This window comes from Lontra canadensis, unplaced genomic scaffold (genome assembly GCF_010015895.1).
Source record: "Lontra canadensis isolate GAN:19392208 unplaced genomic scaffold, GSC_riverotter_1.0 scaffold12, whole genome shotgun sequence".
Classification (NCBI taxonomy): Eukaryota; Metazoa; Chordata; class Mammalia; order Carnivora; family Mustelidae; genus Lontra; species Lontra canadensis.
In genome coordinates this window covers 29,442,513-29,579,968 of record NW_022631006.1, presented here as the reverse complement: position 1 = coordinate 29,579,968, position 137,456 = coordinate 29,442,513, and the positions used below count along the sequence as shown (strand labels likewise).

Below are 137,456 nucleotides of genomic sequence, written 5' to 3'. Positions count from 1 at the left end.
TTTTGAGATTAGTGCTATTTTCCCTATTGTACAGATGAGAAAACTGAAACTCAGAGAGGTTAAATAACATTCCCACACTAACACAGCTAGTTAGTGGTGAGGTCCCAACTTGGAACCTTGGCAGTCTGATGCCAGAACCTGTGTGCTTTAACACAAAATACACTGTCCCTAGAATGTAATCTTCCTTTTTTTTTTTTTTAAAGATTTTATTTATTTATTTATTTGACAGACAGAGATCACAAGCAGGCAGAGAGGAAGGCAGAGAGAGGAAGGGAAGCAGGCTCCCCGATGAGCCAAGAGCCCGATGTGGGGCTCGATCCCAGGACCCTGGGATCATGACCTGAGCTGAAGGCAGAGGCTTTAACCCACTGAGCCACCCAGGCACCCCTAGAATGTAAGCTTCCTAAAGACACACTTTTGAATTTTCGAAGCTTAGCATATGGAAGGCCAGTCAACAAATATTTCCCAAGTAACTGTTTCATTATTTAGAGCATCTTAAGGTTGCAGAGAGACCAAATTGTATATATTTCTTTTCTGTTTTTACTACTGCTCTAGTAATGCTTCCAAACCAACCACATGACCAAGTAGAGAAGACCTTCTTTGTGAAAGAGTCCTACCTACAAAGGACTTCTACAGTGAGACCAATCTTCAGATTGCTGCCCTTGGCTAAAGCAGAACCAAATCCAGTGAGAGCCCCTGGGTGTTCCCCCTCATTTCGGGTGGTCCCCTTGCTCCTCATGCCAGGGCACTGGAGAAATATGGAAGGGGCAAACCTGAGCCAAGAGATTGCGTTCGAACTCTTGGGCCTCACCAGAGACCCCCAGCTCCAGAAGCTGCTCTTCACTGTGTTCCTGGGCACGCACACCATCACTGTGCTGGGGATCCTGATCATGTTCCTCCTGATCCACGTTGAGTGCTCTGCACACACCCATGTACTCCCTCCTGAAGAGCCTCTCCTTCTTGGACTTCTACTACTCCTCCACGGTTGTCCCGTAGACCCTGGTGAACTTCTCAGCCAAGAGGAAGATGATCTCTTATTTTGGCTGCATGGCCCAGATGTTCTTCTATGAGAGTTTTGCCACCAGTGAGTGCTCTCTCATTGCCACCTTGGCCTATGACCGCTATGCTGCCATTTGTAACCCCTGCTCTTCCCACTCGCCATGCCTCCTGAGATCTGTGTCTCTTTGATTGTGGGCTTCTATGGTGCAGGGTTTCTCATTTCTCTTATCCATACAAGCTGTATCTTTAGTCTGAAATTCTGTGGTGCTCACATGGTCACTCACTTCTGTGCCGGACCACCTGTCTTGTCTCGTCTTATGAGGACACCACACTGTGTGAGATCCTGCTCTTCCTTTTTGCTGGTTTCAATCTTTTGAGCTGCACTCTCACCATCTTGGTCTCCTACCTCTTAATCCTCATTTCCATCCTGAGAATGAACTCAGTCCATGGCAGGTTAAAGGCCTTTTCCACCCACGCTTCCCACCTCACTGCTGTTTGCCTCTTCTATGGTACAACACTTGTTATGTACCTGCACCCCAGGTCCAGCTACTCATTGACCCAAGACCACACAGTTGCTGTGATCTACACAGTGATAATCCCAATGCTGAACCCCCTTATTTATTCCTTGAGAAACAAGAATGTGAAGGAAGCTCTAAGAAAGGTTTGGGGCAGGAAAATAATGGAATAATGGAATACCACATATCTTTAGAAAGCCAAAGGAGGGGCACCCAGGTGGCTCAGTCAGTTAAGCATCTGTCTTTGGCTCAGGTCATGATCACAGGGCCCCGGGATTGAGCCCCACATCGGGGGTCCCTCCCTGCTCAGTGGGGAGTCTGCTTGAGTTTCAGTTTTCCCTTTTGTAAAATAGGAAAACTAATAATTGTAGCAATACAGTTGTTGCTAGGAGAATTGAGTTGATGCAGGCAAAGCACTTAGAAGGGTGCCTGGTTCAGAGCAAGCACTTAATAAACATGAGCTCCAATTTTGGAAATGGCTGCTGACTTTTATTAAATGCCTTTCAGTTACTCTTGATATAATCATGTGATCTTCCTCCTTTATTTGTTCCTGTGCTGAATTGGAGACACATATTTCCTAATGTTAAGCCATTCATATTTCCTGGAATTCTACCTGGTTGTGAAATGATTTTCTTTTAATAGATGGTTGGATTTGATTTGCAAAGATTTTATTTAGACTCTTGGCATCTATATTCAAAGATAAAGTTAGACTCTTGTCTTTTTGTATTATCTTTATTATGTTTTAGTATTAAGAGTAAACTAGTCTTGAGTACCTGGGTGGCTCAGTCAGTTAAGTGTCTGTCTTTGGCTCAGGTCATGGTGTCCGGGTCCTGAGATCGAGTCCCGCACTGGGCTCCCTGCTCAGTATAGAGTCTGCTTCTTCCTTCCCCAGTTCCCCTGTTTGTATTTTCTCTCTTGCTGTGTCTCTGCCAAATAAACAAGTCTTAAAAAAAAAAAAAAAGAGTTAACCGGGCTTGTAAAATGTATCGAAGATCTTTCTTCTTTGCCTGTGGTGTGAAATAATTTAAGTAAGATAGAAATATCTGTTCTTTAAAAAATGCTGTATACTGGGGCACCTGGGTGGCTCAGTGGGTTAAAGCCTCTGCCTTCAGCTCAGGTCATGATCTCAGGGTCCTGGGATTGAGCCCCACATCAGGCCCTCTGCTCAGCAGGGAGCCTGCTTCCTCCTCTCTCTGCCTGCCTCTCTGCCTACTTGTGATCTCTCTCTCTCTGCGTCAAATAAATAAATAAATCTTTAAAAAAATAAAAAAAAATTAAAATGCTGTATATTTTGTGGTGCCGGGATGGCTCAGTCAGTTAAGGTCTTGGTTTCAGCTCAGGTCTCTATCTCAGGGTCATGAGTTCAAACCCCACACTGGGCTTCACGCTGGACATGGAGCCTATTTTAAAAAAAGTAAAATAAATAAAAATTCTCTATACTTAGCTATAAAACCAACTGAGACTGATGCTTTCTTAAAAGGTAGATCATTAATTAGCTTTCTTATTTCTTATATGATTATTGGTTTCATTTTAGTCTTTTCCCCTGTTTATTAATTCAACATGGTCATTTGTATTTTATTTTTTTTAAGATTTTATTTATTTGTTTGTCAGAGAGAGAGAGAGAGAGAGAGAGAGCACAAGCAGGCAAAGTGGCAAGCAGAGTCAGAGAGAGAAACAGGCTCGCCCCAGGGAAAGGAGCCTGATGTGGGACTCGATCCCAGGACCCTGGGATTATGACCTGAGCCGAAGGCAGCGGCTGAACTGACTGAGCCACCCAGGCGTCCCGATCATTTGTATTTTATTCAAAAATTATTTCCTTCCGGGACGCCTGGGTGGCTCAGTCAGTTGAGCATCTGCCTTGGGCTCAGGTCATGATCCTCCCTCTCCCTCTGCCTGCTGCTCCCCCTGCTTGTGCTCATGCTCTCTCTGTCAAATAAATAAAATCTTCAAAAAAATTATTTCCTTCTAGTTTTTCAAGATTATTGCCATGAGTTGCTCATAATATTCTCTTATAATTTTTGTACTTGTTCTCTAGATCAGTACCATCGACACTGACTCCTCTAGGTCTCTCCAGATAGTTTCTTCCATATTTAGGACAATGTAAAAAAGAAATCCTCTTCCATAAAATGAGAGATATGCAGTAAGTGGTCTGGAGGGTATTAGGTTTTCTTTAGTGTCTTTTATTAAGACTTTATGACTTTGTTCATAATTTCTGCATATCTAGAGACCTCGTATTTTTGCATATCTATGTAACATAGAGTATTTTTAAAAATAACATTATCTGGATATTTTTTGCTTATGTACAGAAGTAAAATTGCCTTTTATATATTTCCTTTTCTTGTCCAAACACACTGCTACACTTTCTCTATCAATGTCAAATTTTATCTGTAGACTGGGAGGGGTTTTCATGTAAGGAATAATATCTTTTTCCCTTCCAATCCTCATACTTAAAATAATTTTTTTCTTGCTTGACTGCACTGATTTGGAACTTCAGCCTAATACTGAATAGAAATAGTAAAGAAAGACTTTTCTGTGTGTCAGGAATCTGGGCATGGCTCCTCTGGGTTCTCAGCTTCAGGATCTCATAAGGCTGCAGTCAAGGTGTCAGCCAGGACTGGGTCTCATCTGAGGCTCAGCTGGGGAAGGACACACTTCCAAGCCAACATCCTTGTTGTCAGGAGTCAGTTCCTTGTGCTTGGGGCTGCCAGCCAGAGGCCATACCCAGTTCCTTGGCATATGGGCCTCTCTGTAGGGCAGTTGACTTCATGAAATCTAACAAGAGTGAGGGTCGGTAGAGTCTGTAGCAAGATGGAAGTCACAGTTGTATTTAACATAGTCATAGAAATGATATCCATCACTTTTGTTGTATTCTGTTTTCTAGAAAGTCTCAGGCTCCGTTCATACTCCAAGGGCAATGGACTGCACATCGGTGTGAATATCAGGAAGCAAGGGATGATTGGAAAGTGTTTTAGAATCTGTCACTGCCTCCTACTCCAGATCTCCAGTTCCTATTTTCAGGGGGGCAGCTCCTCTTACCTGTTCCGTGCAAACCCATCCAGAAATATTTTATGCATCTATGGGAAGTCACACCTCCAACACACACTAAAAAATGATAATATTGTATATACAGTGCTCAGCATCCAGATTTTCACATTGAACTATATGTATGTTTTAAAAACTAGTCCAGGTTAGTAGTTATAGATCCTGTGTTCTTTTTTATGATTGTATGTGCTTGCGTTGTTTGGACAGTCCATCATTTATTTTACCAGCTCCTCCTTTTGTGGATACTTAGGTTGTTACAAACCTTTTACAAACAATGCTGGAATTTATGTGGCAATTCCTGACCAGAAAGTACATACATTTTAAGTTTTGATAGTTATTGAAAAATAGCCTTCCTAAAAAGCTGAAGAACCAGTTCATAGCGCTGAATTAGAGTGTCTGTTTACATTCACAATTTATGCTCTAGAAATACTGATCTATTTGTATATCCCAGAGTATACCACACTTCCTTAAGCTTTTTCTCTTGGTCTCATGCTTGTACTCTGCCTGTAACATTTTTCTCCCATTTACTTTCTTAGAAAAATCCTACACATTCTTCAAGTTCTTTGCTCAAATGTCATCTTTCTGTGAAGCCTCCTTTTGCCAAGGATCTTGTGTTCCCAATAACCTTGTGTGTATCTTTATTAAGGATGTGATTATTTTGATTTGCAATATTATAATTATAATAGAATCAATTTCTCTTCTTCTCCACTAGAAGGTAGGAATAATTTCTTTTCATTTTTATTTCCAGCACATAAAACCATGCTTGGCTTATAACCACACAAGTATTTGTTGAGTTAATTAAGATGAATCTTAATTGGCAATGTATTCCAGATCCCTTTCCAAGGTGCTAATTATTGCATTGATGACAGGAAATCAGCCTTCTGTAAGTTGTACAATTTGGGGGTTAAAAATATCTCCAGGCCAACCCCTCCTCTCAATAACAATGCAGTAATCTCCACCAGTAACTGCAAGAACTTGTAAAGAACCAGAATACACCAGAAACCTCTCAGATGGCAAATTAGCTCAGGTTGTGGCTCCTTCCTCAAAAATCATTCCTGGGGAAAATATAAAGTAAGAGGAAAGCAGAGAATCCAGGATTGAACCATCATACCCACTCTCTCTGTGAGAAACTACTGGGGAAACCAGTCTGTCTTGAACTGGAATATGTGGGAAGAGATGGGAGAAGATGGGGTTTGGGTGTGGAGAATACAGAGTCAGCAGGCTATACTCTGGGAAGAGGGTAGCAGTGAGAGAGTAGGTGGAGAAAAGCTTCCTAAATTTCTGCTCTGGAGTACAAACATCCAGATTATAAAATAAAGTACAGAGAGGAAAAGTACAGCGTAGGAAACATAGTCAATAATGTGGTAATAGTGTTGTATGGTGACTACACTTATCGTGGTGAGTACTGAGTAATGTATAGGCTTGTTGACTCATTCTGTCATACACCTGAAACTAATATAATATCGTATGTCAGCTATACTTAATAATAAATTTGAAAATATTCACTTGTGGTGATGCCTGGGGGGCTCAGTCAGTTAAGTGTCTGCCTTCGGCTCAGATCAGGATCCCAGAGTCCTGGGATCAAGCCCTGAATCAGGCTCTCTGCTCGGCAGGGAGCATGCTTCTCCCTCTCCTCCCCATTCACGCTCTCTCTTGCTCTCTTTTGCTCTCAAATAAATAAAATATTTCTTAAAAAAGTTCTGCTCTTACCTTTCTGCAGAGTTGCTTTGGGACAGTCATTCCTGCCCCTTCACTGTAAAACAAGTGACCGCTTCCTAGACCCTTGGGGATGGTACTCATAGGAGTTGTATCTAACAGATGCACAGTACTCCATGATTTTATTGGTTATTCCATGGATCCTGTCTACCAGAGCTGTGCACCAGTTTGCCTCCAAATTCGCTGCCACGGTTCTATTTCCTCAAATTGTTTCTGTTTCTTTCTATTTATTTATTTTGTTTGCTTGTTTCTTTGTTTACTTGTAAAGTAGGCTCCACACTCAATGTGGAGCCCAACATGGGACTTGAATTCATGACCCTTAGACCAAGACCTGAGCTGAGATCAAGAATTGGACCCTTCATCAACTGAGCCACCAAGGCATCCCTCTTTTTCTGTTTAAATAAGCCAGTTACTTTCTGCTGTTTTTAACTATTAACCTTGACCTTTAGTGGAAACAAGACTGGAAGAAAAGAAAGGGTCAGGATGTTATTATAATAAACCTGATGAGAGGTGATGTCGGTATAGGCAAGAATGTTGGAGGAGTAAGAGGTTATTGGGAGGCACCTGGGTGGCTCAGTGGGTTAAAACCTCTGCCTTTGGCTCGGGTTGTGATCTTAGGGTCCTGGTACCGAGCCCCGCAACGGGCTTTCTGCTCAGCGGGGAGCCTGCTTCCCCCCTCTCTCTCTGCCTGCCTCTCTGCCTACTTGTGATTTCTGTCTGTCAAATAAATAAATAATATCTTAAAAAAAAGAGGTTATTGGATTGGAGATATATTTTGGATATAAAGGAGACAGAACTTTTGAAAGGAAAGGATAAGGAAGAGGAAGAATAAGGAAGAGGAGGATAAGGAAGAGGAGGAAAATAAAGTAGTCGAGGATGACTCCTAGGTTTTTGGCCAGCACACTTGTATGACTGGCTGGTAGTGCCATTAATTGAAACAGGAAAAACTGAGGGAGAAGGTTATTTTTAAGGGTGGATATTAGAAGTTCTGCTTTGGTCATGCTCCACTCCAGATTCCTGTTAGACATCCAAGTGGAGATGATATATGAGTTTGGGCCTTCACACAGGGACATGTCTGGAACTACAAACTTATAGGATCAGCAGCAAACAGAGTATTTAAAGTCGTAGGACTGGTGCTCCTAGGTGGCTCAGTCAGTTAAGCATCTTACTCTTGGTTTCAGCTCAGGACATGATCTCAGGGTCATGGGATTAAGCCCTGTGTTGGGCTCCACATTCAGCCTAGAATCTGCTTGTGATTCTTTCTCCCTCTGCTCCTCCCCCCAACTCATGCTCTCTCTCTCTCTCTCCAAATAAATTTAAAAAAATCTTAAAAAAAATAAGGTCATAGAGGGCATCTGGATGGCTCAGTTGGTTAAGAAACAGCCTTCAGCTCAGGTCATGATCCTGGAGTCCCAGGATCGAGTCCCACATCAGGCTCCCTGCTCGGCGGGGAGTCTGCTTCTCCTTCTGACCCTCCCCCTTCTCATGCTCTCTCTCGTTCTCTCTCTCTATCAAATAAATAAATAAAATTTATAAAAAAGAATCTTGTTAAAAAGAAAATTATCTTCTAAAAAAAATAAGGTCATAGGACCGGATGAGACCGTTAGGAATATTATATATATGTAATTGACCACAAAATGCAGCCTGAGGCAACTGATATTTAGATGTTGGGAAGAAAAGGTGGATTCAGCAAAGGAAATGAGAAAGAAGCAGCCCATGAAATACAAAGAAACTGGGAGAATGGGGAGTCTCTGATGCCAGAAGAAAGCACTGTTCCAAAAGGAGGGAGAGATTTATATGTCAACATGCTGCTAAGAGTTCAGTAAGCTGAACAGAAAATTTATTGTGAGATATGAACAGATAAAAGTAATCAGTGAACTTGGCAAGGGCATTTTCATACAGCAGTGTGGAGAAAAGCCTGGGATTTGCTTCCCTTTTCCCTTCCTCCAACGTTCTCTTTCTTCTTGCCTGGAACCTAGATAAAATGGCTGAAACTATCGTAGCCATACCGTGTCATGAGGTGAACTCGAAGATTTTATTTATTTATTTGACAGACAGAGATCACAAGTAGGCAAAGAGACAGGCAGAGAGAGAGGGAAGAAGCAGGCTCCCTGCGGAGCAGAGAGCCTGATGTGGGGCTCAATCCCAGGACCCTGAGTTCATGACCTGAGCTGAAGGCAGAGGCTTTAACCCACTGAGCCACCCAGGTGCCCCGTGAGGTGAATTTGAGAATGGAAGCTTTGTGCTAAAGATGGCAGAGCAGGAAGCCAAAGGGTGCCTGGGTCCCTAATGACAACAAGGAACCATAATATCTTCCTCTGAGCTTCCTTCACGTAAAAGAAAACAAACCCTTATATACATGACTCTAATTTGGATATTTCTTTTTTTTTAAGATTTTATTTATTTATTTGAGAGAGAAAGGAAGAGGGAGCATAAGCAGGGGATGGGGCAGAGGGGGAAACAGGCTTCCCACTGAGCAGGAAGACCCGTTTGGAGCTTGATCACAGGACACCTAACCGACTGAGTCATCCAAATGTCCCCTAATTTGAGTTTTCTGTTATGTGTGACTAAAACTAAATCATACTGACATAGGAGAGCATAGAAAGCATAGAGGCAGTGTGCTGACAGAAACAAAAGTTTTCTTTTCAGGGTGTGTGTGTGTGTGTGTGTGTGTGTGTGTGTTTAAAGATGGGAGGTACTATAATATATTGGTGAGAATAATTATTTAGAGGAAGAAATCGATGATGCGGAAGAGAGACGGTATAATACAGGAGTAAAGCATGTGAGGAAGGAAAAGGGACTGGAGTCCTGTATACCAATGAGGGGATTGGCTTTCGATGATAGTGAGAATAGTTCATCCATCATAAGGAGTGAAGGCAGACAGGTACAGGCCCAGGTAGCTTGGTAGCTTTGGTGAGGAAGAAGAAGTAGTTTTCAACCAGGCTCTTCTATTTTCTCAATGCAGTATGAAGTGAGTCATGAAATTAATTACAGTTTATGTGTAAGCTGGGGATAATAATAGTGTAGCTTCCAAGGGTTAATCTGCATGGATGTAGATCACGCACAGTACATAGGCCATGGCTAGGTTTGCTGCACTGAAATCTCTGGGAGACCTAATTGCACAACAAGAAACTTGCAAGTAGCTAAGTTATAGGAAATGCTGCCTGTGGATTTCATGACTGGGTTATATTTTTACGGCACAGGATGAATACATGAATCTAGAACTCAGGTGTTAGTTGAGACAAAGACATTCTCTCCCAAAGTTCAAAATGGAAGAAAGGTCTACTGTTCTTGGCTGAGGTCACTGAACTCTGGATGCAGCGCCATGAGAAACAAGGGAAGGATTGGGAAGCTGCTTCAACTTTGTCCTCATTCTCGAAGTCTTCATTCTCTCATCCTCCAAGTCCTTGAACTTTGGCCAACCCTTGTAGTCTGTCCTAGCCTAAGTGGTCACTTTGGAATTTGTATTATCATCTGAGTTGACGTAGTTTGCTGGAGAAAATAAGTGGCTAAAAGAGTGCACTAAATCAGTTATGCCTTTTATCAACCCTCCCTTTTGGTTCTTGTACAATTCTCTCATGCTTAGAGGTCGAACAGAAAAATGTCATGCTGGGGGCGCCTGGGTGACTCAGTCAGTTACAAGACTGACTCTTGATTTTGGCTCAGGTCATGATCTCAGGGTCGTGGGATCGAACTCTGTGTTGGGCTGCATACTCAGTGGGGAGCCTGCTTGGGAGTCTCCCTCTTCTTCTGCCCCTACCTCCCCACCTCGTGCATGCTCTTTGGCTCTGTCAAAAAAAAAAAAAAATGTCACGCCGAATGTGAGAATCCTTATGACAATGTCAGTAGTATGGCACTCTAGCCAACTCAGACTTGCAGTTGACTGGGAAGTCCATCTCACCTGACTGACCTTTTCTACCTAATATTAGATGGAAACCTGCCACCAGGTTAGCTCTGACTTACTGGTATCTTTTGTACTTTCTGGAGTCCCACAGGTGTTTGTATATGGTCATCAGTTTCATTTCTGCAAGTTTTCTTTTCAAGCTAAACAACCAGTAAACCAGTGTTTTTTAACGTGTGGTTAGCTAAAGCTTCAGAGTCAACTTTTCAGCTAAAAAAAAAAAAAAAAGAGAGAAAAAAGAAAAAGAAAATTTCTGATTCCTATTGTCTAAAAACTGAATCATATCTCTTGGGGGAAAGCCCCAGAATTTGCACTTTTAATTAATTGATTGAAGGGTTCCCATGCACCCTCATGTTTTAGGACCATTGTCCCAAATTCCATGAGTCAAGGGACTGTGCTACTCTTGTTCACCTCCATAGTCCCCACACCCGGCACAATACCTGCAATGTAGTGCTCAACAATGATTGAATGAATGAAGGAAGGAAGGAAGGAATTATGGCAAGCAGCCTTGAGAATTCCTTCAGACACCATATTCCCTTTACCTTAGGCCAGGCAATGGATCTCAAACATTTTGATTTCAGGATCCCAAAGAGCTTGCCTTTAGAAAATCCTAGAAAATGCAAGACTGTACAAACACATTTTTTATTAGGTACTAAAGTTGATGTCCTTGGGGTGCCTGGGTGGCTCAGTTGGTTAAGCATCTACCTTTGGCTCAGTTCACCATCTCAGGGTCTTGGGATAGTGCCCCACACCGGGATCCCTGCTCAGCGAGGAGTCTGCACCCTCTGCCTCTGCTCCTTCCCCCGCACCCCCCAGCTCTGCTCTCAGTTTCTCTCTCTCAGATAAATTAAATAAAACCTCTCTCAAAAAAATAAATAAAATAAATAAATAAAAAATAAAAATTAAAAGAAAGTTGACATCATTGCACTTCCTACAGCCTCTAGAAAACTCTGTATACTCTTAAGAGAGTGAGAAAAAAATCTTAGCGTTATCACAGAAATAGTTTTACCCTCCTGGACTTCCTGAAAAGCCTACCCTTAGTGAACCACTGCTGGACGGGATGTTTTGGCCGTGGGACTGGTAAAACATCACTGTTAAGTACATGAACTCTAGAATAAGGACGACTGGGTATGAATTGGCTCTTTCACTCACTAGCTGCATGACATTACTGTGTGACACTATGTGACCTTCCTGTGCTTCCTTCTCCTCTATAAAACAGGGATAACAGTTCCTGCTTCTTAGGGATGTTGTGAGAATTCAGTGAGCTGAAACACTGTAAAGTGCTTAGGACAGCCTCAAGCACACAGTAAGCAGGGCAAAGGTACACTTAAACGTTGTTATTAGATGAAGGTATCCTTAGCAGTAGGAGTTGTCCTAGTATAAATGCTACATGATTGCTCATAACTGCTATGTTCTCAGGCCACTTCCAAACGCTTTCTCAGGGACACAAACCACACTTACAGCACATCTGACCTGCAACCCAGTGGCCAGCTGTTGTCAGAGGTCACGGGTTTGGACTACAGTTTTCTAACTCCTTCTCTGACTTCTTTTTAAATCCCCGGGTGCTGTTTGTCACATACTGTTGCAAAAGCAATTTCTAGTCTCTACCGCTGAGTGTGATTTGGTTGCATCCTCATTTTCTTTGCTTGCCTCTCTCTTTTAGAAAAAGGTACTTCTCCCTTACAATAATAACATTTTTGAGTCTGTTAGTTAGCTCTACAAAAGTTTTTTTTTTTTTCTTTCTAAGCTCATGCTCATCTCTGAATATTCTCTTCCTTTTTCCTTTTAATAGTTTCCAGGTTTTTTGGTGTTATTTCCCTTTAAAACTTTATCTCTCGGAGCTCCTGTGTGGCTCAGTGGGTTAAGCTTCTGCCTTCAGCTTCAGGCCCTGATCTCAGGGTCCTGGGATAGAGCCCCAAGAGCCCCCACATCTGGGCTCTCTGCTCAGTGGGGAGCCTGCTTCCCCTTCTCTCTCTCTGCCTGCCTTTCTGCCTGCTTATGATCTCTGTCTGTCAAATAAATAAAATCTCTTTTTAAAAAATATTTTATTTATTTATTTGATAGAGTGTGAGAGAGAGAATGACAGGGGAGAAGGTCAGAGGGAGAAGCAGACTCCTCATGGAGCTGGAGCCTGATGAGGGATTCGATTCCGGGATTCTGGGATCATGACCTGAGCCGAAGGCAGTCACTTAACCAACTGAGCCACCCAGGCGTCCCTCAAATAAATAAAATCTTTAAAAAACAAAGAAACAAACAAAAAAACTTTATCTTTCAATTTTTCCTCAACTAAAGTTTCATTTAACAAGCAAGGAGAGTTTTTGGCTCAGTATAAGGAAAACTTTGAAAAATGTATTTAAAACCCAGATTATGAAGGTAACGTGTATTCACTGGAGGAATTCTGAAAATGTATGTATATGTATGTATTTTTTGTGTTCAATTAGCCAACATACAGTACACCATTAGTTTCTGACACAGTGTTCAATGATTCATTATTTCTGTATAATACCCAGTGCTGAAAATGTACTTCTAAAAAAGTAAATAAAGTTCACCTATAAGCACTCCACTGAAATAATGCTGTTAATATGTTGGCATATGTACTTCCAAAAAGTTTTTTTTTTTGGCAATAGGTGTATTTTTATAATAAGTGGGACCATTTCAATATACTATTTTGGTTTGATAGTATATAAATACGTGAGGAACACTCCTCTATTTCATTACATATTAATTCTACAGTATTTTAAAAAAAGATTTTTATTTATTCATTTATTTGTCAGAGAGAGAGAGGGAGAGAGTGCCCACAAGCAGGGGGAGTGGGGCAGGCAGAGGGAGGAGCAAAAAGCCCGACTTGGAACTCCATCCTAGGACCCTGGGATCATGACTGATTCTGAAGGCAGATGCTTAACAGACTGAGCCATCCAGGCTGTAGCCAACAGCCTACAATATGTTTTTAAAAAGACTCAAGTAATCCAAGATAACTTGGATAGCAAAATTAGAACATTAGTTCTAAATGGCCATCAATGGACAACCAGAGTAATTTGATATTTATCCTTCCACACTTTTTTTTCTATGCATGCACTTCTAGAAAAACAAAACCAACTATACGTTCTATTTTGTAATGTACTTGTTTTTATTGTGGTAAAATTCACATAACATACAATTTACCATTTTAACTATTTTAAAGTGTTCAATTCAGTGGCATTTAGTACTTTTACAATGTTGTGCAACCATCCCCACTATCTAGTTCCAGAACATTATTTTCACCGTTAACAAAAGGAAGCCCCATAGCCATTAAGCGGTCACTCCCATTCTCTCCTTTCCCCAGCTCCTGGCAACCATTAATAAGCTGTTTCTATGGATTTGCCTATCACTGCACATTTCAAATAAATGGAATCATACAATATGTGACCTTTTGTGTTGGCTTCTTTCATTTAGCATAAAATTTTCCGGGTTCATCCATGTTGTAGAATAAGAAATATTCCATTACACAGATATATACCACATTTTGTCCATTTATCAGTTGATGGACACTTTTTGGCTACTGCAAATAGTATTGCTAATTGTTTGGTTGAACATCTGTTTTCTGTGTACCAATGAGTGGAATTGCTGGATTATATGGTATTTTATATGTTTAACATATTGAGAAACCACCGAGCTATTTTCCAAAGAGGCATTTTCTGTTTGTACCAGTAGTACATAAGAGTTCCAATTTCTTCACATCCTTGCAAACACTTGCTGCTTTCCATTTATTGTTGTTTTATAGCTATTCCAGTATGTGGGAAGCGATAAAGTGACATCCTACTGTGGTTTTGAATTGGATTTCCCTAATGACTAATGATACTCAACCTCATTTTCATGCACTTATTACTTGGAAATCCTCTTTGGAGAAATGTTTATCCAAGTCTTTTACCTATTGTTTAATCAGAAGCAATGCACTTTTTTTCTTTTTCTTTTTCTTTCTTTTAGTTAGAAATACATCATGGGTGGGGTGCTGGGGTGCTGGGGTGGCTCAGTTGGTTAAGCGGTTGCCTTCGGCTCAGGTCATGATCCCAGGGTCCAGGGATGGAGCCCCACACTGGGCTCCCTGCTTGGCAAGTAGTCTGCTTCTCCCTCTCGCTCTGCTGCTCCCCCTACTTGTGCTCTCTCTGTCAAATAAATAATAAAATCTTAAAAAAAAAAAAAAAGAAAGGAAATACAACAGGGGCATTTTTACTCTTTATCATTTTTGTACCAGTGTAATGTAATATATTTCATTCTCTAGGTTTATTACATGTTAGAAATCAATTAACTTACCATTAGATATTTATTTATTTATTTATTAAAGATTTTATTTATTTATTTGACAGAGGGAGATCACAAGTAGGCAGAGAGGCAGGCAGAGAGAGATAGAGGGGGAAGCAGACTCCCCGCTGAGCAGAGAGTCCATGCAGAGTTCAATCCCAGGACCCCAGGATCATGACCCAAGCTGAAGGCAGAGGCTTCAACCCACTGAGCCACCCAGGTGCCCCACCATTAGATATTTAGACTGTTTGCACTTTTAAACTTTTTAATTAATGCTGTAGTGAACATTTCTTTCTTTCTTTCTTTTTTTTTAAAGATTTTATTTATTTACTTGACAGAGAGATCACAAGTAGGCAGAGAGGCAGGCAGAGAGAGAGAGAGGAGGAAGCAGGCTTCCTGCTGAACAGAGAGCCCGATGAGGGGCTTGATCCCAGGACCCTGGGATCATGACCTGAGCTGAAGGCAGAGGCTTTAACCCACTGAGCCACCCAGGTGCCCCTGTAGTGAACATTTCAATAGGTGACTCCTTACACATGTCCAAGAGTATTTCTGAGAAAAACTCCTTGAAACAGAATTGCTCAGCCAAGGGTAGGCAATTCTTAATCTGTAGATAAAACGTGTTAACTTGCTTTCCATTCTAGTTGTACAAACCTACAGCCCTACCAGAGGCATTAGAAGGTGTCTATTTCCTTGTGTATTTATCAACAATGGGTTATATGGATGTAATAATGTTAATAACGTGATTGGCGCAAAATGGCATCTTACTGTTTTAAATCTCATTGATTTAACTACTGTACATATAAATAATCTTTCATAGATTTATTGGCCATTTTACCAAATGAAACAATGTATTTGTTATTTACCAAAAGAAACAATTTATTTGTTTCTTTTTGGTAAATTGGTTGTTTTGTCTTTATCAATTTTTAAGTTCTTTTCAATATTAATACTATGAATCTTTTAGCTATAAGTCACTTTTTGTCATCCTCCTTTCATTTTTTTTCTTTTTTTAAAGATTTATCTATTTATTTGAGAGGCAGAGAAACAGAGAGAGAGCAGGGGGAAGGGGCAGAGGGGGAGGGAGAGAAAATCTCCAGCAGACTGCCTGCTGAGCACAGAGCTTGATGCAGGGCTTAATCCCAAGACCCCAAGATCATGACCTGAGCCAAAGGCAGATGCTTAACCAGATGGGCCACCCAGGTGCCCCATCTTTTTCACATTTTTAAAAAGTAAGTTCTATGCCCAATATGGGGCTTGAACTCAAGACTCTAAGATCAAGAGTCTTATGTTCAGCCAACTAAGCCAGCCAGGCATGACTACTTGAGCTCTATTTTTCACTCTATTCTGTTCCATTCATCTGTCTGTTCTGATGCCAATATCATACTATTTTAATTTCTTATCTTTCTAATATACATTAATAGCTGATAGACCAAGTCTCACTTAGTACTCTTGTTAGAGGCTCTTTCTCTTTCTTTTTCTTCTTTACTTCACTCCTCTCCTCCCTCCCTCTTTTCCTTCCTTCCTTCCTTTCCTTATCATTTGTTTATTCTTCCAGACGCACTTTACAGTAACTATTGAGAACAAGGTGAAAAACTCGAAGTAGCAGCTGTGAAAACTGAGAGCTGTCAGTAAGAGTATTATGGTCTAGCCTTCAAGATCTTGTTGCAGATTGCGACCATGAATTTGTTATGGCAGAAGCTGCCGTATTTGAATGATTTTCTCCAGTGGCACCATTATTGTTAATGTTTTAGCAGACTGAATGAGGCAGAATACTGCATGGGACTTTGTATGTCGAGTAGAATGTCTTCTAAGGTTCCTTCTGGGGTACCTGGGTGGCTCGCTGGGTTGAGCCGCTGCCCTGGGTGGTTCAGTGGGTTGAGCATCTGCCTTCGGATCAGGTCATGATTCCAGTTTCCTGAGAGTGAGCCCTGTTATGGGTTCCTTGCCCAGTGACGAGTATGCTTCTCCCTCTCCCTCTGCATCTCTGCTTGTGCTCACGCGCCCTCTCTCTCTCTCTCTCTGTGTCAAATAAATAAAATCTTTAAAAAATTAACAGGAGGAGAAGAGGCATACAAATTTTGATATTAATATTTTAAATTTTATGGGGTGCCTGGGTAGCTCAGTCAGTTAAGCATCTGCCTTTGACTCAGGTCATGAAGTCAAGGTACTGGGATTGATCCCTGCATTGGGTTCCCTACTCAGTCTGCTTCTCCCTCTCTCTCTCCCTGCTCATGCCCTCTCTCTTTCTCTCTTAAATAAATAAATAAATAAATAAATAAGGGGTGCCTGGGTGGCTCAGTTGGTTATGCACCTATCTGCCTTTGGCTCCAGTCATGATCTCAGCGTCCTGGGATCAAATCTGATCAAGGTCAGTAAGGAGCCTTCTTCTCCCTCTCTCTCTGCCTTTCGCTCCCCCTGTGTGTGCTCTCTCTCTCTGACAAATAAATAAATAAAATATTAAATTAAAAAAAATAAAATATTTTAAAAACACAATAAAAAATAAATAACATGGACCTGATCTTATAGGTGATGGGAACCACTGAAGGGGTTTTAAGCAGGGAAGACATGTGGTCACATTTTCATGGCTACGTGCAAGACGTATCACAGAAGTACAAGTCTGGAGACATAGAAACTCTTTCGGAAGCTTTTCCTGTGGTCTAGGTGAAGGACAGTGAGGGCCTGATATGGGGTAGTGGTGGTGGAGAAAATTGATTCAAGCAGGAAGAGAATCTATAGAACATGGTGATCATTTGGCTACAGGAAATGAGGGAGAAGAGCTTAGCATCCAGCTTGTGTGACCAAGTAGAAATACCAGTTAAGAAAGAAAATTCAGGGGAAAAAGAAGAGAAAATTCAGAAGGGGAAAAAAAAAATCAGAAGGGGGAGTAAGAGGCAGACAATGAGGGTAGGATTTCAGGCTTGGGATGTGCTCTATGGTTCATGTAGGTCTTTATAGGTCTCCTTCAATATAAGAATCTTGGAGAAGTTAGATATTAAGTTCATGAAATCTTTATTACCCTCTGAGGGATTGGTTTTCAAGGAGAAGGCTATTTTGCTTCCCAGGGGACATTTTGCAATATCTGAAACATTTTTGATTGTCACGACTCGGGGGAGGGGTGCTATTGGTATCTAGTGGTTAGAGGTCAGGGCTGCTGTAAACCATTCCACATTTCCCAAGATAGCCTTTCACAACAAAGAGTTATCTGGCCCAAAAGTCAGTAGCACCACGGTTGATAAACTCTGTTCTAGGGACTAGAGGAGTACTTGACACCTTACTTGACAACTGTGCCTAGGGCCAGTCATTCTGATGAGAGAGTATGGATGGGTCAATTAAAAAACATCATCCCTGCTGAAAAGCCAAATCCTACTGTTGGAAAATAAATTAAAAGTCTTCTAATCTGATTATTCAGCTGATATTTGAATAGTTACTTCAATAATCTATCAGTGCAGAGGTACGTAGAACACTTCTAACATATCCAGAGGTTGAGAGCCAAGTTCAAAGGAGCTCATTTAAAAAAAAAAAAAGATTTTTATTTATTTATTTGTCTGGGTGTGGGGGAGCGGGGAGAAGACAGCATGAGCAGGCAGAGGGAGAAGCAGGCTCCCGGCTGAGCAAGGAGCCTGATGAGGGACTTGATCCCAGGACCCTGGGATCATGACCTGAGCCAAACACAGATGCCCAACCAACCGAGCCACCCAGTCATCCCAAAGCAGCTCATTTTTTTTAAAGTGTTCAGTTTTTTCTCTTTTTTTGATCTAAAATTGGACTCTCTGTAAAAAGTAACCACTGGACCCAGCTTTGCTTCTTAGGTTCACAAAGAACAGTTTCTCTTCATCATAATTAACTTTTGAGATTTATAAAGACATCAATCCTGTTTCTCCTAGGCCATGACTTCAAGTCCTCTAGTTTTATCTAAACTGTAAATGTGTGTGTATAGCATTTTCTTTATACATAAAGGAAACAAATAATTATAAAGAAGCAAAACAAATTAAATTATATCTTGGGGACTTAGGGGAAAACTTCAAACAAGAAAACTTTATTAAAAAAAAGAAAGAAAGAAAACTTTATAAAGGCAAGGAAGAACAGCCAAGTTGTCAACAAAGACAGCTCATTAACTTTGGGCAGAACATAGGAAAAGTTTCTGAAAAAAAATATGGGGCGCCTGGGTGGCTCAGCTGGTTAGGCGGCTGCCTTCACAAAGCTCAGGTCTTGATCCTAGGTGTCCTGGGATCAAGCCCCGCCTCGGGCTCCCTGCTCAGTAGAGAGCCTGCTTCTCCTTCTCCCTCTGCCTGCTGCTCTGCCCACTTGTGCTCTCTCTCCATTTCTCTGTCAAATAAATAAATAAATCCTTATAAAAAAAGTTTCTGAAAAAAATAAACCAAAGATTCAGATGATAAGTAGACTCAAGAATAACATGCAATATAAAATATAAATGATGGGCCCTTGGGTGGGTCAGTTGGTTAAGTGTCTGCTTTGGGCTCAGGTCATGATCCCAGGGTCCTGGGATGGAGCCCCACATACCTGCTTTTACCTCTCTTTCTGCCTGTTGCACCCCATTTTACATTTTTTAAAAAAGATTTTTATTTATTTATTTATTTGACAGGCAAAGATCACAAGTGGGCAGAGAGGCAGACAGAGAGAGAGGTGGAAGCAGGCTCCCTGCTGAGCAGAGAGTCTGATGCGGGGCTCAATCCCAGGACCCTGGGATCATGACCTGAGCCGAAGGCAGAGGCTTTAACCCACTGAGCCATCCAGGCGCCTTCCATTTTAAAATCTTAAAAAAAATGTATACAAATGAAATAAGGCAGAAAAATATATACAAAGGAGGAAAAATAGAAGAACCAGAAGACAACTCTCATTAAGTAAATAGCATCTGAATTTTATTTATTTATTTAAAAAAAGATTTTATTTACTTATTTGAAAGAGAGAGACACAGCAAGAGAGGGAACACAAGCAGGGGGAGTGAGAGAGGGAGAGGCAGACTTTCTGCTGAGCAGGGAGCTGGATATGGGGCTCCATCTCAGGACCCTGGGATCATGACCTGAGCTGAAGGCAGATGCTTAAGCACTGACCCACCCAGGTGCCCAACATCTGAATTTTAAAGAGAAGTAATACACACAGGTTTAGTAGCAAGTTATTCCCAGCTTGAGGCCCTAGGAAATTATACAAGGAGGCCCTCCCTCCCGAATTAAAAAAAAAATATTTTATTTATTTATTTGTTTATTTGTTTATTTATTTATTTGGGAGAGAGGGAGAGCATGCGTATGCATGCAGGAGGAGTGGGGCAGGCAGCGGTAGAGGGAGAAATAGACCCCTTGCTGAGCAGGGAGCTCCTGGGATCATGACCTTAGCTGAAGACAGATGCTTAACTGAACCACCCAGGTGCCCCCCCACCTACCCAATTTTTATGCAGGGAAAAGCTAGTTAAAATAAGCATCAAGGATGGTGGTTTCTCCTCCTCTTCCTCTTCCCTCCTCCTCATCCTCCTCCTCTTCTGGGGTTAGGGGTAAGGGGTAATGTCCATAAAAAGGTGAATGTATGGAAAGTATATGGGAGGGGCTAACAACTTAGGGACAGTTCTATAAATTTGTTTTGGCAACTAGGTTTTTAATACAGTATTGTAATGAAAAAAAAAAACAAAAACAAAAACAAAAAAACAAACGCCAATTAAAATGTTTTCTGCCTTCCCCTTTTGCGGAGTCCCTGATCAGTCACCAGTAACCCAGATTCCCAGTACCCTGGAGACCGACCTCCCAGCAGTACAGTCCACAGATCTTGCCGTGTTTATAGGATACACTGCCTCACTGGGAGCACACTGCCACTGTCCTGCTCAACCCATCAATCAAATATTGAACTTGAGGGCACCTGGGTGGCTCATTCAGTTAATCATATAACTTTGGCTCAGGTCATGATCCCAGGGTCCTGGGATCCAGACCGGTATGGGACTTCCTGCTCAGCAGGGAGCCTGCTTCTCCCTCTGTGCAGCCCCACCCCCCATTCATGTTCTCTCTCTCTCTCTCTCAAATAAATGAATAAAATCTTTAAAAAAACAAAACCAAAACCAAATATCAAACTTGAAGAAGCTGTGGACTGGGCCAGCCAAGATGAAGGCCGTGAACACAAAGCAACCCAAAATGGGCCTACACAAGAAAAAGGAATCCAGAAGTCCACCAAGGTAATCTCTTCTCGCTGAGCTGAAGAACATCCCAGGCCTGGGTAGCACTGGCAGGGCGCTGGAGAGCATTTGTCAGGCCAAGCAGGCTCCGGTTACTCCTGGGTGGTTGGGTTTACCGACCGTGAGTCAAGCCAGGGCCTGCACAATAGACTGAGGCCTATGAGGGGGACGCGGAGGGGCCGACGCCTCCCGCCTGCCCACCGCGGCCAGCTTCCGCGCCACGCAGTGTGTGCCTCGGTCCTGGTGCACCCACCGCAGGGGAGGCATTTGGGGCGCCGCCCGCAGCGTGCAGAGGTCCTCCCACTGAACCACAGCCACACGCCATTACCTTGCAGGAAGGCCCTTTGTGAGACCTCGACCCTGGCAGCCGAGAGGCCACGAGATGGCAGCAGAGGACACAGCCCAGGACAGAAACCCTGAGCCATTTGCAAAAGCAGATCTTTCCTTAGAGAGAGATGGTCAGTTGCCTATAATCTTGTATTCAAGGCCAGAATAAATGACCGAATTTCAAAGAAACGAGGACAAAATTCGTCAACATGGAGAATTCCCCAGCCGCCACAGAATTCAGCTGCACATGAAGCCACGCATGAATCGGATATTTCCCCAGTGCTTAAAGCAAGGGATATGGGTCAAGGACTGGAAACACTGACGTCAGCAGGAAACTTGTCACAGTCACTTCTTTCTGTGAAGTTCCAACCGGCTATAATTCAAGAAAAATATGAGTGACTTCCACAGAGGCTGCCAAACTGATGAAGGGACAGATAAGGGTGGTTTCTGGGAAGCGTTGCGGCAGAGCGAGCTGCTTTCACGGAGCGGTCAGGAACGCTGGCGATAGGCAGGGGTGGGGGCAGATAATGAAGACCACAGGACGTATCAGACAACCTTTGCTTCGCAACTGGGAGAGGATAATGCATAGGGAAGGGGCATTAGTGGCACTGGAACTTAATCTCTGATCTTATGACTTGTCATCTAATCATCTAATGGTCCTTCCATTATACGTCCCACCCCACCCCAACACCCAGTTGTTACAACCTAAAATATCTCAAGACATCACCAAATAACCCCTAGTGGGCAAAATGCCCCCTCTCAAAGAATCAATGCCATAGAACGATATTGATTAAAAAAAAAAAAAAGGGTTAAGAACGTAATGTTAAATCTCTCCAAAACTCTTAAATTTCAAGAGAGGCCTCAAAGGCCTACAAGAAGTCTTGCACACCCAAAACCTGAATTCCCATCATATGTTTGAATAAGGAAGAGACTATAATTGAAGGACAACAGGCTGGATCTAGTCCATAGTTTAAGAAAAATTTGTTCTCAACATTTTAAAATCAGAAGAGTTCTCATGTAAAACGTCAGAATTTCTGAGGCCCCTGAGTGGCTCAGTCAGTTAGGTGTCTGCCTTCAGCTCAGATTATGGTCTTGGGATCCTGGGATTGAGCCACATGGGACTCCCTGCTCAGTGGGGAAGTCTCTTCTCCCTCTCTCTCTCTCCATTCCCTGCTGATCTCATGCTCTTTCTCTCTCTTTCAAACGAATAAAATCTTTTAAAAATAAACACATTTTTAAAAAGTCATAACTTCTGACTTGTCTAGGAAAATTGGAACTATGTCAATACCAGGCCCACAGTTCCACATGGCAATAACTGGGTGGAGTTGAGTGGGGGTAAAGTCTTGAAGTCGAATGTGCGTGTTCTAGTTTCCTACGGTTCCCACCAATCTCTGTTACATCATACCCAATCTGTTTCACTCGTTTACACTACTCCTCATCTCTGCAGGCAATTTATTTTCAACCTCTGAAGTGCCTGATAGTTTCAAGGTATTTTCCCATGTGTGATTTTATTTTAGCCTTGGTACTCCAGTAAGGTAGAGAGAATAAATACTATGATTATAATCTCCATGTAAGCAAAAGATACTTCAGAGAGTTTGACTTCCTCAAACCTACAAAACAAAACCAGAGCCTAAATTTCCCAACTCCTAGTCCTATTATTTTTTAGAGAAAAGTTTCTTTCTTTTTTTAATTTTATTTTATTTATTTATTTGAGAGAGAGAGAGAGAGAGCGAGCACACACACACATATGAGCAGGGTGAGGGGCAGAGGAAGAGGGAGAAGCGGACTCCCCACTGAGCAGGGAGCCTGATGCAAGGGTCAATCCTAGGACCTTGGGATCATGACTTGAACCAAGAGCATACCCCCAACCGACTGAGCCACCCAGGTGCCCCTGGAAAAGTTTCTATTAACAACTTCATTTAGTGGTTCAGGAAAAACTAAAGAGGTATATATGGGCATAAGTGCTGGAAAAGATGAGTTTCAACTGCCAAAATTTTCAAGAATCACCACAAATGGTTAACATTTTTTTCTTTTAATATTTCTGCTTCCCTTCCTCTAGGCGTTTGAGAAGAATGCCCTTGTAGCTGTCTTGCAGTTGGGTGTGGCTGTATGACTTGCTTTGGCTAATGAAAGTGCTATGTGTCCTGTTGAGGCAAAAGCATGTAAGAGCTCATGAACAATTCATGCTTACTTCACACATGGGGTGGGGACTCTAAGCCTCTTGGTGACTTGGGTAGGATCTCAAAATGGTGGCACTCCACCAGCTTGGGTTCCTGAATAACTTATAATGAACAGAGTCCACTGCCGGACTCCTCTAGACATGTACTGTGAGACCAGTCTTTGTGGTGTAAAGCCATTAAGATTTGGGCATTGTTAAGGGGCGTGGATGGCTCAGTAGGTACAGCATGTGACTCAATCTCGAGAGTTGTGGGTTCAATCCCCATGTGGGTTACAGAGCTAACTTAAGGGGGAAAAAAAAGATTTGGGCATTGTTACCAAAGCATAGCCTAACCTAACCCGACTGATAAGGTTCATTTGTAGGGTCACTGAACTTCTCCAAGAACTAGAATACAATTCCTAGATTTCTGATCATATCACTATAAGCTGTTGATCCTATCTAGAAGACGGAGTGAACTGTTTATTTATTTTTACCCCCGTTTCCTCATCCACCACCAACTTCCCACTTTGAAGAAAATTATTTTCTGAGTCTTGCACACAGAAGCTCTGCATTATTCGGGCAGTTAGACTGGGAGGAGAAGGGGGAGGCCCAGATCTTGTTTTCTCCATTCAAGAGCCTAATTCCAGAACTGTCTCCACCCACTAGTACTCACACAACCTTGTCATAGGGCGACTATTACCACTCCCAAGGTGTCACAAACAGGAGCTCTGCCGCTGGCACCACTGCAATGTCAGGGAAAGGCAGCCAGGCCGCGCTCTTTCCTCACTGATGCCTGGGCTTGGCTAAGTCCGGAGAAGCAGCATTCTCTAGGGAAAGAAGCCTTCTCAAGTGGGAACAAAAATGAGTGTGAGGCGCACACCCATCCTGGGCCCTGTGTGAATTTGGGGTGAGTTCTCTTAGTACTCCAGCTGTGGTCCATTTCTAGTTTCTCTAGCGGCTAGTAAGCTGCTCGGCTGGTGCTACTGGGTCTCCCAGTTTCCCTGGGCTTTTCTAAAGTCCACTCGAGCTTGTCATCTTTGCACACGTGCAAAGGTCAGAAACAGTGGGGGATGAGCCCAACCAGAGCTTCAGGACCAGACCGCAGCCGGGATCAAAGGTCCGTGGGGCAGCCGAGAGGCTGAGTCTGCGCAGTCCCGCTCCCGCCTTGGGAGAGAAAGGGTGGCGGTAACGCGGTCTCGTTAACACCGGCGTGCTCGCAAGAGGCGGGAAAGTGTTAGCTCGGGTCGCCGCGTCCCTTCCTCTTCCTGCCTCAGCCACCCGTCTGCCCAGCGAGCCTGTCCTCGTCCGGCACCTGGGCCCCGAGGGAGGGGGACGAGAATGGCCCCGGGCTTCTGACTCATCATCTCCAACCCCTTTCTCGCGCGCGCTCCAAGTCTCAGGACTTTGGATTTGGGCTCTGTGGGAGGGGGCGCAGCGACACCATTTGTGAAACCCAGCTCTGCCGAGGGCCAGCCCCAGCCCCTGCCGGTCCCCGAAGCTGCCAGAGGGAGGCCTGTGGACCCACAGTCAGCGATCAGTTGCCGTGGGTGGGGCGGCGGCGCCCCAGCGCAGGATAACCCGCCTGGTGCCTCCCCGCACGCGGGGCCAGTGGTCGCGTCCGAGGAAACTCTCGGCTAGGCCCAGACTTCCAGCGCCTCGCGTCACTCAGCAGATGCACACCGCCCCCATCCCGGAGGGAAGGCTCTTTATTTCCCATCAGGCCACGGAGGCAGCGGGGCATCCCGGGACTTGTAGTCTTCGCTAGAGTAGAAAGGAACAGGCTCGGAGGGAGAAAACTAAAGCACCCATGAACTGATTTCTGAGAATGGGCTTGTGCGGGACCCCGGGCTTGGAGTTGGATGGGATTGTGAGAGGTGGAAAGAAGAGAAAGTAGTGAGACGAGGCAGATGTGAAGCTATATGGGGAGGCGATGGGTATGGAGGGGAAAGATGGAAGGAAGTGGGTACAGCTGAAAATTGGTTTAAGGATGTTCCGCAGGAGGGCAGCTTTTCAGGGCAGTGAGGTGAGGGAAGGCTCCGGTTTAGGTATAGCTTCCTCTTGTGGGGAAGGGAAGAGCAAGGGGCCTACTCTGGATGAAAACTGAAGGTACTCCACCGGACTTCATGTAGGTCTCAGAGGACTCCATCTAGCTTCTGAGTTTTGTGGGGTGGGGGGCAGGAGGGCCTGGACAACGCCCTTTGCCAGGTTAGTGGAGCAGGACTTGCTTGCCTGCCCTTGTAGCTCACTCATTTGTTGCATTTGCTGTGCTGGCCACAGTGGTACCATTCTCCAAAGCAGCAACTTCCTCCAACTCAGACAGACCCTAAAAGCCAGACAGTTGTGAGGGGAGCAAACTGTAAGGGTGAGAAAGGAGGAATCCCACACAGAAACAACTTACTCCTTTTCTTCCATTTACTCTTGTTCCCATAGTTCTTCCAATATTTAGGCAGCTTCCTAATGCTCTCCCACATTTCTAATCTCAGTCATTTAGATACCCAGTTCCCTCTTACTCAACACTGGGGAATAAATATCTAAAACCAGAAAACCAATCAGTTTCTGGCTACGACCCCTTCTCCCCCTCAGCCCCCACCAACCCTGTTTTCTCTTAAGTGCCACTGACCAGTATAGCCAGTAAAAAAATCAGCTGCTAGTGAACTGCTTCATACTTTCCTCCCTGCCCTGAATACCTCCTGCAGCTCTTGGTAGAGCAGACTCCGGTTCCTGCAGCATCCCGGCTTCCTCTGGCTCAGCAGGAATAGTGAGTATGCCGAGACCAGCACTCCCCCTAGGGTGAAGGCCTCAGTGCCTAGCTCCACCGCCAGCAAGCCAGCCTGCTACAGGTAGACAGGAATGAGGATGCTACAGGGAACCCAGCACCTGTTTACCCCTGCCCCTTTCCCTCTTAATCTCTTAATTCTCCTACTTTCTCCTTTATTCACCCATACCTGGGAGGGGGCAGCTGAGGCAGCCCCCAAGGCTGTCTTCATTATGTCGACCACCACCACGATGAAGCCCAAGATCAGACTGAAGATGTTGAGTATCATCATGGCCTGCACCTGCCAATGAACCAGCTCAGTCCTGCCCAGCCTAGGGGACTGATTGCCGCTCCAAGCCCCACCTGCAGCCAAGCCCCAAAACAAAACTCAGCTCCTATTCCTCCACCTCCAAGCAGGACCATGAGCCCTCTAATTTCTTGCTTTCCCTCCTCAGTTTTTTAGGCCAGTCAGGGGCAGGGAGCTGACAGGATTGGTTAACATTTAGTCACTTCCTGGGCTGAGTGGGGTGTGTGTGTGTGTGTGTGTGTGTGTGTGTGTGTTGGGGTGTGTGTGGGAGAACAGTGCTGCATTCTCTTCCCCTCTCACCTTCCAGAGGCGGGGTGCTCTGCGCAGCTCAAGAGTGACAATCGCAGTGAGGAGACCCTGAATGGTGAGAAAGGCAAGTGTTGTACTCTGGCCCATTAAGGAGGGCCTCCAGGACCTTCCTTCCACCCTTTCTTGTGGTGTGTCTTACCAATGCTCCAGGCCCAAGTGGCAGTGCTGTGGCCATGTGACAGGCAGAGTTCATGCAGGCAACGGAGATAGCAAAGGGCACCACAGCCACTGCCAGCCATAGCTGGCTCACCTGGAGGCCAGACACAGGGTAGTTGAAAGGGATCTAGAGATTAGCAATTGGGAGGAATGCCCATTGGTGGGAAGTAGTCAACCAAGGCCAAGTGAAGGACCTTCTGCTTCATGTCCAAGTCTGGTTACTTACCTATGTGTTTTCCCCAAATAATGGAAGCTAATTGGGGATTAAGGTTCTTGCTTCATTATCTTATGCTTTTTCTACCCTCCTCCCACTCAGAAGCTAGCAGTTTCAGGCACAGGGTGGGTGCTCCCTAATTCAATAGAACTGAACCGGGTTACAACTGGACATGCTGAAGCTTGGGGTGGGACAGCCTGGCCTCACCGCCAGCACCAAGAGGTGCCCGCTCTGCCTGTGCTTTGCCCAGTGCTGTAGCTTTTCCAGACGAAGACTGGGTCTTTCCTGCTCCCGCTGAGCAGCTCTCTCCTCCATGGCTCCGCTGACCACTGGAGTTCGGTGCTTTCTAGGCTGGGAGAAATGCATTATGGCACCTATCAGGAGATAGGACATGGAGCAACATCTCTTTCATCTCTTTTCACCTTTATCTGCTTCCAAAATCCGGGGAGTTGAGGCTCAGGGCCTCAGACCTACCTAGTCTGAAGGTGCTACTCCAAAATGATGGGACCCAGCCGGGCCTGGAGCTCCTGGCAGGGTCCAGTAGCTCAGAGCAGACGACGAGGACGACAAACTTGTCTTGGCAAAGATGGGCTGTCAGGGCCGGGAGTGGTGGGGCAAAGGTCCCCAGAGTGCCTAAGGATCCAGGGAGTGGCTATGGGCAGACCAGCCTCAGTACATTCTACAAGATGCCCCACCCTACCTTACTCTGTCCCTCTTTCCCATTGCTGCCTTTTGTTCATTGCTGTTCCCATTTCCCATTGCTGCCCTCTCTGCCCATCCAGGGTCCTCTTCTGATTGCTCACCTCATCCCAGTGGACACTACCACTCTGGGTCCAAGTTTCCCCCCATTTCCATCTAATCTTTCTCCTTTTTTTGCTTCCTCCTCAAATTACCTGTAATATAGGGATATCCCATATTACTGTCTGAATTTGTCCCCTGTCATTACTACTTGGAGTGTTGTCTCAAGACCAGGCAAGGTTTAATTCCCCTGGTTTCCTGTCTCACTTTCTGGACAGTTTCTCCTCTCTTCTTCCTTTCTTAAAGGATTTACTCTGGATTGGACACTAAAGTAGATGGGGATCCCTACTTATAGCAGGGATTGTTTTAGTGTTACAGTGTTAATTTGCTGCTAGATATGTATAGAAAATAGTCCCCAAATGGCCAGTCTTGGGAAGGACACTACCATACCAAAGAACATTTTTGAGAGATACAGGTTGCCTTGCAGTCAGGCTGACCTGGACTAGGATCTCAGCTCTGTCACTTTCTCAGCTGTGTGACCTTGAATATTCTACCTATTTAAACCTTAGTTTGCCCAAACTGAGTGATAAAAAGGGGGCTAATAATATGACTGTGAGTGGTTGTTGGCTCATGGTGGGCACTTAATAGCCATCGCTGGTGGGATACAGTCACACTGATGTGCATGAGGCCCATATACTAAAGGCTTACTTAAAAGCTAAGCTGGGACATTTGTTTCTACAGTAAGGAGCAGAACCAGCTGGGCCCGAACATATACCTTATGAATCAAAAATAGGAAAGGTGCAGAGCCTGAGATCTGGAGAAAACCAGACTTATGTTCAAATCCCAGATCTACTGGAATGACCTTGGGCAAGTTAATCTGTTTCCTTATCTATAAAGGGAAGTTAATAATACTGATCTCAATACAATACTCAAGGGGTTACCTTGAGTATTAAAAGAGAAAATGCAAAGAACTAGCTCAGCCCAGTACCTAACACCTACTTGCTCAATAATTGTTAGTAACTCTTATCATATTTATTACTGATGGTAGAAGAAGACTGAGCCAGAAGACTCCTGGGAGTTAGTACTGACAGGCAGGGGTCTAGTGGTCCTTTGAAAGACACTTACGTTCTGCTCACGGCTGGGCCAACACTCATCTGATCACTGTGTCCACTCTTCTTTCCTGGGGAGTGCAAATCACATTTAAAGGGATCTGGAAAAGTTGTGGGTCTATTCCTGCCTCAGTCCCCATGTGCATTAATTTTATTTGGTAAGCAGTGACCTGACAGAATGTGAAATGTTAGGCTTGCTTTGAGGATCCCTGAGCTGGTAGGACAGTGGAAAGAGACTCTTTAGCTTCATTTTCCTTACCTGTAAATGCAGACTGATTATATTTCAGAGTGTTATTGTAAGGATTCTATACTATTAAATATGTGAACAGGCATTCCGTCAATATTGATTAAACCTGAGTATACTACTTACAAATTTGTAGCCCCTGTCTAGATTACAAGCTGCTCATGGGAAGGATCTACAAGCCCCTCATCTGCTCATCCCCCACAGTGCTAAGCATAGTGCCTGGTACTCGGTAAGCAATCAGTAAATATTTGTTGTATTGAAGAGCCATTAAAGTGACTTAAGGAATGGGAAAGAGAATTCGAGAGGAAGGAGTGGGATTTGTTTATCAAGAACAGAAAGGACCGAAGAGTAACTTTAATAATGTTTCTTATACGGCAGACATTAACTATCTCTATAATCGCCCCTCCTCCTCCTCCCCAAAAAGAGAGACAGAAATTGTAAGGGAGAGGCTTTGAGATAAAACCCCAGGAAGAACTTCCCGAGTCTGTGCATGTTGGGGCAGAAAGAGCGGCAGAGCCAACTCCTTCCCTGGTATGTCCGGGTTTAGGGTGGGAGGGGCAGTCCGGCTTGGAGGCTGGGGGAAGGACGAGATGACCTTTCAAAATCTCTTCCAGTCTCCTGTAGGAACCGTCTGTGCGTCCCACCCCCGCTCCCTCCCTCCCTCCCTCCGACAGCGCCCCCCGTCTCCAAACTGCCCGTACCCCGCCCCTGGCGGCCGCCTCTCGCGGCTCCCGGGGTCCCCAGCTCCCTGTCCCCGGAGCCAGAGCCCCGCTCCCGCTCCCGCGCGGCTCCCAGCCCCGCCGCGCCGCCCCCCGCATGCTAATGGCCGGGCCGCCTCCCGCCGCACACAATGCGGGCCAGGGCCGGGGGCGGGGGACCGGGGAGGGGGCGGGGGCCGGGCCGGGGGCGGGGGGGCCGGGGCCCGGCGCATCTCCCCCGGCCCCACGTAACGCTGACGCCCGCGCCGCCGGCCCGCCGCCCGCCGCCGCCGCCGCCGCCCGCTCCGCCGCCGCCCGCCCGGGGCTCGTGAGTAGCCGCTCCCCCCACTCCCGGCCCCCCCCTCCGCCACCCGGCTCCCGCCCCCGGCCCCCTCCCCCCCACCCGGAGGGGGGGGGCCCGCTCCGCGCGCCCGGCTCGGAGCAGGTGCAGGGGGCGGGGGCGGGGGAGGGGCGCCGGCTCGGCCCCAAGCAAACTTCGCCCAGAGCTCCTGGGGGGGCGGGGTGGGGGCGGCGGCCTCGGAAGCCGGGAGAGCTGGGGGGCCTCGAGGGAGGGCGGGGGCCAGGTGGGGAACCCGGGAAAGCGTACACCAAAGGGGAAAGGCCAGTGGGGGGGGTGCGGACGTCTTTGTAGGGGCCCGAAGGCAGGGCGCGAGGGGCCTGGGGGTGCAAGGCGGCCGAGCCGGGAGCCAGAGTGGATGAGCGCCCCCCGGCTCAGGTAGGGCTGATGGAAGAGGGGGAAGGGACCTAAACTCTCCCGGAGCGGGGATGGGGGAGGGGAGAGGATGGGGGGTGCTTCCCTCTCTGCGTCCCAAACAAAGTGTCACAAAGAGCTCGGCCGGCGGCAGCAGCGGCGGAGGCGGCTGCAACTCAGCTTTTGTTCTCCCGGCCGGGGTAGCTGAGCCTTGGCCTCCCAATCTCCCAACCCTGCCCCCCATCATCCTTCTAGCTTATCTTCCCCGGGAGGGGACTGGGGTGCTGCTGGAAGAATCTCTTCTGCAGGATCACAGGTCCTGCCCTACTTGCCAACCTACTTCTGGGAGGGAGATTTTCCCAGAGGCTCTCCTGCCTACCCCCACCCCCTAATCTGAGGACTGAGACTCATATGGGTGCTAAGACTCTGACCTTTCTAGGGTCAGCTCCAGTTAAGGGGACTTAGGGCTGGCGCCATGCCCCCTCCCCCAAATCAAGGTCCTCTAGAACTTTCAGAAGAGGGGTCAAGTTGGGACATGCCTGGGAAATAAGATTCGCCATGGTGGGGTGGCAGGTGTACCTACCTCTTGTCTCCTGCTGCACATTTGGAGTCAATGATTGAGGTGCCATGCCCCCAAATCAGGACAGTGAGGATGGAGGAAGGAGGCTTTACCAAGAACTCAGTGTAAAAGATGGGCGTGCTGTGATGTGGGGTCAGTTTAGAGGAACTCCCAGAGCAGTGAGGTTCAGAGGGCCATGGATAGGAGACCATGAAAGTGAGCTACTGGCATGTACTTGCGATAAAAGTGGTCTTGATTCTAGACCACCTAAGAAGCCCCTTTTCTTTCTTACCTCATCTTTTGCGGCGTTAATCATAATTGGTAGCAGACTTCAGAGGTGTGGGATTCTCTACAGGGGGAAGAGCATCAAATATTAGAAAAGACCAGTGACAGAGGCTTCATCACAACTATACCTCAGAAGTCCTGAATCCTTGCCCCTTACACTTTGACCCTAAAAACTTTTGAACCACGGGTTTGAGGTCCTTCAGACAGCAAATGCTTCTGTGTACCTGTCCTTGTTTCTAAGTCTTCTCACCAGCCCTTCCAGCCCTCCCTAAAGCAATAAGGTTGATGGTCCACACGCCCTTCCCCACCAGCTTTCCTAGCACACAAAAATAATTGGCCTGTTACTTTGGAACGATTTCCGATCCCTATCCCTGGCTCTGTATCCCTATAGAACCCAAACAAGGGCCAGATAACCCATGATTCCCAGTGAGGGTGGAAAGTAGGTCAGTACTCCTGTCTGGCCAAATCTCGTGGATGGTGTTTAGGGCCTAACTATAGAAAACTCTGTGATTATTGCCCACAGGCAATACATGCATGCTGTGGGTTCCAAGCTGGTTCATAGCTCTTGGACCCTGTTAGTGCTCTTTTCTGTTGAAAACAAACAAAACAAAACAAAACAAAACAAAACACTAGTGGGATCAGGTGCCTGGGGCCTCCTTTGGTGTGGAGATGACTCAGGAGGTCTTGACTGGGCCTAAGAAGGTGTCCAGGTGGGTTTTGTTGATTTGAGGCTACCCTCTAGGGAAACTTTCCCTGTTTGGGAATTCAGCTTCAATTTAGGCCTTCTTGTATATCACTTTTTTCCATCCTGGAAAATGCTATGTGTAAAGTAGGTCTTCTGTTTTTGTTTTGTTTTGGTGGAGGAAGCTTTGTCCTGTTCCTACTCTACTTGCTTCATATATGAGGTCAACCTCCCATGAGGTATTTTGCTTGCTGTGCTACAGGCAATTTTAGGGGCCCTAGAATCTTCTCAGAATCAGAATATGTGCCCATAGGTTAGTCAGCTATGACCATGCAGTATTCCCAGCCTCCCCCCCTCCTCCCCCACCATCTGCTTCCTCTGAATATACCAGATTGGCTGTACACCAGGATGTTCCGGGAATCCCCAGGAGAGCAACAGAATGTGATGGACCCAAATACGATGCCTCAGTAACTCATTCCAGGATGTACAAACTGTAACTGTCAGGACACTCCTTATAGCTAATTAAAATTCTTCTAGTTACATCTATTTTCTATTACACTTATCTATTTTCAGTGACATCTAAAAGGCCAAAATAATTCCTCTGGTACCAGTGTTCCCCACCCCCCCCATAGTTCCGAGATAGGAATTTTAAAAAAATCTTCTAGCTTTTTTCAGTGCTTTATCTGTGGTGCTAAAATGGCAAGTGTGGCCCCTCTAGCACTTCCTAGCTCTTTCTATGGTACCGAGGTGGCCAAAGTGGCTCCTCTGGTAGCCCACTGCACTCTCCATGGTACTGAAGGGATGACCATTTGTTTTTAACATCTCTCTGGGGTCCAGAAGAGTCCTGTGACTCAGAACCACAAATTTTTGAGCTGGATGGGACCATTAATATAAATTAGTCCAACTTCCTTATTTTACAGATGAGTAAACTGGGAGGTTAAGTGATTTATTGAAGGTTGCAGGGCTATTAATAGTCAGACTGGGCCCACAATAGCCTTGCACTCCTCAGTCCTACTCTTTAATTTACTTTTTGTGACACTACGCATGGAGCCCAGCTGGGATCTTGGTCCCAGGAAAGGGGTTTGTTTGGAGGATCCAGAAGATGATGGTGGATGCCCTAATTTGGAGCTACAGAAATACAAATGTTAAATGTGGTGGTGGAGGTTGTTTAATGACCCTTGGATGAGGACACTTTGTCAGTCAACCTCCTGTTAATAAAATTCCTTTAATCCAGATTTTACATGTAATAGGTACCTGCCCCTTTATGGAATATTATCACATTCATTAAATGTCAAAAATTAAAGAAGGCTTGGACCTCCAGAGCCTTTTCTTTTTGCTGATGAGCAGGGCTGACTCCTGGCCCAGTTCTCTTCTGTTAAAGAACCTTAAGCAAAGTAATGCTTGAGTCCTTTTCTTTCTCAGTAACCCATTTCAGTTTCACAATGCCTATTGTATGGAAGTTCTTTATATCTCAAATATTCTTTCTATCTCAGGCAAAAAATAGGTTAGGCCCACATTCATCCAGCCTCAACTGGAGACAATTCTATATGTAAGCAGGAAGGTAGGCTGGCTGACTTCTGCTCATCTTCCCCAGGCCTGTTTCCATGAATGTTAATTCTGGGGTTGCTTCTAAGTCCTAATGCTAACTAACCTCTGCAGCTTAGAATCAGGAGAGCACCCCCCCCCCACCCCAGCTTCTTCTCAGTGCTCTTCTCCTTCCTCAGAACTAGAGCTCTGCACATCCCAGGCCCAGGGAATTTCAGCCTGGAGAATTTTAACCCTTTCCTGCTCAGAGCATGTGCTGAGCCCCTATCTGTGCAGATGGCCCAGCCCCGCCCCCCGTCCCTCACTCCAGCCTCTTGAGCTCAGAGCCAGTGTAATCCTCCTCTTGTGTGAGGGAGCCTCTCCCCTGCAGAGAGAAGGAAAGCCTGCCTCGGAACAGCCCTGGACAAAGGGGCTGAGATGCCCCATCAAACTGCAGGCTCTAAGGTTTGAAACACGGGAATGAATCCTATCCGGTATTTGTAGTTTTTAACCCCTTCCCCAGGCCAGCAGCGCCCCTTAACTTCCACTCCTCCCCCAACTCTCTCTTCATTCCCTCTCCCTCTGGCTCTCTCCCCCTTCATGCCCCTCCCCCTCTGTCTGTCTCCAGACTCTCCGCTGCTGGGAGGTGTTTCTCTCCCATGCATGAATGAGTCTCTGTAATGAATGGAAATGAATGGATCAGGAATCCAGGCGGAGGGAGGGAGTACGAGGGGGAAAAGACAGAAAGACAGGATAAGGGCAGAAGGAAGGACTGTGGAGTGTGGAAGGATGTTTGGCTGATCGGTCAGTTAGGGGTCTGAGAGCAACTGGTCTCACTTAGATAACTGGGGGGCATGGCAGGCCCACCCCGTTTGCTCATCAAGCTGCATAGCCTGACTTAAATGGGAGAGGGGTATACTGTGATGGTTTCTACCACCAGGGGGTGGTGATGGTGGTGGTGATGGTGGTGATGGTAACGATGGTAGCGGTGGTTTGGGACTAGGAGTTTAAAATTAATACTTTGGGGGAAGACATCCTGGTTGTTAGGGAGCCTGTGGGCTGGGCAAATCAAGGAGTAAAAATTTTGAAGACAGCAGCCTCTTCCTGTGTCAGGGTGCAAAGAAGGGTAATGGATAGGTTGCAAGAGTACGGGCTGCTAAGAGTATGGGGTTGGGGGTGCCTCTTTCTACTGCTGAAAACCAGGGCTCATCTTTCCCTCCAAACCTGTCTCTCTTGCTTTAGCTCTTCAGCACCTGTTGCCTTCACTAGCAGCTCTTCCTCCTCCTCTTCCCTGCACTCCCCAGAACCAAAGAATGTGAAGGGGGTCCATGGAGGTGAGTGAAGAAGCTCCGGCCTGAACCTGCAAGTACTTCCGATTATACTCCTTCCCTGCCCTACCTCTCTTAGAAGTTAAGACTGTGGCCCCAACAGCTCAATTCCCATTCATATCCCACTTCCCTCAGGGTGAGTGGGAAGGGCACTCGGTATTCCTGATTCAGACCCCAACCCACCTTCCCTCGAGTTCTTCTGGCCTTCCACGCCCTTGCTTTTCCCACAGCTGTCCCTTCTCCACCCCTTGCTCTACTCAGGTCTTTCTCCACAGGGCTCACGTCCCCGCGCTCCGGGCGGCCATTTAGCGCCCTCGCCGCCCGCCTTCGACGGCGAACTGGATCTGCAGCGCTACTCCAACGGGCCAGGCGTGAGCGCCGGGTCTCCAGGGATGGGAGCAGTGGGCTGGTCCGAGAGTCGCGCAGGGGAAAGACGCTTCCCTTGCCCTGTATGCGGGAAGCGCTTCCGCTTCAACTCTATTCTGGCTTTGCACCTGCGGGCGCACCCAGGCGCCCAGGCCTTCCAGTGCCCGCACTGCGGCCACCGCGCCGCGCAGCGGGCCCTGCTGCGCTCGCATCTGCGCACTCACCAGCCGGAGCGTCCGCGTAGCCCCGCCGCACGCCTATTGCTGGAGCTGGAGGAGCGCGCGCTACTGCGCGAGGCCCGGCTGGGGAGAGCCCGAAGTTCTGGGGGCATGCAGTCCACCCCTGCCACTGAGGGCCTGGCGCGGTCCCAGGCTCCTTCGTCGTCCGCCTTCCGTTGCCCCTTCTGCAAAGGCAAGTTTCGCACTGCGGCGGAGCGCGAACGCCACCTGCACATCCTGCACAGGCCCTGGAAGTGCGGCCTGTGCAGTTTTGGCTCCAGCCAGGAGGAGGAGCTGCTGCATCACAGCCTGACGGCCCACGGAGCTCCTGAGCGCCCCCTGGCGGCCAGCTCAGCTGCACCCCAGCCTCAGCCTCCGCCCCAACCTGAACCCAGATCAGTCCCAGAGTCTGAGCCGGAGCCTGAACGTGAGGCAGCGCCTGCCCCCGCTCCCGCCGCTCCAGAGGAGCCCCCCGCGCCCCCGGAGTTCCGCTGTCAAGTGTGTGGCCAGAGCTTTACGCAGTCCTGGTTTCTGAAGGGCCACATGCGCAAGCACAAGGCCTCCTTCGATCATGCGTGTCCCGTGTGTGGCCGCTGCTTCAAGGAGCCCTGGTTCCTTAAGAACCACATGAAGGTGCATGCCAGCAAGCTGGGGCCGCTGCGCGCTCCGGGGGCTGGTTCCGGGGCTGCCCGGGCCCCCCAGCCTCCTGACCTGGGCCTGCTGACCTATGAGCCGCTGGGCCCCGCGCTCCTCTTGGCCCCGGCTCCGACTCCTGCCGAGCGCCGTGAGCCTCCGAGCCTCCTGGGCTACCTGAGCCTGCGAGCTGGCGAGGCTCGGCCTAATGGTGAGGGTGCCGAGCCTGGGGCCGGCCGCGGCTTCGGAAGCTTCCGCCCACTGCCCTCTGCTCTCCCATCCCGGGCTCGGCGGCATCGCGCAGAAGAGCCAGAGGAGGAAGAGGAGGTGGTGGAGGCAGAGGAGGAGACCTGGGCCCGCAGCAGGGCGTTGGGCCCTCTGGCTTCACTGCACCCGCGCCCAGGCGAGGGGCCAGGGCACTCTGCGTCTGCTGCGGGGACCCAAGCAAGGTCCACCGCCACGCAGGGTATGTAAGGGGTCTTTTCCCTCCAAGATTTCCACATCCGGGGCCCATTCTGACGCCACCACCGCCCTCCTTCCCCTCCTCTTTAAAAGGGACCTGTCTCTTACTCTCTATTGTTTTCACTCCTGGAGGTCACTTTTCGAGGGGCATAGCACAACTCACAACAAATCCAACCTTTCAGCTTCCCTCAAATAGACTGTTTCCTTCTGGGGTTCCAGGGGAAGCAATCCTAAGGGGTGGGTGTGGGGTGCGTGGCTCTGATAGGGATAGGGCAAAGGGCCTTTCTGACTTCCCTTAACGTGTGTGTTGCAGAAGAGAACGGGCTGTTGGTTGGAGGGACCCGGCCTGAAGGGGGCCGGGGAGCCACAGGAAAGGATTGCCCCTTCTGTGGAAAATCTTTCCGCTCAGCGCATCACCTTAAAGTGCACCTCCGAGTGCACACAGGTGAGGGGGACAGCCTCTGTGGTGGGGAGGGAACTGAGGGGCGGGAACAGAGAGCGCTGCCTGAAAGGCAGCCTGCAGTTTGGCCAGTTGAGGTGGTTGGGGGAATGCTGCTCTGTTAAATGAGGGTGGGGGTGTGTCTTTCTGGTCCAGAGAGGCCTGTATAGAGAGAGAAATGCGGGTGGGGCCGGCGGTGATCGTGCTTCTGTGACCCTGTCGCACCCCTTTCTCCAGGCGAGCGCCCCTACAAATGTCCGCACTGCGACTACGCGGGCACCCAATCCGGCTCGCTGAAGTATCACCTGCAGCGCCACCACCGAGAGCAGAGGAGTGGGGCGGGCCCCGGACCACCCCCAGAGCCGCCGCCCCCTTCCCAGCGGAGTGCGGTACAGCAGTCGGGAGCCAAGGCGGCTCCGCAGCCTGCGACCTGGGTGGAGGGCGCGGCTAACACCCGGCCTCCTTCGAGCGCGGCGCCGGGGTCCCGTCGGAAGCCCGCCAGTCCCGGGAGGACCCTGCGCAACGGGCGAGGCGGTGAGGCCGAACCCCTGGACCTGTCCCTGCGGGCGGGGCCGGGAGGCGAGGCTGGGCCGGGGGGTGCCCTCCACCGATGCCTCTTCTGCCCCTTCGCCACGGGAGCCCCTGAGCTCATGGCCTTGCACCTGCAAGTGCACCACAGCCGCAGGGCTCGGGGCCGCAGGCCGCCCCAGGCCGACGCGTCCCCGCCCTACGTCCCTGCACAATCCGGAGAGACCCCTCCCAGTCCTCCTCAGGAAGGGGAGGAAGGCCCCGGGTTGCAGAGAGCGGGAGAGGCGGGGCTAGGGGGACAAGAACGGTAGGGAGCCCTCTTAGGGGCGGTTAGCTTAGTGAGCTCACCCCGCGGGAGCGGGGGAGCGCTAGAGGTAGTTGGGTAGAGCAGCCAGCAGGGGGCAGCGTGGGACCCATATCCCAGCCCCAGGCGGACCAGAGGTGGAGGGGGTGGAGGGCGTAGGAGGGTGGGCGGGCGCTACCCACCCAGCCCAGGGGAGAGTCACAGTGCCTTAGAAGTGGCAGGGGTGAGGATCAAAGAACGGGGTCCCAGGGCTGGCAGAGGGTTGTGTCCCTGTTGAGGAGCCGCTCTGCCAGTCTTTGCTGGTCCATAGGCGTGAGAGTTTATTTTTGTACAATGGGTGGGGGTGGGGGGCACTGTACCCTTCTAGCCCCTTCAGGGGCCCTGTAGACGTCGCTATTTTTGGTACGATTCCTGTCATCCCTGTCGCAGAGTTGTGTCCCCAATAAACAGGTGTCTTGAGGCACAGGGCGCTGTGTCTGTCTGCCTATGTCCTGTCCTACTTGGGCGTTTTGTCCGGAAATACTTCTTCAGGCACTTAGTGTTCACCCAGAGAGCTAAATAAGGAATGAGAAATCTTGGGCTTCACCCCCAGACTTCGGCTTCAGTAGCTCTGGCGGTGAGGCCCAGGAATTAGCATTTAGCAAGTAGCCTAGGGGATTCTCATGCCCTATGGTCTGAGGACCTCATTTTGAGAACTGCTGGATCCCAGCTTAAGGGTGACCCCTCAGCCTCAAGAACTGGGTGCAGTGGGAGAGGTGGAACTTCGCAGAGTGCATTAAGCCTCCGAGAGCCACTGGCGGAGGGGCATTCTCCCGCACCCACGCCCAGTTTGGGGCCAGGAAGGGGTACCAAAAGCCTTGGTTTTATTTTCTGTGTTCCAGTTAATGGGTGAGGGGAAGTGCTCAAGGTAGCAGCATCACCTCAACCCAGGGTCTGCTCTAGCTCTTCCAACACAAAGTATGAGTAAATACGTTTAATATAACAATAGTATTATAATAACAGTAATTACATGTATAAAGTTTGTAGTACCCCCAACCCCCCACCCTCCTATAATGATTTGCAAAGCTCCATTTCCTATGACAACCCAGAGTGGAGTCACCAGGAACCACAGCTGACCTGGCAGAGATGAGTCTTCTAAGGGGAGAGTCTGGGTGGCACCACACGAAGGGGAGAATGCAGGCTGTTGGGGGAGGGCCAACACGGAGCAGTGTCCTGGGAGAATGCAGTGGCCCAAGATGGGGAAGGACCGGGTGAGGGCTCATTTCTCCCCCTCCAGGGCATGAAGGCAAGCAAAGAGTGGACACTTTGGTTCCTGCAGGAAGGCACCCGGCTGGAGAGAGCAAGAGATAGCAGCAGGGAAGCATGCTGGTCCTGTGACCTCCTCTCTGTCCAGAAAGCAGAAGGAAGGAATTCAGTGCTCTTGCAGTCCTCCACTATGTCCCACTGCCATCACGGCCCAAAGTGTGCCGAGAGGAAGGCCTCTAGCCAAGTTCTCCATCTTCTCTAGAAGCCAGGAGAGAAGAGGGAGATGGGTTGGGAGAGGGAAGAAGCTGACTTGCAAGAAGCTGGGGAAGGAAGGCAGTTGGTGCAAGAAGTTAGGAGTGTTGGATATAGTGGAAGGGGGCACTGACTCACCCAGGTCACAGAGGAGTGGTGGGGTCACTCAGGGCTCGGGCATGACTCTGCAAAAAGATGAACTGCAGTGAACTTAAAGGGTAAGGAAATATCCTTTTTCCTATATTTGCCCCCCCCAAGCCTGTCAATTCACCTTTCTTCCTCCCCCAGATTCCTCAATTTGGCTAATTTAATCCAAGTTCAGATACTTTTGGCATCCCCCCCACTTTTCCATCCACTCCTGCACTATGCACCTTATTAAAGATTCCTTTTCACTTCTGACCTCGATGCCTCTCCCCCGGGTCTAGGGATAGAGGAGAAAGGCAGACTAGACAATATATCCAACCTGTGGTTTTGCTGGGAACACAGGCTCATTGGTTCCCCCTGCCCCCATGGGTTGAATGAGAATAGCCCACTCAGAAAGTGACTGAAGAGATCACCCCACTTTCAGCCCTAGTATAGGGACTTACCTGCCGGGACAGCCCTAAGATCCCTCCACTGGCCAGAGTGGGAGTGCTGCTCCCAGGGTGGGGGGGCTGCAGGCTGGGGTTGTTTCTTGGTCCTGGGGACACATCTCCAGAAGAGTCAAGTGTTTCTGGGGCTGGAGGGGAAGCTAGGGTGAGAGCAGGGTATAGAACCCCTCTAGATTACCTTAAGCAACCAAGCTGCTCCATCAGGGAAGAAAAAGCTCCATAGCAACAGGAAGCTGTGAGTCACCATAGCAATCCAGTTGCAAGAGAACCCCCCTACCAAGAGGCAGGAAATTGTCAGCAGCATCATTAGAGCAACGAGGGAAGAAGCGACAGGAAAGTATAAGGATTGCCGTGGTGAACCAGGAGGGTACAACAGGAAGCTGAGCAGTTTCCATAGAAACCCAAGGAGAGCTAGAGAGAGAGGTACAGAGGAAGTGCTGCTTAGCAACAGGCTGCTGTAAGCATTATCCTAGCAACCAGATGGAAGGCTCTTTTAGCAATGGGGAAGCTGTACATAGTTGTCATGGCAACTGGGCTACTTGGCTAGAAAAAGGAATTGCTTAGCAGCAAGCAGCCTGAACATCACCACGATGACGCAGCTGTTGGGGGCCACCCCTTGAGAGGTGCCTCACCCAGGGAAATGTGCTTGACGTCCAGATCCCAGGCCTCCTCCTCGACGCGGGCAGGCAGGGAGCAGGCTCCCGGTGAGAGGCCGGGAAGGGAAGGGCCGGCATGCTCAAAGGATGACACGGCCACGGAAGCCCGGGTGCGGGCGGCTGCAGAGAGGGGGGTGGGTGGGTGGGGTGCTGGTGTGGGAAAGCCCTCCTGGCTCTCTGAAATGACCCTCAGTCTCACAGAGGGCCTCCCAGTCAGTCCCACAATTTCTGGGAAGACATGTCCACTCATTGCCCTTCTTCACTTTTCTACCATGCCTCCCCACTATGCCCTCACTCTCAAGGTCTTGACTCCTGGGAGTCGCCCCCACCCCCCAGCACTGTGGCCCTCACCTCTTCCAGTGAGCAAGGCACTCAGCGTCCGCTCCCCAAGGGCTTTGATGTCCAGGAAAGGTTTATTCCCAATGCCCATGGAGACCATCTGCTGCACTCGGAGCTCTAGGAAACAGAGACCCCGTTACCAACCTCCTTCAGCGCCCCCTTTGCTCTAAGCCCCAGCACTATCATGGTGGACTCTTCTGCCTCTTGCCAATTCTCATTCATCTGGTATCTCCTGTTACCCTTGCTGTCAACTGTCACTATGTGGATGGTGACGGTGGTCCTTAACCACCTCCTCAGACCCCTGTCTCTTGTCTCCTACATGTTGCACCCTGCCCATTTGTCATCCCAGCCATCTAACTTCTAATACTCACCCTCTGCCCTTTAACTTGGGCATTAAGAGCAAACCTCTCATTCTTACACACCTTTTATACACCTCTTACACACCTTTCTAGTTTATCAAGTGCTTCCATAGATAATTGGATTATTTATCCAATTATCTATCTATCCAATCCATAGAAATATGGATTATCTATCCATAGATAATCACCTATTTCACCATCCCTATCATACGAAGATGTAGCTGTCACTTTCCATTTTTTCAAGATCAGTGGAATGGGGTTCAGAGAATTAAAAACAAAACCAACCCAGTCCCCAAAACACAGAACAAAACACACAGAAACACTAGTCCGGGTCACACAGCATGTAAATTCTGGAACCAGGGTTTAGTGAGCACTCCTTCACTCTCTTTTGCCCTGCCCTTTGCTCTTGCTTTTCTGAAATTGGTAGCTGCCTGTTTCCTTTCGGTATACCTTAGACTAATCTCTATGCCAGCAACCTCTCTCCAGTTAGATCTGGAATCATCTCCTAAGTCATTCCTTTTCCATTCCACACCCTATGGTCTTCATGCACGCTAACCTCCCATTGTAGCCTGGATCCTAACCGCGCCCCCCCCCCGCCCCCCGGCCCCCGCTCACACCCTTGTTGTGAGCCGCCTGTCTCCACAGCAGCTGGGCGATAGAACTGGTCCACTTGAGTTTGATCTCTGGTGAGGCTGCCTGCAGAGTGTATGCTTCTCGAGCGCGCCGCCGCCGGAACCACAACTCAAAGCAGAGTCCGCTGTCCCCGATGTTTTCTGTGAGCCCCATGTCAGCAGTCTGAGAAAAAGCGGAGGAGAGTGGGTGAAGACAGAGTGAGTCCTGGCTAGATGGCACCACATGGAAAAGCACTACACTTAGCTTGGCATCTGGTAGATGTTCAGTAAATGTTTGCTCAACACCTACCATATGCCAAGTGTTCTACATTTAGCCTTCCTAACAACCATAATTTACAGAAGGGGAATGCCCAGAGACACGAAGTAACTTGCCCAGGGGCTTATCATAGCTTAGTGGAGAGAGAGGGTTCAAACCCACGTCTACATTATTCCAAACCTAGGCTTCTTTTTCTCTATTCTGTACTCCGCACCCCGCCCCTGCTCCCTGCCGCCCCCCCCCCAGCCCAGGAGCTGGAAAGAATGTAGGCAAAGTTTAGAAACCCTTAGTGGGGGGCACCTGGGTGGCCCAGTGGATTAAAACCTCTGCCTTCGGCTTCCTGGGATCAAGCCCCCCATCAGGCTCTCTGCTCAGCGGGGAGCCTGTTTCCCTTCCTCTCTCCCTGCCTAGCTCTCTGTCTACTTGTAATCTCTGTCAAATAAAAAAATAAAAATATTAAAAAAAAAAAAAAAAGAAACCCTTAGGGGGTGCCTGGTGGCTCATTTGGTTAAGCATCTGCCTTTGCCTCAGGTCATGATCCCAGAGTCCTGGGATCCAGTCGAGCCCCATATCCAGCTCCTTGCTCAGTGAGGAGCCTGCTTCTCCTTCTCCCTTTACGGGCCACTCCCCCTGCTTGTGCTCGTGCTTGCTCTTTCTCTCTCTCTCTCGCTGCCAAATACATAAATAAAATCTTAAAAAAAAAAAAAAAAAGAAACTCTTAGAATCATGCCATACTGCCTGATCTAGGACCATAGGTCTTTCTCTCTCTCTCTTTTTTAAGATTTTTATTTTTTTTATTTTTTTTTTAAAGATTTTATTTATTTATTTGACAGAGAGATATCACAGTAGACAGAGGCAGGCAGAGAGAGAGAGAGAGGGAAGCAGGCTCCCTGCTGCGCAGAGAGACCCATGCGGGACTCGATCCCAGAACCCTGAGATCATGACCTGAGCCGAAGGCAGCGGCCTAACCCACTGAGCCACCCAGGCGCCCTAAGATTTTGTTTTTTAAGTGATCTCTACACCCAGTGTAGGACTTGAGCTCACAACCCTGAGATCAAGAGGCAGATACAACCGATGCAGCCAGCCAGGTGCCCCTAGGACTACAGGTCTCTATTAATGTTTATCTGGATACCAAAGTAGTTTCCCTGAAGAAAGGCCTCACTCCTCTTGGGTTTGGTTCCACTGGTTCCATCAATTTAATCTATTAGATAGACTGATAGATAAATAAAGAGTCCTTTCTTGTCACCCCAAGAACCACCCCTAACTCAAAAAGCATATATTCTTAATGAGAAAGGTCCTCCATTCTGGCTTGGAATGCTTTGTGAGTATCCCACATGTATGATAAAACCCCAATGACAATAATAGCAATTTCTATCACCTCTGGCATCCTAACCTGATAGGTGATTAAGGTCAAAACCTGTTTTAGGTGATTCAGATTCTGAACCTGGGTTGGAGTTGAATTTCCAGAACATCTTGAGTTCTCGAGAACAACATGACTTCCTGTCCCATCCCTTCCTGGCCCCCACCACTCCCCGCCCAGCCAAGTCCCAGCATTCTACCTTAAAGGCCTGCTTGTAAACAAAGGTCTCTGACCCCCCCTCAGGGCCCTTGAGCTTGCTGAACAGGAGGAGATGCTCAAAGAGAAAGACATGACGAAGGCACTTCTTTCGGCCACAGATGACAGTGAAGGGGTCCCGGTGTAGGAGCTGGCCCTGCTCCTTCAGATCTGTCTGGGGAAAGGAAAAGGAAAGGCAATTGGCCCTGGAACCCTTTGGGTGTATTTTATGGGGAGTAAAAATGGGATTTATAGGGCAAGGGGCCTAATGTACAAGTTCTCAGACTGAGTTAGGAAATCAGGGAAGGTCTCGGCGTACAATCCATCCACCGATCACCACGCACAGCACACCTGGCCTGGCTACATAGTCCTGCCTCTCTAGACAGAAGGTATGCTCCACAATAGCGTTTATAGGCTTCCATGGGGAAGCCTGTGGACACTGGGGATGAAGCACCATTCTGACCCGGGAAGAGAATCGGCAAACAGCCAAAGGGGAAATAGTCTATCACAGAGGAGGCAGGTTCCACACCTGTTTTGGACTTTCTGGGCTAGAAAGAGACTAAGTAAGGGAGAATAAGGTATGTGTTGGGTGCTGAGGTGCCTGAGGAAGTGCAGAGTAGATAAGGAAAGAGAAGAACTGAGAATGGAACAGGAAAGCACAGCCAGAGGTAGGATCATGGGATGTTGGGCAGGACATAGTTTATTTATAGATGAGGACACTGAGGCCCAGTGAAGTTCAGTGACTTGACCAAGGCCATCTAGCTGATTAGAAATTAGAGCCTGGGCCCTCTGACTTTGAGTCTGGTCCTCTTATCACTAACCACACTGCTTTCTGAAGCCACAGGGCTGGACAGTAGGAACTGGAGTGACGAGCCATGGCCTCACCTCACAGCCACGCACTGCCTCCACGGCCAGCAGGTCTCTGCCACGGGTCTCCTGTTCCCGGAGCAGCTGCACGGCAGCCCCAAGAGCCTGGCGCTCAGAACTCAGCTCAGGCCCAGCTTCCCTTAGGAGCTCCTCCAGGAGCCGCCCATACCGAGCTAGCTGCTCCAAGGGCTGCTGCAACGCCTGGGGCAAGTGAGGGCCACTCTCCGAGGAGCCCTGGTTGGGGAGGAGACAAACAGGGATGAAGGGAGTGCTGGAGCTAGCGGGGGCTGAGCTCTGCCAGGAAGGTGCGTGGTAGGCCAGGCTTTTGGGGGTAGAGGAAGCCCAGATACTGCCAAAGGTAAGGTGAAACTTCCCTCAGAAAGAAAGCGGGTAGGGGGTCTGCCAGAATTCCACCATCCTCTGAATCTTGGAGAATGGAGGAGAAATACAGATAACCCCTTACAGTCTCTAGCTTCTAACTCTTGAAGTCATTTCACATAAAGTCTTTTGATTCTCACAGCACTCTGTGAGTTAGATAGAGTGGACAGTGCCCCCATTTACCAGATGTAGAAACAGAGGCCCAGAGGAATCAAGAGTCTTGCCCAAAGTCCCTCAGGACCAAAACTCAGGCTCTCTTGGCTCCCAGTCCAGTGCTTGTGCACCCTCAGCACTTCGGGGAGATTACTGGTGGGAGAGGTTCCTGGACACATTCAGGAAAGCTTTTCTTCCCTGAGAGACTTGGAGGTGGGGTGTGTTTTAGGGCTTTCTGCCCCCTCTCCTTCTCATGGGGGTTGGAGCAAAGGTTACCTTGCTTGGGGGGCCAAGTGCAGCCAGACCATTCTCCAGTTTGTGTCGGTGTTTCACGTACTGGGCGTAAAGGCTGAACTGGTCCCCCTGTGCCAGTGGGAAAAGACAAGCCGTCACCTGGGGAGAGACAAGCCTTTTCCTTTCCTCCTCATGTCCTCACTACAGCGCAAAGGAGAGCCCGGCTGCTCAGGCTGCCCAGGAAATGACAGACTGCCATGCAGAGAGTGAAGGTCAGACAGCACTCGAGGACAAGGACATAGGCTGAGTGGATTCAGAGGGGCCCAGGGGCCTCAGAGTCTTGGACTGCACACTTTCAAGGGGATGGGGAACGGATATGGAGAATGAATACAGGGTGATTGGTGCTGAGACCTAAGAAGGGAGAGGACCTAGAAGAAGTGTTTGGGGTCACTCACATGGCGAAGGAAGCAGGCCCCAATGCGCAGGGGGTGGGTGGCACAGCCCTGAAGCTCCCGGAGAAAGTGTGTCCGATGGAAGCTGCGAAGCCTCTCCCGGGTACTCAGGGCTGCGGCCCAGGCGCCCCTTAGTTCGGGAGTCAGCTCGGGCCCCGGGGGCGGCACTGGCTCGCTCAAGGTGGCCACGTACTCTTGCTCACAGGCAATCAGCTCTGACACCAGACGCTGCTGGGCGCTGCAGGGACAACAAGGAGGGTCAAAGGAGGCTGGGGCCCAAGACTGCCAACAATATTGTATTCCTTCCTGCTGGGCACTTGGCTCTCACCTGATGCTTCGCTTGCGCTCCATCCGGGGGGTACCTACTCCCCAGGGCCCATCTGGACCTCCAGCCCGGCCCAGCAGCACATGTTCCCGGGGCGAGCACGTTCTGTCTACCACCTCGGTACTGGTGACTTCCAGGCCTCTAATCAGCACAGTCCTCGGAGGTCTACCCTCTGCTTCTGGAGCCAAGTCAGGGCCCTCTTCTTCACAGTCCTCCCCACAGGGGGCCAGGGAGCAATGGGATGGGGCTGTGCGTGGCCCAGGGCTGCTGGGGAGCATCAGGGAGCTAAGGCTGGGTGAGGGGCTGTGAGGGCCCCGGGGGACCCCTCCGCTGCTGGCGCTGTCTGCCCTCCGTCGCCGATGGCCCCGTGGACTCGCCTCCTCTCCCAGCTGCTGCTGAATCCTCCTCTCCAGCTCTTGGCAGCGGGCCCGGCAGCGGCCCCACTCTCTCAGGGCAGCAGGGCTGCCCAAGTCCAAGGCCAGGGCCCGCATCTCCTGGAAGGTGCCAGCACTCGGCTCCGGGGCCCGCCGCAGGGCCAGGGCTGCCAGCACTGCCTCCCTACCTGGCCCGGCTCCTGCCAGCCGAGCAGAACCTTCATTCACCCATTCATGCGCCTGCCGGGCCAGAGAGGATGGGGATGGGTAGAGAAAGAGTGAGTTCCAGTACTGTTCACGCATGCTGCCCAATGACAGCTCCCGTCCTCTTTAGCTGATGGCTTCCCAGAGCCAACACCCTCTCAGTCCTCTGAGAACACCCCCTTTCCTATCCCAGCACCACTGCCTGACCTTGTCACTCTGAGCTGGTATGGAGACAGGGGGCCTGGATGAAAGAAGAGCCAACACTCACATGGAATTGATCAATGGTAGGCTCTGTACTAAGGGCTTTTTTCATATGACCTATATTACACTCATGGCAGTCCTGTGAAGGGGTGCCTATGGAGGCATGCTTGTCCCAGGTCATTCAGCAACTAGGCTGCAGAGCCAAGAATCCAAAGAGATGGCTTCCTGAGTCCCTGCTTTTAGCAACTACCTGGTCAGCTTCCCCAGGCAGAAGCTGGGCTGTGGTGAGCATGGAAGAAAGAGGGTCTGCACACACCTGCTGGAAAAAGCGCTGTAGCCGCAGGGCTCGATGGAGGCCACTCTCAGCCTGCTCCAGCCTCTCTTCAAAGACATCCAGAACCTTCTGGGAGGCAGTGTCCTCCTCCAGGGCCAGGGCCTCCCGTGCCTGGGCCAGGCGCTCCTGGAGAAGGAAGGCTGTACTCAGACCTGGTCCTTGGTCCCAGTCAGTTCCCCGCCCCCACTCTCCACCCCTGCTCCATGCCTTTTCTCCCCTGCCCCTCTCTTCCTTCTCACCTGAACCTCAGTGCTGAAAGCTCGGAATTGCAGCTCTGTCTCCTGCAGGGCAGCCAGGGAGTCTCCGGGCACAGCAAAGCTAGCCAGCTGCTCCTCCCCTGGGCCTGAGAGCCACTGCAGCACCTGAGGCAGACAGGGCAGGACAGCAGGGCCATGAGGGAGAAGGAGGCCATGCTGTGGGAAGGAAAGCTGAGATCCAGGTCCAACCCCATCACCCTGATCTATGGACCTTTGCACAAACCATTTCATGCAGCTGTAATGTGGGAATGGTTAACAGTGGTCGGTAGTAGTTTCCTCAAGGGTCAAATGAGAAAGCACCAGAATGGGAAGCTGGGCTGGCAGGAAGCACTGAGGGAGGCGGGCAAGGGTTCCAGGCCCAGGCCCAGAGGGGACAAAGATAAAGCTGGTGTGAGCCTGAGGCAGTATGAGGACTGTCTGGATAACCGAGGAGGAGAAATTTCACATTCACTGTGTCCACTGATGGGTGGGCAGAGGTCGTAGGGACCTGGCTTGAAGAGACAACCCAGTGGTGCGTGTGTGTGTGTGTGTTCCCAGCTCTAGTTGCCTAATATGGCGATATAAGGACTCTCATGTTGGTTCTGGGATATTTGACCAAAAAGGGATGGTAATTTTTTTTCTCTGAATTAAGGCTGGAAGCTGGGGCAGGACAGCCTGCAGATGAGAAGCTTGAGAATGTTCCCAATAATTAGGGTCTGACCATAAACATGTGTACAGTCCTTTGCTGAATTCATTTGGTCATCCTAACACCCTTTCAAGCTAAGTGTCGTTATGATCCCATTCTACAGATGTGGACTTGGGAACTCAGAGATGCTTCAAGATTTGTCCAACATCTCACTTGCAGCAGAGCTAGAACTCACGCTGAGAACCGTAGACTCTCGATCCTGTGTGTTAACGGTTTTGAAAGGGGAACATCAGCTAATAAGCAAGCAAGCAAAGAGTAAGAGATACAATCCCTTGGATGCTGGGTTGGAGGAAGCCAATATGCAGAAACCCCAGAAAACAGAGAGCCCTGCCCTCCACTTTGACATTGACCTTGAGATGACCTTGCCCTGATGCCCACACGTAGGTCCATAAGGCACTCATTCACCATGCTTGGGGCTCTGGGGGAACAATCAGATTGCAAAGCCCCCTGTTCCCCTATCCCACATGTTAGGATAAATCCCTGTGGGGCTCTTAACCCCAGGAGAGAAGAATCAAGGTTCAGAGGAGCCAGCCTTATCCCTGAATCTTCCCCACAAAGAGGCCTTAGCATCTTCCATTATCCTCTCCTTCCAAGGTGGAGGAAGGTGGGACTTTTCCAGCTTCAGGTTTGGGGAGGACATCATAGAAAGAGTTGAGGGAACATGGATGGCAATGTAGCTAAAAAACTGGTATCAATAGACATTTATTATTTTAAGTTATAGGCACCCCAGAGTCAATCAGCTCCTCCCAGAATCCCCTAGGGCACCCAAGCATCTCTTCTAATCTCACAACCTCTAAGGATCCTTGATCACTGTTGGGGTAGGGGAGGTCTGGGTTCTCTGCTGGGGCTAAGATGCCTTCTCCCTCTTGCTGAATCTCACCCACCAGGCCAGCCTCTAGGGTAGGGTGAGGCGAGAGGGAGGGCCACCCGATCGAGCCATCAGCTGTGGATATCGGCAGTAAAGGAGGGCTGGAGGCCAGGTTCCCAAGCCAAGTAAGAGTGGTCTGGGGGTCCTGCCTCACCTGCTCGAGTCGGTGCAGTCGCTGTCGCCGCTCCTGCTGCTGGGCATGCAGGTTGGAGAGGCGCACGAGCTGGTGAATGGCCTCGTCCACCTCCTGGTACAGCGCAGCTGGGCCCGGGCCCTCCAGCCTGGGCAAAGAAAGGGACAGAATGACCTACTGCCCTTGTCAACCCCTTTCCACCATCCCACCGCATTCCATCCTTGCACAGCAGGCCTGGATTTGAATCCTGACTCTCCCACCGACTGACTAATCTTGGCCAAGGCATTTAACACTTCTGGTTCTCCAGATGCCTGCCTGTAATCATAACGATTACCTAGGGCCTTTATGCAAAGGTCATAGCAGGTGGAAAACATGATCTCCTGTGTAGAGGTATGCTCAGGAAGAACGATCTGGCAACTGAGGTTTATTGACAGCTCTCTGCTGTGTCTCCATGCGCCCTGTCCACCTGCCCCCGCACACCCACCCCGCCCCCGTACTTGCTGCTATGGCTGGAACGCAGCCTCATCAGGATGGCTCCCCCGTCCCTCTGCAGCTCCGTCAGCCGGGGATCTGCCAACACCTTCTGTAGGGGCTCAAGCATTCCTACAGCCTCCTAGGGGCAGGGAGCAGTCGACAGTAGGGGTTCCACCAGAGAATCCACATCCCACCCCATCCCCTTCTGTCTGGTCTCATGTCCTACCTCTCCCTCTGGCTCTGTGGCTCCCTCCAGCTCCTCAATGGCTTGCCGCACAGAGCACAGCACTCCTTGGCACAGGTAGCACAGCCTCGCCACGTCCTGAAACACACACACACACACACACACACGGGGATGGAGAGGGGACAGCCCCAGACAATGCTTGGTTAGCTTCTGACTTTGTTGTTTACTAACTGTATGGCATTAAGCAAGCCCAGTAACCTCCCCGAACCTCAGTTTGCTCTACTGTAAAGTCAGGACAAGATACACAGAATTTTGGGGTGCCTGGATGGCACAGTCAGTTAAGCATCCAACTCTTGGTTTTGGTTCAGGTCATGATTTCAGGGTCATGAGATGTAGCCCCGCACCAGGCTCCACGCTGAGCGTGAAGCCTGCTTAAGATTCTCTCTCTGTCCCTCCAAACCCGCATGCACGCTCTCTCTCTCAAAAAAAGATACAGAGAGTTTTGTGAGGTTTAAAGAGACGATGCCAGGTAAGCCCTTAGTAAGGACTGGCACAGTAAACGCTTAGTAAATGTGAGTCTCCTTTCCCCCCGTCTGCACTAGGTTTTCACCCTGTAAAGCCTTCCTCTCTGCCTGTTCAGATCCACTTCCCCTTTGAGGTATAGCTTAGAGACCACGTTACAGACCCCCTTTATTTATTTATTTATTTATTTATTTTAAAAGATTTTATTTATTTATTTGACAGAGACAGAGATCACAAGTAGGCAGAGAAGCAGGCAGAGAGAGAGGGGGAAGCAGGCTCCCCACTGAGCCAGAGGGCTGGATGCGGGGCTCAATCTCAGTACCCTGAGATCATGACCTGAGTTGAAGGCAGAGGCTTTAACACACTGAGCCACCCAGGTGCGCCTATTTATTTATTTTTAAAAGATTTTATTTATTTATGATGGAGAGAGATAATGAGAGAGGGAATGCAAGCACGGGGGAGCTGGAGAGGGAGCGAGAAGCAGTTTCCCTGCTGAGCAGGGCCTGATATGGGGCTTGATCCCAGGATGCTGGGATCATGACCTGAGCCGAAGCCCAGACGCTTAACGACTGAGCCATCCAGGTGCCCCTGACATAAGTATTAAAGACCCCCTTTAATATTTAGCTCAGATCATGTTCATTTATCTTTTCTTGAATATTCATGTACTGAGATTCATAGAATCAGAGATGCTATCACACTTGCTATACTTTGTGGATGAGGACCCCGAGGCCTGGATGTTGGTGCAGGGAACAAGTACAGAAAGGATACCATCTCTGGATATGGGGCACAGTACCTTGTCCAAGGTCACGTGGAACTAGAACCAGCCTTCCTGACTCTGTCCAGAACCCCAGTAAAGTTACCTTACACTCTTCTCTAATAGCTTCTGACTTATGTCCCACCAAAAACCATATGCTGCTTAACATTGTATTAAGAACTTATGGAACTTATGGAATATACTCCTCTCATCTCCCCAGCAGCCCACGGTACATGCGTAATATTTTGCTCATGGATAGTGAACATAAATATGTATTAAATTGAATGGAAGGGAAATCACTTTTCACCAGCCCGGTGGTCATGTCTCAGACCTGCCCTCTCTCTCCCAGAATGCCCTCAGCTGGGTCATTCCTGGCTCCCCCTCATCCTGAGTAGGGGAGGTGAAGCTTACCTGGTGCGTCTCTACCCAGTAGCTGGGAGAGGGTTCCCTGTGACCTCCCAAGTCCCAGGGCAGCTCCTCTGGCTTGGCCACTCTTTTCAGATCACTCTCTGATAGCAACTCAGCACCCTAGAGACACATGAAGGCAGGGGATTTCTGGCTTGGCCACCCAGGTGTTCGGGGACCAGCCTGGGGCTCTAGCCATCCTCTTCTCTCTCCACTACTCAGGGGGACTAGCTGGGAGCGAGGAGCTCAAACCTGAAGTCCACAGAGTTCAGCCACAGGATCGTCCTGAGTGAGAGCCAGCAGTCGCTGAATGAGGGGAGGCTCTCCTAAGTCCTGAGGGCAGAGAAGAATAACACCAAATAATGGGCAACTGGGTGGCCTGGAATGGACACTCGGGGAAGAGTTAGGGTCAGGAGAAGTTCCTGTGTCAAGGGCTGGTTACCTGAAGTTGACTTAGAACAGAAATGAGGGCTGGAGGCAATGGGGGTGCCTTTCGAAGGTCCAGCAGGATAGATAGCCCCAATATCTGGAGATCAGGCCTGTAGGGGCAGAAAGAGCCAAGGGGGCAGTGTGCATGCACATGTGTGTGTTGAGGGGATGGTGGCTCGGGGTCTGGTTTTACTGTTACTAGTCCTCAGGAGAAGTCAGTGTCTGGTACTTTCAGGAAGCAATGGGCAAAGGGCCAAAGTGTGGGTTTTTGTCCAAGAGGCACTGCCCTAGCATTCCAGAGTCTATATGCAGATGATACAAGTCATAGGATCAGGGTCTGGAAAACCAGGACCACTATGCTCTGGAAAGGTGTAAATTCCATTCCAGTATATGGCATGGTGCCTGCTAGGTTCTTGAAGCCCACTAAGTAGCTGCTGAATGAGTAAACCAATACCCTGATAATCTAGGCAGTGTCTTAGGATACTGAAAGTCAGCAGTGTTGATTTTGAACATTGATGAAGATATCCTGGAGGTCAGAGGTCAGCAAGGTCAGTGGTCAGTGGCTTAAAAATTGAGGGGTGAGGAAGTCAGTATCCTAGAGGTCAGGAAGTCAGTGTCCTGAGAAGAAAGGATGTCAGGGCCCTCATAAGCAGGAGGTCAGTGTTCAGGGTGCCAGTGGTGGGCCTCGGTTACCTGAGCAATGAGTGGAGGTAATGAAGAGCAGTGCTCAGCATGTCTCGGGAGGGTGGGGGCTCCTCAGGAGGGCACGGTGGGGTAATGGTCAGCAAAGCTCGCCCACTCTGGTCCACCCCTCCTGAGGACACAAAATGGCCAGGCTGTCCTGGCTGGGGGTAGGCCTTGGCTACCTCCCATCCACCCTGCCTCCCTCCACAGACCACCCTGATCACTTCTCTTTCCTTGGCCCCTGTCCCTTCAAAACTGATGCCCACTGACCAGTCAGGACGAGGAATCCAGATGCCATTAGGTCCCAAGCTATATCCGGGTCATCGGAGATAGATACTGGAGCGGCCTCTTCTGGGACACTGTCCCTTTCCCCTTCCTGCCCCATCTCCAGGGGTGGTGCTGGTGGGTCTGACAGGAGCCCTTCTGGACCTGTGGGTCCTACACAGAGAGAAGCAGAGCTATGGGCCTGAGGAGGTGAGGGTTCTGGCTGTGGGGCTCCCAGCTCCTCCTCCGGCCCCCTTCCAGGCCCAGTCTATGCTGGCCCTTGCCCTGCTGGCTTTGGTGTCATCTCACCTGCCACACCTGCCAGACTGGACCCCTCCGGATCCTTCTCTCTGGTTGTCTCTTCTGCGGGTCCACAGCCTTCTGAGGGCTGAGGCTCTTTTTTCTCTGCTGGTTTGAGCTCCTCTTTCAGCTCTGACTCTGGCTTCCCTGAGCTTTTGTGCTCCTCCTCGACGGGGCTATATCCTGGGGGGTCATGCTCATTTGGTGGGGGCAGAGTGACAAGGACTTCCAGGTGGCTGGCCTCCTCTTTGACCTCGGGGCTCAGTGGAGCACTGTCCCCTCCTCTACTAAGAGCCCCTCTGCCTGCAGCACGCTTCTTTCTCCTGTTTCCTTTGCCTGTTCTCCGAGGGGTGCCAGGGGGTCCTTCAGCCCCTTGGCCTGCTCCTCCCCCAGCCTCCCCCAGCCTCAGGGGACAAGGTTCAGAGGCTTCCCCCAATGTCTCTGCTGGAGACTCAGACACCTCTAAGGCTGTTGCTTCTGGGAGAGCCTCGGCTCCTGGGGGTGATCCAGGGGAGGCTCTGGTGCTGCTTCCCTCACCCGGTGGGCGTGTCCCATCCTGGTCCCGAGGCCCCAGTCCCTTTTGGTGCATCCAGGCGCGGTGTCTCCTGTGCCGACCCTTCCCTCCAGCACCCTTCCGGGTGGGTACTGTCCGGGTCCTGGAGAGGCCCGAGGAGCCCTCAGCATCCGTGGGGCTCCCCCTCACAGGCAGTGTCACCTCCAGCAGCTCCACGTACTCGCCTTCAGGTCCTTCAGCAGGGGCATTGTGCCCATCGCCAGGACTCCGGGTACCCAGGGCCTCCTCAGGGAGTGGAGGGCTGGGGAGCCCTGGGGGTCCAGAGGGCAGTTCGGGGGGCAACGTGCTTAGCCGATGTCCAACCATGAGGCCCCCTTTGTGCACAAATCGTGGGCAGATGAGTTCTGCCCAGGGCAGCCGCTGAATTCCAGAGGGCGCAGAGAGGAGGCAAGTACTGAGGCGACCTGTGGGCCGGTCCTTATTGATGCCCTGCAGCCACTCAGGTGTGAACAGGTAGGCACAGGCCTCATTGGGCACAGGCAACTCCTGCACCCGCCCACCCCCTGGGGCCAGGCACTTGAGTGCCAGGCGGGGCGCTTGGGCTGTGGAGGGCACCACTTGCAGGTAGAAGTCTCCCGGGCGCAGCAGCTGCCAGGGCAAGGCTGCCAGCTGCACCACCACCTGCTCGTGCAGGCAGAGTGGCCAGCCCTCGTGGAAGAAGAGGAAACCGCTGTACTGGGCCTGGGGAGAGAGGTGCAACGTTGCGCTCAGGCTCTGCTGAGGAAGCCAGCCAAAGAGGGCAGTTAGCACGGGACCATCCTAGGTAGTGCTGCCCTGTGGCCTGGTGGGTTATAATCCTTGGGGATCTGGAGGGGTATCTCGGGATGTTCATGGAGCAGAGGGAGGGAATGGGCTGGCCAGTTTTCTGGTAGTAGGAAGCTTCTCTAGGAAACGAGTTCCCTGTGTGGGAGAGTAACAACTGAGTCATTACAGAGACATGGTCAGCAGATGCCATTGTCTGGGAGGGCTCAGAGACTCTTAAGAGTCTTTATATCTGTAGAAGTGAAGGATCTCTGTTGAGTCATGTCTGGGGGAGTTAGGTATCTTGAGAAATCATTATGGGGGGATATCTGGAATTGGGTCTGGTGGGTCTGGGTTTTCGGGAGTTGATGTTTCTTAGGGGTCAATATTGGGGGAAGACGAGTGTCTTTCTGTGTGTTAGTACGTGAGTGGCCTCTGCCTCGGCCGGGGGTGGGGTCAGTGTTGGGAGGTGGCACCTCTGGTGAGAGGGAAATTAGTCTGGCTAGTCTCTGGAGTGAGGCAGTGGATCTTAGGGGCCACTCACACAGGCTTCCTGCTGGACCTTGGCAAGCAAGTGCTTGGCGGGCACCAGGAAGTCCAGCGTGTACCTCAGGGCATCCTCCCGATAAGTTCTCTCCACCACCTGGAACACCTGGCCCAACAGCGTAGGGGCTGTCGCCTCGAAGGGTGGGTACAGGGCGGCAAGCGTGCTCTGCACACAGTCCTCCACTGGCTCGGGCTCCTGGGAGAGAGAAGACCAGCTGCAGATCCCTAGAGAGCGTGGCCCCGGGGACCACATTGTGCGCACGGTGTGTGTTCAGAGAGGACCCTCAGGAAATGCTGGCTGAAGGGGCCTGGGATGGCCTCCGTGGGGCTGGGGCAGTCAGAGTGCACAGACGCAGCAGGGCACTCCACACTGGAGCTCTGAGACTCTGGCCCTGGAGATCCAGGGAGCATTTGTCAGGAATGTCTCTGATCTTAGGGCCAGTCCTGCTTCTTGTGAGTTGGGACCATTGCACAGTTCCTCCTCAGGATTAGACAGTCTTCTGGGCTACCAGAAGATGTAGCAATGGCTGAGAGAGTTGGCAGGGTGGAGGGCCAACTTGCAAGCAGCCCCCCACCCCACGGGCGTAAGGACCACAGACCTCTAACTTAGGTGGCAATGCCACCACCTCGAATAATCATATCCTAGAGTTGGTCACTGGGTGAGAAGGAGGAGGACTGGGAAGAAGGAGGACTGAAGGGTTGTCCGTCTGACTTTCTAGCAACCTACTCTCTTCCAGAATGGCTTCAGAGCAATCACCCACTCCCAGAGCATGTGGGATTGGGTTACAAAGAACTGGGTGGGGGCAGCCAAAGGAGGAAAAAGTCACAAAAGGAACACGTGGGGAAGGGAGGAGGCCTTGATGGTATGTATTTTTCCAACTCCAGTAGGACCTCTCTGCCAACTCCACCTGCCACCACTGTCTCAAAAGACAGCCCTGCTTCTTCTGCATTTGCCTCCCTAAGTGCATGATCAGGTCTCTTTCTCTTTCTCAGACCCTAAAGAAGCACCCCCTCAGGCTATTCCTTTGCAGACTAATTTCTCTTTCAATATGGCTCTGAAGTTCTTTTATCGGGTTTCTTTGCTGTCAGTGGCACGGGGCTGTGCTGCAGTGTTCATCAAGTTCTCTCCCACCGCCCTCCACCCCCAGTCCTGTCTTTGCCCTGCAGTCAAAACTGCATATTTTACCAGTTGCCCATCTGTCCCGACCCTCTGCGAAACTAGGGTAGCCACTCCAGAGAGGGACATTGAGTGCGTCAGCACGGAGACCCAGCCCCAAGGTGTGTGGGCGAGCAGACAGATCCCCCAGTGTTCCGGGGACACGGCTGGCTCGGTGAAAGTGGGTGGGGGGAGGGTGGAGAAGAGGGGCGGGGAGGCAGAGTGGGCCGTCCGATCGGAGGCCAGGAGGGGGCAGCTAGAGCTTGAGTAGCGAGGCAGCTGCAACCCATTAGGGGCGGTGAGCTCATGGCTGAGCAAGAGTCTCAGCCACAGGAAACTGCAGCGGGAGGAGGGGAGGAGGGGAGGAGGGGAGGAGGGGAGGAGGGGTCTCGGGTGGGAGGCGGCGGGCAAGAGCACAGAGACCGGGCCTCCAGTCGGCCGGGACCAAAAGGAGACCATTGAGACTGAGTCAGCTCTCCCTGGCCCAGTTCCTCTTTTTTCTTGCTCTAGTCTCCCTGCCAGGGGGTGCCCTCCCTTCTGTAGAGCAGCAGCCCCGGTAGTGCTCCTCCCCCCACCTCCTGGCAGTGAGCGCCCCCTGGCAGGGCCTCCCCCCTCCTCCACTCTGCAGCGAGTGCCCCCTTAGCCGTGGACCTCCCCCACAGCCCCCTGCAGTGGGCGCTCTCTCCGGCAGTGCCCACTCCTTGCAGTGATTCTTCAGAGACAACTTCTGGAGTGAAAGTTCCCAGAATAGTGTCCACTCCTGTTGGTATGGACTCCCCCTTAACAGTGCCATTCTGCTTCCCGTGTCCTAAGTTGCTGCTGCCAAGAGTCCCCTACCTCCTGCAGGGAGCTCCCGCTTGTGTTTCCTCCCCTCTGCAGCGGGAGTACTCGGAGACAGTGCTTCGGTTCCCTGCAGCGAGACCTCCGGGATACTCTCCCCCACCGCCCCCATCCTCGGTCTCTTGTCTGCTCTGGCAGCGTCACGCCCCCTGGCACTGTGAGTCCCCCTCCTCACTCTGTCCACTATCCTGAAGCAGCCCCTCTTTCTCCGCGGGAATTTCCCTCTTTGGCCATGTCCCTGGCCCCAGCCCAGCCACAGCTGCGGCCGGTCCCCCAGGGCCGGATGGGTGGGCCCAGCTCACCGGGCTGGGGACTGGGATGGAAAATGGTGGTTCCTGGCAGGTCAGTTCTCATGACCCGGGGCCGGGCCCCTTCCAGGGCCACTGCAACACCAACCCGCAGAGGTTTCCCGCGGCTAAGGAGCTGGGACCCGGAGGGGCTGGGAAGATCCTGCAAAGGAAGGCACAGGTCCGGACAGAGGAGGGCGGGGGGAGGTGTGTGGATCGGGGGAGCGACTGAAGGGAGGATGGGGGAGGGGGCGGAGAGTAAGGGAAGAAAGAAAGAGTGAGAGCAATACCCGGTGGGGACAGAGCCAGACAGTGGGGCAGACAGACAGACAGATCAAAGAAAAGAAGGGGGGATGGGAGGAAGGAGAGTCTCAAGAGCGCTCAACAGACCGAGGCGGGCGCAGGAGGCAACGGGCTGGGGGCTGGCGGCCCCGGGCTGGCAGCGCGAAGGAGGAGGGGGACACCGGGGCCGCGACGCCGGACTCACCATGGCTCGGCGCGGGGCCGCGTCCGACGCTCGGGCGGGCGGGGCCGGGCGCGCCGCCGCCTCCCTCCCGCCGCTCGCGTCTCGCTGGGTCTGGCTAGGGGACAGCTCCGGCCGCGGTGGCGGATCAGCCCGCTCCGGCTCCCAGGCCGCGGGGCCCCGCCAGGGAGGGCCGAGACGGCCGCCCCTCCCCGCCCCGCCCTTCAGTGCCCGCCTCCGCCTCCGCGCCGGACCCCCTACCCGGACTCCCTCTACCGCGGGGAGCCTCTCAGCGGCTTCCCCGGCGCCCACAGCGGGCCAGCCTCGCTCTCCTGCAACTTTCTCCTCCTCCTCACCCTCCAGTGGGTGCCCCTACCCTGGTCCTCCGACGCCCGCCCTGCCGAAGATGCCCCTCTTTTCCCGCCACCGCCTCTCTCCCAGCGGGGTCAGTTTAGCCTCCACAAGGGACTCTCCATAGGCTGGGGCGTGCGTGAATTTGCTGGGGTACCCAGCCGAGGACTGGGATCGTTTGGCTGCCCGAAGCCTCTCGTCTCTAACTCGCTTGGGAACCTGTTCTCCCCGCGGTTGCCAGACTTCGGCAGCACCTGGAGCTCAGAAGAGACCCCCGGGCCCCTGCCCAACTCGAGTGGGGCTGAGGGCAGGGAAATCAGGGGATTCTTTCCACCCTCCAGGGGATCGCCCGCCGTCTTTCCCTCCCATCTCCTTCGGCCTCAAGCCTCCAGGCTCCGACAATGGGCTCCTCTGTGCGGCCTGGGGAGGGCGCGGGCGGGGGTGGTGGGGGGGATTAGGGAGCGGTGAAAGCTTGGGGTGGGGGGTGGGGTTGACCGTCGTGGATGAAGATGGGCCGGGTCTTGGGATCAGATCCTCCTGTAGGGGCGTGCACTTCGGCAGACGTGTTCTGAGTTCTTTCCTCGCAGCCCCTTCCCCTCTGCACCGCGTGTCTCCATTTTCGGCTGGCGGAGGGAAGGCATCAGAACCCCCCCGCAACCCCCCCACGTCAGACCCCATGATTCGAAACTGGTTGCCAGACCCTTCCTTCTTATGGGGTAGCAATAGAGTCTCCCAGGGTCGCTAGGGCTTATGGCGGTGAGGATGGCTATCTGACGCAGTAGACAAAGCGGGACAGACTAGTTAAGAAAGTTCTAGTCTCACCCATCCTCCACCGCGTCTGGATGTATAACGGGGGCCCCGGCGAGGGTTTCCCAGGAGGGCTGGGGAGGCTTAGGCACAGACGGGAGATGTCTTGTTCCTCCTCTGAGCCGGCACCGGGAAGCCCTGCGGGGGCTAGGGGTGGGGGTGGCACTTCCAAAGGGTGGACATTTGGAAGGAGATCGGAAAGCCAGATAGTCCCCAGAGAGGGGCGTGAAGGCATGTGCCACTGCGGTTGGGGGCTGACTTTTGGAAAACATCCTGCCAGTAGATGCAGCACCTGTGAGGCCAGGAGGCTGGGGCCTCTGGGCAGTCGTTGGCACCGCTGGAGAGGAGGGCGTCGCCTAGGTGATGGGCTCCTCTGTCACCTCCTCCAAACGCTAAATGCCCACCCTTTCTCCACTCCACTGGATCTGGAAAAGAAGAGAGGGAAAATGCTCATCCTTCTTGGAGACAAGAAGATTCTTCTGCTCCATAGTGTCAAAGAAAAAAAAAAAATCCAGGACGGCAATGTCCAGTGACCATGTTCTGATTCTCAGCAGAGTTAGAGGCAGGGAGCTGAAACTCTTTTTCATCAATGGGCTATGGGCCCTGGAGTCACTGAGGCTCTCTAGCCTCCTTGTAATTAGTTCTGGGGAACTGGGAGAGTGAGATTTTGCTACCCCCTGGTGTCCACTCTATAAATGTTGCCCAGTAGCTGGTTACAAGGCCAGCACTTAGGAAACTTTCTTAGAGGATATATTATGAATCTTATTCACTTGTTTCAAATCCAGCTAACCCATTTCCAGTGTTTTTTTAAAAACTATTTTTAAAAAGATTTTATTTATTTGAGAGAGAGAATGAGAGCAGGCATGAGAAGAGAATGGTCAGAGGGAGAAGCAGACACCCTGCTGAGCAGGAAGCCTGATGGGGCACTTGATCCCAAGACTCCAGGATCATGACCTGAGTGGAAGGCAGTTGCTCAACCAACTGAGCCACCCCAGGGGTCCACCCATTACCAGTGCTGAGAAAGAGCCTGAACTTTCTCTTACGGAGTCTTACATTCCTTATACTCAAAAAAATTGTTTGAGAAACAGTTGGTAGAATCCAAGGTTCCTGCAATTAAGAAGTGGAATATAAATTAAGCTGGCTCTGGGAGTCCATGAACTCCTGGAGAAAAAGGAGTGTATCATTTTTTTCCCCTATGGAAAAATGGGAGCCACTGAAAATTTTTGAACCCAGAGGGGGATGGAGTTTGGATGCAAGGTCTGGGATCCAGTTACTTCTTTCCAGGAGTTGTTTTGATCTGCACTAAACGAGAAAGGTTTATTTTATTAAGTAAAGTGACATGTATATTTACAGCAGTTAGTCCCTTTTTCCCAGAATGCAGGCTCTTACCTAAGAGAGTGTGTGTGTCTGTACGATAGATGGTATGTTGATGAGTATGTTTTGGGGACATGCGAAGGGGAGAGATTATAGGGGAGGAATTGGAGCTTGGAAACAGCCCAGGCTTAGAAGCCTTCTCTTTCGTTCACAAACCAGCCTCACATGTTTCACCGATTTCAGATTCTTTGGAGCTTACCAAACTCCCACTTTATAGACAAAATCCTGGTTTACTGAAGTTAAATAACTTGCTGGAAGCTACACAGTAAGTAGAAAAGCCAGAATTTGAGCCCGGGCAGTCTGACTCCAGAGCCTTCACTCTCGACCACTAAGTTATAAGGTTTCATCTAAGCTGTCAGAATCCATAAAAGAAGAACTTTGAACACTACCTCACCTTTTCTACCACCTACCCATCACGTTAAAAAGTGTTTATTTTTGTAATAGTCAGTGCTGAAAGAGTTTCTAAAAGTGACAGATATGTTCCTGTGGGTAAGAGAATAAAAATCCTTTTCTTTTTCTGGACTTGTTCTAGAATAAATAATAGTTAAAATAATCTCCAAGAAATTTCCAATATGGTTTTGATAGGGAAGTAGTATTATCCAAACATGAGAGAAAGTGGGTGGAAGTAATGTTTATTACCTGGCTTCCGTGCACCAAGAGATGTACTTGGCCTTCCACGTAGGGCTGGGGCTGTAGGCTGCTCACTATTTGTCCGCTTGGAGCATAGCAGTGACCAGGGCCCCGCTTTGGTCCTGTGCCTCAAGGCAAGGGGAATTAATGAAGAACCACAAAAGAGAGTTTTAGAGACAGGAAGGCATGGACTTGAGAGAACATGTTCTTGTTACCTGCGCCTTCCAAGGAAACTGGGGCCAAGCCTTATTTATGTATAGGATAAGAAATTTGTGCAGTATACAGTATATATGTAAATTCAATTTTTTGTTGAATTCCTTCTTAATTTTGGCTTTATTTTATTGGTAATATTCTTTTAAAGATGTACAATTTGTTTTCTCTGAGCTAGGTGTCATCAGAGTCCACACGGCCACCACCATCTCGCCTGTGGTGGTGCATTGCTTCCCATGCTGGTTTCTCTGTTCTACTCTTACCTCCTAAGAAGCCATTCTCTGCACCCTACCCAGGGCATTTTCTAAAAACTCCAATCAGGGGCACCTGGGTAGCTTAATTGGTTTAGGGTTTGACTCTTGATTTGGCTCAGGTCATGATCTCGGGGGTCATGGGATCGAGCCCCGCGTTGGGCTCCACGCTCTGTGGGTAGTCTGCCTGAGAGTCTCTCTCTCCCTATCTCTCTCTCCCTATGCCCCTCCTCCCGCACCTGTGCTCTCGCTCTCTAAAAATAAATGAATCTTAAAACAACAACAACAACAACCAACTCCAATCAGCTCCTCTCAACCTCTTCTAATGGCTTCACATATGCATAGGGATCTGCCTATCTCTCTAGCCTGTTCTCTCAGCGCTCCCCCTGAGAGAGCACTTGTGGGAAAGCCATAGTGGCCTTCTTTCAGTTCTTTAAGCATGCCTTGCTTATTCCTAATTTGGGGACTTCTTGTCTTTTCCTTCCACCTGGATGCTCCCTTTTACAATTCCAGGGGCTGACTCTCATCCTTCCGGAATTTTATTAAAGTGTTGCATTTTTTAAAAAATATTTTATTTATTTATTTGAGAGAGAGACAGTGAGAGAGAGCATGAGCAAGGAGAAGGTCAGAGGGAGAAGCAGACTCCCCATGGAGCTGGGAGCCCGATGCTGGACTCGATCCCGGGACTCCGGGATCATGACCCGAGCCGAAGGCAGTCGTTCAACCAACTGAGCCACCCAGGCGTCCCAAGTGTTGCATTTTTAAATGTCTTCCATGATCACCTGATCGAAAGTGGTCTCTCACCCATTGTCCCTCTCATGATGTTATTTTGTTTTGTTGTCGTCACAGTATTTATCTCTCTTTGATGATGTACTTGGTTAGTTATGTCCTGTGTCTCATAATAGGCCCACCCACGGCACCACATGTCATTTGAAAATAAGCTCCATGAAGATGAGGACCTTTGTCTATTTTGTCACTGCTCTATCCTAGATAGTGTCTGACCAGGTCCTAAATGATATCCCTAATCCAGGTGAAAACTATAAGGGGAGCAGAAAGCTCCACAGAACAGGAACAGAGGTGGGAATAAATGAGAGGTGGAAACCAGGAGCGAGTAGGGCCTAATGCCTGGAGTCTGTTGCTTAACTTTGCTTTCTTCCTGGACTTAGCCCTCACAAGTTCTTTGTTTGTGGTTGATATTTGCATGTGGAAAATACACAGGATAGAATTAAAACCAAATGTGGGGTGCAGCCACTGTAGAACAGAGTATGGAGGTTTCCCCCAGTTAAAAATAGGATTACCATATGATCCAGCAATTCCATTACTGGGTATTTCTCTGAAGAAAACAAAAACACAAATTCGAAAAGATAGCTATGCCCCTGTGTTCATTGTAGTGTTATTTACAATAGCCAGGGTATAGAAACAACCTAAGTGTCCATCAATGGATGAAAGAATAAAGAAAGTGTGGCTTGTCTATATAAAATTGATATATTATTCAGCCATAAAAAATAAATCTCGCCATTTGCTATAACATGGATGGATCTTGGGGGCATTATACGAAGTGAAGTAAGTCAGAGAAAGACAAATACCATGTGATCTCAGTTACGTGTGGAATCTAAAACACACACACACACACACACACACACACACACACACAGGAGTACACAGATACAGAGAACAGGCTGGTGGCTGCCAGGGTGGAGGATGGGCAAAATGGGTGAAGGGGGTCACAAGGTACAAACTTCCAATTATAAAATAAATAAGTCATGGAGACGTAATGTACAGCATGGTGACTATGTTTAATATACTACATTGCATATTTGAAAGTTTCTAAGAGTAGATCTTAAAAGTTCTCACCACAAGAAAAAAATGTAACTCTTTGTGGTGACGGTTGTTAACTAGACTTGTGGTGATCATTTTGCAATCAATTATACTTCAATTAAAAAAAGAAACCAAATATGGAAATGTCATCTGGGTCAGTTGTAGTTTCATTGGGCTAGATGAATCTGGAGGAGGCGTGGTTTGGAGAGGATGTTCTAGAAGGGTTCCAAATTCACTTATAGACTTTATTGGTGGACCAGGCCAGAGACTCTTTTACATAGCTGTAGTTCATCTGAAAACACAGTTTTACATTCTGGTTTCTTCATGGAACATTCCCCATGCACACTCCTGTTGTGCATCAATATAATTTTCGTACATCTGTCTTCAGCCAGAGTGGTAGCTTGCTTCTTCAGTTAAAGCACTAAGCACTTACCCATCATCTGTTTAGTCACTCTCAATTTTAAGGAGTTCGTATTATTTCCAACTTTTCTCTGTTACACAGAGTATAAACAGATATGCATACGTCTATTCCTCCCCGCTTGGAAATATTTTCACTTAGCATATGTTACCAAGTGGAATTATTGGATCCAAGAGTAGGAGCCATTTTATAGCTCTTGTTATTGTCTGGCGAAGCAATATTTGGAGGGCAAGGGTCACGAAACTCCCTTAACAGACTTAAGAGATTGAGCGAAGAAGAATTGGATTTATTCTGAATGGCTCACAGTGAGTTGCTGTAGTGACAGAGATGTAGATTAGTTTCTATATAGGGCAATTTGAAATATTTAAAGCTGCCAGGAAATGGCACAGGCTGTCTCCACAGGTAGTAGATTCCTCCCTTCTGGAAAATTTTAAGCGTAACGAGAGAGTTTTAAAAAAATTGTTTTATATGCTTTCCAGATTTGCAATCTATGTATTTTCCTAGCCCCATTCCTTTGCTCTGAAAACAAAGTTTGTTAAACAAACACTTATGAAGACCGAACATGTGCCAGGTATATCTAGAGGCAGCCTGACCCTCGTTGGCAGCCTCCCAGCAGAGTCCTCCAGGAGCCCGCAGTCTGGGAATTACAACAACATGAAGTCATGCTTCCACCCCAACCCCGACTTTAGAACTGCTAAACGTGTGGGTTCAAATTTGTCTCCAGTTCTGTGACAGTGCTCCTTTTCTGTGCTCATTGTCTACTTCCAGGTCTCTGTCTATATTCCACGTTTCTTAACACCCCTTATTCTAGAACTTTCTCTCTATGCTGTGCCATGTCTCTGAAGGCTCCCAAGCCAAACCCAGTACCTAAGTGGTTGATTCCAAGTAACTGTTACATTGTCCTGATTTTTAAATTTCTGCCAGAAGGTATCTGCATTTAAAATGATAATTTTGGGGGCACCTGGGTGGCTCAGTGGGTTAAGCCTCTGCCTTCGGCTCAGGTCATGATCTCAGGGTCCTGGGATTGAGCCCCACATCGGGCTCTCTTGCTCAGTGGAGAGCCTGCTTCCCCCTTTCTCTCTGCCTGCCTTTCTGCCTACTTGTGATCTCTGTCTGTCAAATAAATAAATAAATAAAATCTAAAAAAATGATAATTTTTTTCAAAGATTTTATTTATTTATTTGAGAGAGAGAGAAATCATGAGGGTGGGGAGGGGCAGAGGGAGAGGGAGAAGCAGAGTCCTCACTGAGTGGGGAGCCTGATGTGGGGCTGGATCCCAGGACTGCAGGATCCTGAGCTTAAGGCAGATAGATACTTAAACGACTGAGCCGCCCAGGTGTCCCTAAAGTTAGGGTTGTTTTTTTTTTTTTAATGAAGAGTTTTTGTCCCCAGAGTATCTGATGGAATATAGCACTTCTAATTCCACTAATGTAAATTTACCTCCTCACAATGGACATACTGGGTGTTTTTTACTCTCTCTGTCTTCCAAGCAAGCAGACTGGTTTATTGAAGGGAACAGTTGTTTAACAATCTGTTGGTTTTGGGTTTTGTTTTTTTAAGTCACCTATCTAGTAAAATGTAGTCTTAAAATTCCAGATTTGGCCAGGGAGGAAAAGCTCCTATTGAAAATGAAGACTCAACCATAGTTTCTGAGTTTGATTTTCTCTTGGATTGTATTTTGCTGAATTTCTCTGCCAACACCACACTGGCCTCAGGGATGTCCTGCTCCCCTTTCAAGGTTTCTCCAGCACGCAAGACAGCAGAAAGACCCACCCAGAGGCAGCACAGGGCAGAGGCAGGAGGGCACTGAGGAGAGATGCGGTTCCAGATTCTGCACTGGGACGAGCACGGAGGTGAGGCCTTGAGACTGAGCCTGGGTCACTGCATTGTCGTCAGTGACCACCCTCCCTTCTGAGGGCTCAGTAAGACCAGCAAACATGGGAACACCTGCAAATACAGTCATCAAAGCTCACTGTTCATTGTGTCAATACAAGCAGTGCAGAGAACAGACCGGGTTGGTAGTGTCAATGTGAATTTTTATTTTTATTATCATTATTATTATTATTATTGTTATTATTTTTTAAAGACTTTATTTATTTATTTGACAGAGATCACAAGTAGGCAGAGAGGCAGGCAGAGAGAGAGAGGGGGAAGCAGGCTCCCTGCTGAGCAGAGAGCCCGATGCGGGGCTCGATCCCAGGACCCTGAGATCATGACCTGAGCCAAAGGCAGAGGCTTTAACCCACGGAGCCACCCAGGTGCCCTCAATGTGAGTTTTTAAAATGTCCTTTTGGTGCTCAGGAAAAATATTCAGAAGGCTACTTTGGTTTTTTAAATTTTTGAAATTTATGTTCCCTACAGTAAGGATGCAAACCAGAAGCCCAGTTCTTCCTTAAGTCTTTATGGGTTTTTAAAATATTTTATGTATGTATGTATGTATGTATGTATGTATGTATGTATTAAGTAATTTCTACCCCCAGTGTGGGCCTTGAACTCACAACCTTGATATCAGGAGTTGCATGTTCTACCAACTGAGCCAGCCAGACACCCCTTTAAGCTTTTATGTTTAACTTACAAACAAGTACATTTTAATAATCTCTTTAAAAGATTCATGATTATTTGGTACTATTTATAAATGTAGTTAATAAGACTATTTTAAACATTAAAAATATATTTTATACACTTGACATATTCCATGTCCTTATAAAGTAATTCAGTCATCTGACAAACCAACAAGACATTCCTGAATACCTGAAATACTAAAATCTAAACAATTTGTAAATATGGTGATTCAATTCTTATTTCCTTCAATGTTCCCAAATGAATTTTATTATTTTTATTTTTTTCTCAAAGCCCATTTTAGAAGAAAGTTCTACTTTAAATCACACATCTAGGGTGCCTGGGTGGCTCAGTTGGTTAAGTGTCTGCCTTTGGCTCAGGTCGTGTTCTCAGGGTCCTGGGATCGAGTCCCACATTGAGCCCTACGTTGGGCTTCCTGTTGTTCGGGGAGCCTGCTTCTCCCTCTCCCTCTGCCTGCAGCTCCCCCTGCTTGTGCACACGTCTCTCTCTCTCTGTCAAATAAATAAATAAAATCTTAAAAACAAAACAAATCACACATCTAAATCAATTACACATTTTATTTTTTTAAGGTTTTGTTTATTTATTTGAGAGAGAGAGAGGGACAGGGAGCGTGAGCAGGGAGAGGGGCAAAAGGAGAAGCTGACACCCTCCTGAGCAGGGAGTCCAATGTGGGACTTGATCCTAGGACCCTGGAATCATGACCTGAGCCGAAGGCAGAGGCTTAACCAACTGAGTCAACCAGGTGCCTCCCCATTTACACATTTTAAATTAGAATTGTAAGACCTGTTAGTTACTGTAACAAGAGAAAATGTTAAAAATACTGCAAATACCTAGAATACCAAATACGCACACATTTCTTAATACAAACATATTAACGCTATGTGTTTGATTGTTTTAAATATTTCTATCATTAATTTAAAAATTTCTGAATGTTAAACTTACCTACTAAGGAAGAACTGCGTCATCCTAGGTGGCTGGGGAGCCCCTTCCCAAGTAACTTTTTGGAAACATGTTCTCAGTGGCCCTGCACAGATTTTGTTCCAGGACTTTTGGGGGGGCTCTTCTCAGGCCCCCAAGTGCCCCATGGAACCCTCTTCCATGGATGCTGTGTCATTCCTCTCTGAATGGGCCGGTTCCACAGTCCAAGGCCCCCTAGGTTCAAGTTACAACTCATCTAATTCTTCAGCCTACACACACGGAAGTCAGAAACTCCTACCCAGATTGCTATACAACTTGTTTGGATATAATTAATCTCTTGAAGGATTTATTCTATTCTGAATTCTTTCCACACTCTTTTCTAGCTTCTGGGGCCACCACTCTTACAGATTATAGGATGGTCCAATTTCTCCTAGTGCTCCCTGACTCTGGTTATAGCCCTGGGGGTATGCGGGGAAACATTTAACAGGATTTTTTTTTTTTTTTTTTTTAAGATTTCATTCACCTGTTTGACAGGGAGAGCAAGGGAGTATAAGCAGGGGCAGCAGCAGAGGGAGAGGGAGAAGCAGGCTCCCCACTGAGCAGGGAGCATGATGCAGGGCTCCATCCCAAGACCCTCGATCATGACCAGAGCAGAAGGCAGCCGCTTAATAGACTGAGCCACCCAGGTGCCCCATATAACAGGATTTTTATTTAACAGAGAATGGGTTTGCTTAGTTGGGATGAATGAAACCCTAGAAGAGGTGGGAGAAAACTGTTTCACTGTACTTTCTCTACTTTCTATTTTAGTACTTTCTGTTATCATTAGATGGTGTTTCAAAGGTATTGTTTTTATCTGTCTCCCAAGCTAGATTACAAATCCTTGATCGCAACAACATAGGTGTGTTTGTCTAACTCCAAAATCACAGCACCCTCCAAAGCTGTCACATGTGTTGGGCACACGTTAGGAATCCAGGATATCTGGAAGACAGAAAACCCAAGAACTTGTGCGCCCTCTTAAGGCAGTACCTGGGATAGATGGTGAATTACCGGAGAAGGAAACGAAGGAAAAAGAATGAGTTCATACAGGTGTCTCTTAGATGAGGCCCTTGAATGATTGGGTATGATATTTCCAACAACCAAGGTGGGGAGATTGCAGGAGGAGGGGCAAGTCTGGAAGGCAGGCAGATCATGAGCTCAGTTCTGAGTGTCTTTCTTGAGATGCCTACAGGACGTGGAGGAGGCTGGTGAGGGCAGGTAGATGGCCTGGCACTTGGGAGATGGGGGAGGGAGGTATGTTCTCGGGAGCAGGTAAGTGGCCACTGAAGCCCTGGACGTGCACCAGGTTCCTCTAGGGAGTGTTGTTGTGAGAAGAAAAGAGAGCTAAGAATATGCCCCTGAGGAACACCCTCTCTTGAGGTGGAGACAGAGGAAGTGGAGCTGCCCACAACACTGGGGAGATGCCAGGGCGGGTAGGAGAAGGTTGTTTTTCTCTCACTTCCAGCACGTCTTCCTTGGTCAGAAACAGAGGGCGGCCAGACGGCGACAGTGATGAGCGGAGTGTGGTGTGGCAAGGCTGCCAGGACGCATCTAGGGGAAGCTATATTTGGGGTGGGCCACTGTGGGTGTGGTAGGTCACAGGGAGCTCTGCATTCAATCTCTTTCTCTAGAAAGCAGGGAAGAGGGCTGGGAGTCAGAACTGTTGGAGTCTCTGCTTTCTCTGCCACTTTCACGTTCCCCAAACACTCTTGGCTTATTCTGAGCTCTAATCTGTGTAGGAAAATCTCTTTCTAAATATGGGAAAGAGGCAGAGTTGGTGGAGGGAAGGAGAGGGGCTGCCTCACTGTTGAGTGTGTGTGTGTGTGTGTGTGTGTGTGTGTGTTGATGTGTGCTTGTGTGTGTTGGCCACACACGTGCATGTGTATGAATTTGTGTCCTTGTGTATGGATGTGTGTGTCTCATGTCAGTATTTATGTGCCCATATGTGTATAATATGTGTATGTTTTTCTCTGAGTGTCTCACAGGAAAGGTAGAGAAATTGAGAGGAAGCATCGAGACACTTTTATGCCAATTTGATAGAGTAATTTTATGCTAATTGAATCTAATGATAAGAAATTCGGCCTTGTGTTTTCTACACATATATGTTCTATTTTATTTTTCTAGTAATTCACTTTTTTGTATTTTGTGAAAGCGTGGGTCTGCGGCAGACTGCACACAAAACTCCTCCTTCCTCATAGTTCGAAAAGCACGAATTAGGACCAGATCAACACTCTGGGAAGGTTCTGATTCTGAAATTCCGAAGGGGGAGAGAGACACTTCAGAAAGCTGAGGTCCCTGCTCTGGGTCGTATCAAGGAAGCATGAGGACAGACAAAGGGGTAGGGGTCAGGCCTCAGATCTGACTGGCATCTGGGGGCACAACCTGCTCTTCCTCCCCTTCCTCTCCCCTAAGTGAGATGGGACCACCAGGCAGTTCTCAAGTGGGTGGGAGGCTGACCCTGCTGTGCCTCCAAGCCCACGCCTGTTCAAGGTGCTGCCCTCCTTCCCTCCTGCAGAACAGGAAAAGCTGATGACTAACAGGTAAGACGGGGTTTCCAAACCTCCATACTTCCCCCGGGATAGTTAACACACACTCGGGGGCGGGGGGGGGGGCTGGGTGGAGGGGGAAGAACAGAGTCTTTTATTGCATGAAAAGACACCTTGGGCCGGTACAGGGAACCCAGGCAGATCTTCCTGCCTTTCTTCCTTAAATAATCTTCCCTGCCTGGATCCCTCTAAAGTGTCCAAACACAGCCCTCCCCAAGGCCCTGACTTGGTTGGCATTTGCCATTTTATATTCCTTTTTTTTAAGAGGGTCTCCAAAATCATGCACACCTTAAGGCCCACAAAACCTAGGTCCACCTTTGCTGAGATCTTCATGGTACCAAATTCAGAAAGCAAGACAAGCAACAATGAAGGGCTAAAGAGAATGTCTCCTCTTTCCTCATCACTTGGAGCATCCATAAAACCCCCTATGGAATTAAGAGTATGTGAAATTGGGTGTGTGGGAGGGAAGTGGTATTGGCAAAGAGGGGAAGGATTAGTCGAGAACTCAAGGGAGGGAATTCAGCAGCCATGTCTGGAGTCTGCAGAGCTTGGGGTGGGGATGGGGGGGGACACCTGGCTTTAGATAGTATTACCATGGGCACAGGGACCATTGTTACCAGCTGGAACCAGGCCATCCTTGTGGTGTGGTGGGACACAGGCCATGGTGGAGTGGCCAGCTGCTGGAGCGGTCTGGACACCTCCCTGAGATGAGCTCACATGTAATTAAGGACACAAGCCCTTGGCCCAGGTGGCAGTTCTCACAGCCCTTCTTGCAGACTTGTTGACCTTTCCCGTCACTGTGTTGCATCCATGGGGCCTGGGTTGCACTTTCTGTGCTGAGTCTCAAACCGCAAAGCTGAGGTCTTGTGACTGAGCTTGGCCCTGGCTGGGACCTCAGGCACCCACAGCCCGAGCAGCAGGGGCAGCGGCAGAGGGCGGGATCCTGCTCTGGCGGCTGCTCTCTCTCGTAGGGGAGCAATGGCACAGAGGAAAAGTGTGACACCATGGGGGGAACCCTGTTTGCCCCTCCAAGAATTTCGTACCCTAAGGCAATTATGCAGGGCCTCCATGGCCTCAGACATTAAGAACACCACTGACGTTTTATGGTTCAGTCCCAGCAGATAATGTGCCTTTTTATGCCCTACAATAAATACTTACATTGTTTATCTCTCATAAGAGTTTTATGAGGCAAGTATGACTACGTTTTTTAACATATGACCAAACTGAGACTCAGAAAAGTTAAGGAAATTGCCTATCACCCCACAGTTAAAGAGAGTCAGAAAGAGGATTTTAATCAACACCTCTCGGTTTCCAACGCCCTGTGTTCTCTCCACACTCCCAGGTTTCTTGTTTCAAGAACTGAGAGTCAGATCATAGGGGAAACGAATCTCAAAAGGAAAATGGGCTAAGGGTCCATACTCCACTCTCCCAGGCTAGTTCAGGTGTTCCTGAGTCAGTGTTAAGGTAGTGGAATGAAGCTTATTTCTTCCTGTTCTGTGGCCTAGTTTCTCACCCAAGCTAGAGAAACAGTCACTTCCAGTAAAGGAGCCCCTGTTCCAGCTGGCCAAGCAGCATGGTGCGTTGGGTTCTTTCTGTGGTGTGGTGGGACATTTGCCCTGTTGAAGAAAGTCTTGGAATGATAGAGTGTCAGAGTTGGAAGAGTCCTTAGACATATCCTAATCAATTCCTTCCAGTTGAAGGAGCTGGAGTTTGTGAAAGAGGCCACCTATGAATGGCAAAGCTGGGGCCAAGAACTTTCTGACTTTAACCCACCCCTTTGGTGTGGTGCCAGGCTGAAAAGGGAGGAAGAAAATGGTTCCCATAGGGAGAGCACACAGTGAGGTCTCTGTGGTCTTGGGTGGTGCATGAACATTGCCTTCAGTAATTCTCTTCTGATCTTGTGATAACATTTAGGAGGAAGTCTATTAGAGTAAGGAGGTAAATTCTTTCTCCCCCTTTCCAATAGAGACCACAGATCTCAGGTTGAGTCCTCAGCTGCAAACAATATCTGGATAGAATTTTTAAAAACTGGATGATACTGGGGCTCCTGGCTGGCTCAGTCTATGGACCATGCGACATGATCTCAGGGTTGTGAGTTCGAGCCCCACGTTGAATGTAGGGATTACTTAAAAAATATCATAATTAAAAAATAAAATGGGTGCCTGAATGGCTCAACTAGTTAAGCATCTGCCTTTGGCTCAGGTCATGATCTCAGGGTCATGTGATCAAGCCCCACGTTGGGTGTAGAAATTACTTAAAATAAATAAATAAAACTTAAAAAAATTTTTAAAATACCAAAGAATTTATATATATAGATATATGTATGTCTTTTAAAGATTTATTTATATATTTGTATAAAGATTTATATATTGATATAAATATTCTCTCTGTATATATCTTTTAAATATTTATTTATTTATTTGAGAGGTGGGGCAGAGAGAGTCCCAAGCACACTCCACACCCTGGGCAGAGCCCCACGTGGGGCTGAGCCTCACCACCCTGAGATCATGACCTGAGCGGAAACCAAGAGTCAGATGCCCAAAAGACCGCCCTACGTATATATTTAGTAAGTTACAGGACTGGCAGTGAGGGGATATTGTAACAATCGTCAAGGGACAAAGCAAATGACTGCAGTTGGCACACTTGGTCTGGGCTACAGCTTATCACTTACACACTTATCACTTCACTGCCTTTGAGATAAAATGCTCCTTAAAGTGGCACAAATCACAGAGGCTCCTAGGACCTGCGTTGCCAGAGGGTAAACTGCTGAGATTTTTGTCCCTCTGCCACCAAGGTGGAGCCTGGTTCACCAACGAAGCTCACCTTTTCCACGGCAGGGATCTCTTCATGCGTTCCTCCCCTCAAAGCTCACAAAACATTGATTTTTGAGCCCAGGAGAACATTATCCAGCCAACAGTTGACTTGGGCCCCAGGGAGCAAGTATATACTTATTTATCCAGAAGTCATTTCTCTTTTGCAGGCCCTCAGCTGAGCTTCTCCCATGGGTTTGGGAGGATCACCAAGTGATTATTTATTAACAGTTGCAGACCCAGACCTCTGGGCTTTGGAATGAGGGTGGGGATGGGAGGGATAGAGGAGCGGGGGGCGAGCCAAGGGCTGGCATGAACATTCCATGCTGACTGAGATAACTGACCACAGATTTTGCAAGCTCTGAATCCAATTAAGTTGCAAATATGCTTTAACTCAGGTAGATGCTGAGCCTGCAGCTGGCCAACCCCACTCAGGCAGGCCTGGGAAAGGGGTTCCTTCGATCATGTGTTTGGTCCTAGTCATCATCATAACTCTTCCCAACTGCCACAGTCTCAGGGCCCTTTTACCCATTAAGCACCAGAGGCTCAGTGCCTAGGGTTTGGGAGGTTTTCAAGGGCCTATGCTATTGAAGACCGGGAAGAAAACGACATTCTCTCCAAAACAGGAAAAGTCAACTTCCAAAATCAACTGTAAAATATGCACTTACCTGTAACAGTAACAAAGTTGACTTAATTTATTTTGAAATTTGGCACTCATAACAAGTTTATTACATTGCAAAACAATCTTAGGTTAGATATTCTCATTTTATAAGAATTCTCAAGTACTATAATTGCAGAAGGAGCAGTACCAATTGCAAAGTATTTGTAGTCAATTTCAGATGTAAAGCTTTAAATATAATTTCAGATACACTTTGGCAAGAATGATACTGAATGAGGAATATGTATATTAAATATATTCAGTGTGATGGAGTGTTATGGTGTTAAGCATGGTATAGTGGTACTAAACACGGCCCTACTTGTGGGTCCAGTCAGCACAGGCTGTACCACACCAGCAGAAGGAAAGAGACACTACTAACCACAATTTCATGAAGGTCTGCTTGGCACAGTGATAAGTACATTGTTAAGAATTCTAGCTATCATTTTAAAAAGCATTTACTGGGGCACCTGGGTGGTTTAGTCAGTTAAGTGTATGACTCTTGATTTCAGCTCAAGTCATGATCTTGGGGTCCTGGGATGACCCCTGCATCAGGCTCTGTGCTTAGTGCGGAGGCTGCTTGAGATTCTCTCTCTCTCTGCCCCTCCCCATACTCATGAGTGTGTGCACTCTCTCTCTCAAATAAATAAATTTTTTTCTTTTTTTTTTTAAGATTTTATTTATTTATTTGACAGAGAGAGAGAGATCACAAGTAGGCAGAACAGCAGGCGGTTGCGGGGGCAGGGCGGGGGGCGGACAGGCTCCCTGATGAGCAGAGAGTCTGATGTGGGGCTTGATCCCAGGACCCTGAGATCATGACCTGAGCCAAAGGCAGAGGCTTAACCCACTGAGCCACCCAGGTGTCCCCAAATAAATAAAATTTAAATAAGTGTTTACTGTGTACCAAGGCATTGTACTTTGTATAAAATTTTATCTGCAAAGCATTTATGTGGTCCATGTTATTACCCCCCTCCCCCTTTTACAGAAAAGGAAACAGAGGCTTGGAGAGGTTAAGGTTACAGATTTATTAAGTGGGATTGAAAATGACATAGGTCTGGTTCCAAAGTTATGTTGTTCCTTTCTGCCATATTGTTTACCTGTTTACTGATGTTACCTTATGGGCTAAGAGTCACCTGGTGACTAAATTCTATTCTAATGGACTGGTCTTCCTTTTGTCTACTGGGCATGTTTCACTCTTTTCAACTGCACTTCTGTTTGTTGTTGTTGTTTGTTTGTTTGTTTTTTGTTTTTCCTTCCCTGAGAGCCCTCCCTCAAATGTTATTCATCTTTCAGAGCTCAGCTTGATCACATGGGTGAACCCTTCCAGTCAAATCTACCCTGGGCTAATCCCTCCTGAACCTCACGTCCTTCAGCATTACTTCCTGGTACCACTCATTTGGGTTTTTAGATGTGTGCTTCCTTGCTTTGTTATTTAACTCTTACATGTGTGTCCAGTCTTCCCAACTGGATGGAAAACTCGTGGGACAGGAATCAGGTCGTCTTGTGCTTCTCTAGCCCAGAGGGGACACTCAGTGACTGTGCTGCCTCTCAGAATCCTCGTTGTTTGTAACACAAGGATGTGTAACAGTTGTATAACTTCTAAAATGCTCCTGGTACTAAGACTCTATGAAACAAGAAGAAACATCCAAGTGCTCACAGCCAGACTAGAATGTAAGAAGAAACTGCACAGTTAGACCCTGAGGTAGCTAAAAGGAGGAAACGCGGAGAATCAGCGCTGATCCCCTAAAGACTAGTGTTTTCTGGATCTTCGAGGAAGGGTGGGTGAGAGTGCCACAGAATTCTGTCTGGGTCGTGGGCATGAAGGACCGCAGCAGCATGAAGAAAGTCCTTGACCTACAAGTGCTACCCTCAGGATGGGTCATCAGGCTTCCCCCTCTGAACATCCTTCTGGTGGCGAGAAGCAGAGTCTCCAGGAAGACGGGGGGTTCTGGAGGAGCAAGGTGGTGCAGGAGGGGCCGGGGCCACTAGGAGTGGCTAAGGGGAAAATGGCATATGCATTTTTTTATCCTTTGCTTGGGTCCTGTGTGAGCCTGTCCAGAAGTGCTTCCTGGTCGCTCAGTGGAGAGCAATGGGAGGATCCATGGTGACTACTGAACTGGAAGCGACATGCTCTGATAAGTTCCTCGCGACGGGGTGTGAGAGGAACTGCTGCTGCCGCCGTCCGGAGGCGCCAAGGTGGAGACAAGCTGGGATGCAGAAGGCTTGAAATAAAATCTACCCAGAGGGAAGCCCGATGATGGTAGAACATCAGCTGCTGGAGGCAAGTAGTTGCTGACAGTTGTGTCTCTGGGCTCCACATAGCTTTTTAGCTAACTTCCTGCCCAACAGCTTGACACATCCATGGTGGACCACCTGGAGCCAGGACAGGTGACAGGAGGAGCACTTACTCCTGGCAGTGATCCCCGCTGTCCCGGCCTTTGATTGGCTCCAGCCGTGCAAACTTGCTGCGGTGCTGATTCAAAAATGAGATGAGATTGTGCATGTTGAGCTTCCCAGTGATGTATGTCTTGAGTGTGTATAATGATATCCTTGCGAGAGAGAGAAGAGACAAAGGAACAGAATAGTGTAAACCAACTGATCGTCCAGGGAACTGGACGATTTTCTAGCTCAGGCTAGAAAAGCCCAAAGGCGAACAAGAAGGGTGAGGCTTCAGGGCAGTGTCCTGCTCTTGAGCAGCTCTGGAAGAACAAGCCTACCATGCCCAGCTCTTCTGACTATACTTCTTTGTCTGTTTACTGGGATCCAGGACCTTGGTGATGAGTCAACAACCACCAGGGCTGGGGGTGGTTGGTCTCACACTGAGGCAGGGGTTTTGTCAGAAGCTTCCAATAGGGAATCTCTCCAAGAGAGATTCTCATCCAAGAGGGGTCCTTGGCTCTGAAGACCCATGGCCATGACATATCTTGGATCCTCGTTTCTGAACTCTGAGTCTCAGAGTTCTGTTACAAGAAATTCATTGCCATATTCCTTCTAAAAAGTATCACTCTGTTCCCAGTGGCTGACCCTGTCCCCTGCCAGGTCCATTTTCTCTTTACTGTGTAGCTCTTTGGGGTCTTCTCAAGGAGCCCATCCCACCACGATCTTGCCTCAGCAGTTGGACTGTCTCCCTTGCTCTTGAGTATAGGATCTGTCCCCAGGAAACAGAGCATGTAATCTTCAGCCCAACCAGAGCTGAAGCAGGGGGCTCTGCTCACATGTGTTTTGCGGTCTTTGACTTATTACAAGCTGTGTGCAGCATTTGGATCTCCCAGGGGTGACAAAAACAACAGTGATAGAAATGATCATAGCTAATATTTACTGAGGGGTTTATGGGTTCTAGTCACTGTTCTAAACGCCTTATGTATGTTTTTTCTCTGCCTCTCTTTTATTTATTTATTTATTTATTTTTAGCACGTGAAGGACCTTCCTACTGCCCTTACCCCATACTATCTTTTCTTTCTTACCCAGTTCTTGAAGAGAAATACTGGTCAGAGACTCAGGCCCACGGAGAGCAAGTTAAGGAAAACCCGTTAAGGCTAGTGTACTCCTACCTTTGACTGAATGCAGACATATGAGGGGTATACAAAGACACATAAGATAACTGTCTTCTTTCCCAGTTTTCCTGAAGTTATTTGGGGGTGGGAAGAGGAAGTAATTCAAAACATTATTTTTATATAAAATAAAACTGTATGATGGAATATATTGAAAAATTCAAACAAATTACAGATTTTTTTTACAATTTAAAATGTTTTTGCTTTGAAGTAATCTCAAATTTATAAGTAAGTTTCAGAAAAAGTACACAGAGCTCCCCTATATGCTCTGACCAGATTCCCCAATTATTAACATTTCTGAACTATTTGAGAATAGGTTACAGACATGATGTTCCATTACCCCTTAATACCAAAGTGAGTATTTCCTAATTACAAGTTCCCTTGCCTACATCAGCACAGCACAACCATCCAAACCAGGAAATTAGCTTTGCTCTCTTATTACCCACAAATGAAAATTTAAGATAACATATAAGACATCTATGCACATGACTATTTTAAAATATTAGTTAAGTGATAGAAGGAGACTTCAGAGAGGGTTCATGTTTGCTGGGCAAGACTTGAGGTATTTTAATGAATTCTCCTTTGCCATTACTAGCTCTTCAGGGAAAAGTCTGAGACACATTGCTCTGTGTCTAATTGACCATGAAAACTCAGCCGTGGATGCACCAACTTTGAAGGTAAAGAATAGTGACCCTTACCAATGACAAAATGTTTTGGGATGTCTCAGGCCCACCTGGAGGTCTGCCAAATGTTTTCCTACTGGCTCCAAATAGCAGATGGAAAGTGAAGACCTTTGTTCTTGCAGCATGCCCTTATTCATGTCTCCAACAGCCAGTGGTATGGCCCAAGGACATACTTGACTAGTTTGTAACCAAGTCCTTGGGTACTGTTTTGTTCCCATCTCACTGACACAATATGAACACTCAGGTGAAGGGGATGTGATCCATGGGTGAGAGGCAGAAACGTAAACACACTGGGATTACGGACACTAAGCCCTCTTTTGGATGAACATGCTTTTCTCTCAAGTCTGGGAATCTACCCATTTGCAGATTGATTTGCCAGACCATGGACAGTGAATTTGACTTTGGAAAATGTCTAAGATCCATCTGGGATAATTAATTAGAATTCCAGTTTGGAAATATCACTGGACTGGTTCAAGAAGCCCGAGTACTTACTTAAACTAGCCATGTGATCTTGGATAAGATGTTCAAGTCCTCTGGGTATTATTTTTCTCATTTGCAAAATGGGGAAGTCTGGACTAGATGACTTCTGAGGTCAGTGGATATAATCTCTTGTAACATTTTAATTTTATGAATATCTGCCGAAAGAGCCTAAAGCTTTATAGATGTGTAGATCTGTGTTGTGCTAGATGCCACAGCCTGAGCAGGAGTTTGTACTAATTTATACCAAGTCAGTTTATGCTTTAAATGTGTAAGCTCAACTAAGTTTCTATGTGAAGACCACTGAAAGCAACAGCTATGATGTTTTCCCACTGCAAGCAGTCCACTGGAAAGCAGGGAAGGACCATGAGCCATGGGTCCTGGTGGCAATTTTGAGTGATGGAAGACAAAGTAGGAAAGGGAGCTGAATCTGGGAGTGGGAAGGATGTGAGGGTTCACGATGGAGGCAAGGGCATAGTAAGGTCACCTGAGGACGGACTTAGATGTCAGGAGGGGAAGTTGGAAACGTTACTAGAGCCCTCTCGCCATTAATTACTATGATACATGAACCCTTTAGAGAGGAGCTGGAGTAGAGGACACCCTCAAACATTAGTGGCCCTAAATCCTCTGCCTTCTTTTTACATCTTTTGATTCATGGAGGGTAGAGCTGGGGGGAAAAAAAACAACCCTTAACTAGTCTGAACAGAAATACTCAATGCCCCCCTTTTTCGCTCCAATTGGAGCTTGCCCCCTACCCCCACCCCACTCCAAATTACTTTACCTAGAGCGATAATGCATATTGTCCTTTTTGTCTGAACTTGAGCCTTACTTTATCCACTCTTGGCTAGGGACTACTTTTGGCAAAGGGAGGCTAAGGAGGAGTTTGGCCTCTGTTGAAATCCTTTGTTCTTCTGTCACGGAAGTCAGGCCTGTTCCATCCATCACAGGTTTGGTCACTTGACATTTGACACCGCAGCAATAAATATAAATGATTACACCTCTTGAACTTTTCCTATAGGCCAGCCACTGTACTAAATGCTTAAAATATATTGTCACATTTAATCTACCTGATACTCCTATGAAGTAGGTTACCTTTATATAGATGAGGATTTTCCATCATAATGTGTATTTATGGGTAGACATCTTTCTTTAGTTCTGCTCTTGGGAACTATGGGCTTCATAGTTCTATTATGTTCCATAGCCCTATTAGTGATGTTTTCTCATGCTCCTGTGGTGTCATGGTGCTCCCAGCCTGACTGCTTTGGAGCCCAGCACAGGCAAACATCCTGGCAAGAGCTGTACCTGCTCTTCTTTCTATCTTCCACGGTGGGATGGGGTAGGTGAAGACCTATAAAAGAGAAAATCATGAAAAATAAAAATAATAAAAAAAGAGAAAATAAAAAATCTTCAAAGTCCTTTTGGAAGCTCAGTCATGCAGGAGCATAGAATGGGCCAAGGTTCTCTCAAAGGAAAGGGTCCCTGAATGTTATTGCTATTGGTATGTTTTTTGCTGCCATAGCACTGGGGTTATCTCCTAGAGCCATGGATACTATCAATTGGGTCATTGACACTATGAATCAATGTGTGGAGAAAGGTCCTCATCTCAAGGGCATTTCCTCTTCCCACGTTCTGCCCTTGAGATCGGGACACTTCTCACATTGATTCAACTGGCCTTCTTGTCTATGGGTTATTTGCTTCAGAGTATGGAGACTTTGGGAAACCAGGGTCATGTAAAAGAGTCTCCTACCTAATGTACCTCTGTTCTCACTTATAGGAAGGTGAGTGAGCTCTAGTACCAGTTCTTGCATTATTTTCTTTACTGGACTCCATTTCTTTTCTTTTCTTTTCTTTCTTTCTTTCTTTCTTTCTTTCTTTCTTTCTTTCTTTCTTTCTTTCTCTCTTTCAAGACAGAGCACACACAAGTGAGCAGGTGGGTGGGGCAGAGGGAGAGGAAGAGAGAGAATCTTAAGCAGGTTTCATGCCCAGAGCAGATCCCAGAGCCTGACATGGGGCTCCTTCTCAAGACTCTGAGATCATGACCTGAGAAGAAATCGAGAGTCAGATACTTAACCGACTGAGCCACCCAGGCGCTCCATACTGCTCCTCAGGTCCAGGTTGAAACAATTTTCTTTAAAGGAACCTACACAAGGCTGGGCATGTTCCCCTGCACACCCTCCTCCCCTCTCCAACTCCTACCCCCAGAAACAGAAGGGTTTAGTAACTAATCACCCTCCTTTCCCCATCCTTCAAGTTTCAGGTAGGAATACATCAAGCTTCAGCCAGCCCTGACAATTGGCCCAAGCCTGTTACTTACTTTGGACCTCACATTTGACCTTTGGAAAGCTGAATAACCAAATGCTTATTTCAGCAGTATTCTTGGCATCTATCAACTTGGTTTTGATCAAGGTCATGTGAAGGAGTGGGTGACTGTCAATCAGTTAAAGCATCAGTAATGAGAACAAGGCAAGTCATTTGGATTCATTGTTAATATCTGAATCACTTTCAAATATTAGTGAGCACTCTAGATGTAACCTAAAATGTTGAAATTCTATCAGTCAGTAGAAGTATAAATGCACATTTATTATTTTAAGAAAAATTGTCTAGGGGTACCTGGGTGGCTCAGTCAGTTAAGTGTCTGCCTTTGGCTCAGATCATGATCCTGGAGTACAGGATCAAGCCCTGCTTTTCCCTGTTCAGCAGGGAGTCTGCTTCTCTCTCTGGCCCTCACCCTGTTCAGGTTCTCTCTCTCTCTCTCAAATAAATAAATAAAATCTTAAAAAAAGGAAAAAGAAAAATGCTATAATAATGGTTGTCAAAGCCTATATTATATACAAAACAATGAAGAATTGTCATATAATATAGGAAAATTAGTTGACCTAATATAAAGTAGGAGATAGTGTATTAGCTGGATAACTTTAAAAAGATCCTTATATACTTTTTGATCCAAAAGTATTTATAACAATTTAATAAACAGCATAAGTACTATTACATTCCAGAAATGTTATAAGGCATAACAACAGAAATTGGATTGTATCTTACTTCTATGATTCCATGATATCATAGTCATTATAGAATTGATTGGTATATTTAGATTTATCATGTTAAATAAAATAATTCTTAAGAACTATACATTCATGAGGATTTTTTTTGAGGTATGACTTACATACAGTCAAGTACACAAACCTTAAGCATACAGCTCAAGGGGTTTTCTGACAAAGTAAACATAACCAGACCAAGAAAGAACATTTCCAGCTTACCTCTTACCCCTTCCCAGTTAGTGCTCCCCAGGCTACCATTATTCTGAACTCCATCACCACAAATTACTTTTGAATTACGCTGAAGTTTTAGTTACTTAATATTATTTAGGTAATGAATCTTTCAAGAAAAAGTTTTATTTGGGAATTCTCATTTTGAGAGTACGCAATAAAGCATCATTTTAGCCACTTCAAAATTTTGTGTGGAGGGTGTCTTCAAAACCATAATATCCATAAGAAAAAATATCAATATATATAATTTATATTTATATGTGATAAATATCAATTTATACAATTTATGTGTACACAAATATATAAAAAGTTACAATAAAAAGAATAAAGAAAAATCAATACCCCTAAGTATCTTGCTTTTCTAGGCATCTCAGTCAAAACCATCTATTTAGAGTGATAAATGTAGAGTGTAACGACCATAGGACATGTAGATTTACACTCAGTCATTTGGCATTTGGCTAAATTGTGTATGTAGTGCATCTCTACTTCAAGGCTCATCAATGTATTGGCCCCACATTCTGCTTGAATTGTTCAATGTTCGGCTTTTTCTTTGACCATCCCCTCCCTACCTTCTCTCCTCCTCTCAAACCACTCAGCCCACCTAGCTAGACTTTGCTTGCAGACTTGTCCTCTAGCCTACTCAAGAACATCACTCTAGCAGGAGAAAGCCTTCAAGGAAAACTGAGTGGGGTATTTGCCTTAATCTGCATGCTTGCCAAGGTAAATATGACTAGACTACTATCTGGTGCTACCAGTGATCATTATTAGATGCTCACCAGTGCCACGGGCTGATTAAGGCTACATAGAAGTCATTTCTAAATCTTCCTGCAATCCTGTTGGGTAGGTGGGATTACTCCTGCAATTTCACTGTACGAAAATACAGCCTCAGAGAGGTTCATTCCTTTACTCCAGGTCACAGAGCCAGGAAGACGGAGCCAACCAAGATTTACACCCAATTTTATCTGGCTCCAAACTGGCTCTGACTCTGGTAAGGAGTAAGGGAGCACTGGCGGTGTCCGGGAGGGACAGAAAGAGAACAGACGCCCCAACTCGGAAGGGAAGGTCTACCAAGGTAACTGGACGGTGAAGTAGGACAGGCATGGGGCATCGTGCAGTTTGTCTGGGGCTGAAATAAAGGAAAGAAAGAAGGGGTTAGTGATGGTCAGGACTGCAGGCAATGGAGGTGGGCTGGGACGTGGGCACCTCACAATAGACCCAAGGTAAGGCCATAGCTTCTCCAGTTCTACTCACTAGAGACAGAGCAATGGTGTCTGCAGCCCAGGGGGACTGGGAGATGGCATTTCCACATCTCAAGCCCTCCGGCCTGGGCAGACTGCCAGAATGGGGAGCCAGGGAAGCACCGAGGCAGGACAGATCATTATCAGAGGAAGGAAGCTCTGGCAGCTCCCACCAACCTGTTTGTGACCAGCAGGCTCTGGGCCACGGAAGTCCCTTGAGGTCAAGGGAAATGTGATCCTGGAACAGGGGGATGAAGCTGGGACACTCCCCTGACCCTATGCTTTCAGGCCAAAGGGATCTAGCCAGAGCCAGGCCCGGGGCCCAGGTCGGAAGAGCAGTGGGCTAGAGAAGGGGGAGGCCAATTAGAGAGGCAGAAAGAGAATGAATTAAGATCCCTGGAACACCTCATAAACAGCTCTTGGCTAGAGGGCTAGTGACCTTGATTGCAGCGTACACAGGGCAACTGGCTCCTCAGAGCTCTCAAGGTACATTTCTTCATGGGTGAACTCTTACCCAGTTCTCTTGTCTCTGCCTAGGTCTCTCCTTTTTTGCCCAAGGGACAAGCATAAAGTGCTCTGTATTTAGAGTAAGGAGATCTAGGTTCCAGTCCAGGTTCTGCTACTAACCAATTTGACAAGCTCTTCAATTAATTGCACTTTCTGAAAGCTCCATTTCCTCCCCCAAAGAAAGCCCATTATCCCTCTTGAGTCTATTTCCCAAGGGACTCATGTGGCAACGCCACAAAAAACCTAAAATTTATATAGTATAAACATGGAGTGGTACTTCATTTTCTTTCTTTCCAGCCATCTCTCCACACATAGGTCATGTCACCAGCATGTTAGTTTTGGAAGATTCCTAGTTCAGGAACAGGAACAGCTCTGTCCATAAATTTCATACCCTCCTTGTCCTTTCATTTCCTCCTCTTGTCATGCTGCTGTGAAAAGATGGGTCAGGAGAGAGAGGTCCAAGGCATAAACCAGGGAACCCATACTCCTAGCTTGCTCAGTCCCTCGTTTGGGGTATAAGCTCCTGGGAAAAGAGCCACAGAAAGAAGAAAGGCCATCTCTTCTGGAGCTCAGCCCTCTTAGAAGAGACTGAGCTAGGAAGGGCCCTAAGCTAGGAAGAGGGGGAAGATAACCTGTGGGCATATGAGGAGTGGCCTAGAGGCCCAGAGAGGGAAGTCAGGTATAGCATGAGAGGGAGGAAGGCCGAAAACCTAAAGGGTTTTGTCCAAGTGCACAGGAAGCAGCTTGAATTTCCTAGAGTCCCCTTTCTCAGGAGGGTCACAGGCCACAATGTAAGAAGCAACCTCTCCTCTCTTTGTATCTGCACCCTGGGTACTTCCTTGAGGTGAGTTCACATGCGCTCAGCGAGACGCGGTTTTTGCTCTGGTGGCAGTTTCTTCGACCCTTCTTGCAGGCTACCATGGGGGTGTGATAGGTGGCGGCCACACTGGAGAAGGTTTGATGCAGGAAGGTGTTGAAGGGTTTGCAATGTTTTGTGTACTTGTTGACCTTGCCCATTGCCGTGTTGCATCCCTGGGGCCTGGGCTGCACATGCTGAATTTCAAACTGCAGAGCCGAGGTCATGTTGATGGGCTTGGCCCTGAATGGATCCTTAGGCACCCACAGCCACGGCAGCAAGGGCAGCAGCAGAGGGCAGGACCCTGTTCTGGCAGCTGCCATCTCTTGTAGGGAAGCAGTCGGGATGGAGGGCTGGGGTTGCTGGGGACAGACAGCAGGTGGTGAGAAATTGGTCTTTCTGTCTGTGTTCTATCTCATCACCATTTCTCTCCCCTAAGTCTCCTTCTCCCCTCCCTCTGTGTCCCATCCCTTCTTCCTGCTCTGTTCGCCCTCCTCACCCACTGTGACCACATCCCCCTCACCCCATATGCCTGTCTTCCCCCATCCTGTCCTTTTTGTCTCCTACTCTTTGTTCTATCGCTTCTTCTTCAAGCCCCATCCCCCTTGTGTCCTTCTCCCTTGCTCTGTGTCTCATCCTCTCCATGAAACCACCCCATGTCCCCCTGTATCCCCATTCTATGTCTCCATCCCCCACCTCACTCTCTTCTCTCCCCTCTGTGTGTCCTTATCCTCTCCTCCTTTGTCTGTCACATCGCTCACCTGCATCAGAACCCGTCCCTTCTCTGTCCTTTCTCCTCACCCAGGTCCCTCCACAGTCTGCACCTCCTCGCTGAGTCCTTGCATGGCGGCTCTTGCTCTGGGGCTGAGGATGCCCTTACCTGCCACTGGCCTCAGATCACTTGCCTTTTGACTCTTTAAGAGCTGGCCTGAGCTATGTTGCTTCTGTTTGGGGCAGACTGGGGTGCAGTTGGGGATCAGGAAATTAATCAAACATATGTGCCTTTCCACCTAGATGTCCCAAGTAAGTGGATACCTATGGAGCTAGTGTACCTGCCTGAACAGGTTCAGCAATGAGGAAACGTCACTCCCCACACTCCAAGACTAGATTTGGCCCCTGGCCACATGGTTTCAGTGACTCTACTAAAGCACCGGACCCAGGTGTCGACCCCAAAATGCATTTCGGGGAGAACTGCCATTTATCTCCTATAGACATCTCTGGCTCATGATTCTGGGAAGAGCCAATCCCTGTGGTGGTAAGAATAGCTTTTTCTCTAACCTGAGGTACAGAGGGAATAGCCTCGAATATTGCTTGGTATGATTTCTTGTCATCAGGTCTTCCTGCTTATCTTTTGGAGGAGATGGAGAAGACAGGGAAGCAGACGAATCATCACAGTCCCGATGCCCAGCACCACCCCAACTCAGCTATTCTGCAGTGATTTACTCCTCTGGTCACTCCTCAGTGTCAGGAGTACCAGGTGGCTGAGCAGGGCCACCTGGCTTTACCTGGTGAAGGCTCCCAACACCTTTCATCCTTTACTCTCTTCCTCCCTACTTCATTGAGATTGGCAAAACTTAAACACTGTCCAAATTCGGAAATGCTGTTGGGGGTGGTGGTTGCTTCATTCTGCCTTAGGTCTTGCTCTTGTGTGCCCTGTACCTTGCAGTAGTCATAGGTGTGCGGAGAGCCCGAGTTGGCACTGCTCTGGGGGCTCGAGTGAGCTTGGCATATGGTACTCAGAAGAATCAAGACACTGAGGATTAGAAGTATCATACTCTGTGGGTGGGAAGATCTGGAAAACTGAGATGAACAGTTCTTTTGTTTTCAGGACTCACCTGTAAGTAATAGGTGATCTCAGAACACCAGGTTTAGGTTCACCTATGCAGTCAGTAAACAAATGTTTCTCAAGCGCCTATCATGTGCTGAGGTGCTTGGGATAGATCAGTGAATGAAAGAGACAAAAATCCCTACCTTGGTGGAGCTTACGTTCCATCAGGAGAAAGATAGTGAAAAATAAATATACCCTTTACTTGAAGTGATAACTGCTAAGGACAGGGGTAGGAAAAGAGGGAGGTTGGTAGGCAGTGATTTTTGAATAGGGGCATTAAAGGGGGCCCTTCTGGGACAAGGATGTGAATTTGAGAACGTGAACTTGTGGGGAAGAAGGGTCCACATTGAACAGAGCTGAGAGGCCAGATCGTGGAGAGCCTCTGAGACCAGCAAAGACTGTGACTTTGACTTCACACACACTGGGGAGGGTCCCTGAGGGTGGGAGGCCATTCTAAGCAGAGGAGTGAAAGGCTGTTGTGTAGATTGTAACTGGAGCAAAGCCACAGAGATGGTCTTGAGTGGGCGCCTGGATGGCTCAGTCGGTTACATGTCTGCGTTCGGTTCGGGTCACCATCTCAGGGTTCTGGGATGGACGCCCATGTCATCACGCTCTCTGCTCAGCAGGGAGAAGCAGACTCCCTCTGTGATCTCTCTCGTTTTTGCTCTCTCTCAAATAAATACAAACAATCTTAAAAGTGGTCTGTATTGTAAAGTTTGTGTTCTGGTCCAGAAGTCAGAAGTTTGAGTCGGGAAGAGAAGGTATTCGTTTTTGAGGCCAGAGGACATCGTTTTAGCAGATGGCATACGGAGTATGATTTTTGGAAGAAAAAACGATGTTGGAGGTGGCAAGCACCGCTAGATGGGGACAGAGAACCAGGAGCAAGTTCCCACAGGCCTCTGGCTCCTCAGCTTCTGGGGGAGGCCTTGGCTGTGGGAACAGCATTTGCTGCTTTGTTAAGGACCCTGAATCTCTGCTGTTTGGACTTCAGGATGGAGAATTATGTCTCTGCTGCTGTAGAGATGCAAATGTTTGGAAATAAAATCCATGGTTTAAAGCAGACTGTGGACAGAATGCGGATCAGCACAGGCCTGTCCTGCCCTGGACGAGGAGGCCCGGCTCAGGGGAGGGAGCGGGAGGCCAGGAGCTCATTTGAATTCTTAGCCAGGACTCCTCACTTCTCATTATTCTAGAGTGAGATGTTTCCAAACCACGACTTGCACTGCCCTGTGCTCTTGTGTTTTCCTGTCATTATAATTATCCCAGTTTGCTCTTCAAGCCCATTACCACGAATTCTCCAGAAGCCGGCTTGAGTGGTGTGTGGAAGTCAAACACTACCCTCCTGTCTCAGGCCAAAGGAGAGAGAGAGTAAAGATATAGGTTTGCATACAAAAATTAAAGAGTTGAAACTACCACCTTTACAACTTGAGCTGAAACCCTTATTTTGCCTCAGTATTTGGATAAGGCAGGTGATTTTGTTTATTGATTGATTTGCCCCAACTCTCTTGGTTCCAAGATCCGCTTCACTTTGCACTTGGGAGGATAATTTTGCCAGTTTTCCTTCACCCCGTGTAAGGACTAAGAGGAAAAGATGGAGGAAGGGGGGACAAGATTAGGGAGAACAAAAGAGGTCAGGCATCAGGCCAAGGACTGATCAGAGAGTCTGGCAGAGGGGAAAAGAGAAAAATTAGAAAGGGGTGAGCAAGAAGACAAAATGGGGGGAGAGGACAGGAGGGAAGAAAGGTCCTCTCACAAGCAGCCTCTATCCGGGGAGATGAGGTAGCTATGCTCGCCTCCTCGTTCTATGGCCATAGTCATAGCTCTCGGCCCAATCCCTGCCAGGCTACTCCCATGCCCATGCATGGAAGCGTGCATGCCTGTGCGTGTGCGTGTGTGTGAGTTTAAAGTCACTGGGGCGGGTGTTGTGAAAATCCCAGCAGCGCCAGGTGGACCTCTGCCTGTCTTCCCCACAGGACAACAGCTGCTGCTTCCTCTGGCCTGCACTGAGAGGGGTGAGGGGAGCTGGCTGAGAGGAGGGCCAGGCCTGGACTGGCGCCCACCCTTCAGAGGCCAGCCTCTCTCGCTTCCGGAGTTCCACACAGCCTCTGGATACCGATGGAAAGCCCATGAGAGTTTCCCTCCAAGCAGGAGCAGATCCAAATTCTGTTATCTTAATTTTGTTGCTCCTAGGATAAATAAAGGTAATGGGCTCATTTCTGTAGACAGAGAAAGTGAAACAAACAGCAAGTTGGGGTCAGATGCGAGACTTGCTCTGGGTCTTTGAATTCTCATGACCTTTCCTGGAACAGCTGCGGGTCTGGAGGAGATGGCAGTGACAGAAGGTTGGAATCCTTGGCTCCCAGACCAACTCCTTTAGACAAGCCAGGATGTAGGAGAGGGGGACCTACTCTGGGGTTGAAAGGCCTCATTAGGTCACTCTATCTCAGAAGCCACTGTCAGCTCCCCCTTTATCTACAGAATAAAATTCATATTCCTTAGCCTGATATTCAAGGTCTGCCACAATTTGGCAAACCCATCTTTTGAACTTTGTCTCTGACTTTTCTTCCACTGAGGCGCCTCAATTCTAGCCAAGCTGGTTTTCTCTATTTTCTTAAGCATATCTTTCATAATCCTCTTCATCTCTACTCAACTCTTAACCATACCTTGAGATCCATCCCAAGGTCCCAGGATGACCTGCCCCTCACACAGAAAATTTGCTCCAATCCTCCCAATTCAGAGGGATTTCTTCACCTCTAAATTCCTACAGTTCTGTCTTCAAGATGTATAATTTTCTGTCTTGAATCATTGGTTATTTCTTCATATATATTTATTATTTTCCTTCAACTTAGACTATCTAATCTTCACAAGACACGGATCATCTATATTATACTTCTTTCCCACTTTCCACAGGGATAGCTTAGTGCCACGGATCATCTATATTATACTTCTTTCCCACTTTCCACAGGAATAGCTTAGTGCCTTGCATATAAATGATCCTTAACTGATTCAACTTTTGGGTTAGAAGGCATTCATTATGCCCCTAAATGATCCCAGTCCCAGGTGGGACCACCAGCACCCTCAGCACTGGTTAGCAAATGGAGGATCTGACAGTGCAGCTCCTGGACTTCAATCCTGGGCTTGAGGTGAAGTCATGACAAGAAGGCTGAGCTGCATGAAGCAATCCTTTGGGTTCAAGGACGGCCCAGGAACTGCCCATGACACACTATGCTGGTTGGATCAATTTCGGTTGGACAGGGCAAAAAGTGACCTTGCTGAGATTGTGGTAAGCTCACTCTGGGCAAAATCTTGGGGTTCCCCTCAATCACAGGGAATCACTCCTGCACCGGAAGGTTAGCTATTTGTTCTGGAAATGCTTTTCACTGGGGAGGGAAGGAGGGAGACAATGTGTAGAGGCCTACAGGCAGAGGGTCACCCTTACAAGAAAAACAACTCAAAAACTCTCATTTCAGTGGTGAACATTCAGTGCTCTTCTCGCTGGTAGAAAAACCATCACTACTAAAAGTAAAATCTAACAAAAATATTACTAAGTTCTGGAGATTTGCCAACCCTTTTCAATATATAAGGCATAAGTAATTCTGCCTTTGTTAGGAAATCTGATTCACTTATTAGACCAGGGTTTCTTTTCTTTTTGTTTTTTTAAAGTATATTTATTTATTGTTTTTTTAGTAGTCTCTGCACCAAGCGTGGATCTTGAACTCAAGACCCTGAGATCAAGAGTCGCATGCTCTTCTGACTGAGCCAGCCAGGTGCCCCAGACCAGGGTTTCTCAACCTCAGCACTGTTTACATTTGGTCTAGATAATTCTTTGTTGCCGGAGCTGCCTTGAGCAATGTTGGATGTTCAATGGCATCCCCGGCCTCTACCCACTAGATGCCAGTAGTCCCTCCCAGTTGTGACCACCCCAACATGACCAAATTGCCCACCCTTGCCCCCTTTGAGAACATATGACCTTGAGCAAACTACTCTCTCAAACTTAGCTTCTTCATCTCTAGAGTAATTCTTGTGTATGTAAAGCCCAGTGTAATGAGGCAATAAATTTCACAAATCTCAGGCTTCAGGAACAGATGAAACCATGACAAGGATGTTAGCATGAAAGCAGCAATGCTATGGATCAATCAAAATCCTATCAAAGATAGGATTTTATTTTATTCATTTATTTTTATTTTTATTTTTATTTATTATTTTTTAAAGATTTTATTTATTGATTTGACAGAGAGAGATCACAAGTAGAGAGAGGCAGGCAGAGAGAGAGAAAGAGAGAGAGAGTGAGAAGCAGGCCCCCTGCTGAGCAGAGAGCCCGATTCGGGACTCGATCCCAGGACCCTGAGATCATGACCTGAGCCGAAGGCAGCGGCTTAACCCACTGAGCCACCCAGGCGCCCTATTCATTTATTTTTAAAGATTTTACTTATTTATTTGACAGACAGAGATCACAGGTAGGCAGAGAGAGAGGGGGAAGCAGGCTCCCTGCTGAGCAGAGAGCCCGATGATTCTGGGCTCGATACCAGGACCCTGGGATCATGAGGCAAGCCGAAGGCAGAGGCTTTAACCCACTGAGCCACCCAGGCACCCCAAAGATAGGATTTTAAAGGCCAGGCCACCAAAGTTGCAGTCTGGAACCTGAAGGCCCGTCGCACACAGAGCACCTTTCCTTGTCCTGTGCTCAGGCCTTTCTAACATATGCTTATATGTGCATCTTTCTTGCTGAATTATACATGTAATCTGGACTGGAGCTGTTTTATTTACCTTTATACTGCCCCCAGCATTTGTCATAGTGCTTTTCAGGTGGTATTTAACAACTTTAAAATATTAATTAAAAATTTTTTTTTAAGGTAATCGACACAGGGCATGGCTAGTAATAGAAAGCTTCATGAAGATGAATTTTAAGTCAGGTGTCAGAGGAGGCAGAGCTGGGATGAGGAAGGTCACTCGGATCATCTGGGAAATAAAAGAGGCTTTGCTGGTATTGAGTTGGGGGAAAAAACTAGTTGGTGTAGAACCCAGAAGATCATATCTAATTATACATTGTTTATATACCGTGTGATAGTTGAAAGTCATGTTCATCTTGACCATCTCACTTTCTTCTTGCAGCCTCATGAGGTAAGGAAAGTATTCATCCCATTTCATAGATGAGGAAGCAAAATTTCAGTAAGTTATCTGATGTCAAGTCTTGAACTCTTTCCTCTATGAAGGGCTGTTTCATTTCTGTAACTGTGCGTCCAGGTGGTAGGCGGGGAGCGAATGAAGGAAGAGGAAGAACAGGAGCCTTTCATGAAAAGCCCCTTCCTCTTTTCAGGGAAGCTGCAGCCTTGAGAAAATAGGCAAGAGGAGGCATGCTTTGAGGTGGGAACAATAGTAGACTTCCTCAAAACCAACACTTGAGTCGGCCAGGCTCAGGCAGTTCGTTGCAAGTCTCCCACTCCGTGTTGGCCTACAGACCCAGCCTGAAGGATACAGATGAGCAACCGGGCTGTGTGTGGGCTTCACATTCACTTGTTTGGCTGTGCACACCTCCCAGAGGGTGGTCTTCCAAGCAGAAGCTTTTTAAACAGGATTTCCAGGTTGAGTCTTCACATGAACTAGCTCAGTGGAGGTGATGGGGGTAAGAGCGGTAGGAGGTAAGGAACAGCATCCTGGGTAAAGGAGGTGGCATAAGCCAGGATGAGGTGGAGGGTGGCACAAATGGGGAAACAGTCATGGATGGTGATGTAGTTGGAGACATGGTGGGGGTCGGGTCATGGGGAGTCTTCTGTCCTGTGAGGTGTAGAGCTTTACTGGAGTTGGAGCGCATGTGATGCAGAGAGGGGGGAGCCTGAGCAGGGAAAGACACAGGGATGGAAGGGACAGTTTCAGGAACAGTCTTAGATGTCAGGGCTGCGTGACTAATGGACTCATGATCATATTAAGTACTCACCAGGTGCCAGGCACTGGGCTAAAATCTCTTGATATATATCGTAATGAATTCTAATACTGCTATGATGTATAAAATATTACCCGCATTACTAGATGAAGAAACTGCAACTTACAGTGTTATTTATTTATTTATTTATTTAGCAGACTTTCATTGGTGATACACAGACTGTAAGTAGCAGAGGCAGGATTCAGCCAGGATTTCTGGTCTGACTCAAAAGCCTTGCTCTTGGCCACCTTGCAGCCACTGCCTCCCCACAGGTGGAATAAGGGAGGGGCAAGGATCTAAGATCACAGATTTCTTGCATAGGTAACCAAGGAAATGGGAGACAGACAACACGGGAAAAGAAGCAAATTGTGAGGGGAATGGGTTCAGTGTTGGACTCCAGTTAATGCTGTCAGGAAGAGCAACCCAGTATCCCCAGTGCCTCCAGCACTTTGCACCACCCCCAGACTACACATTGGCCTTGGAACACTTGGGGGTCTTTGTTCGAACTCCGAGCTCCATTCTCCAGGACAAGGATGGCAGGCTGTCCTACGATGAAGCCCAATACCCAGAGAACACGCTGCAGGGAGGCAAGGCGGAGAGGCCTGTGGAAGTCAAGGGCCATGGCTGGCAGGCTCTTTAGTTCTCAAGCAGCAGCAAGTGTTGACAAAGAGAGTTAAGACAAACTCCAATAAGAATCTGATCCTCTGGGCTCAGGGGGCCCACATTTCCTCATGTTCAGGCTGTGCTGTCTAATCCCACCTGATAAATTGGAAGCTTCAGGGTCAACATGCATAGGTTTCTGGGAGTGCTTGGACCCTGATAGGGCCCGAGGTTGTAGGTAAGAGAGTTGGCTAATAGTGTAATTGAGACCAGTGTGGAGGTGATGATGGGGACTGTGGGGGTCCACAATGAGGTCTCTGATTCTCAAGCCAGCACTCTAGTGGGCGGCCCTTGTGTGCATGTGTGGCCTCCGGGTCAAGGGTGAGTGGGATGAGTGGTAGACCCTCTGTTCTCCGAGTGTCAGGAATAAGCAGCACTTTGTTCCTCAGAAACATGACAGTGCTTTCCTTCTCACCTTTCCATAGGAGCATGGCCTACAGACCGGAGAAAACATCAAAGAAAACCCAAGAACTTTGAGCCTTCTGGCAAGGAGCTGGAACTAAGTGTTCTGATGACAGCAGAAAGGAGGAAACCAGACAGCAATGTCTCTATCCTCCCACCCATCCAACCCCCTCAGCACAGCGGCTCCTCAAACTCAGGAAACACTCCCTCCTCCCAGACTGGTCTTTGTCCAGAGAGCCCTTTAGTTCCTTCTCACCTTTGGGCAGCCTTTGGCCTCAGGCAAGAAGAATTCCTGCTCCTGCCCCGCTGGTCTTCCAGCTCCTGTCCTTTCTCCAGAGCAGTCAGAGAATAGTAGTTCAGCCTGTTCCTTCTGTCTGCTTTGCAATTTTTACCAGAAAGTTTGACCAGAGCCAGAGATAATCTGGAAGAGTTGCTCACCCAAGGACTGGTTGGACTTCTTATTCTGTAAGTGTTACAGTTCACAGACTGGGTGAAGCTGAGGCCCCGGGGTGGACGAAAGGAGTTGGGGGAGTGGCTGAAGGTGACCGACCAGCTGGGTGAACTTGGGTAAGTGTCTCCTCTCTCTAGGACCTGGTTTGGATATCTCTGAAGTAGAGCCGAGCTGTTAGGTTATAGGGGAAGGCACATGGGGAAGGATGGGGAAATGCTGGAGGCTCTGGGAAGGGGCAATCTAGCCACTCTAGACCCACCTCTGCTTCTAACCACTTCACTCTACCAGCAGGAGGAATGGCACCATCTGTGGCTCGGCTTGTGTTTCTCCAGTTTGTTCTAGGACCAGCTCTGGTTGAAGACATCAAGGTGCAGATCGCTGTCAGGAACTTCCACCTGTTACACATCGACTATCCCCGGGTTAGCTACCCAAAGGGCTTCCGGGGCTATTGTAATGGTCTCATGGCCTATGTGCGGGGCAGAAAATGGAGTTGGTATTGCCCCCAAATTCATTACATGGTGCATGCCCCCTGGAGAGAAATCAATGGGTTCTGCAAGTACAGTGACAGCTTCTGTGAGAATTACAATGAATACTGCACACTCACAAAGGATGCCATCCCTGTCACGATCTGCTCTCTGGTCTCTAGACAACCGCCCACGAGCTGCCACTATAATGACACCCTAACCAACCAAAGGCTCTACCTGCTCTGTTCTGGGAAGATTGATGCTGAACCGATAGGCATCATTGGCCTCTACTAGGAAAGGAAGGTTTTCTTTCTGAACCACCCCCTACTGCCACTGCACACAAGCCTGACCCTACTCCCTAACTTCTGATCCCTGGTATAAGGCTTCCTTCCTGACTTCACAGACAGGCAGGATCCCCTCCCAAGAGACAAGGAAGGTAGGACAAATGTCTTGAGCTTCAGTCACCATGCAAAGTTATACAGCCTTGTAGCCTCTTTCCAACTTGTTTACCTCCTTTCTTCCCCTACCATCCTCCCTCTCCCACAGACAGTCTTACCCACCCAAGAAGCTGACTGTGTCCAGTTGGCAGTGACTATCCATCCACTGGGCCAGATCCTGAATCCTGGATGGAGGCCCAGAGCCTCAGCTCACACCATGGCAACAGGCACCCAGCTCCATGTCTCAACTTCCCATCCCCACCAGCCTTCTCTTCTTAGCTTTCCCCATCTCCCTTGGGACTCTCCACTCACTCACCTACACAGTAGGTACCTCTAGCTTCAGGGACCTCCCTGAGACCCTTAGACTCATTCTAGCCTCACTTCTTCAGAAACCCTCTTAGTTCCCAGTCTGTTCCTCTCTGTGAAATCATTGATTTTCTCTCCTCATCACCTGTTCTTTCCTTTCTCCTCTACCACAGAGCCCAGGGTAGTCTCTCTCTGACATTCCCAACCTCCTATAGTCACCCTGTCTTCCTTTCTCTGACCCTTTTTCCTTCCACCCTTCTCACTGTGACTCACTGGAGTTTCAAATTACCTTCTCTGACCTGTTCTCCCCAAGATTACCGCATCCCTTTCCTTCCAAAAGCTTCTCCTGATACATCTCCCCACCAAATCCAAGATCTGCCGCTGACAGGACAGAGCTGAGGTGAGCCTGGCTGTAGTCATGGGAGGTTTTAAAACCACATCTGAGTAATGTAAGACATAACCATTGGGTGAAACTGGGGTAAAGGAGGGGTGCCTTGGTGGCTCAGTCATTAAGCATCTGCCTTCCACTCAAGACATGATCCCAGGGTCCTGGGATCAAGCTCTGTGTCGGGCTCCCTGCTCTGTGGGAAGCCTGCTTCTCCCTCTCCCACTCCCACTCCACCTGCTTGTGTGTTCCCTCACTTCCTGGGTCAATCTCTGTCAAATAAATAAATAAAATCTTAAAAAAAAAAGAAACTGGGATGAAGGGTATGTGGGACCTCTCTGTACTATTTTTGCATCTTTCTGTGACTCTATAGTCATTTCAAAATAAAAATATAAAAACACATCCAAATCAGTTCTGATTTAATTCCTTTTTCCTCAGCACACCAGAACTCCTACTCTTGGAGTCCTAGAGGCCACCCACCTCTGGTTGTCTTCCTGGGTTACCCTTAGCAGTGAGTGGGATCTTCTGTTCCATATGTACTGCGATGGAGGTTGGGTGGGGTAAAACTCAATTCTGGGCTCGTTGTTAAAAATAGATTTTTCTCATCCCCCCAGCTCAAACACATTCGTAATAGTAGTCAACCTGAGTAAGTTCTTGGCCCATTTTAGCTAGTTTCTATTTCTCCAACAAAATCTGGACTACAACAGATGAGAAAGGTAGAGGGACAGGGAAGGGTCTGGCTGGTGGTATCAAATCAGGAACCGCTGATTTGGAGATAAGGACAGTGGATACCAGTGATGTATGAAAGCAAAGGCACACATACTTTTTGCTGCCACATCTGGTTTGTCTTTTACCTCCAAATATATTCCTCAGCTCTGATCTTAGAAGCAGTTGTTGAAGGGAATGCTAACTTCTGGCTGGGAGGCATTAGGCTAAGTAGAGAAAGGGTGCAGAACTGGGAACACTGACTTCTTGGGCTCTCTTCTCTCTGCATTGATAGGCCCATCTATCCCTCATCCTGATGGAAGACAAAACACATTGGCTGCTGCACACATGGATATTTATTGTTCCCTAGGGTCCCTGGTGTTTAAGATGCTGGGTTGAGGACAGATTGACCCTAGTTGTTGAGGCTACTTCTTATTTGCTGCTCTTCTTGTCATAGGTGCCAGCACCCTTGTAGCCACTCACATAGCCTGAGTTTTCAGTTGTCTCTTCCCGTCCTGCGATGCCTTTGCCCTTGCCACTCTCGTCAAAGCGCTCCTTGTGGGTGCCCGTGTATTTGCTGGTGTCCGTCAGCCGGCTCACCCCACCCACTGTCGTTGCTTTCTGCAAGCCAGAGGAGGACGGGTCTGATCCCTCTCTCTTTCCCTTTGATGTCACACCCCTTCTCTAAAGACGGCCTCTGATTCTGGTAGTACTCATCACTCTGTTCTACCTTTGGAATAGGGCTGCTTTCTCTAGGGCCCAGATGCAGCCAGGGGTGAGAACTGTGACAAGAGCCATCCACTCATGAGAGTGGAGGAGTTCAGTGTATGGGAACTCATGTGGGTGTGTGTGGATTTTTCTATTTTCAAGGGAATTATTGAGACCAGGCTGCAGCCAGAGGACATCAACCCCAGATCCAATATGCAAGGTTCCTCCTATTGGGAGGGCCCTATTTGAAACCCAGAGTAGAGGGAACTTAAAATAGAGAGGGGACAAATAGGGAACAGATGGTGGGTGAGAGGCAGGAGGTCAGAGATTACAGGTCGGGATCAAGTAGAAGTCCTCTGCACTAAGCATTTCCCCAAAGCCATCTGGACACTTGGGAATGAGTCTAAATTTTACTATTAAAATAGATGTGGACCCCTATCTGGGCAACAGGTTCCTCATCTCTAAACTAGTAGATGATCTCTTAAGTCTGTTCCAATACCAGCAGGGCACCAGAGGCTTCCTGCCTTGTCTCCCTACAGTATTACTAATGGTAGAGGTGAGGGACATTGGAAGGTGAGTTGGGAGGCAGGAGCAGCAGGGATCTAGGGAAATAGGGTCAAGGGTCAGGGATGAAGCATGTCACTCACAGTAACACCAGTGGTAGCTGGATCCTTGCCTTCCATGAGTTTAAAAATGCTCTCCAGAGCTTCGTCTGGTTTCTTGTCCTTGAATCGTTTCTGGCCCAGTTCCTTCATTGCCTCCTGGAACTGTTGAAATGTGATGGTTCGGGCATTCTTGGCCCTGGTCAGTCAGACAGAAACCCAGAACCTCTGGAACATGAACTCATTACTTTCCAAGGTCCAACCCTCCCCTTATTCGAATTGGCCTCTTGACACTGAGTGTCCTGAGGACAGGGCCAAGGACTTAGTAGGTGCTCAGTAGACGCATTACCCATGTTCTATCCCATGGACCCTTCCATGTCCCACTGCCTTGTTGGTTCTACTCACCACCCCTACTTCCCATCTCTGGTCCCTTACTTGACTTTGCTGAATACGATGTCCACATCAGTGGAGGTGACTGTCTTGCCATCCATGATGCCACAGTCTTTGCATAGTTTAGAGAAGTTTTTGTTGTTTATTTCAGTGCCACTGCTCGATGATTCTCCGAAGACAGCAAACCGCTGGAATGTTCTCCCTGCTTCTGATGCCATGATCAACTGGAGGTGGGGGAGGAGAGTAGGGGGGGAGACTTGGGGGTGAAGGAGGAGGGGATGAGAGGACTGAGGAGTAATAAGGATGGGGGTTAAGATAAAATCAGGATCAGTAATAGGAACAAAGTCCCTCTTCCCTGTCCCTCTCTTTCCTCGTCCCCCTCACTCACATCCCACCTACTGTTCCAGCACTAGGGGTACTAGTGTGGCTCCTACGTGCTGAATAATCACCACTACCACCCACTTCCCCACCACGTTTTTGCACCTAAGAGTACCTGGATGGTGTCTGACCCTTCCCAGCCTTTATTTATGTGTGTGCAGGTATGTGGGAGCTGGCTGACTGGAGATACTGTGTGGCAATGGGGAAACAGACAGGGGAGGAGAGGGAAGTTTCTATGACCTCAGCAGTGTTTATGTGACATCATCCCCAGAGACAGCCCTAGTCTTGGTAGAGGGGTCTTTTCATTTCCCCACTTTGCATGCTACATTGAGCAAGCTGCCAACCTTCTGATCTCTCCAGCTGATCAAGTTCTCCCTCATCATTCCAGCCCAGCCTGACCCAGTCTTCTGGGTCCTGGTCAAGTTGGTTTATACTCTGCCCAAAGAGCTGAGAGGAGCCCAGGGAAGGGGTTAATGAAAACAGGTTGGCATAAGTCCAACAGTGCCCTCCTTTTTAGTTTCAAGCCCAAGATAGTGACCGACATGGAGAATCCCAGTGGCTTTGGCAGACCAACCTCAATTAAGAACTTTAAATGACTTCCAGTGTTGGGCCTGACATAGAAAGAGCACAGGCCTTGGAGTATGACAGATCTGGGTGGGTCAAGGTGAGTGAAGTCAGAGTGAGGATGAGTCTCAGACTTCGAAAATCTTCCAGATAAGTTTCTGTGCAGGTCAGGGATTTCTCTTCAACCTGTTCTCTGGCTAGAAGCCATATAGATGGTTGAACTTTAGGAATTCTAAAACAGAGCAACTGGGTTGGTGACTTACCTCCCCTTCCCTTCTATTCAGTCACCAATTTCCGTGAATGTCACTTCCTTATCTAACAAATCCTCTCTTTCCATTCCTATGGCTCCCACGTTTAGTCAAGTTCTTGTTATCTCCTATCTAGTTGATTTCCCTGGCTTCTAAAGGATCTCTCTCCTAGGGGCACCTGGGTGGCTGAGTCAGTTGAGTTGATTAACTCTTGATATCAGGTCAGGTCCTGATCTCAGGGTTGTGGGATTAAGCCTGTTGTTGTGCCCCTCAACACTGTGGGGAGTCTGCTGAAGTTTCTCTCTCCCTCTGCTCCTCTCCGCCCCTAAAAGAAATAAATCTTTAAAAGAAAGAAAGAACGAAAGAGAATCTCTCTCCTAAATGGAATGCCCCCCCATAATTCATCTTTATCACTCACCCATCAGATTAATTTTCATAAAACTATTTTTTATCCAATAATCCTGCTCAAGAACACTCTAAGGATCTCCAGTGCCAAGACTCCGTGCCTGTCATTCAAGGACTTTCATGCTAGGGTCACACTTTTACCAAACAACACCCATCTTTCATCAGTGTTATTCATCTGGGACCATATGGCTTGACAGGCTACCTCAGTGGCAAGAGCATAGCTTTGGAGTGGAATAAATCTGGGTGGGCATTTGAGTTCTGGATTTGTCATTTACAGCACTAGTTGGTTGACCTTGGGCAAGTGACTAAAGCTTCTGTTACAGAAATCTCTGAGCTTCATTCAGTTCCTCACCCGTACTGTGAGGACAATAATAGTACTGTAGGATAGTATATAGGAAGTATCTTGCTCATAGTAGTTAATATTCAATTCTTCAAAGTAACTTGTGTATTTCTGCTCTCAAACTTTCCCTCATGCTCTCTTTCTTACTGGATACAATGTTCCTCTCTCCCACTCAAATACACTGTGGTTGTATTCCTCATGGGGTGGTATACCATGGGAACAAAACCCTTTTCCTCCTCTGAATTATACCAAGATACTGGTTCCTAGCCTGTAGGCTGTAGTCTTCTGGGGAAAGGATTTCTGAATTATTGCAAGGACCCCTGGAATCTATATGTACACAGAACACTGATCATCAACTGAAAAAATAATATGCTTTGCACACATAGATATTACTATATACATAGGTGTTATCATTATCAGAATTCTATACAAACTGGGGTGTCTAGCTGGTTTGGTTAGTAGAGTATGTGACTCTTGATCTTGGGGTTTAAGTTCGAGCCTTACTTTGGATGTAGAGATGACTTAAAAATAAAAATCTTTTAAAAAAAGAATTCTCTACAAATTCTCTACAAACCACAAAAAATTCTCTACAAACTCATTTAAAAGTATTGCTGAATTCATGGTTTGTCTCCATCAGAGGATACTAAAATCAAGTGGGAATGAAAATCTCTGATCTCCCACTTGAGAAGGGTGGGAAATGATTGCCATAGGATTTATTGCCTAAACAATTAATCTTGTAAAAGCATCATTTTTCTTAACATTTCCCATATTTATTACTTCTCCCACCTACTCCACCATAAACTTCTGGAGAGGTCATGTATGACTACTTGTCACAATTCTCGGAATTGCATGCATACACTGGCTTGCGCACAGTAGGTACTTAAAACTGTCGCTTCCCTGAAGGTATAGTTTGCAGCTGCTTCTGGCCCAAGGGCAGGAAGTTAGAGAGAGATTACCCTGCTTGGACCACTTAGAGCTGAGCTGTCCTGGGACCTGCCCTGGTGGAGAAGAACCCTACCTTAGGTCTTCTGCCTCATTTTTGCCTCTGAGTCTGAGACCCCTAGGCGACTGAAGCAAACAGATCCCAGTGGAAATTTCCCACCTCCTACCCGCCACACGCCCCTGCGTAGGCCCCTTATCAGGTTCCCCCTGAGTCATCCTGACCCAGAGACGAATTTAGATGCTGGAACCTCCAGGTCCTTCCCTCCCCCACTCCAAGTAAGACTACTTTAGACACATCTGAGATCGTGGCAGGGAAGGCGGAGGATCTTGCTCTGGGCATTTTTTTTCCCCCAGCTCCAGGAGGGCTGGTGAGATCTCTCTCCTGTCCTACACAGCTTTATCTACTATCCCAATGCCAGCAAGCTTTTCCTTGTCCAGGAGAGTGTTAAACTGGCATCCAGAGGGGAGAGGGGACTAGGCAAGCTGCCAGGGTGCCCAGCTTCTGGGCCAGTTTCTGAGGGAAACAGTTATGAAGAGAGTGGGGTAAGGGAACAGAGGAAAACTTCCGTGCTCCAAACTGGGAGAAGGTATGGGGGTCCTTTAGATGTGAGGTTGTTGAAAGCCCGGTTTGATCCTGACCAGTTCTCCTACTCTGGGTCACCTCCTCCCTCTTGGCCCCTCCTTCTTTCCAATAGACCCTGCCAAGTGGGGATGAAAGGGGCATTGATGTTCCTTGGAGGGGAAGGGGGTGTGGGTGGGGAGGGTGGTGGTGGTGGTGGGGTGGTTCCCAGGCAGGAGGGGGGAGGGCAACTTGGGGGTCTTGGGGGGGCAGTCTGTGCTGGTGTTGCGGTTGGCAGCTCCAATTCCATTGGCAATTGTTCCCAACTGGCCTGCCGCCCAGCCCCCGAAATGGTAACCAGGCCGAAGGAAGATGGAGTGGGGACCCTGGCAGGGAGGGGGCGCTGGAAGGGTGCAGGTGGGGAGAAATTCAATCTGGTTTCCTTGTGCTTAAGACAACTTCGGAACCCCACGCAATCCCCCCCCCACCCCACACCCCGTCCCCAACTATTCCATTCCAAGTGGCCTTCCTCTAGGGCCACAGGGAGGGTGCATCTACTGTTGGGGGAGGACAGGGTGAGTGAGGAGGCTAGGGCGGCAAACCCACCCCAGGCCCTGGAGGGACACGCAGCAGTCCCCGAGAAACCACTGCCTGGGCCATAAGATTCAGCCGGGCCGAGCTGGTCTCACCCTCCTTCTCTGGGCCGGACTAGGAGGGGTTAGCCCCGAAGCCACAGGGTCTCTTGGGTTCCAGCCCGGGACACAGCGTCCTCCCCAAGCCCCCACTCCACCCCCGCAGAGTTAACTCCGCCCCCGCGCCTGTTTACCCTAGAGTCAGAGCCCCTGGGGGTCCCTGGCCCCTCCTCTGCCCCCCCTTGGGGCCTTGACCCGGGAGTCCCCGTTGGCCATCCTCTCCCCCCCTTCTGCGATCTCCCTCTATTTATAGCGGCCCCCCGCATTCCCCGCCCCCCCTCCCCGCCTTGTTTTCCAACTTCTCAGGGAGCAGCCGAGAGCAGGCGTCGGGACGCAGCAGAGAGAGGAGGTACCAACACCCTGGGCACCCCGAAGTTGAAACTCCTGCGCCCCGACGGCCCCCCACCCTTGCCCCGCTCTTTTGGTGCTGGCACACCTGCCCCTCCCAGGCGGCAAGACCCTCGCCTCCTCAGCGGCTATCCCCGCCCACCTCCTCCTTCCTTAACCTAGCTTGTGTTTACCCGCAAGCCGAGTCGGAATCATGGGGTGCCAGCACCCTGGGTTCGCCTCCCTACTACCCGTCCCCACTACTGAGTCTGGGGGCGAAGGAAAGAACCACAGTGCGATAGGCAGATCCAGGTCACGGGTGGGGGCGGCGTTGAGGGCGGGCGTGGGGATCCCCTGCAGGACTCAGGGATCCCCGCACACCCCACTACCGCCCGGTTGCGGGGGATGTGGTGGGGAGCGCGAGCTGAGCGTGGAGGAACCCAGCAGTTTCCTTCCTTGGAGTAACCCTCGGGCCCCCAGCACAGCCCCTCCCAGAGCTGCAGACAGCCTGGGGCGGGGTAAAAGGGGGGGCGTGTTTACTGGGGGTCTGGGGCGGATCTGCAGGGAGCTGTCGGCCCGTGGGCGGGCTGGGGCGGGCCGGGGGCGGGTCTGTGGGGAGCCCAAGCCGGGCGGGCCGGAGAGTCAAAGGCAAGTGAAGGTGGAAGCGGCCGCGGCGGCAGCAGGTAGGGGGAGGGGCGGGCGAGGGGCCGCTGGGCCTGGATGGCGCCAGCCGGGCCGGTGGGCGGTTGGATCCCAATCCCTCCGAGCTGACCGCTGGCGGGCACAAGCCCACAAGGAGGGGGCGCTGGGCTGCGGCGCACAAAGGCGGAGGCTCCGCGAGCTGCAGGGCGTGTTTGGGGCGTGCGCGAGGTTGTGTCCAGGGTCCAGGGTGCTCCTCGCCGGCCGCGCGGGGGTGTTGGTCCCCACGCGGACGGACAGCGTCGGGACTTGTAAGGACAGGTCCCGGGTGCTGGGCCCGGTCGATCTCGCCCGTCCTACTCATCCCTTCCCAGCTGGCGTTCGGCCTTTGCGGGTCGTCGGGGAGGCTGGGAGGAGACTGTGGGGCCGCCCTCCCTCCCCTTCTCCGCTCGCGGGACCCACACCGAGACAGGGAGGAGGAGAGACGCGAAGGAACGGGGCTTTTTAAATGCTGTTTTTAAATGTTTAACTGGGAAACAGTCATGCTCAGCTATCCTCATCTCACTCGAGAGCTGTCAAAAAATCTTGAGGATCCCCTAGTCCCTACTTCTAGTTTGCAAATAGGAAATTGAAGCCAAGGGAAGTAACTGAGTGGGCCAAGGTCACACCCTTAGCAGCAAAGCTGGGACTAGAATCCAGAGGTTCCGACACAAGCCACGCTCTTTCCTCCACATCAGCACTTCCTTCTCTCCTCCCCCAGCCTGGACTGATGATACCTGCTCCCCATGTTGCCCCAAGGCCCCTCCAGCCAGTATCTAGCTCAAGCCTAGAGAAGACGTGTTCATTGGACTCAGGCGTACAGATTAGGGAGGGTTAGTGACCCACGTCGTCTAGATCTTGGCTGAGGCTTTGTCTCTAAAAGACCCAGTGTCTGTCTCCCATGTCATTCACCTCATTGCCTTGTTTTCTCAGACCCTGGAGCCAGGAGGAGAACCCTGACCCCTCACCCCACTGCATCGAGCCAATAGGAGCCCAGTAAGTGACCCCACCCCCAGGCTGCAGGCTCCTAACTGCCATCTGCACAGGTGTTCTGCTCCTTACCACCCCACTAATGTTGAATGTATGCTAAGAGAGTCTTGGGAGGAAGGGAAGGAAGCATTGGGTCAGTTGGACACAGGTGCCCCTAGTTCTTTTTGTTTCCCTCTCCCCTTCTTGGTCATGATACTTGGGTCATTTTTAGCCCCTTTCCCTCTGAGTTGCTGACCTTGAGGCTTAGTTGAAGGTCACAGTTAATTATGAACTCTCACTGTTCCATCCCTCGGTATCTTTGGAGTACCCAGTCACTGAGCCACAAGTTTCATCCCTCCCTAACTCTGGGAATGTGGGGTGGCCCCTGAATACAGCCTGGAAATCCAGAGTTGGACTCCTGCCTCACCCTAGTATTTCCATCCAGGCCAGGGGAGGGGGTTTCTGAGGTGTGGGTGTTGAGGGCCAGCCATGGGGATGGCCAGTCGGAAGAGAAGTGGTATCCTGAGTCCTCTGCCACCAGCCCTCCTTCCCAGCGGCCTGGACGTGAAGCTGGGGGGCAGGAAAGGCTCTGTGTGTGTCCTGAGGTGGTCAGCTCTGGGGCCCTCTGCACCCCGCATTGCCCTGGGTGGAGAGGAAGCCAGGTGCTTGAGATGGGCGGGTGTGGAGGCCACTCCCCACTCGTACGTAGTATTTCCTCGTCCTGCCAGGCCACCATGGCGGAGCTGCAGGAGGTGCAGATCACCGAGGAGAAGCCGCTGTTGCCGGGGCAGACGCCTGAGATGGCCAAGGTTATTAGAGACCCCTGACTCCCAGGCCCAAATTCCAGACCTGCAGGCATCCCCATCACCTCCTGCCTTCCCAAACCCATAATCTCATTCTAACCCACAGCCCTGTTTTCTCCACCTGTACCCATGTCTCTCCCCCATAGACCACAAGGGGAGTCCAGGCCTTTGTCCTGTCACTACACTAACCTTCATCCTCTCCATGTCTCTTTTTGTCATCTCTTTTGTCTTTTGTCTCGGTTGGTCTCTTCGCGAACCTTTCTTCTGTGTTTGTCTCTCCATCTGTGACTCTACATGGCTGTGTCTCTCTGTGTCTATCTGTTTGTGTGTGTGTGTGTGTGTGTGTGTGTGTGTGTATGTATGTATGTATGTCTCTCCAGGAGGCTGAGTTAGCTGCCCGAATCCTCCTGGACCAGGGACAGGTAACAGCTTGGGGGCAGTCCCAGGGTGGTAGGAGGGGTTCTCCTTTTTCCCAGTAAGGAGAGGGCTGCTACCAGGCTCTTTCTCCTCTCTCTGCTCCCTTTCCTTCTATTTCAATCCTTTCCCTTCCCCACCTCTCCTTTTCCTTCCTTTCTCCTTCTCAGAGTTCTTTGGTGCTCTCCCATCCTTTACGATTCTTTTCCATCCTCAGAATCATTTTCTGCTGTTTTATTTACCTGCACCAAATTCTTGCTGATCCTATTTCTAATTCTTTGTTCCTGTCTTCTCTCTTTGCCCCTCCCCACCCCAACTCCCTGACTTTTATGGGACTTTTGTGGGCACCCTTCTCCTGCCTCTTTTTCCTCTCAGCCTAACTTCTCCCTGATGGTGACCTGTTTTTCTGCAGACTCACTCCGTGGAGACCCCTTATGGCTCTGTCACTTTTACTGTCTATGGGACCCCCAAACCCAAACGCCCAGCGATACTCACCTACCATGATGTGGGACTCAACTGTAAGGACCTGAGCTTCCCCTCCCGCTCCTTTCTGGGACGAGGCTGGTGGGAAGGGTAAAACCCCAAGGGAGGGGGAAGGGTCAGCATTGGCAGGAAGGGAGCCATGTGGCATATCAAGGGGGAGTTCTGTCCTGGCCTGACTATGGCATAAAAAAGGGTGGGTTCTGACTTGGGGATGCTTTTCCCTGGCTGATTCTATTGTCGGGGTGGTGGGGATTCTGTTTAGATAAATCTTGCTTCCAGCCGCTGTTTCAATTCGGGGATATGCAGGAAATCATTCAGAACTTCGTGCGGGTTCACGTGGATGCCCCTGGAATGGAAGAGGGGGCTCCTGTGTTCCCTTTGGGGTGAGACTTAGCTCCCTCCCTCCTCACGATGCTTGGAGGCACAGGGCAGGGGTGGGGAAGAGTGGACCAGGGGAGGAGGAATGGGGGGACAGTGGAGACTCTGGGAGAGGGTGAGTGGGGCACCCTGAGGTGCAGGCACTGGGGGCAGCTTGGTGTTTTCCTTAACATTCTTCTCTTCCCCAGATATCAGTACCCATCTCTGGACCAGCTTGCGGACATGATCCCTTGTATCCTGCAGTACTTAAAGTGAGAGGCCTGGGAACCCCTCAAAACCAGAGTTTTCTGCCCAGCACAAGGGGGCCCTTAGAACTCCTATGTCCGCCAGGGTTCCCAGGCAGGTTGTGGTCTCTGGCCTAGATAGATCCTACCTCTCTGTGCCTCCACCTGACTGTTGAGAAGAAGAGGGATAAGTTTGGAAATGGACTTGAGTCAGCAATGTAGTCCTGACGGAGAGAAGCAGGAAGAGGAAGCGGCTCTGCGTGGCCCTGCCTCAGGCTGAGGAGGGGCTTCTCGAATCTGGAAGGTAGAGAGGAAGAGGAGGGGTGACAGAAGCCCAAGGAGCCAGATAGACTTGTCTCTTTTCCTCCCACTTCCCCTCCTCCAGACACACACCTGGTACCTGGAAGCCCTGGGTGTGAGGGAGAGTGGGAGAAGGAAGGGAGAGCCTGGTGAGCCTCTGGAGAGCCGTGGTGGTACGCAGGCGGCGTGCTGATGACTCCCCGGGCTCTGGCCCTGGCTCAGCTTTTCCTGGGCACCCGAGCTCTGGGCAGCTCGGGTTCACCTTTTGCTTTCTTTCCCCCGTTCTCCCTATTGTTCACCGAAGTTATGTCTTTTTTCCCCCCATCTTGCTTCAAGTTCCCTTATTCCTGGTTCCTCACGAGGAACCAGGAACTAAACCAGAACAAGTTGAACTAGCTCCTGAGAATTAAAAATGGACACAGAGCTCTGTAGGAGAAGTGTCTGGTTGGCTGGTGGATGGGTGTTACTCTTCAAGATACTAGCTCCCCAAGAGACAGCTGAAGTAGATTTCAGGGACCTTCGCTGGCTACCAGTGTCAGTGGTTAGCTCCTCGGCACCTTCCTTTTTTTGCACCCCTCCAGGGAAGGTTGCGTTCTGTTCTTTGCGCATGTGGCCTTGGGAGGGAGGTGACGAGTTTGAAGGGCAAACTTTTGGACACCAGGGCCGGTGAGAGATACGTTTCTCTTCCACAGTTTCTCCACCATAATTGGAGTTGGTGTTGGAGCTGGAGCCTATATCCTGTCACGATATGCTGTAAGAAATTAAAACCAAACCAAACCAAACCAGACAAGGGAAAGGCAGGTGTAAGGCCCATAGCAGACTGATTAGAATATTGTTTGCTAGTGTGTGTTTGTGGGGAGAACTTGGGTATAAGGGTGGGGAGCAGGGCCCATGGGAGCCTAAAACTGGCTGGAGCTCAGTGGGAAGGGAATAAGGCCCTGCCCAGTCTCTGATTTCCCTTCTTTCTGCTACTTCTCAGCTTACCCACCCAGATACGGTCGAGGGTCTTGTCCTCATCAACATTGATCCCAATGCCAAGGGTTGGATGGATTGGGCAGCCCACAAGGTTTGGAGGGGCCTGTGTGTTGAGGTCCAGGGTGGGAGGGCCCTCTTGGGAAGGGGAGCGGAGGAGGAAAGACGTGTGACTTTTTAGCCTGGGTCCATTCTCCTCATAGTATCCTGAGCTTGCTCACCTGTCCTTTCCTCATAGCTAACAGGTCTTACCTCTTCCATTCCGGAGATGATCCTTGGACATCTTTTCAGCCAGGTAAGTGGTTATGGAAGGTGGAAGAAATGGAGGGGACTGACAGGGGCTTGAATGCTTGGAGCGACTTCTTTAGATGGGATAGGATCTGGGGAAGAAAGAAGGCTTGCTTCTTCTCGTCATGTAACTGGTGACGTCTCTTCTCAACCCTATTTCTCCCTTTTCTTTCCTTCAGGAGGAGCTTTCTGGAAATTCTGAGTTAGTACAAAAGTACAGAAATATCATTACACATGCACCCAACCTGGAGAACATTGAACTTTACTGGAACAGCTACAACAAGTGAGTGTGTGATGTGTGTGTGTGCTCACGGGAGAGCAAGGTAGAAGCAGCAGCCGTGGGTCACAGGCGGGAGGAGGACAGGGAGATTGGGGAATCACACAGAGCAATCACAGGGAGGGCAGGGTCTGGTGTGCAACTGGGGCAGCTGTGGGCCAGACCCCATGGGATGAATTGTAAGGAGATGTCCCCCTTTTTCTTGTTTACTTCCCTTGGGTTTTTGGATTCCCAGAAGAGAGATGATTCTTCTGCCTTCACTGCCCTCTTGCCAGGGACTTGGGTTCCAAGTGGCCGCAGGGATTTGAGGCCTGCCTGCCACTTTCCCCTTTGGTTCCCACTTTCAATTATTAATAGTTGACTATAATTTTTGGAAGGAAGACAGCTTCCTCAGGGAAGGAACTGCCTAAAATTCCTGCTCTTCTTTGAACCCCTTTCTAGTCGCCGAGACCTGAACCTTGAGCGTGGAGGTGCTGTCACCTTCAAGTAAGACTTTAAGAGTAAAGCTTTGTCTCTCTCCCTGGATCTTCCCTAGATGCTTACATTCTTTAGAAGAAGGAGAGTGTTTTAACAGGGAATTTTCTCGTCACCTCCCACACTATCCTAGGAAGCAAATCCCACCTTCTAGCCTTACCCTTTTGGGTTGTCTTGGAAGGGTTAGTGGGGTTCAGAAGACTGTTTCCTCTTTGGAGCTGAGCAATTTCCAGCTGCTCTTTTGGGAGGCAGCGGAGGGAATAGTGGGGGCTCACCTTCTCCCTCTGACACTATGTCTCTAGGTGCCCTGTGATGCTGGTGGTAGGAGATCAAGCACCCCATGAAGATGCAGTGGTCAGTAGAGAATTTTGGGGTGGGCAAGGGAGGGTTGGAGTCCTTGGCTGGTGGTCAGAGGGGTATCTTGCCAAGAGGCAAGCTCTGTTTGGAACTGGGAGAGCAACTGTGGGGCCCAAGAATGAAATGGGTATGGGGCTGATGGGGAAGGAACTGCGATCCGGGTCCCTGGGTCCCTTGGATGGGAGAGGCCGCAGGGAGTATAACGCTATTCATTCAGCTTCCGCTTACACTAGGTGGAGTGTAACTCAAAGCTGGACCCCACCCAGACCTCTTTTCTCAAGGTCAGTGACCCTACTTCAGGCGCTGCCTGACTCCTGTCCCTGCCTGACTCCTGACCCCCTGTCTGGAGCCATAGATACTCTCTAGGTTCAGCTTCTAGGCCTTCAAGATCCCACACAGGAGCAGGCAGGGTGGATAAAGACCACAAACCCTTGGGGCCTGGAGTGGGGAAGCTAGGGAAGAGAGAACCTTTCCTACCTCTTGGCATGGCTGCTTGTATTTATGTGTGTATCACTTCTTCTGTATGGCTGTCTCCATCTCCTGACCAGATGGCCGACTCTGGAGGTCAGCCCCAGCTGACTCAGGTGAGTACCACTATCCTCTATGAGACGGGATGTTAGCGGCACTGAACTATACTCTTTGCCACTTACCCTACCCCCAACCCGCCATGGTCTTGGGCTCCATCTTGGCTTCGAACCTCATCTCACTGTCTGTCCCCCTCTGCTCATCTTATTTCCACAGCCAGGCAAGCTGACCGAGGCCTTCAAGTACTTCCTGCAAGGCATGGGCTATAGTGAGTATGGGGGTCAGAGGCTATCATGAGAGCAAGAGATTGCTGCACAGGAAGAGGGATGGGCACTGAGTGGGAGGAACCATTTCAGGCTAGTTCTGAACCTTACCACCGTCTGCCAAATCATGGACCCCTTCCTCCCCCACCCACATCCCCATTTGTCACTCTCATCCCCACCCAAGTACCCCACTCGGAGTTGCCAGCCTCTCTTTCCCACCTCCTTTCCGCCTGCCGCTTATGCTTCTGTCTCCACAGTGGCCTCATCCTGCATGACTCGCCTGTCACGATCACGCACAGCCTCCCTGACCAGTGCAGCGTCCATTGATGGCAACCGGTCCCGCTCTCGCACCCTGTCCCAGAGCAGCGAGTCTGGAACTCTCACTTCAGGGCCCCCAGGGCATACCATGGAGGTCTCCTGTTGAATGACCTTTGTTGCCCTGGTGTATGACCCAGCCCTCACCTCCCCCAGCACTAACCTGGGAGGTGCATAGGGCACTGGGCCAGAGTAAAGGAAGATGGGCAGATCATGTGGGGAGATGATCTTGATCTTTGATTGCTACCCTAACCTTGACCTCTAACCTGTGATTCCCCTCAGATCCTGGGAGAGATGTCCTAATATCTCTTAGGGACCCAGACCCCGAAATTATCCCTCTCCCTCATTTTGATGTTAAGGTGGAGAGGGTATGTGTCCCCTCTCCCTAATCTAGGTGTCCATAGATAAGGGATAAGAGGTGGTTGTAGTTGCCCCATGGTGCCTCCATCAGACTCTCCCTACTTATCCCATTGCAAGAGTAGGGGACTTGGGGCTGGGACTCCATTCACCAAAGCTGATACGACTTTTCATTAACACTTCAGATCTCTGAAGAGTATGGGCCTAAATGAATGTGTGTCAGAGGAGGCTTGCTGGTGGGTTAGTGGTCCTCAGGATGAGATAGAAACATCTGGTGTGTGAAACGGAAGTTGGAATGGGAAGTGGTGGGTAATGAACAAGTATGAGGGAAGGATTGGAGCAGGGGCAATAGGAAGGGGCCTGGGGCCATTGGCTGCACTAACTTTGGTAGCTGTCTAGACAGTGTGTGTCTAGAGTGGGAGGGGGAGGGAGCTAAGCTGGGGCAGGGCTGCTTGGGGCTTGGCATAGGGGTGGGAAGGGCTATCTTGGGGCTCGGCTCACACTGTGTTATGTGTGGAAGGGTGCCCTCCTGTGTCCCACAACTTCTGCTGTAACAATAAACTGTAGAGGAACTGAGTGCCATTCTTTGTCTGAGTATGCCTGCATCATGCACCTTCCCCCCAACCTACCGCCCAACTCACATTCTCTTCTCAGGTAGGGCCTGGCTCCCTGTGTCCCTATGTGACTACAGAGTCAAAGGCCCCTAGTCCAATAGGATGGTATTGCCCTTGACATTGATAGTATTTCCAAGTTTTGGGAAGAGAGGAGCTACTTAGGTCTTATGAGACTTCCTTATTGGTTATAGATCCTTGAAAAATGCCATAGGATGTCAGAGATATCACCGACATCATGATCTTAAGAAGGAAGTATGGAATGCCGACCGAAGTGTCCAAGGACATCTTGTGATCACCTTCCTGCAGGTGATCCTCCCTAGGGGGCACCTAGATTCCATTTTAGATGGTTCAGTGCAATGAGTAGGCCAGGCCTCACCCAGTTTCTAGAGAGGTTGGTTTGCTCATAGCTGGTCCCAGTCTGAAGAATCCTTCAGGAGAGTAATAGGACAAAGAAGGATTTCCTCTAAGGAGTTCTCCTCCCCCATGAATCCAAGGACATGGGGTGTTGATTAGATTATGTTTGTGGTTCTCTGAGAAGTGTTTCAACAAGTCTGCACAATACTCATTGAGAGGACTTTGGATACTGTGACTGTTGCAGGCCGATTCTTGGGCTCTTGGGGGTACAAGAAGTAAAATACGAGAAGGCACTTTATATTATTGGTAAGAGTACCATGGATGGAATATTACAAGGCCACTTGCTGGGTTACTTTATAGAACCTCCACAGACAATGACATGCTTTCCTCAATGAAACTGAGCTGAGGACTATAATGTGGCTTGATGTCTGGTGCTGACACACCGACATGGAAGTGAGGCATGGAATATGTTATTGACTCTTGAGCATTTCATCACTCTCTCATAGGCCCGAGTCTATTTTAAATGCAGTAGGCCAGGATCAGAAGGGGGCAGGGGTATTAAGTGACTTACAGAGTTCTAGAGCTAGTTATTGATGGCAAGGGTGTTGGGTGACCGCAAGCAAAGAGTGCTTAAATGCCACCCTAAAGAAAAGAAAGAGCATAATTGGAATCACTGGACCAATTAGCTCCTAGTTAAACAAAACATGAGGAAAAGTCTGAGAACTCCAATGAACAACAGCCTTGACCAGCAAGAGGTGCTGTTGTGAGGGGCACTTGGCAGGTTTAGTCCATAGAGCTTACCACTGTTGATCTCAGGGTTGCAAGTTTGAGCCCCATGTTGGGTGTGAAGCCTAGTTAAAACAAACAAACCAACAAACTAAACAAAGGTGTTGTTGTACATTATGGAAGGGAAGGCAGGTCTTCTCAGCATGTTTGCCAGAAAACACTGTTAGCAAGGTAATCTTCAGAATTGGGAGGAAATGAAAATATGTGTTTATCTGCTGGGAGCTGGTGTATGAAGTGGGTGGTGACTGTGTGTCTCTCTCCTATAGTTGTGTCAGCACAAGAAACCCCAGAGTTAGGAAGAGGGAGAGATGCTCTCTGCTGGGAGGAAGCAGAAGGGGTTTGCTGTCCTTGATTGACCTCTTTACTGTGTTGGTCCCAGTCCCCACTAGCCCATTGGGGTGCAGCGCCCTCCTGTGGATGGCATGGTTCTTCCTAACTTTCTCCAGGGCCTGCTTCCCTTCTGGTATCTCTCAGTGTTCTTTGTGATTCTATGTAGTAACTACATAGGGAGGGAGTGGTCTGTGGCTCCTGCCTGTTCTTAAGATCAGAGCTCAGGAGAGAGGTGAGCAGACTTCATAGAAGCGGAACCACCAACTCCCTACTTATTGTCTCTGCTTCAGGCTTAGGACTCCTGTTTCTTTCTTACTGTCATTCTCAAGGGCTGTGTTTTCCTGACTTCAGGGACAGAAGCTCAAGATAGCTAAGACAGAGTTCTCTGGGAAGGAGAATATAACTAGAAGAATATGGTGATGAGACCCTCGTGGGGTCAGCATGAAAATTCTGGATTCATGAGGAGATTTTAAAGAGTGATTCTGGGGTGCCTGGGTGGCTCAGTGGTTCAAGCCTCTGCCTTTGGCTCAGGTCATGATCTCAGGGTCCTGGGATCGAGCCCTCAGGGTCCTGGGATCGAGCCCCGTGTCGGGCTTCCTGCTCAGTGGGGAGTCTGCTTTCCTCTCTCTGTCTGCCTCTCTGCCTACTTGTGATCTCCCTCTGTCAAATAAATAAATAAAATCTTTTAAAAAATAAATAAAGAGTGATTCTCTGAAGTTACATACAAAACAGTGAAACTGCAGCAGGAGGGATAGATATTAACCTTTAAGGGCACTCCTTTACATACTTAAGGGAAATGCTACCGTGGGAGACACCGCCTTTCTAGAGAGATTTGGGGACTAACAGGAAAGTGAGAATCATTTCTGACTAGAGGTCAGGGGTGTGGTCAGGGTAAATGGTGCCCAGAGCAATTAGGTTGTTTGCACCCTCTCTCCTCGCCCACATTACAATTTTCCCCAAATTGGATAACTATATAGTAAAAGTAGAATGCATTTTGTATTTGACATTCAATATATCTAAAGATAGTAACGAAATTGAAATAAAAAGGAAATCATCAACAACTGGCCTCTTTAAGCATCCCTGCAGACTGGGGTCTAAGGGTGTCAACCTGTCTACACCCCTTTTGTTTCACCTTTGCTAGTGGCCATAGGCCCCTCCCTGAGGTCCAGGGGCAGGGAATATGAGGGTGTCTGGCCAGTTGGCACATTCCCACTCACACATACCAACCCACTCCAATTCTGGCAACTGTTCTTTGTACTCTATCACCCAAAGTCAGGAGCCAGAGCACTGTTTCCTATGAGGGAGGCAAGACACTGGAAAACTGTCCTTCAGGGGAGGGGTGAAATGGGCAAACTGTCTCACAAGTTAGCCTGGAATTCTGTGGTTTTGTTCCTGGATGCCTCTTGTTCATAGGTGCTGGTCTTTGGCTGACCTCCCATCCTGCCCCAGGATACTCACTAACCTCTATTCTCTTTGATGCTGTGCCTCAACTCTTCTCAACTGCAAAAACCCAAGCCTCGGCTTGTATACAAAAGAAGGTGGGGGAGCTCCAAAGGGTTACTTCAGAGAACCATTTATTGGTGCAAGAATGGAAAGCTGGCTCTAGGTGAGAGAGCAGTTGGAGGTCTCATTCTTCTGTTTTTTTTTTTTTTTTCTATTTAAATATGTAAAATATACATGTGTGGGGGTGCAGAATAAGGGATGGGGAAAGGACCCAGGGGTTCAGGAGACTTGAAAACTGTTCCACATAAATTCTCTCGTGACTATTCCAACTAGCTTCTTCTCTTACCCTTTTTCCTAACCGGCATCTTTCCTCAAATTTTTTTTTCAACTTTAATGATTCTAAATGTTTTCAGTTATAACCTATTTCTTAAGGCTGAATGAGTTAAGGTTCGCTCATGACTCTGGTTTCCAGTTGTCTTGGCCCGACTACTTCAGCTCTCCCTCCAGTCCGTGGTTCTCATGCCCATTTTCATTCCATCCTTCTCACTGCAGACTCACTTGACGTCACATTCATCTGCTCCCTTATAGCCCTCTCAGACTCCTGGCTGGGGATTCAGAGCTTTGGAAAATGCTCTGATTGGTCCTTTTTTTATTTGATCCTGATTTTAAAAAATTTTATTTATGTATTTGAAAGAGAGAGACAGAGGGAAAGCATGAGCAGGGGGGAGGGGTAGAGGGAGAGAGAGAAGCAGACTCCCCACCGAGCAGGGAGCCCCACCCCAGGACCCTGAGATCATGACCCGAGCCAAAGACAGACGCTTAACCAACTGAGCCACCCAGGCGCCCTGATCCTGAGGTTCTAAGGAGCCATTCTCTAGCTTTATTCCCGCTCTTGCAACGATACGGTTTGAAATGAAGATGGTTCCTGTTGGGGTTGGTAAGTTGTTGGGAGAGGAAAGGAAGTGCTCATGAAGGAGAGAAAGCACTGATGGCTGAAAGCAGAGGTGGCTGAAGGTAAATGTAAGGGCTCCCGGGATGGGAGGAGGCAAAAAGTGCATGACTCACTTGTGCTTGAAATCTCCCACCCTCTGCTCATTTCCCTCTGATGCTGATAGCATAGGTGACCCAGAAACATCTGAAGAGCCCCAGAGTCTGATGTCCTTCTCCTCAAGTCTCCTTTCTGTAGCCCTATAAATCCTCTGTCCCTGAAATAGCTAATGACCGTATAATTGTATCCCTTCCACTTCACCCCCGCCAAACTCCTGGGGAGACCACTGCGGTGGACGGCAGCAGGGATTGGATGGCATACGGGATCTGCCCGTCCAGATTTCTTGATGTGCCTCATGAGGGTGGCCTATCTTCCACGGACCATCAGATGTTTTTGTCCTTTGGCTTCAGTTAGCATGACCAAGAGGAGATGCTGGCAGCAGATGACAGAGAGGAAGAGGAGGGTCATCCTCTGGCTTCCTCCTGGTCAAGTCCCTGTGGGCTGGGTGTACCTCACCACCAAAGGCCGCAGGGCTTACTGGATGGGCCCCTCTAGTTTCTGCTCCCCGTTCCCTCCTCTTCAGCCTGGGCAGCAGCATTGTTCAGGCTCAGCCTCAGACACAGCATTGTTGCTGCTCAGCTCTTGGCTATTGCACCACCGTCTGTCCAAACCTGTCCTGTTTGGGCTCTGTCCAAACCCTGCCCACACCTCCCTACAGTCTCCCTTTATGCAACTTGCCTCAGTTCTCCAATGTGCTCTCGCTTCCTCTGAGCCCCTGACACATAAGATCAGGAGGTAAAGGTAAGGTAAAGGAGGAGAGAATCTGGATATTTGAGCTTTTCTTAAAATCAGAGAAACACAGGTTGGAAGCCCAGCTAGCTATGCGATCTAGTTATTTACCTTTTCTGCATGTGCTTCCCTCCACTTGCGATGGGGATAAGATCTACCTGGTGGGGTCACGAAGGCAGGATAGTGTCTATGAGGGCGATAGTACAGCACCTGGCACACAGCAGGTGCTCCGTGTGGAGACTCTGCTGTGATTATTACATGCGAGGCACTGTCTGGAGAATGAAATCCATTACTTCATGCTGAAGAGAAAACAGAATGGGATGGTGCTTCGGCGAACTTGTTTCCTGTATCAGATATTTGTAGTTAGTTTTGCCTCAAGTTTGCCTTCTCACTCATGCCTGGGTGCGTTGGCTGGGCTTGTGAGAAGGTATGCGTATCTTAGTTTGTGGGGAGGGCAATTGATGGACAGGAGGCAACTGTGACAAGGACACTCAGGAGACTTTGTCCACGTGAAGATGACTTGGGCTTCCGCACTGAGAGTATCAGAAGGGGCAAAGTGGGGAGAGCGACTGAGCTCATGGGGTGCATCTTCTCTCCCCTCCTTCTCCATGAAGTGTGAGATATTCCTCCATTTCATGGGTCAGGGCACTGGGCAACAGCAGATAATCAGCTTTGTATTTGTCCTTCATAGTTTTTAAGAGAAGCAACACATTGTAGGGGTTCCTCACACTGAAAGATGGCCTAGTGGGGAGGGGCTGGAGGCAGAGCGGCAGGTAGAGCAGGCAGCAGGAAAGCCACTAAGTTGTGGCAAAACCTGGTAATCACCCTAGGTATTTATCTGGTGCCTTTCTCCCTCTCCAAACACACTGCTTCTTAATCCCTCAGCACAAGGCAGCTGGATGGAGACAGAGGCTTAAAGAAGAGCCACAGCATCCTTGAGGCTACGCAGGGCTCAGTGTGAAAAATAGGAACCAGATGGAAGGAGGCTCTGTTTAGCCTGATCTCGAGAGTCTGCTGGACACACTGTGGCTGGCCAATAATAGCTATTGGGAGTGGAGTGGGTGTGGTTAGCATAGGAAAAAATCTAGATCTCGTGGTTTCTGTTTTTACACCTCTTCTCTCTAAATGCTGGGAACTCCAGCTCAGTTTCTCAACACCTGTGGGCAAGGCAGGAGTAGGTTGCTGGAATTTCAGCAATGCTCCCATGTGTGGAGGGCATGGCCTGCAACTGGAAGAATGGCTAGGGGGCTGGATTCCAGAAGAAAATACAATATCCAACAGTCAGCTTTTCCATTCCCCACTCCATCACTTCCTGTACCAGGCAGCTCCTAGGCTACCTGGAGAAATGAAGTATAGCATGACTGAAGGGGAAGGGTAAAATGGACATTTTATTATACACAGTAGCAAAAATGGGACAAGAGTTAAATCTAGAGTGATGGTCTTCATATCAATTCTCCAATTTAGAGGCACTCAACCTAAACGTCCTCTTCTCAGTCCTGGAGAAATGGATTCTCATGTAGGAGAAAGCTGTGGTCCAGTTCATGAGGGTGATGCCTAATGAATGTCACTTAGTCTCAGTGGAGGGCCAAACCCATTTGGGAAGTGTCTCCCAAGGGTAGGAAGGCCATGCTAGATAGGCCCATCAGAAAAATCAGGAATCTCTCAGGCCCACAAGGCAATAAAGGCCATGAAGGCAAAACCAGCGGCTACGCAGCCCCATTTGGCCAGAGGGGCCTCAGGGCCAGCTAGCTCCCGGGGAAGAATTTCCAAGAAGGTGACATACAGAAAGGTGCCGGCTGCCACACCTTCTAACACAGCCTGGGCTAAGCCCTGCCCCACTTTAGAGTCCCCTTGGGTCACAGCCAGCCCCAGGACTAGGCCCATGGGGGACATGAGAGCTAATGACAGTATGGACAACATGGCCCATCGTGACCTAGTGCCTATTCGCACCAGCCGCAGTCCAACCCCAAACACTACGAGCCCTTTGTGAGCCAGGACAGCAAGACAGAGCTGAATGGTGGTTGCTACTGTTGGCTGCAGCCCCACGGCTAGCCCTTCAAACACTGAGTGAAAGGAGAGCGAGAGCAAGAGGACGAGGGCCCGAAAGGGGCCCTTTGAGGGTGAGGGTGGGGGTCCATGGCTGTGGAGTTCAAGGACATGAGTCCCACCCCACTCCTCCTGCACTGTCGTTCCTCCAGCAGCCCCAGGACAGCACTGCAGTGCCAGCGACTCCAGAAAGAAGACAAAGAAGAAGCCCAGGGAGATGATGAGCTCTCCGTAGGGATACTCCATCTAGGAACAGAAAGAGGGTCTGTGAGGTAGGAAGGGAAGAGAAGCAAGGACGCTGGGTGTCCATGGGAGTGGGAGACTAAAGAGAATGGGAAATGTGGGACTATGCCTAGTTAGTAAGAATTGGCCAACTCTTTGCCCTGCTGGCTCTCCCTCTGGTCTGTGGCCTTATTCCCATCGCTTCAGATGCTTCCAGATTGATGCAGCATATTGGGCATAAAGAAGGGCAGGGGAATAAAGCCAAGAGCAGGTATGGACAGCAACGAGAAGAATCCCTGAGGGACTAAGGGACACCAGAGTAATAGGGTTAGTAATATGGGAAAAGAATGTGAGGCATGTCAAAGGGATGGAGAAAGAACAAAAAAGTAAAGCAGAGCTTTTTCTGGGGTTCTACAAACCCAAATGGATTGGGTGGGCTCCTCCTTTCCTCTGTGCTATCTGAGCTGAGGAGCAGAGGGGATCCCTGGTTTCCTCACATACTCCCCTCAAAAGGGTCCGGGAGGTTCTCCTCCCCCACTAGGGAGGGACTGGTGGGAGATACTTACCTGAGCTGAATCAGCATCATCAGAAGCATTTCCCTCCCTTTCTGTCCTGTTCTAGAGAAAGAAAAGCAGAAATCAGGTGGGGAGCAGCTCAGCTTCCTGTCCTGCCCCTTCAGCTCCCTCACTTTCCCTAAAGTCCAATGTGACTGGTGTTCACCATGCCAGAAAGAGTCCTCTTGCTTGTCCTTACACCCTTGTCCTCAGCTCTGTCATCTTCCCCCCTCATCATTCTGACCTCACAGCCCTGCTGCTTACCATTTCTGCTGCTCACCTGCATCTTAAACTTCTGAATCTCTGAGTCAATTCCCTCCAGGGCTTCAGCAGTCATGTGCATGAGCCCTGCTCCCAGGAAAACACCAGCAGAGGTGCAGCCCAAGAGGCTGAGGACCCGGCGGTGACGACCTAAGAAAACGAGGAGTTACAATCCAGTTGGCGATGAGATAGAAAATGTGACAAAAGAGCAAGCATGTGGCACCCAATCTCCCCAGCTTGGGGATGGTGAGAGCCTCGGAGCAAGGCATCAGGATAGGTGACATGGCCATAGTCAGGCTGAGGTTATGGGGCCGGCAGCAGCAGGGCTGTACCTGTGGCAGCATCAATCTGGAACCACTTGAAGCAGATGGGAATAAGGCCACAGACCAGGGTGAGAATCAGCAGGGTAAAGAAGCAGCCAATTTTCACTCCTAGCTGTGGTTCCATCCTTGGGGTACAGGATAAGCAGATGCTTCAGAATAGCAAATGGGAGTTACGATCTTCGAGCAGGAGTGTGGAAGTAGGCGATCAAAGCTGGAGTATCTCCTCTCCCGAGCTCCAGGAAGGCGATGGGATCCTCCTGTTCTGTGTTGCCTCTGCTTGCGCAGCCTTGCATAGCTGACTGGGGCCCTGCCTCAGATTCCCGCCCTCCCCCTACCAGGAGGCCCCTCCCCTGGCTCACGCCTTCCAGAACTGGGAAACCAGAAACTCCAGACTCCCTGCCAGGCACAGCCTGTGCTGTGTGTCTTCTCCTCTTCACTGCCATGACTAATCCAAATGCTGTGGACAGTCTTCTTTCATGCCTGGTGCTGGTCTAATCCAAAATGGGAGTCTATGGAGGTCCTTCCCAGCTGTTTTGTACTGGGGACACCTGGTCCTGCCTTATTTAAGACATTTGATCTAAGACTCCCAAACCTTCTCCACCCCACCCTATGTCTTGTAGGTTGTTATGCTGATATCTGAACCCTACCTTTTCAGAGGGGATTTGGGGCCACCTTCGGGTAGGAGGTGGGGCTGAGAGGTGGTACCGCCACCCGCCACTCTGTGAAAACTAGTAGATGAGGGGCCTCCCCTCTCCTGTAACCTCAGAGAAATAGCTCCAGGCATGGCAATTTCTAGTGGGGAGTTGAGATTTCTAGTATTACAATATTGATGTTGTTCCAACTTTTGACTGTGCCCGTTTCTGGATACATACATATCTACCACAACTTATGATGGGGTGATGTTCCAATGGGCCCAGCCTAAATTGGAAACCTCCTAGGTTGAAATGCATTTAGTATACATAAGGTACCAATCCTAGCTTCGACTAACTTTAAATGTGCTCAGAACACTTACATTAGCCCACAGTTGGGCAAAATAATTTAATCAAAGTCTTATTTTGTAATAAAGTGCTGATATCTCATGTAATTTACCACATACTGTCCTGGAAGTGAAAACCAGAATGGTTAGAAGTACGCCAGCCGTTTACCCTTGTGATGGAGCGATTGCCTGGGCGCTGCGGCTGCCCAGCATCACAAGGGACTATCATACCACATACTGCTGACCTGAGAGAAGAGCCAAATTCAAAATTCAAAGTCTGGCTTCTACTGAATGTGCCTCACTTTCACATCATCTTAAAGTTGAAAATTTGAAAATCAAGCCACGGTAAGTCAGAACCATGTGTACTAGGGGAGAGGGCCTGAGAATTTTAAGACAAAGAAAGGTTCTCTAGCTCTGAAATAGCAAGGCCTAGCAAAAATCTGAGAAATGAACAAATGGAAGGATCCTGCCTGGAGCTACAGGGGTAGAGATGGAAAATTCAGTCTTGATGGGATCGGCTCTTGAGGTAAATGTATCAGGCAAACTCTGGAGGAGTTGATGAACCCTGAGAAAGACAGAAGGAAGGGAGGGAGAAAAACACAGAGGCTAGGCAGCCCGGCTCCTCTATTTAGGTAGCCACCAAACAACTGTGACACATGCCAAGACAGCGCTCAGAGACTGGGGGTGGCTTTCCCTACTGCTCCGGATTATTTCCTTGGGAAGTCCTGGTCTCTGGTAGAAGCAGTATCTCAAAAGCTTGCAACCTGTGTGGGAAGATAAGGCACTGAATATCTGAGAATTCTCTCTGCTATAGGACTGAACATGACAACTGACCTCTGTAATCTTTTAGGAATCACAAGATCCATTTTTACTCTTTGAAAACTTTTTATTATTATTAAAGCCTCAAACCAACATACATAGGGCTGCCAGCACTCCCACCCTTGAAACCAGGGAGCTTCAGCCTTGGCAGGCCTAAGTAAGAAAATCCTTGTTACACCTCCTTGTCAACTCCCAGGGGGGTTGTCAGCAGGGGACAGAGGAAGCTCCGACTCTGAAGGCGTGATCACAGGTAAAAGATCTCCCCAGGAGCTGACTCGAGCACAACGATACAAATCCCTATGGAAAAGAGGTGTCAATGTGGGCTGTAGGTTCTTGCCACCTCCCCCTAATTTTGGTCACACTCTTTATACCTGCCATGCTGGCGGGCTGTGATCACAGCATGCTGCATATGTCCATCTGGACAGCACAGGTGACAATGCACATGGCGTGGCCGTTTAAGGACAGGCTGAATGATACGGGGCCAGCGATTAGCCTCCTCTGGAGACCCCCGGGCAAGAATTACCATTGAGAACTTTTCATCTTTTTGCTTCTTCTTGTTCTAAGATAAGGATATAGAGAGACTATTTGGAGAAAAAAGAGATGGTGAAAAAAATTGTGATCCCCCCTCCCCCCATCCCTGCAGAACTTTTCAGATTCTATAATCCATGTACATCCAGGCCTGCAAACCTCCAGGCTCTTCTCTGACTTCTCTAACTCCTCCCACCTCTGACTCCTTATCATCCTGTTCCTCTAGACTACTTTCTCCCTGCCCTAACATTCCCAGGAAACATACCCAGCTGAAGGGGATGCAGTGGTAAGCTTGAGAAAAGCTACAGGCCAGGGGCTTAGAGGCTGTCAACTGGGGACAGGGAAGTTCATGTGGACACTGTGAACACACAGACAAAAAAACCCAGAGAATCATACAACTGAAAAACAAAGAGTGACAGAGTTAAGAAGGGCTAGGGCAATGGGAACATAGGAGCTGGAGGCAGGGAGAGCCACGGCAACAACTAAGAAAGATACTGAATAGGGACACAAAATAGTAGAGGGTGGCTTAGCTTTACCCTCTCACTTTTCCTGGCCACAGCTGAGTTTACATCTTTGCAGGCTGGGAGAGGCAGAAGTAATACTCACTGGGGCAAAGACAAAGCCAGGTCGAGGGTCCAAAGGTGACTTCTCTTTTCCCTAAAATAAAAAAAAAAAAAATTAAGCTGGGTCTGAGGGGTCTAGTCTCATAACTCAATCTCTGTACTCAGTAAACTGAGGACTCCTTTAACATTCAATTCTGATAATTATTAACTAGGCTCCTTGAGTTAAGCTGGCTGCTTCACTAATACTCCAAACAAAGAACCTTCTCTTTGTAGTAGAGAAAAGCAGGAACTTGGCACATAGTATGGTGCTTTCCCTTGTCAGCAACCTCTACTCTCAAAAAGATCCCACTCCAGGACAATTAAATTTATGATTATACACTGGCTCATACTGTCCCCAAAAGATAAGGTTCTTGGCTTAGCAATGCCCTGGATCAGGGGTTGGAGCACTTACTCTTTTTTAAAGGCCTAGAGAGTAGGCAAAATCTGTTTCTGTCCCAACCATTCAACTTTGCTGTTTATAGTATGAAAGCAGCCTTAGACAGGACACCTGGGTGGCTCAGTTGATTGAGCATCTGCCTTCAGCTCAGGTCATGATCCCAGGGTTCTGGGATTGAGTTCCACACCATGCTCCTTGCTCAGCAGGGAGCTTGCTTCTCCCTCTTCCTGCAGCTCCCTCTGCCTGCAGCTCCCCCTGCTTGTGTTCTCTCTCTGACAAACAAAAATCTTAAAAAAAAGAAAAAAAAAAAAAAAGAAAAAAAAAAAGGGGCAGCCAGAGACAAGAGACATACCAATAAGCATGGCACATATGAAAATAGGTGGCAGGCCAGATTTGATCCACAGGTCCTGGTTTGCTAATCACTACCCAATATCATAACAACTTTATATGCCTAATATCCTGAGAGTCACCCTTACCATTGTATGACAGAGTCTCTTCAGTCTTAAGAGAGCAGCAGTGACCACTGACAGATGGTGGGACAGGAGTGAAAGAAGGAGAAAGACTCTTACCTTAAGGACGAGGTCCCTGGCATCCATGAGAAGGCAGTGACCAGCTTTTGTTCCATTCTCTACCAATACCTGTTCACAAAAAAGGAAAATAAGCATAAGCTTTGAATTACATGAAAACATAAATGCTAGAAGCTCTGTAAGAACATTAACAGATGCAGCAGAGGGCCCTAAAGAAAAGGGCCATCTCCACATAAGATGGGAATGGAGAGCCTAAAAGAGGGACAAAGGGATCTATGCATGATAAAAATGGTCAAGAATGAACACAAGTTTTGGAATGCCTAGGTGGCTCAGTCGGGTAAGTGTCTGCCTTCAGGTCAGGTCATGATCCCAGGGTCCTGGGATGGAGCCCCACCTCCCGCTCTTTGCTCAGTGGGAAGCCTGCTTCTCCCTCTGCTTGCCTATCACCCTGCTTGTGTTCTCTCTCTTTGACAAATAAACATATAAAATATTTAAAAACAAAACAAAAAAACACACTTAAAAAAAAGAATAAATGCAAGTTTCGATGGAGAGAAGGAAATGCATGAAACCCATGACACTGCTTTAAAACTTGAAGGGAAAAAGGAATTTCAGCTCACCAGAAAATGATTTGTCTTGCGCCATAGGGTTTGGACTAGTTCAGTGCGGTCAGCCTTGCTGGGAAGCTCACTTAAGGAGAAGGCTGATACCACCACATCGAATTGTACCTGAGAATCAAGAAAAGGAACGTGAGAGACCTGACATCCCCACTCCCGACCCTCCTTCCAAGAACCTAACAAAGTTCTATCCCCTTATATTTCTTTTGTTTTATCTTCTAACACTCAAGGCTGGGTTGCAAAGCTGAAGCCACGGTTTTCCATCTGCCAAATTCCACATTTAACACTCTAAACATTGGCACTTGCCTTGGGTGATACAGGTAGAAACTGTCTGAAGAAGACACCTGGAACATAAGGCTCCCCAGATTCTGAACCACCTGTGGAGTAAAGCAGAGGCGCAGCAACTTTGAGTGTACAGGTATAAACTGAAGTGATCTCTCAATAAGAAATAGGGTCCCAAGGCTAAAAAAAACCACCAGGCATCCGGGTGGCTCAGGTGCTTAAGCGCCCATCTTTGACTCAGGTCATGATCCCAGGGTCCGGGGATTGAGCGCTCTGCCCTGCAACAGGCTCTGTGGTAGGACTCCCTGCTTGGTGGGGAGTCAGTTTCTCCCTCTGCCCCTACTCTGGCTCATATTCTCTCTCTCTCTCTCAAATAAATAAAATCTTAAAAACAAAAACAAAAAGAAAGGGCAGGGAAACACTGGGTTGCCTGTCCTGTTTATCTTACCCAATCCCCCCACAGTCCAGCAAAGGCCTCTACAACCCTCTGCTTGACCACAACACTGGAAAGAAATCAGACTCATCTTTAACTTTCAGCCTTCCTCTACTCCCCAATAAAACAACTTTTTCATTCTCTGCTTAACTCCTTCAACTTTGAAGAAACCCTTCCTTATCTTTTGTCCTCACCTTTCAGTAACTTTTCTGCCAAAACCAACATAGCAGCTGAGCTGTCCACACACAAATATTCACGTAGGCTCTGGCCCCAAGCACTATGAGCAGCCCTAAGATGGCAAAATATAAATCACCATTTCTCACAACAAAGAGTCATCCCTACAAGAGATCCCTCTGCCCCCAACCCCAACCCTGGGAAACAGAATATTATCTTAAAATGGTTGGAAAAACCAACAGTGTTATTTTCTTACTTCATTTACTACTCCTTAAAAAAGGGCAGACTCAAAAAAACTACTTGTAGGTAAAAAAAAATCTTGGTGCTATGCCCTAGACTAAATTCCTTTCCTTTTTTATCTTTCTAAACATGGGTCTTTTTTCACTTGAAGTTTCTTTAAGTTCTGGCCCTAATCCATATACTTTCTTATGCCTTACCTAATCTGAGCGAAGAAACATTCTAGTTCCTAAATTTCCTATTCTCCCTCTGGTTCCCTAGTCTCTTGGAATGTTATACACATGGCCCTGTAGAGCTAGAATTGACAGAGACAGTAAGATACTTACCAAGTGACAGAACCAGTACCCGAGCCAAAATCCATTAAGGTTTGAGGCTGGAACTCTGGAACTCTAGCCTGGATCTGAAGAAATATATAACACTCCACAGTAGGGGAAGCAGACCCTTATTTAGGGCCACTATGAATTAGGGGACCATGACAGAGCAGATGAGATGCGAATGTTTTTTGAGATATAAGGTAAATACTTTATAGACTGGGAACTTCCTAGAACAATGATTTTAAACATCCCTTGGGTCATGAAACCCTTTCAGAGAATAAAGAGAGCCTCTCAAAAAAAAAAAAAAAAAAAAAAAAGGACATGCAATTTCCCAAGAACCATACCCCAGGAGACTACTTTATGGATAAGGGAACTGATGGTAACAGGTTGGAAGCTGAGGGGCTTTCACCTCATGGAATGCCCTGGAGACTGCTGCAAAGCCACCATCCAGTCTTGCTGCCATATATACCAGGCTCAGGCTCTCATTGTAGCTGCCAGAAAAACCAGAGAGTCACACCTACCAGGAAATAACCTCCATCGCATAGTTAACCTTCTAGATTTTTAGGAATGAAATCTTTGGAAAGGGCTCCTCCAGCTCAGTACTTTCACTCCTTAAAAGAGAGAAGTCCTGGGGCACCTGAGTGGCTCAGTGGGTTAAAGTCTCTGCCTTCGGCTCAGGTCATGATCCCAGGGTCCTGAGATCGAGCCCCACATTGGGCTCTCTGCTCAGTGGGGAGACTGCTTCCCCCCCCCCTCTGCCTGCCTCTCTGCCTACTTGGGATCTCTGTCAAATAAATAAAATCTTAAAAAAAAAAAAAAAAAGAGAAGTCCTGAGTTACAAACCAGGTAGGCTTTTCAAACAGGAATTGTATAATAGTACTTCCCCAGTCTCCTCCTAGAGACAAGATTTTTTTTTTTTTTTTGCAGCCCTTCTAGCCCCCCTTACCCCAGTTCTTGCCAATGGTATGTAGTTTTGCGCAGGGCTCGCAGCACAGCTTCACGAAGTTTCTCCTCCAATTGACCTAAGTCTGTGGTGAGAAAAAGAACTGAGTGAGGACCTAGGAAACCAGGGCTCAGATCCAATATCTGAATATGCTGAGATCCATCCTTCCCCTTAAGCAAAATCTCAAAGCTTAAGAAAAAGCCAAATCTAGAGAAAAATTTTGGGTAAGAATAACAGCAACCACCACCATTACCACCAGAATGCATGAGACAGTATTTTGTCTCTACCAGCAGTTTATTCAACAAGATCAAAACCATCCCACAGGCTTTGCTCTCTTTTAAAGGGAAGTGTCTCAAAGATTTAAAAGGATAGGGTAAGGACAATATTTTGTGGATTTCCTCAGGTCCCCCTAAACTTTAGTACGTGACATCTCCAATATTCCTAGAGGGAAGAAAGGGGTTTCAAAAATCTCATCTCAGGATTGTGTTCTGCTCAGTACTATTTTATCTACTGAGCACCTATGAACCAGGTACTGTGGGAAGCGCAGGGAACACAAGATGAATAAAAGGCAGGTCTGTAGTATTAAGGAGCTCACATTCATGAAAATAACTTGATGAGTTATACTCATTCTCCTATCCCTGAAGAGCGTTTCAGTACTGGACAGGGAGCCATACAGGGATTTTATTTCACTTTAATAAAAACTTTAACCGTCCTAATCCAATGGATCTGCAGGAAAAAAAACCCGAAGACCTAGATTTTGACGGATACTGAAGTACCTTGCTGACCTTTACAAAAGTCCCAAGAGCAACCTCGGAAACTATTCTGTTTTAGCAAGGCATCACTGTAACAAGCAGCTCCGGCCAGAAAATCAAACAGGAAACCGCAGTATCTGTTTGTCACAGATACTCAAACATATCTGTAAAATTATTCCTTGCTCTTAATTTCCCACCGGTATTTCAATTGGGCCTACTCTTTATTCTTAGGCCCCACCTGGATATTCCAGGAATTTCTTCTCAAGTTGGACAGCCCGTCTTTGCAACTCCTGAGGCTCTACAGGTAAACGCCGGCTCCACAGATAATTGGTCAGTGCTTGCACCTGCTTCTCCACATTGGGCATCGAGCTCTCTAGGGGCCAAAGATGAAACGCATCACTTAATGCAGACCCAGTTTTTGCTTCTCGGGTTTCCGCTTCCCACCGTTACTCACCGAGCAGCAGGAACTGAGCAGCGGCAGCCAGTGCTGGCGGCACCTCTATGCATGGCAGGTGCAAGATGCCGGGGTGCCGGCGATGGGGCGTCTTTCCCAGAAAGTCGGAATTGTTATCGACCTGGGATATGCCCGGAACGACGGCAGCGAGCGTCTGCAGGCGGGGAAAGAAAAGCTGATTGCGGGGCAGAGGAAAGGCTCTGGCCTTCGCTAAGGAAGAGGCTATCCCTGAGACCCAGAGTTTCTCCGAGAGCAGGGAAAGCAGACACTCACGCGAGACTGGGGAGCTTCTCCACTGCCGCGGCGCCACCTGCTACATGTCTGCAGATGCCTCATTCCCCTCACGGTCGCCATGGTACCGGGGGCGAGCAGGAAACGGAAATGATGAGACCCGTGACGCGCCCGGAGCAGTGTCAGCCAATGAGAAGAGCGAGTGCTTCTAGTAGCCAATAAACAACCGATATATAAATCACCTCGGAGGATAACGGTACGTGGGTGGGGTTTGGCCCTGGGTTCCTGCGTAAGCAGTCCACGGCGAAGTGGAGTCAAGGTTGTGCTGGGTTTGGTCTCGACGTTCCGAAGTCGAGGGGCGGGGAGGGGACGGGCCCTTTTCTGGGCTCTCTAGAGAAGCGCCATAGACAGGAAAAGACTATTTCCGGATGTATTACCTACCTGCGTTCCTTGCTTCTCTCTCTGGAGAACCTCTGAAGTCTTGGGATTTTTTGTCCCTGTGTGTGAGAACGGGAGAATTCAGTAATGGAAAGATAAAAGATAAGAAAAACCCAAATTTAGGCAACCCAAGATAACAGAAATTAATAGTTAATAGATACAAATTTTTTGTTTGTTTGTTTTGACATATTATTCTCCATATTAAACTGTCCTCTTAGGGGGTGCCTGGGTGGCTCAGAGTGTTAAGCCTCTGACCAGCTCAGGTCATGATCTCAGGGTGCTGGGATTGAGTCCCACGTCGGGCTCTCTGCTCAGCCGGAAGCCTACTTCGTCCTCTCTTTCTCTCTGCCTGCCTCTCTGCCTACTTGTGATCTGTCTCTTAAATAAATAAAGAAAAATCTTAAAAAAAAAAACAACTGCTACATGTCAGCAGATGCCTGACGTGTATTTATCTAAGATCTAAGATGTCTCTTAGATAAGTAGCTAACACTTAGAACATACCTGATAGGTGGGTAAGCGCATTTACATAATATTACCACATTTAGTTCCTGCTATCTGTGAGATACATTCTGTTAACACCATTTTGCAGTTGAAAAAAGTGAGTATTCAAATGGTTAAATATCACGCCCAAGATCGCAAACCTTGTTAGATGACAATTAGATTTAAACTTGGGCCTTGTAGGGGCCCCTGAGTGGCTAGGTTGGTTGAGGCAGGGACTCCTGATCTCAGCTCAAGTCGTCATCGGAGCGTTGTGATATTGGGTTCCCCGCTTAGCGGGGAATCTGCTTGAGATTCTCTCCTTCCCTCTGTCTCTCCCCCCACTCACGTGCTATATAGATAGATAGATAAATAAATCTTTTTAAAAATAAAAATAAAAGAATAAACTTGGGCAGTTTAAAGTCCAAGCTTCACCTTTAAACATATACTCTACCGGATATTGTTGGCCCTTGGAATGTAACTTAGCAAGTTAACTGGGAACAATATGGTAAATGTCCTGAAGTGTTAAATTAACATATAGCATTAAAATGAACTCACTGGGTTGTGTGCCCTCTTGATTCTGTTAGCAAACATATTGGTCAACTATGGAACATGTTAACTTTTTGGTATCTGTTGACTGGATGGGTGAAAGTATTGTCTTTGCTGCAACTGCAAGAGTCCAAATATAATAATATTGGGGTAAAATATGGGGAACTATATCCATCAGAGAGTTAAGTGTCTGATTTGCGTTTAGGTTAGTAAGCTTCGATTCTAATAAAGGAGACTTTGGCTTTATAATCTGAGTGCTCTGGAAGGAGTCCTGTGAGGGGGGAAAGGAAGAGGAAACCAGAGGAGGCAGGAAGAACTGTTAGAGTGAGAATCAAGTTTGAGCTCTGTGAAAGAGGGCGGGAAGTAAAACAGGTTGGATACGCACAGTTCTAAGAGTTTCAGCCAGGCCAGGAGAATCTTTGAGCCCAACATTAGAGGTGTCCTGCATTGGGCAGAGACAGGGATGACTTATTATCCCTGCTGCACTGATTTTTTGAGGACAGCCCATGGGAAGTGTAGCAGATTCAGCGTGGCAATTGGGGCCATCGTCAATTATGATCCCCATGGCAGGAGATCTGAGGAGTGCATTTTCATAGCTGCCTAGAGCCACACAGATCTACTTTTCTAGACGGGTTCAAGGGACAATTCCTTCAACCTTCATATAGGCCTCTGTTCCTAAAGAGAAACTTAGAAGAAGGAGGTTAATGCGGCAAATTATAGCCACTATCACTGCAGTTGATCTCAGGGCTGCAACTAGCCCTCATCCACTCCCTCCTTTACTATGAATTCTAATTTCCCCTCACTCTCCACTACATGTCCTCAGGTCTTAGTGGCTTGCCTGGTATTATGACCCAAACCTTCATTCCTGAGGCGTCCAAACCCTTGACAGTCATATCTTTCTCTGGCTGAGATTGCTGAACGCACATATTCACAGTTACAATGGAGCATGGGAATTCTAGGAAGCACCCAAATAGATCGCTTGGGTTCTACACGAAATCCTGTCTGGCCTCATTGTGTAAAAGCAGCCCTATATCCTTCCTCTTGCTAATAAGGACTACTTAACCCTGACAGTCTGTTAACTCCATGGTTTGTTTTTTTTTTTTAAGACTTTATTTATTTATTTTACAGAGAGAGAGAGGGCACAAGCAGGGGGAGCGTCAGGGGGAGGGAGAAGCATGTCCCCTGCTGAGCAGGGAACCCCATGCAGGGCTGGATCTCAGGACGCTGAGATCATGATCTGAGCTGAAGGCAGACACTTAACCAACTGAGCCACTCAGGTGCCTCTCCACATTTTTTTTTTAAGATTTTTTTTAAAGATTAAGGGTGCATCTGCTCTGGGGACCTGGACCTTTGGCCCTGCAGAACCCAGAGTTACAGAGAAGAAAGTACAAAATTTCCCAGTTGGTCAGTGGGTGTGGTAAGTGGAGTCACTTCTGCTTCTGCTCTTTGGTTGCTGGAACCCTGTATTTTTCCTGTTTGGGACACAGTATCATTTAGAGCTCTCTTGTTCAATAAGCACACTGGATCCTGAAGAATGGTACCCATGCCTCTGAGCTGTTGCTTTAGCTGTGCATTTAGAAAGCCAGTCTTTCCCCTCCTTCTGCCCTCCCTCCTTTCTCTTCCTCTGCCTCGCACTCTCTTTCTCTTGCCCTCTTTCTTTCTCTCCCTTCTGTCCCCCTCCACCTCTCTCCCTTGGAGCTGGAGTGTGCTGTGCCTTTTCTTTTGTTCTAAAGTAAACACCAATCATCTCTTCTCACTAGTCCTCTACTGTCTTCCAGAGGTAAGTGATATTACTGAAGTATCTTCAGCAGCAATTAGAGGAGTTGTTCTGAACTGTGATTAAATAGAATGTCATAGTTTAGCTAATTCTTGGTTATACCTCTCTGTGACTTTGATTTTACTTTCAGTCTAGCAGAGCCATCTGGTGATGACCTGCACTATGTTTTCATTTTTGATGTTTGTCTTTTCTCTTTCCCAGATTTGATAAATGATTTTTCCTCACTTGATCTACTGATCCAGGATACAAAAAATGTCCCAAGCCGTAGTCTTGATGACAAATGTGCAGTGCTCCTGGTTATGATGGGCTCTTACTGAAGGTAATTAACTGCTGCGATAGAAAGATTTTCTCTTCTTAGTTCAAATACACCCTTCTGAGCTAGTTTGGGAAATACCCATTCCTCATTTCTAAGGCACATGGATACTGATGTTACTGGTTATCACTTGGATAAATAGGCAACATCCTCTTTCAAGCCTTTCTTCACAGATTTACAGCTCAGTATTTGACATATACTTCATAATTATCATAAGCAAGGTATGTGGGGAGAGGATTTGTAAAATGCAGGCACATGTCTATTTACTTCACCACTGTATACACGGCACTTAGTATAGTGCTTGCCACATCAAGGGTACTCAGAAATGTCACTTAAATAAATATTAATGATCTAAAAGTATATCTCTGTTGTCTTTACATAAGAATAAAATATGAGTAAAAAGGATCAAATATCCTTTGTTTCTTGGTGTCCATAGGGTAGTTTTTATTTTTTCAGAGGAATTTCACAGACTACTATTATCTGTATTCCTCTCTGGTGGTCCTCTTTTCCTATTTAAGAACTTTCAGAATGCCTTCTCTTTTGTTGCGTTTTAGAAAATTTTCAGAAGGCAATGTTTTTGTATTACTTCTGCTTATGATGGGACTCTATGATCTCTATTTCTACAATTAGCTCCCCACCTTCTGCCAAAGAATGTTTCTTCTATTTTTGATTATTGATTCTGTGTCTTGTGTTTTATGTTCATTTTTGGAATCTCAGTATACTTTAGGTTGATTGAGAATCAACTGAGATGCATTATCCTCCCAACCACCCCCCGTAATTAAGGAGAAAATGTCATTATCAATGAGTTACCAAATTCATTCTAATGTAAGATGTATAGGTTCCTGTCATTTGACTGAGCTTTGTAAACTATACTTGGTGCAGTGTAGAAATGGGGAGGTAATAAAGATACTAATAAAGATACTAATATTCCAAAATAGGAATTCAGGTTAATAGGTCCTGTTAATAATTTTGGGAACCAAGTTACATATTCAGCAAGTAGACATTGTGCATTTCAACTGGCTGGACTTCTTAGTTGTTGGAATGCAATTCAACATGACCCTGGTTGGGTGCCTGGGTGGCTCAGTCAGTTAAGCATTTGCCTTAGCTCAAGTCATGCCTGGGATCAAGCCCCGTATTGGGTTCCCTACTCAGTGGGGAGCTTGCTTCTCCCTCTCCCTCTGTTGCTCCTCCCACCCCACCCCCTGTGCCCTCTCACTATCTCTCAAATAAATAAATAAATAAATAAAATCTTAAAAAAAAATTACCCTGGTCTCAGGGTGATGGTTGTCCAAGAGAGGAGGATGAGGCTAGGAATTCTCTTAGAGTGACAGAGACTCATTAGATTGGCCAAGTTGAGAATAGGTTGCTATATATTTCTCTTATGCTTTTCAAGGATTCAGCAGGCCAAGAACTACAAGAAGAAGGATATGTGTTTTATTTTGAGTAGTAACTCAAGGTTACATGCAAAACTCTTAGGTTCAGGATTTCAAAATGCAGGCAATACTGAGAGAAAATATTTATGACATATGCCCACACATTTGGTTAATACAACATTTACATTTATACCTGTCAGTGAGCTAAGCAGGGAGCAAGTGAATGAATGGGGTAGGACAATAGGGAGACATACCAACTTAACAGGAACAATCAGTGTTTCAGTGCCAGGCTGCTGTTGTTGCCAGCCACCTGCAAGGTTTTACATAAGAATAAAATATGAGTAAAAAGGATCAAATATCAAATATCCTTTGTTTCCTCATTTTTGCCCAAGGAGGCTGGAGTCGCCTCAAAGATTGGGGGTCATGGTCTGCAAAAAACCTGATGTAAGTTCTCCCATTAGAAGTGCAAAAAAGTGTAAAAAAGAAAAAAAAAAGTTAAAAAAAAAGAGAGAAGGGCAAGAGACTAGTGCTTGATGTTCCATGTTCAGTGATAGTGTGGCTGCACAGGCGTTTACACTAGAACTCTTACCAGGGACTGGGGGTTACTGCACCAAGGGGTCTGGCCCTAGACTCTCATCCATTCTTCCATAGCCTTCCTCTCAAAAACAACATGTACACATTACTCAATTTCAGATATAAACATGTTTTCTTTAAAAAATTTCTCAAGGGGCACCTGGCTGGCTCAGCAGGAAGAGCATGGAACTTTTAATCTTGGTGTTGTGGGTTTGAGCCCCCTGTTGGGTGTAGAGATTACTAAAAAAGTAAAATAAAATAATTTCTCTTAAAAAAGACAAGTTTTAAAACAAGTTTACATAAATGTGGAGGTCGAACTCATGACTCCAAGATCAAGAGTCACATGCTCTACTGAATGAGCCAGCCAGGCACCCCTGTGATGTGAGAAGCAAAGGCAGAAGAAAAATTATTAAATTTCCTTACTCCCTACAGCCCACTGACAAGTCCTTGAAACAGGCAGAGTGACATTCCTTTAGGGACTCAACTGCCTTGCTGTTGATACTTTGCTAAGGGCAAACGGCAGTCTTAACCCAAACCCCAGGATCGTTTAAGTATAATTTAACCTATAAAAATTCCTTTGGGAACTTCCTTTATCTCTACCCCCCAAGATACATGTTGGCAATCATCCCCCAAGCATATATCCATTGATATACATCTGAAGGGTCTCATGACTAAGGTTTTATTGGACAGTAATAAACAACCTTTCCCCAACAATAGCTAGCCCCCTTAACGTCCTGGAAACCTTGCTTCCAAAATTCCTTAGAGACTTTCGCTATTCCTGACCCCCTCCCAGCTTGAAAGTATATAATGAGCCACTGCTCATGACCCCAGTGCAGCTCTTATTAAATCTTATTAAAGAATATCCCCATTCTGGGACGCCTGGGTGGCTCAGTTGGTTAAGCCGCTGCCTTTGGCTCAGGTCATGGTCCCAGCGTCCTGGGATAGAGTCCCACATCGGGCTCCTTGCTCAGCGGGAGCCTGCTTCTCCATCTGCCTCTGCCTGCCACTCTGTCTGCCTGTGCTCACTCTGACAAATAAATAAAATCTTAAAAAAAAAAAAAAGAATGTCCCCATTCTTTAATAAAACCACCTTTTTTGCACCAAAGAATTCTTTCTTGGCCGTTGGCTTTGAACCCTAATATCTTTCCCACATCACCCTTTTTATGAGATTTCTTAAGAAAAATAGAATTTTATAATTTACAAGGTGAGGTAAAAACCATCTGTCAAAACAAGCTCATTTCAGTGGGGAATGAGGCATCTTTTAAAAATACTTAAACAGGGGCGCCTGGGTGGCTCAGTGGGTTAAAGCCTCTGCTTTCAGCACAGGTCATGATCCTGGAGTCCTGGGATTGAGGCCCACATCGAGCCCCACATCGAGCCCCACATCGGGCTCTCTGCTCGGCAGGGAGCCTGCTCCCCGCCCCCCCGCCCCCCCCACCGCCTGCCTCTCTGCCTACTTGTGATCTCTGTCTGTCAAATAAATAAATAAAATCTTTAAAAAAAATACTTAAACAATTCACATGATTTACAATATGTGTCCAATATTAGTTGACTGATGTCCTTCTGATTCATTTCTGTGTATCTTAGAGCTATACACAGTCTTTTCTTCTTACTTTCCATTGTTGAAGAAAAAAAAATTCAACTGAGTAAAACAGAAGATCTAATTAAGACAGGGAAACTGAAGGGACCCCATAAAAACTGTTTTCCCCCCTCCTTTTCCTATCTTACAAATACCTTAGTGTATGTCCTCCTTGTAAGGGACAAGGAGTTAATTTCTTTGGAGCCTTCCAGCACAATAGATAACATCTAGGGAGCCAAGGGGCTAGAGTAACTGGGCGAGGCCACATGTGTGTATTCCAGACCACTGGTGCTGGAAATCTGGATGCCAAGACCCCCTGGCTCCAGGGAATAAGTAATTTAATAGTTTCAATCTATTCAATGAATGCCATCTTTTAACAGTCAATGTGAAATTTCCTGATCAGCACTAGTGCAGTAATATACATGATAAAAACCCTGTTGTTCCCCCTACCCCAACATGTCCTGGCTTGATACAAATCCTATCTTTTCCTTTGCTAATAACTTCTTGTCCTACCCTCTTTCTTATGGAAACCCTTCATTTTGACAATTCCTAGGAGCTCCCCTCTACTTACTAGATGGGATGCTTTCTGATTCATGCACTGATTAATAAAGTTACTTAGATATTCAGATATACTCCATGGAGTTTTCTGTCTTATAACAGCATTCTAAACTGAAACAAAGAACAAGAACTTCCAGGAGAACAGGTCCCCACCCTGGTGATCACACACACTTGAAACAGCTCGAGGGGAAAGGCCACCAGCACTGAGGCAAAACTTCAGACAGGGTTATCAGCTGTCAGCCTGCTCTCCTGTGTGGACAGAATAACCGAATAACTCAGCAATAAGAGAAAGGATAAGTAAGTGATGGAAATCTAGGATGGAAAACAATGCTGCCACTATAAAATACACCCCCTGAGAAAGCTTATGGGGAGGGGAAAACATTCTCTTGTTATTGGAAAGGGAGGGAAAAAAAAGAAGCAGAATATAAAATACTATGTTTCCTATCACACATTTTAGTTTTAAATACAATCAGAGAAAATGTTGGTTGGAAATTTGTGAATATTTTTATCTTTGGCTGGCGAGATTACAGCTGATCTGTTTTTGTTTTTTGTTTTTCTTTAAGATTTGTGATTTTTCCAAATTTCCTAACATTTCCGTATTGAATATGTGTTACTTCTCTAATAAGAAAAAAATGGAGATGTTATTTAAAATTTTGGCTTCTTAAATCAGACATTCTGAGGTCCTTTCCAGGCTCAACATACCTTCTTGCTGCAGTGGGGACCACACACTCACCTAGACTTTCGGACTCCTCCTCCGGGTGGATGATACTGATAGAGGCATGTTTGGAATCCCAGGGTTGCTCAGAGAATTCTTGACTGATTTTTATGAGTTTCTTTCTCCCTGAGAACACTTCAAGAAAAATGCTTCACCCTCTGGATAATTGCAGTTTTCTCTCTGTTGTTTTTCAGAAGGCTGACTGATAACACACACCATCCAGGGAACTGTACAGAACGCTTTTCTCCAAGATGAACCATAATTGACCTCTGTCTTGATCTCCTGTCATTCTCTCTTATGAAGGCAAAGTTTGGCATCAGGAAGAACATATGAACTTAGGATGAGGACAGATAGGATATCATCAAAAGCTCTGATTTTTAAAAAAATTGAATATATTTGACATATAACGTTGTGTAAGTTTAAGATGTACAATGTGCTACCTTGATGTATTTATATGTTGTAATATGATTGCCTTTGTAGCTATATTTAGCACCTTTATCAGATTACATAATTATCCATTCCTTTTAGTCTTTGGGATAATTACATTTTAGTTTCTTAGTAAGTTTCATAATGTAGTATAGTATTTTGTTATCTATATTCATTATACTGTGAGTTAGATCTCTATGACTTATTTACTACTCATTGTAAGTTTATACTCTTAAACTACATCAGTCTTATCCCCTCACCCTCTATCCCCTGGTGTTACAGGATTTTTTCTCCCCCTATCCCCTGGTGTTACAGGATTTTTTTCTCAGTGCCAGAGGTTCTCGGTCATGCGGCTTCGAAGAATAAAGAGGTAGGCCAGACAGAGTGGTGGGCAGCAGAGCCAGGTTTGTTGAGGGATAGCTAAGTGATAGTACTAAGCTCCTGAGGAGGGAGGGGACCTGAGAGGGATGCCACCAGAATTTCTAAGTCTCAAGACTTTTGTGAACTGGTTGACAGCTGTTTTAATCTGATTAACCCTCCCTGAGCCTGTCATCCGATCAGGTTTTTGTCACATGGGAAAAGGTGGCGGCCTCCTTCCAGGGGGGGTGTAAAATCCTTTTAAGAGTGGTTCCCCCGGAGGTATGGGCCTTTACCCCTGTCTGCCTGCTTTCCAACTCTCCTTCATCACTGGTAACCACCATTTTACTCTTTTTTTTTTTTAATTTGACTCTTTTAGATTCCACTTGTAAGTGATATCATCTAATATTTGTCTTTTTCTGTCTGACTTATCTCGCTTAGCATAATGTGCTCAAGGTCCATCCATGTTGTTGCAAATGTCAGGATATCTTTCTTCCTCATGGCTGAATAATCCACTGTGTGGATATATTTTTTTTTAACCCATTCACCCGAATATGGGCGTTTAGGCTACTTTTATATACTAACGCCCTGATATTTTTAAGCTGAGGCAAAACATGAGGAAAAGTTAAAGAACTCCAAAGAGCATCAGTCCTGACCAGCAAGAGGTGCTGTTGTGAGGGGCACTTGGCTGGTTCAGTCCATAGATCTTGAGACTTTTGTTCTCAGGGTTACAAGTTCAAGCCCCATATTGTGTGTGAAGCGTAGTTAGGAAAACAAAAACAGAGGTGTTGTTATGCATTATGGAAGGGAAGGCAGGTCTTCTCAGCACATTGCCTACACAGAAAACACTATTAGCAAGGTAATCTTCAGAACTGGGAGGAGATGATATTTACATGTTCCTACATGAATGTGTGTGTGTATCTGCTGGGAGCTGGTGTGTGAAGTGGGTGGTGACTGTGTGTCTCTCTCCTATAGTTGTGTCAGCACAAGAAACCCAAGAGTTAGGGAGAGGGAGAGATGCTCTCTGTGGGGAGCAAGGCAGAGGGGGTTTGCTGTCCCCGATTGACCTCTTTACTGTGCTAGTCCCAGGCAGTCCCCGCTAGCCCATGGGGGTGCAGCGCCCTCCTGTGGTTCTCATGGTTCTTCCTAACTTTCTCCAGGTCCTGCTTCCCTTCCTAAGTTACTCCTGACTCTGGCTTCCAGTTGTCATGGCCCAGCCACCTTAGCTCTTGCTCCTGTCCGTGGTTCTCATGCCCATTTTCATTCCATCCTTCTCACTGCAGACTCACTTGAAGTCACATTCATCTGCTCCCTTATAGCCCTCTCAGACTCCTGGCTGGGGACTCAGAGCTTTGGAAAATGCTCTGATTGGTCCTTTTTTTATTTGATCCTGATTTTTAAAAATTTTATTTAAGTATTTGAAAGAGAGAGAGGGAAAGTATGAGCAGGGGAAGGGGTAGAGGGAGAGGGAGAAGGGGAGAGGTAGAGGGAGAGGGAGAAGCAGACTCCCCACCGAGCAGGGAGCCCCACCCCAGGACCCTGAGATCATGACCCGAGCCAAAGACAGACGCTTAACCAACTGAGCCACCCAGGCGCCCTGATCCTGAGGTTCTAAGGAGCCATTCTCTAGCTTTATTCCCGCTCTTGCAATGATACGGTTTGAAATGAAGATGGTTCCTGTTGGGGTTGGTAAGTTGTTGGGAGAGGAAAGGAAGTGCTCATGAAGGAGAGAAAGCACTGATGGCTGAAAGCAGAGGTGGCTGAAGGTAAATGTAAGGGCTCCCGGGATGGGAGGAGGCAAAAAGTGCATGATTCACCTGTGCTTGAAATCTCCCACCCTCTGCTCATTTCCCTCTGATGCTGATAGCATAGGTGACCCAGAAACATCTGAAGAGCCCGAGTCTGA

General features: G+C 48.2%; 10 protein-coding genes across 27 annotated transcripts; 4 read left to right on the top strand and 6 right to left on the bottom strand.

The window, feature by feature from the left end:
* Positions 1–644: 644 nt before the first annotated feature.
* LOC116867344 (olfactory receptor 5AU1) lies at positions 645–1,687 on the top strand. Its single transcript, XM_032857014.1, is given in 4 exon segments — positions 645–910; positions 912–1,141; positions 1,144–1,308; positions 1,311–1,687. Coding segments are annotated over 4 exon segments (945 nt in total). The 5' UTR covers positions 645–737.
* Positions 1,688–23,835: 22,148 nt separating this feature from the next.
* On the top strand, positions 23,836–38,165 carry ZNF219 (zinc finger protein 219). 6 transcript variants are annotated; one of them, XM_032856999.1, is made up of 5 exons: positions 23,836–24,015; positions 34,643–34,734; positions 35,004–36,411; positions 36,721–36,852; positions 37,084–38,165. In XM_032856999.1, the coding sequence occupies exons 2-5, from the start codon at positions 34,729–34,731 to the stop codon at positions 37,683–37,685; spliced, it is 2,148 nt and encodes a 715-aa protein (XP_032712890.1). In that variant the 5' UTR covers positions 23,836–24,015; positions 34,643–34,728; the 3' UTR covers positions 37,686–38,165. The 6 variants fall into 6 exon arrangements, with proteins under 6 accessions (XP_032712890.1, XP_032712887.1, XP_032712886.1 ...); XM_032856996.1 differs by lacking the exon at positions 23,836–24,015 and adding an exon at positions 29,227–29,471; XM_032856995.1 differs by lacking the exon at positions 23,836–24,015 and adding an exon at positions 29,920–29,966.
* On the bottom strand, positions 24,819–27,437 carry TMEM253 (transmembrane protein 253). Its single transcript, XM_032857000.1, has 7 exons — positions 27,324–27,437; positions 27,057–27,200; positions 26,619–26,729; positions 26,471–26,527; positions 26,054–26,164; positions 25,796–25,942; positions 24,819–25,431 (listed from the first exon to the last, which is right to left on the bottom strand). The coding sequence occupies exons 2-7, from the start codon at positions 27,162–27,164 to the stop codon at positions 25,351–25,353; spliced, it is 615 nt and encodes a 204-aa protein (XP_032712891.1). The 5' UTR covers positions 27,165–27,200; positions 27,324–27,437; the 3' UTR covers positions 24,819–25,350.
* A 471-nt stretch (positions 38,166–38,636) lies between the features above and the next one.
* On the bottom strand, positions 38,637–57,794 carry ARHGEF40 (Rho guanine nucleotide exchange factor 40). Of its 4 annotated transcripts, XM_032856992.1 has the most exons (24): positions 57,675–57,794; positions 54,903–55,100; positions 53,053–54,298; positions 52,750–52,917; positions 52,489–52,609; positions 51,809–51,905; positions 51,619–51,699; positions 51,373–51,489; positions 49,728–49,823; positions 49,525–49,640; positions 49,049–49,175; positions 47,324–47,446; positions 47,067–47,210; positions 45,975–46,585; positions 45,650–45,884; positions 45,237–45,323; positions 44,448–44,663; positions 43,567–43,737; positions 41,737–41,914; positions 40,773–40,877; positions 40,398–40,541; positions 39,763–39,893; positions 39,314–39,360; positions 38,637–39,181 (listed from the first exon to the last, which is right to left on the bottom strand). In XM_032856992.1, exons 1-23 carry the CDS (start codon positions 57,675–57,677, stop codon positions 39,319–39,321), a joined length of 4,557 nt encoding a protein of 1,518 aa, XP_032712883.1. In that variant the 5' UTR covers positions 57,678–57,794; the 3' UTR covers positions 38,637–39,181; positions 39,314–39,318. The 4 variants fall into 4 exon arrangements, with proteins under 4 accessions (XP_032712883.1, XP_032712882.1, XP_032712881.1 ...); XM_032856991.1 differs by lacking the exon at positions 57,675–57,794 and having other exon boundaries at positions 38,637–39,063; positions 54,903–55,961; XM_032856990.1 differs by lacking the exon at positions 57,675–57,794 and having other exon boundaries at positions 54,903–55,960.
* Positions 57,795–78,975: 21,181 nt separating this feature from the next.
* Positions 78,976–94,622, top strand: RNASE13 (ribonuclease A family member 13 (inactive)). 2 transcript variants are annotated; one of them, XM_032857002.1, is made up of 5 exons: positions 78,976–79,101; positions 87,883–87,892; positions 90,778–90,824; positions 92,466–93,009; positions 93,182–94,622. In XM_032857002.1, the coding sequence occupies exon 5, from the start codon at positions 93,190–93,192 to the stop codon at positions 93,649–93,651; it is 462 nt and encodes a 153-aa protein (XP_032712893.1). In that variant the 5' UTR covers positions 78,976–79,101; positions 87,883–87,892; positions 90,778–90,824; positions 92,466–93,009; positions 93,182–93,189; the 3' UTR covers positions 93,652–94,622. The 2 variants fall into 2 exon arrangements, with proteins under 2 accessions (XP_032712893.1, XP_032712894.1); XM_032857003.1 differs by lacking the exons at positions 78,976–79,101; positions 87,883–87,892; positions 90,778–90,824 and adding an exon at positions 90,483–90,629 and having other exon boundaries at positions 92,466–92,907.
* Positions 83,487–83,955, bottom strand: LOC116867340 (ribonuclease 7-like). The gene is given in 2 exon segments (XM_032857001.1): positions 83,487–83,580; positions 83,582–83,955. Coding segments are annotated over 2 exon segments (468 nt in total).
* A 904-nt stretch (positions 94,623–95,526) lies between the features above and the next one.
* TPPP2 (tubulin polymerization promoting protein family member 2) lies at positions 95,527–97,471 on the bottom strand. 3 transcript variants are annotated; one of them, XM_032857169.1, is made up of 4 exons: positions 97,374–97,471; positions 96,936–97,177; positions 96,546–96,699; positions 95,527–95,811 (listed from the first exon to the last, which is right to left on the bottom strand). In XM_032857169.1, exons 2-4 carry the CDS (start codon positions 97,106–97,108, stop codon positions 95,623–95,625), a joined length of 516 nt encoding a protein of 171 aa, XP_032713060.1. In that variant the 5' UTR covers positions 97,109–97,177; positions 97,374–97,471; the 3' UTR covers positions 95,527–95,622. The 3 variants fall into 3 exon arrangements, with proteins under 3 accessions (XP_032713060.1, XP_032713061.1, XP_032713062.1); XM_032857170.1 differs by having other exon boundaries at positions 97,384–97,464; XM_032857171.1 differs by lacking the exon at positions 97,374–97,471 and adding an exon at positions 97,286–97,363.
* A 3,781-nt stretch (positions 97,472–101,252) lies between these two features.
* Positions 101,253–110,004, top strand: NDRG2 (NDRG family member 2). 5 transcript variants are annotated; one of them, XM_032856985.1, is made up of 17 exons: positions 101,253–101,367; positions 102,957–103,019; positions 103,721–103,801; positions 104,176–104,217; positions 104,622–104,727; positions 104,955–105,075; positions 105,259–105,321; positions 106,287–106,347; positions 106,574–106,660; positions 106,805–106,861; positions 107,034–107,137; positions 107,573–107,617; positions 107,908–107,959; positions 108,196–108,243; positions 108,511–108,546; positions 108,704–108,755; positions 109,008–110,004. In XM_032856985.1, exons 3-17 carry the CDS (start codon positions 103,727–103,729, stop codon positions 109,172–109,174), a joined length of 1,116 nt encoding a protein of 371 aa, XP_032712876.1. In that variant the 5' UTR covers positions 101,253–101,367; positions 102,957–103,019; positions 103,721–103,726; the 3' UTR covers positions 109,175–110,004. The 5 variants fall into 5 exon arrangements, with proteins under 5 accessions (XP_032712876.1, XP_032712875.1, XP_032712878.1 ...); XM_032856984.1 differs by lacking the exon at positions 101,253–101,367 and adding an exon at positions 101,922–102,028; XM_032856986.1 differs by lacking the exon at positions 101,253–101,367 and adding an exon at positions 101,964–101,993.
* A 6,089-nt stretch (positions 110,005–116,093) lies between these two features.
* On the bottom strand, positions 116,094–119,758 carry SLC39A2 (solute carrier family 39 member 2). 3 transcript variants are annotated; one of them, XM_032856982.1, is made up of 4 exons: positions 119,229–119,758; positions 117,829–117,959; positions 117,561–117,611; positions 116,094–117,018 (listed from the first exon to the last, which is right to left on the bottom strand). In XM_032856982.1, the coding sequence occupies exons 1-4, from the start codon at positions 119,335–119,337 to the stop codon at positions 116,389–116,391; spliced, it is 921 nt and encodes a 306-aa protein (XP_032712873.1). In that variant the 5' UTR covers positions 119,338–119,758; the 3' UTR covers positions 116,094–116,388. The 3 variants fall into 3 exon arrangements, with proteins under 3 accessions (XP_032712873.1, XP_032712872.1, XP_032712874.1); XM_032856981.1 differs by having other exon boundaries at positions 118,142–119,295; XM_032856983.1 differs by having other exon boundaries at positions 116,920–117,018; positions 117,561–117,606; positions 118,142–119,295.
* Positions 119,759–120,112: 354 nt separating this feature from the next.
* Positions 120,113–126,558, bottom strand: METTL17 (methyltransferase like 17). The gene is made up of 14 exons (XM_032857101.1): positions 126,458–126,558; positions 126,185–126,338; positions 125,969–126,103; positions 124,982–125,063; positions 124,445–124,526; positions 124,048–124,121; positions 123,505–123,599; positions 122,902–122,972; positions 122,599–122,706; positions 122,024–122,092; positions 121,062–121,112; positions 120,721–120,813; positions 120,299–120,486; positions 120,113–120,224 (listed from the first exon to the last, which is right to left on the bottom strand). The coding sequence occupies exons 1-14, from the start codon at positions 126,536–126,538 to the stop codon at positions 120,113–120,115; spliced, it is 1,395 nt and encodes a 464-aa protein (XP_032712992.1). The 5' UTR covers positions 126,539–126,558.
* Positions 126,559–137,456: the final 10,898 nt, after the last annotated feature.

Coding starts and splice junctions, on each gene's coding strand:
- TMEM253 (XM_032857000.1), bottom strand. CDS start 27,164: ATGGAGGAGAGAGCTGCTCAGCGGGAGCAGGAAAGACCCAGTCTTCGT. Junction 26,528..26,618: donor CACTTGGGCCTGGAGCATTG/GTAAGACACACC, acceptor CTCACCATTCAG/GGTCTCCTCACTGCGATTGT. Junction 26,165..26,470: donor GAGCACCCCGCCTCTGGAAG/GTGAGAGGGGAA, acceptor GTTCATTGGCAG/GTGCAGGCCATGATGATACT.
- ZNF219 (XM_032856999.1), top strand. Junction 36,412..36,720: donor AAGGTCCACCGCCACGCAGG/GTATGTAAGGGG, acceptor TGTGTGTTGCAG/AAGAGAACGGGCTGTTGGTT. Junction 36,853..37,083: donor GCACCTCCGAGTGCACACAG/GTGAGGGGGACA, acceptor CCCTTTCTCCAG/GCGAGCGCCCCTACAAATGT.
- ARHGEF40 (XM_032856991.1), bottom strand. CDS start 55,157: ATGTGGTCCCCGGGGCCACGCTCTCTAGGGATCTGCAGCTGGTCTTCT. Junction 52,610..52,749: donor TGGATTCCTCGTCCTGACTG/GTCAGTGGGCAT, acceptor TTGTGTCCTCAG/GAGGGGTGGACCAGAGTGGG. Junction 49,176..49,524: donor CGTTCCAGCCATAGCAGCAA/GTACGGGGGCGG, acceptor TTCTTTGCCCAG/GCTGGAGGGCCCGGGCCCAG.
- RNASE13 (XM_032857002.1), top strand. CDS start 93,190: ATGGCACCATCTGTGGCTCGGCTTGTGTTTCTCCAGTTTGTTCTAGGA.
- TPPP2 (XM_032857169.1), bottom strand. CDS start 97,108: ATGGCATCAGAAGCAGGGAGAACATTCCAGCGGTTTGCTGTCTTCGGA. Junction 96,700..96,935: donor ATCGTATTCAGCAAAGTCAA/GTAAGGGACCAG, acceptor CTGACTGACCAG/GGCCAAGAATGCCCGAACCA. Junction 95,812..96,545: donor CAGCTACCACTGGTGTTACT/GTGAGTGACATG, acceptor TCTGGCTTGCAG/AAAGCAACGACAGTGGGTGG.
- NDRG2 (XM_032856985.1), top strand. CDS start 103,727: ATGGCGGAGCTGCAGGAGGTGCAGATCACCGAGGAGAAGCCGCTGTTG. Junction 105,076..105,258: donor GCTCCTGTGTTCCCTTTGGG/GTGAGACTTAGC, acceptor TCTCTTCCCCAG/ATATCAGTACCCATCTCTGG. Junction 108,756..109,007: donor CCTGCAAGGCATGGGCTATA/GTGAGTATGGGG, acceptor CTGTCTCCACAG/TGGCCTCATCCTGCATGACT.
- SLC39A2 (XM_032856981.1), bottom strand. CDS start 118,256: ATGGAACCACAGCTAGGAGTGAAAATTGGCTGCTTCTTTACCCTGCTG. Junction 117,612..117,828: donor TTCAGAAGTTTAAGATGCAG/GTGAGCAGCAGA, acceptor TTCTTTCTCTAG/AACAGGACAGAAAGGGAGGG. Junction 117,019..117,560: donor ATGATGCTGATTCAGCTCAG/GTAAGTATCTCC, acceptor TTCTGTTCCTAG/ATGGAGTATCCCTACGGAGA.
- METTL17 (XM_032857101.1), bottom strand. CDS start 126,538: ATGGCGACCGTGAGGGGAATGAGGCATCTGCAGACATGTAGCAGGTGG. Junction 124,122..124,444: donor TCTCCAGGGCATTCCATGAG/GTGAAAGCCCCT, acceptor ATATTTCTTCAG/ATCCAGGCTAGAGTTCCAGA. Junction 123,600..124,047: donor GGTACTGGTTCTGTCACTTG/GTAAGTATCTTA, acceptor TTGCCATCTTAG/GGCTGCTCATAGTGCTTGGG.